The 144,179-nt window shown below is 41.0% G+C and overlaps 1 long non-coding RNA gene across 1 annotated transcript; it reads right to left on the bottom strand.

Moving 5' to 3' along the window:
- Positions 1-76,413: 76,413 nt before the first annotated feature.
- On the bottom strand, positions 76,414-136,623 carry LOC140493328 (uncharacterized). The gene is made up of 4 exons (XR_011963644.1): positions 136,409-136,623; positions 134,172-134,396; positions 115,774-115,855; positions 76,414-79,615 (listed from the first exon to the last, which is right to left on the bottom strand). It is a non-coding gene; the product is annotated as an uncharacterized lncRNA (long non-coding RNA).
- Between the last annotated feature and the right edge of the window lie 7,556 nt (positions 136,624-144,179).

The following is a 144,179-nucleotide window of genomic DNA, read 5'->3' as shown; positions in this document are numbered from 1 at the left end:
GTAGATAGAAAGTATTCTGCCAGGAGGTCAGTGTTGAGTGGTGTCCCACAGGACCCTGTTCTCGGGCCTCTGCTCTTTGTAGTTTTTATAGATGACTTGGATGAGGAGGTTGAAGGGTGGGTTAATAAATTTGCAGATGACACAAAGGTTGGAGGTGTCATCGACAGTATAGAGGGCTACTGCAGGCTGCAGCGCAACATAGACAGGATGCAGAGCTGGGCTGAGAAATAGCAGATGGAGTTCAACCTGGATAAATGTGAAATGATGCATTTTGGAAGGTCAAACGTGAATGCTGAATATACGTTTAAAGACAGGATTCTTGGCAGTGTGATCAGGGTGTGCAAGTACATAGATCCCTCAAAGTTGCCACCCAAGTGGCTAGGGTTGTTAAGAAAGCATATGGTGTTTTGGCTTTCCTTAACAGGGCAATCGAGTTTAAGAGCCGCGAGGTTTTGCTACAGCTCTACAAGTCCCTGGTGAGACCACACTTGGAATACTGTGTCCAGCTCTGGTCGCCCTACTATAGGAAAAGGTACAGAGGCTTTGGAGAGGGTGCAAAGAAGGTTTATCAGGATGCTTCCTGGACTGGAGGGCTTGTCTTATGAAGAAAGGTTGAAAAAGCTCGGACTTTTCTCTCTGGAGAGAAGGAGGAAGAGAGGAGACCTAATCGAGGTATACAAGATAATGAGTGGAATAGATAGAGTCAATGGCCAGAGACTTGACCCGAGGGCAGGTTTGACTGGTACAAGGAGTCAGAGTTTGAAGTTGTTAGGAGGAAGGTATAAAGGAGACATCAGAGGTAGGTTCTTTACACAGAGAGTTGTGAATACATGGAATGCGTTGCCAGCTGTGGTGGTGGAAGCAGAGTCTTTGGGGACATTTAAGCAACTGCTGGACTTGCACATGGATAGCAGTGAGTCGAGGGCTGTGTAGATTAAGTTACTATATTTTACATTAGGATTAAACCTCGACATAACATCGTGGGCCAAAGGGCCTGTTCTGTGCTGTATTTTTCTTTGTATGTAACAATGAGGATTGACGAAGGCTGAGCAATGGACTGATCTATATGGAGTTCAGTAAGGCGTTAGCAAGGTTAGATAACATGGAACATGGAGAACTAGCCAGGTGCATACAGAACTGACTCAAAGGTAGAAGACAGGGGGTGATGGGAGAGGGCTGCTTTTCAAGCTGGAGGCCTATGACTTGTGGTGTGCCACAAGGATCGGTGCTGGGTCCTCTACTTTTTTCATTTATATAAATAATTTGGGTGTGAACATAGGAGGTATGGTTCGTAAGTTTGCAGATGACACCAAAATTGAAGGTGTAGTGGACAGCAAAGAAGGTCACCTCAGAGTACAATGGGATCTTGATCAGATGGGCCAATGGGCTGAGAAGTGGCAGATGGAGTTTAATTTAGACAAATGTGAGGTGCTGCTTTTTGGAAAAGAAGTCAAAGCAGGACTTATACACTTACTGGTAAAATCCTAGGGAGTGTTGCTGAATAAAGAAACCTTATAGTGCAGGTTCATAGCTTCTTGAAAGTAGAATCACAGGTAGATAACATATTGAAGAAGGCATTTGGTATGCTTTGCTTTATTGGTCAGAGTACTGAGTACAGGAGTTGGGAGGTCATGTTGCAGCTGAACAGGACATTGTTCAGGACACCTTTGGAATATTGTGTGCAATTCTGGTCTCCTTCCTGTCAGAAGGATGTTATGAAACTTGAAAGGGTTCAGAAAAGATTTACAAGGATGTTGCCAGGGTTGGAGGATTTGAGCTATAGGGAGAATCTGAACAGGCTGGGGCTGTTTTCCTGGAAACATCAGAGGTTGAGGGGTGATCTTATAGAGGTTTATAAAATCATGAGGGGCATGGATTGGATAAATAGACAAGGTCTTTTCCCTGGGGTGGGGGAGTCCAGAACTAGAGGACGTAGGTTTAGGGTGAGAGGGGAAGGATATAAAAAGGACCTAAGGGGCAACTTTTTCATACAGAGAGTGGTGCATGTATGGGAATGAGCTGCCGGAGGAAGTGGTGGAGGCTGGTACAATTACAGCATTTAAAAGGCATCTGGATGAGTATATGAATAAGAAGGGTTTAGAGGGATATGGACCAACTGCTCGCAAATGAGACTAGATTAGGTTCGGACATCTGGTCAGCATGGACGAGTTGGACTGTAGGGTCTGTTTCCATGCTGTACATCCCAATGACTCTATGTGTTTGCCCCTACACAGAACACTTATCTAGATAGTCCCAAAACCTTCTGATAAGCTGAGTCGCAAATACTGATCCCTGCAGTACACCACGAAGCACTGTCTACCACCTGGAAAAACATCCATTTATTCACATTTTGTTTCCTGTCTGTCAACCAATTCTCAATCCACGTCTGTATATTACTTCATATATTTATAGAAGCTTTTATAATTGGCTTTCACGATGTGTGCAAGTTTACTCTCAAGTTCATTGCAAATTGTTATCTTATCCTTAAGTATCCTCAATCTGAATGCATATCAACTAAGTGATGCAATGATTGTAAATTCAATATAGCTGTACTTTTGCAAATGCTGCTTCTTGGTTTGCGGCTACAGTGTCATTGTGGATTGCATGCTTTTGCCTAGCAAACTGACATTTACTCTGTCCACCCTGGGCATTGTACTATTTCTAGTATCACTTTGCATTTAGAGAATGGAAAATGATGGCTGGCAGTTCAGAATACACTGGGCACTGTCAGCACCAGGCTCCACCCCACAGCCTGCATATCCTCTGTTACCTCGCACTAACTTAACTGCAAATCTCAACTCACTCATTCTCCCTATGCGGACACCCACCATAATTAAACTTCATCAAAGATGGTCCGCCTTGTTACCTGAATCCTAGTATTACACCTCGTTGATGCCCATTCTACCTCTGTGGAGGCCATGGTGGTGGTCAAAATCAATAACTCATTCTCCATAGCCTATCACAACCACTGATAATATTCCAAATTCCCTGCATTCAATTTGGGTTTTCCCCTTCATTGTTCTTATTCCCACTACAACAACTGCCTCTGCTTTCTACCGATTCCCCCCCACCCTTGACTTTCTCACCCCTTTTGTCATTGAGACTTACTCCCTGCAACAACTGCCCTTACAGTCCTCCCGCCGTTGAAAACTCCTGAAAGAGGGACAGACACGCAAGACTGGATTTGACCAAACATCTGACTGATTCCAACAATCATCACCCAGACATGACTGACTAGACACCTGACTGCTGTGTCTGCAGCTTGCCAATGAACAATACTTGATTTCCCTGACTGCTTCTGCTGGACCTGCACAATTGACTGCCAAGATCCAGAGATGAAGGGATATGTGTCAGACAGTTATGGAACGTGTCCTTAGATGTTGTGCCCATGTTCAGTCTGGAGGTAGTTTGGACCAAGCAGCAAACTGAATTCACCTACTCTTGTTTCCTTGTCAAGTTTTCCCAATGTCTAGCTTGTTTGGTGAGCTGGGTAAGGTGAGAGGCTGAATATTAATAAGATAAATTATGAGATTAACAAAGCATTTAACAAGTGTTAATCCTATCAATTGGCGTCTTGATACTACGTGATGAGAATCTTGGCACATCCTTTATGAAAAACATAAAAGATGAAGCGAGATTAACTTGATACCAAGATGGGCCTTGTCAGACTTTTTGTTAGGCAGACGTGGGTACTGCAGATTCTGGAGATTAGAGTCAAGAATAGAGTTGTGCTGGAAAAGCACAGCAGGTCAGGCAGCATCCAAGGAGCAGGAAAATCAACATTTCAGCAAAAGCCCTTCATCACGGAGACTTTTTGTTAGATTCAGCCACACATCTTGCAGTACCCCATGTCTATAAGATTCTGCCCACTGTGCATTATGAACAGAACTAAACAAAGTACTCAAGGAATAACCTTCAGAATTATTATGTTTTACTCTATGTGCTGAATATTCTTCATTATTTTCGCTGTTGTTAGATTAGATTGTTTGGAAGTGTTGGGCAGTAAACCTACAGAAGCTCAGAGGTCACTGTCAAGTTCAACCTAATTGTACCAATTGTGATCTCATGGCCTATTGCCTCTCCCTTTATGTGGTCTTTTACACTGAGTCACATTATGTTTTCTTTGTTTTGCTCTTCCAGTTATTAAGAAAATACCGACACCCATTTTTGAGTTCCTGAGCTGCCATTTCAGATTGAATTGCAACTCTTTGTTTTGCATTAACTACAAACTTGATTGATTTACACCATATTTCTTGTAATCAGTACATGAAATTTTGGTATCTTTAATTTGCCACGTTTGTTGAGAAGACTAACCTCAAGGTTGAATCAAATTATGTTGTTTCCTTTATTCTTTCAAGGGATGTGGGTATTGCTAGTGAAATGAATGGCTTGCTGGGCTATTTCAGAGTTAACTACATTGCTGTGGCACAAATAGTTCCCAACAGGTAAAAACACAGCAGATTTTCACCAGTGCAAGACATTAGTGGACCAGATGTTTTTTTACAACAAGCAATGATAGCATCAGAAGTCATGATTATGGAATATAATTCCCAATTCCAGAATTATTAATTAACAGAACTTTACTTCCACCAGCTTCCAAGGTGGGGTGTGAAGTCTTGCTCTGCATTGCAAAGACAGATGAAATGAAAATGTAATGAGTGACTATAATTTCTTATTTTAGGCTTATAATTATGAGCATTAAAATAAACGAATTAAATGAGAGTTTAGCAAATAAATGTCTCCTGTGGCACAATTGGGTTGTTTAAACTGCTATGAATGTTTCCTTGTTTGGTTTGGTTAAGATTGCCATAAAATGAAACTTCAATATTATTGATATTTTTATGCAGACGATGATGTTTTTTCAAAATATCATCTTACATAATTACATAATAGGATAACATCCTAAATGATATGATTTAAGAAGTCTAACAGTCTTAAAAGCTCACAAGAAGTAGAGTGAACATTAAAAAGAATGATCTGTGTTAATGCTGAGTGATTGATATAGCAGATGTGTTCGAGAAAGATACAAGCACTTTTGTTAAACAAAGCTGTGGTCTTCTTCCAAGTCAAAATTCAATCCCACTAGACAGCTGTTAACCATGATTAAGTGTTCAACTTCAGAATGTTTTTTAAAGGGAGGGATAGAGAACTGCAATAGTAGGCTGGAACTCCACACAAGAGTAGAGTAGGCCAGATTCTTGAATATGATCCTCCTGTGGTCATTTTCTAATTTGAGTCCTGCTGTTGTGAGGAAGCACAGTCATGGTGGATGCCAACTACATTTTTTTAAGAAGGAAATCCCTCCAGCCACTGATGCACACCCCAAGCAGATGGTTATTAACTGCCAATGGCAGAAAACTCAAACCTGGGAAACAGTTCATGGCACAGCAAGAGGGGAAAGAAGGAAATGGTGAGTTTAACAAAATACCATACACCTTATGTGGAAGTGCTTAAAATAATAAAGATAATGATAAATGCAATGCAATTCAAGTTGAATGAATCTTAAGAAAATAAACATTATGGCAGAGTTTCACATCTACTGGGAAAAGAATGGAAAACTAATGCCAAGAGTGTTTCTGATCCTGTTCCTGGAGGAGAAGCAGTCCCAGCCCTCAGCGTTTATGGGAATAGACGGTTACTTGGCTGGAAAGCAGATTAGGAAGCCAATGAATAGCTGTGTTGACAGAAACAGAGGTGGGACAGAGAGAAAGCAGGCCAAATTTAGAATTGACTATGGCAGCTATTTCACTGATTCATTGAAACAAACACAGAATGCTGGAGAAACTCAGCAGGTCCGGCAGCATCGAGTGGAGAGAGAGAAAAATCAATGGGGTGTAGGTTTGCTTGCTGAGCTGTAGGTTTGATATCCAGACGTTTCATTACCTGACTAGGTAACATCATCAGTGGCGACCTCCAAATGAAGCGAAGCTGTTGTCTCCTGCTTTCTATTTATATCTTTCTCCTGGATGGGGTTCCTGGGGTTTGTGGTGATGTCATTTCCTGTTCATTTTCTGAGGGTTTGATAAATGGCATCTAGATCTATGTGTTTGTTTATGGCGTTGTGGTTGGAGTGTCAGGCCTCTCAGAATTTTCTGGCATGTCTTTGCTTAGCTTGCCCCAGGATAGATGTGTTGTCCCAGTCGAAATGGTGGTTTCTTTCATCCGTGTGTAGGGCTACGAGGGAGCCCCTATACACGGATGAAAAAAAACACCACTTCGACTGGAACAACACATCTATCCTGGGACAGGCTAAGTAAAGACATGCTAGAGAATTCCTAGAGAATTCCTCTTCAGACCTCTGTGCTGTCAAACCGACTTAGTTTCTCCAGCATTCTTGGCTTGTTTCAGGTTTTTAGCATCCACAGTATTTTGTTTTTATGTACTGATTCGCGTGTTGTATTATGACGAAGCAGGAACAGCTGATGGAATGAAATAGAACGTAAACATAATAACAAAGTTAACAATGATTTTGCTCTGGCATCAGACAACCCAGCTTTCTGTACTCCCATTTTTTCTGATGAGAACAGTGTGTCGACCAATTTAAGTTTTCTGTATTTTTGATTGTGGATAGAAATGGGCAAAGGGCTGTTTTATAGACCATGGATTGTGAAAGAAATTGTTGCCTATTTTAAAAGTAAGCTATTGAAACTCATTATAAGGGAATATTTTTACATTTCAATTTTGTTCAATCTTGCAGATGGACTGACACCAGGAGATTCGGCTGCCCACAAGTAGCTGATTGGTTTGTGGAATTGTGACCAACGCTGGATGACAAAGGTCATCTGTGTGTTTCTGTGTGATTGGTGACTAATAGCTGAAAAGCTTGAGTATATGAACTTATTGGCAACAGCCTTCAGAGCTGCGCATAGGGAGGTGTGTGGTACTTGGTGTGGAAAATCCCTAATGCCTGAAGAAAGCCAGTTATTGTCACCTACCAGTTGCTGTGATCTGTTAGTTTTAACCAATAAATCAAATTTTAGAATTTGTAAACACTCAGACTGTGTCTCCTGTAAGGATGTGAAAAATAACAGGAGAAAAGAAATTGAACAAGTCCCAACAAATCAATAAGTTCATTTCAGTTAACCCCATGGACAAAGGCCCAGATTTTTTTCTTGCAGCCGATAACACCAACGTTTTATTGTCTGTATGCATTAAGAGAGAGTTTTCACTAGTAGATTCTATGTCAGCCTTTCACAGTTGCTTTCCTGTAGCTAGAATCAATTTATTTATAATAAATAGTAATTTTTATTAAGTGCAGAAACGTGGTCCATGCTTGCTGTTAACTTGAGTGTAAAACATTGGGAATTAGCTGCTTTCCAATCTCACGGAACCTTCTATGAATCTAATGAGTCATGGAAAATTAAAGCCAACACACATCAACTACTTCATAAACAGAATATTGGAGAAACTCAGCAGGTCTGACAGCATCTACCGAAAAAGAAGCAGAGTTAACATTTCAAGTCCAGTCACCCATCATCAGAACTGAAATTGCTGGTGAAGGCAGTTGGTCAGAATAGAAAACGTGAATATGGCACCCAGAGACACACACAAGCAGATCATTAATCTTATGGTAAACAAACTTTCAGTGCCTCTTGGTGTTGCTGACTGCCTTTTTGAGGTCTTTTGCTTGCCCATACCTCTGGTTGCTACTAACTAAGAGCCTCAGGGTCCTCCACTTGCCTGTTCTTGTAGGTGCTGCTGACTACATGTTTCAGGATCTTTTGCCTGCCATTCCTCCAGTTACTACTGACTTCCAATCCCACAATCCTCTGCTTACTGTTCTTTTAGGTGCTACTGACTGGCCACAATTACCAGTGCATGGTTGGCAAACGTTTCTGTACTTGGCCTAAGAACCTGCTTGGTTAACAGTGGTAGAGGATGAAGCAGTGGAGAGCCTTAATAAAAATAATCATTTGTCTTAACAAGGTGTAGTTGAACTATAGTAACAAGTATAAGTTGCATTGGCTGTTGGTCAGAGCAACTAAGACTATCAGGAGTCAATTTCAACATATTGGACTCTTGAGCTTGATTCAGTTCTTCTCCATCCAAAAGTATATGATGTCATGAAATTGAGGGGTGCATCTCAAACTCTTTCAGAATGGACCACCTGATGAAGGAGCATCACTCCAAAAGCTAGTGCTTCCAAATAAACCTGTTGGACTATAACCTGATGTTGTGTGATTTTTAACACTTTCAGAACCATTATCTTATGCAGAAATCTACCTGAGATAATACTAAATCAGGAGAAGGGACACAAGAAATCAAAGGATGACAGGAAGAATATCAATTATCACAATCTCTATGTTGAACATGAAAATGCAATATAAAATAAATCAAATTTGTTAAATGTTGACCATTAATACATCTCAAATAAAGTTCTAAATATGACAATCATTTTTAACAAATAGCAACATATAGTTGAATAGCATGAAATATTAGTTTTAGTGCTGAATTTTTGTCTGGATGCAGAGGCAGGTTTGAGTCCTCCTTGTCTGCCTAGGTGCAGGAGAATTCAAATGTTCTCCCCCCCAGACATCACAAATGTAGCCTGGCTGTCCAAACTATTCCTTAATTAAAGTTTGGAAAAAGATTGGCTCTTTATCGTCTCCGTACACACCTTCCAACACAGGCTCCTCCTCTTCTCAAATAAGAAGTCCTCAGATTGTCCCCCCCCCACCTTAACCATTGTCCCTCCTATATTCATTACCAGTTTGCCAACAAATATTGTCGCAACTCCATTGTAAAAGTAACAATTTACCCTGAATCAAACCATTCACCATATTTATTGTTTGTGAAACCTGGTCTGAAAATCGGGTGGTGCAATTGTCTACAAACCAATACTGACACCAGTGCAAACCTAATCCAGTGGCTACAAAGTACTTAGAGTCATAGAATCATAGAGATATACAACACAGAAACAGGCCCTTCTGTTCAAACTGTCCATGCCAATCAGATATCCCAACCCAACCTATACCCACCTGCCAGCACCCGGCCCATTTCCCTCCAAACCCTTCCTATTCATATATCCATCCAAATGCCTCTTAAATGTTGCAATTGTACCAGCCTCCACCACTTCCTCTGGCCGCTCACTCCATACATGTACTACCCTCTGTGTGAAAACGTTACCCCTTAGGTCTCTTTTCAATCTTTCCCCTCTCACCCTAAACCTATATCCTCTAGTTCTGGACTCCCCCTCCCCAGGGAAGAGGCTTTGTCTATTTACCCTATCCATGCCCCCCTCATGATTTTATAAACCTCTATAAGGTCACTCCTCAGCCTCCAACACTCCAGGAAAAACAGCCCCAGCCTATTTAACCTCTCTCTATAGATCAAATCCTCCAACACTGGCAACCTCCTTGTAAATATTTTCTGAACCATTTCAAGTTTCGCAACATCTTTCTGATAGGAAGGAGACCAGAATTGCACGCAATATTCCAAAGGTGGCCTAACCAATGTACTGTACAGACACAACATGACCTCCCAACTTCTGTACTCAATACTCTGAACAATAAAAGAAAGCATACCAAATGCCTTCTTCACTATCCTATCTACCTGCGACGCTACTTTCAATGAGCTAAGAACCTGCACCCCAAGGTCTCTTTGTTCAGCAACACTCCCTAGGACCTTGCCATTAAGTGTAGAAGTCCTGCTAAGATTTGCTTTCCAAAGTGCAGCGTCTCCCATTTAGCTAAATTAAACTCCATCTGCCACTTCTCAGCCCATTGGCCCATCTTTGAGAACTCCAAAGGATATCAGACAATGCAAACCTTTTCAGATAGAGGCCATTAGTTTTCTTGATAACGTCCATAATTAAGGAATGCACTATAGAATTCTTATTTCAATTACTCGAAATCTATCTATTTTAGTTTATCTTGTTATTTTATTTAACTTATTTTTAACATCAGGCTGGGCAATGCAGACCGCTTGTATCCACTCCAAGCATTAGCAATTCCATAACTATAAAAGGAAGCATTTTTGAATTAGTTTGTTTATCCCAACACACCATAAAACTATTGCAAGAGAGGAAGCCATTACTTGGGCAGTGGCTAAAGAAAAAGCCAGAAACTTGTAAGCAGTATGCAACAACTTACTTTCTGAATCAAGATTAAATGTTTAAAATAGATTGTTTTGTGGTAAACCCAAATTTACTACTATCTGATGTTGGAGTCGTGTATTACAGTATATTTATCCCTAATTGCTGCCAGCATCGGTTTGACACTTAGTCATGGATTTGAACAGGTATCCGAGATTTATATATCAGTACAGTGTAGAGAGAGTTTGGCACTTCTATGGAATTTGAGTTGAGATTTCCTGTCCATTAATGATTGGCTGGGAACTGGCAATATGATGAAGTACCAGCAGTAAGTGGCTAAGTGGCTAGTTTCGCCACTTAATTCTCCAATAAAGACCACTTCACACTCCCAAGGGCATGGTGCTACCACGTGATGAGACAACAATCTCTGCAGCTTCCCAGTGGGCTTTGGAAAGTGGGAAGCTTGTTGGTAAGTGTTTCATAGCCCCCAATGGAAATGGTCCTGCCCATGGCAGTCTGCAAATATATCATGACCCTTCCCCACCCTTCATAATTGTCAAGTTTGCTTACCTGATCTTGGTTTCTTTTAAACAAAAACTTTGACATTGAGCTACTTAGATCCTGAATAAAGCTTCAGTACTGGCCACTGATATCACTGAAATTGCAGTGGGTACTAAGTTGCCAACTGTCTGATTGGGCCAAGAGCTCTAGGGGCCATGCTGTCATTTTCAATTGGACAATGGCTCTGACCTGTTAGTGGCCTAATGCCAGCAAAAAAAAAATGCCGCTGCCTATCAGAATGAGGTCACTTTCTATCTTTGACCCTGATGACAGGAAAGGTCCACCTTAAAGTTCTGTCAACGCTTTTGTAGGCTGAGGTACTCCAATGGATATAGTCCCATGAATAGTGGCTGACATGGACTTTTTTGATGTTGAGGTACATTGGCTTAGTGGTTAGCACTACTGCCTCCCAGCACCAGGGACCCAGGTTTGATTCCAACATCAGCCAATTGTCTGTGTGGAATTTGCACATTCTCTGTGCCTGCATGGATTTCCTCTGGGTGCTCTGGTTTCCTCCCACAGATCTTAAGACGTGCAGATTAGGAAGACTGGCCATGTTAAATTGCCCATCATGTCCAGGGATGTGCAGGCTAGATGGATAAGCCCTGATAAATGCAGGGTTACAGGCATAGGGTAGGGAAGGTGGATCTTGGTGGGATGGGATGGAAGGTTGATGTGGAGTCAATAGGCCGAATGGCCTGCTTCCACACTTTAGGGATTCTATGAAAAAAAGTTGCAAAGTGTGCAGTGGGGCATTGCTTCAAGAATCGCTTGGGGGTGGATGTCGAGGATATTTTGGGGATGAAGAGTCAGGTGACTTTTGGGACTCTTATCTTTGGCAAAGGTTGTGTTTAAATGCTGCATAAACCTTTTGCAACTATCCAAGGCACGTCAACGTATGTCAAGCAAACTCTTGGAAGTGTCAACAAGGTCAAACTGTTTTGTTTTTACAAATTAGGGTGCTTCTCTCAATTATTTTTGAATTAACATTATTCAAACAGATTTCCTGATCATATATTTCTCATTTATTCCTTGCCGGCTGCTGCATTTGTTTCCAATAAGTAATGACAATCATTCAAAAGGTATTTCATTGCAAGTACACATTTTAGCAAATTTTGATCACATGAAGGGAGATTTATAAATTTAATGCCCATTTTTGTTTCCTATCATATCCATCTCCACTAATTTATACTGATTCATATTCTCTGCAGATAACCTGCACAATCCTCTAAGATGAAACATTCACCTCATACTCTGTCCTGAAAGGGTGACCTTTTAATGTTAAAACAGTTTCTCCTAGTTCTGGACTCACATAAGAAGAAACATCTTTCCATATCCACCCCTGTCAAGGCTATTCAGGATATTATTCACTTCAATCAAGTCACCATTCTTTTCTAAACTCCAATGGAAACAAACCCATCTTGTACAAACTCTCATTATTACACAACTCGCTTGTGTCAAGAACAACTTTTGCAACATGACATAGGAGTCTTGTTCCATCTTAGTCATGAATATTGTAGGTTGTAGGGGTTCCAGGACAAATCCTTGTAGAACCTCACTAATTAGTTTTTACCCAGTTGGGGAATGTTCTGTTTATTATCATTGTTTGCCTTACACTGCCAGGCTAATTCTCAAACCAGTCTAGACAATTTGTCTACAGGCCTTTTTCATGAGCCTTAAACTTCCTTATTGGTCTCATAAATGGAACTCTGTTCTGTCTTTTAAAAAAAGGGAGCTAACTAAGTGAGCTATTGTTACTGGATTAATGTCCTATACTAGCCTAGCTGACCTCAACAAACCCCAGTCAGGTTGGAAGGCATGACCTAACTGGTTAAGTAATACTGATTGTTCTCTAGGATACCTGAATCTTTTTACTGCCAATTATAAGAAAATTCATGAAAAATGTATAATGAGTGGCAAATCTGCTCCTGCTGGTTTTCTGCACCCCTCCCCATTCCAATGTAAAATTTCCCCATTATTTAAAAATTAGATCTTTAGTGCCCTTTAAAATGCATTTTGTTGAACTCCTAAAGGGCAGCTTCCTGCAATTTTAATAATTAAAATAAAATTCTACGGGGGAATCACATTTTAGCAGATCAATAAAGGCTTTTTAGTATATGTTGCAATAAAAAGGTTACGTAGCGTATAATTATAGTTTGATCTTTTCATCCACCCACTTTCCTATTCAGTATCACAATTGCTGAATGCAATTCCACAGCATGTTTTGTGATGAAATATGGTGTGTGTCTTGTAAAATGTCAGAGAAATTCAGTACTCAATGAAGTTAAACATTAATAAACTCAGTTGCTAGGAGCCTTAGAAGGTGTTTGCATAATGTACTGAAATGGTAGATGGCAGTTCTCGAATCTTACTTTCAGGAAAAACAACATGTTGAAAGATTATACCCTCTCATTGAGATCTTTATTGCTTTCTGAAAATGCATTTTTTTTGGGTCAGGAATTTGTTGCTGACTGTTATGTCTCTTAAGCAATATATAACTTCCCTCCAAATAATACAAAAACCTTCACCATACATAGAATATGAAAGACATGATTAAATTGAAATCTTACTCCCACATATGTACTGGAAAAAAGGTGCATACTTAAAATTCTAAAGTCTAATTAAAGTAAAAGGTTTTGAATGATGAATGCCTCATTTCTTTGATCAAATGGAAGTGTTTACTTCTATTTGAGCAGGGTGTTTCAGCAGAGTGTTCAATCTGTCCATTGTATTTAGTGCTGGTCTAGTGTTACAGGCACATATATCATCATAGGGCCACAGCTGCGTATATACTTTTTTAAAAAAAAACACTTCACTCTCCACTGGCAATGACTGTAAATTTAATGAGAGCATCTGCTGCCCTTGTGCCTAGATAATTCATACCGTGCCACATGTGCTCGTAGAATTTTCAGAACAGCCCTGTCCTTCAGTAATAAATTACCAGTCCATTATACAGCCTAAAGGGCCTGTGATTCATGTAATATTACACTTCAGCTAAACACTATTGACAGTGCCCATACAGGTATTTAAGAGTCTGGGCTGTTAGAAGAGAAGCAGATTATTAAATAAATCGAGGTAGCAGTTGTCAAGCTTGATGTTGACAGCAGATGGGTCTTTGTCCTTGACCCTGTGATTCAAAGACATTCAGCTATCTGAGCTCAGATCCTGCAGCAGATAAAATCGCAGATTGCAAACAAGCATAATCCACAATGTACAGCCCCACAGGATGGATAGCTATGTGGCAAAAGTGATCTGCTGGTGAAAGTCCAGCTGGATATTTAGTAATAATAATAAGCCACATTTGATCCACAGGCAAACATGAAATAATTGGAATATTGACATCAGTCATTCTTTCAACTTTCATTTTTTATTGAGTTTCTGTTGCTTGAAACTGTAGGTCATTTGTAACACATTATGCAAATGTAAAAAAAACTAATCTGTTGCATAATACATTAGTGTTCAATTTCCCTGTGTTAAGTAATTTATCTAGCAGCGGATTGCACACAAAGAACTCTCAAAGCTGATGTTGATTAAGCCTTCATTAAATCTCAGTGCAGCCGCAATACTTTTAAAGGATTAAATTAACTTTAGAATGCTTTCATTAAAAACAAAAATAGATAAAGTGAGATGCTTTGATGCCTGTCGCTCCCTTCCCAGAAAGCACGTGCCAGTCTCAGGTCAATTTAATGGCTAAAAGATTCTTAACTAAAAATGACCGATCACAGCTTCAAACTGATTTGGATTCAAGATTACAGCAAATAGATTACCGTAGTAACATGCAAATACAATTTGAAAAGAAGCTATTAGTGATAAATGAAATCATTCAAATGGGGTTGGTGCATTATTGCATTGTTCATGGGTTTATGAGGCTTTAGTGTTCGAAAAGAGTACATCTTGAGGACCTGAGTCAAAGGTATTATCACTATTAGCTGCTTATAATGTTTTTTTTATTAGGGTGAAGGAGCTACATGAATGAGACAGATTGAATAATATGGCCTCATTAGCTCTCAAACATTTAAATCTGCTTCTGACTTTCTCCAAACCTTAAGCTTACAAAAAATAGACTTGTACACGTTATGTTACATGAGTCATACATTCAGTTATGGTTAATGAGTTGTAAATAGCTGAAATAATAGCAACTGTACTTTATAGACTTAAAATACATGATCTGCTCACCCAAAATATCAAACTTACAAATTTGTGTAAAATAAACAGTAACTTCAGCGGACACCAATAATAAAAAACTTCCGTTGATTATAAGAATTGTAAACTCCAGGTGTTACATAATGATTCATGGTTACTGAGGAGCTTTTGCAATCTCTGCTCCCATGTGGCCCACGTACTTTGATTTGTACTGTTCCATAAATACACATACGTTTTCTGTCATAATCATAAATTTTTCAACTACCTTTTCCAAGGCTGGCCTCTCCATATAATTCATTGATATGACAATAGCACTGTGAGCTCCTGCAATGCTCAAAGTGCTTTTCTAATGAGTAGCTATGCCACAGAGATCAGGAAGGTCCCAGACTCAATTCTTCATCTTCAGCTAATCAGACATTTGTTTTGATAAATCAATTCAGATCTAAATTAAGGGACTAACTTCTGCTATTTTGTAACTTTTTCTTGCTGTATTTTCACATTTAGAAAAGAGAAAATGGCTCAGCTCCTGATAATCATCCCATCATTCCTGTTGCATGTATTTTTGCAGATCCCAAAGGTTAAAATTAGATTGGCGGAGACGCCCCCAAGGTTTAGTAACCTGCCAATAGTCACTATTAATGTTCATATGTGGACACCTGGTAGGTTAGTAAGCGGCACCTGTGAAGCTGTATTGATGTAAAAAACAAGTGCTTGAAATAAAAAAACACTGATGAGTTATATTATAAATATCATGTCCTACTTTGTATCAGAATGTTTTTCTCCTTCTATTATATTAAAGGTGACTTGAAAGCCTGTTCAACAGCCTCTAAATTCTATGCATTCATTTCAGAGGAATTAATTGTGACAGACAATCTGGATTGCTCTTGTTGTGAATCAGTCTTCATTTAATCATTGAATAAATTGGTAAGTTTATTTGGTTAATTGAGAGTTAGCATTTCCAGTCATTGGGGAGAAACTTGGGAAGAGGCTATTTGCAACTGTTCCGAGACTGCATTTTCTTAGCATTAGAAATTGCACCTCTTGTACAGGAATGGAAACTGTTGAATTCTAACAATGTATGAGTAGCTTCAATACAAGACTTAATTCAAAACTTGGACTGACAGTGTTATCACTTTTCATTGGACATCCACAAAGATTTGTCAGACATAAAGAGAAATGCGGTAGTCTCTTGTCTTATTCTGTAAAGGAATATTCTTTTCCTAATCTTTTACATTATCCAATCCTGTACCTTGAGGCCCCATTGGCTTTGTTCCATACACATATCAATTCCACTTGTGGATTTTGCAGATTCACAAGAAATGTTATGGTCAGGTTTGTAGCAGCTTGTGTGTGAAACTTGGATACAATTTCACTTAGACCAGACAGACAAAGTTTGATATATTTTGGGTTAAGTTTCTTGTTGGAAGCCGGAGAAAACTCAAATGTCACATATTGAATAAGAGCTCCTCCAGAGGTATTTTAGGGAACAATTTTCCACTCTCCTTGAGGAGTGCGGGCAATGGTAAGAAGGATTGCAAAATATGGTGAAAATAGAAAATATTGATTTTTGATGTTGGGGTGAAACACTTCCAAAAGAGCAACTACTTTGATTCTATGTACTTGTAACTCCTTATTAGCTAAACTTGTCCCTTATTTTACAGTTTCCAATTCTCCCCTTTAACCTTCTGAAAATAGATGGAGCCAGTTCCAAAACTGAAAGTCCAAATGGTTTCCTAGCAGTAGAAGATTATTGCTTGCTTCTCTGGGCTTTCAGACAACTCTGTCTTCACAATAATGTTCCGAAGTGCTCCATCAACACCATCCTCAGCAGTATGTCATAGAATCCCATCGAGTCTACACCGATCCTCTACAGAGGATGCCACCCAAACCCACCTCCTGCCTGTCACCCTGCATTTCCCATGGCAAATTCACCTAGCCTGCACTTCGCTGGACACTAGGGGACAATTTAGCATTGTCAATCCACCTAACCTGCACATCTTTGGACTGAGGGAGGAAACTCATATATACTTGGGGAAAATGTGCAAACTCCACACAGACATCACCTCAGAGCGAAATCGAACCTGGGTCACCGGCACTGTGAAGCAGCTGTGCTAACACTGAGCCATTATGACATGCCAAAAATCTGACCATGAGCATTCAGGCAGGGATAGAGCTCAAACCCACAATTTCTGGTTTACAGCACCAACAATTTTCCACTCAGTCACCATGCTCTACTTCCTCCACCACACAAGAGGGCAGCAAACCATGTACCTCACCACATCATCTTGCTTGCTTTGGGACTGATTCATATACTACTTCAGCCCTTTCAGGACTTCTCTTTGGAGCTCAGGGATACCTACAACTTGCATACTTCTGCCATTTTGGACACCCACACATCTCATGCATCTTCACTGGACATATAACTTATGGTTCTGTGCTGACTTTCTTCATGTTCACTCACTTAATGATTACTTGGAGATTGCCAACTGTATCTTGTACAGCTTTGTAGTGCAGAGAGAAAAGCAGGCACCTTGTCATGGTTTGCATCACTGGACAGTCAAGGGATGGTCATGTTGCAGTACAGCAATGGGCTATATCAATAACACAGTAAGGGAAGGCAATGGCCTATTATCACTGAACTGAAAATCCAGAGACCCAAGTAATGTTCTGGGGACCTGGGTTCGAATCCCGCCACAACAGGTGGTAGAATTTGAATTCAACAAAAATCTGGAATTAAGAGTCTAATGATGACTATGAATCCATTGTTGATTGTCAGAAAACTCATCTGCTTTGTTAATGCCCTTTAAGGAAAGGAACTACCATCCTTACCTAGTCTACAGTCAACATGTGACTCCAGATCCACAGCAATGTGGTTGACTCTCAACTGGGCAATTAGGGATGGGCAATAAATGTGGGTGCAATGCCCACATCCCATGAATGAATAACATATATATTATATTTTATATATATAGCACATACCAGCAGCTTGTGAAGAAATACACTGTATGCACTTCTGCAAATAACCATGTCTGAAAGTCAAAGGGGTCAAGATGGGAACTATAGCCTGTAAGGGGTACTGCCACAGTCAACCAACAAGCTCATCTGATTTTAGTTCAAGGGATCACCATGGTAAGGTACTTAATCCTTGCAAAGTCCAGGGATCTGTGCTATTGCAGTCATAGGGATGGGCCATTGTCAGTCTTGCAGGTCAAGTGCAACCAGTCTGGGAACTGCAGTAAGTCATTTGGGGCACTGGGGGGCAATCAGTCTGGAGACTGAGCCAGGAGTTGTGCCTATCCTGCCAAATCATGCTGGAGCTTTGGGCCATGGTCAGTCCCTGAGGGTATTATTAGTCAGATGGCTTAACAGGGGCCAGCATGTGTTCTCCTAGACAAGTGGGAAACTCCATTCTGGTATTGGAATTCATTGCACTGGGGTCACTGAGTTTATATTGAAAGTTGGCAATTCAAGATAGAAGAGTGGGATTTCCTGGAGCATAACAGGGGATGGGAAGGAAGTTTTCACAAGGTACATGTTTCACAGCATTGCAATAAGTGTGCAGGTCATTCCTTTTGCAAGAATGAACATTAAAAATTTTGGTCTTAGGCAATCATGGCCCTGAGATTGTGTGCACTATTTACCACCTTGTCGTTTCAGTATAGAAATCTAGCCAGTTACTAACTTAGCAGTCTTACCTGAGTTTGTTACTTTTGGATTACATCTCTGCTGGAAGACAACCCGTTGGAGCAGCCACATTTGCACACTGAACTGTAGGTATGTAAAGACATGGTGTACAATGTTCAAGAGCAGCTTTTTGAGGGAGCAGCTGCTATGATGCTGGGTTACTACCAGAATTTCACTTACCCACTGTAGCATTAGTATCTTGAATAAGCAATATACAGCTAGACATACCTCAGAACTCTTTATAAAGGCTTGACATTAACCTCCTTGCAAAGCATCTATAGCACACAATGTCAGGGAATAATGTGATACTTTATATTGATTGAGAGCTCAGGAGTAGCATTTATAAAATGCTGTTCTATTTTCAACATTTCCCACAGATTATCAACTATCTATCTGAGATAAATACTGCAGTTGCTGGATTTTCTGAAGCTCTGGTGTACAGGTGAACACAATGTGGAAGCAGAGAGCAATGACAATATTGTCAGTCAAGAGCAAGAATAGTAACTTCCAGCAACTGCCTTTACAGGGAGAGGCAACAGTGAAGATCCCACAAGGAACTGGAAGGAGATGAACAGATCTCTGCATCTACAGGCCTCATTGTCATTATTTGTAACAGTCGGGGAACCAGGGCAGATGGAAACTATGGCCTGGACAATCATTACTGAATGGTGTCATTTGTTGGAGCAGGGTCTGTCCTCTAACTGACTGATTGTCATCCCATCCCAATGGCTGTCAAGGGTACAGCCAATTTGAATTTGTATGTGATGCATTTCAAGGAGCTATTGGGGTCCTGTGTGGCATCTCCCACTGCTTGACCCACAAAGCCATCCACAAAGACACTGATTCTATTTTGTCCACCTTACACCAATTTAGATTTTTCCCCCATGATGGGGAGAATCAAGCTTGGGCAGTGCATAGTTCACCATCGCCAGCTGTCCCTGAAAGACTACAACCATATTGCTCTCAGAGTGCCCTACCAGCAATGCACAGAGGTTATAAGTGAGCAGAAATACCAGATTTTATGGGTCTGCTGTGGATGTCCTGCAATAATGCATACACACTAAAGAACACAGAAGTCCCTGCCTCTTTCCAAACTCTTCAGACTATACTAGGATGACAGTTGGGAAACAAAGGCTACCCCCTCAATTATGGCTGATGGATCCTTTAAGTAATGCAAAATGGAGTTAATAATGCAGCCAATAAGTCCACAAGAACTATAATGAAACAGACCATTGGACTCCTCAAAATAAGATTTTGACACATTGAAGGACAACCCAGAAATGATGTACTGTATCATCGTGGCATACAATAGCCCTTTACAACTGGAACTGACCGAAGTGGAGAATGTCCTGGTTGCAAAGGAAATGGCGGAATCAAGAGCAACCTTCTGAAAATAAAGATGATGAGGACGATCAGGACACAGGCCAGGAAGGACACCCAAGAGACCATGATGGAGTTACGTATTGTTGAGTGTAAGAAGTCAGGTAGAGTTCAATTCAAACTTGCTTCCCGAATGAATAATCTGGCTTTCATTTCCTTTCAAAGTGTAATTTCTTATTCTTCCAAAGAATATGTAGATCTGGATATTTTTATGGTTGTTGAACTTTCCTGCTGCTGAATAAATGTTTTTGTATCTGTATTATTTTATGCTTGATATCGTCAGGTGATGCCATTTTCAAGTATCCACACTTGACAGATCTTACTCACTGTTAGGGACAAAGTGGCAACCAGTGAGAAAGGGCACTAATATTGTCAGGTCACTTTTACAGCTTCTGTCAGTGTATGATATCCGGGCATTGTGCAGCAAAGTCACTCATGATAGACAGCTGACAGGGAGTAGTCCTAAGGTGCCCAGCTTTGACTGTTCCATCATCAGTTAGCTCTTCAAAGTTTCAGAGTTTGTGTAGACTGCTAAATTGCCCTGAAATGCTTGAGCACCCTGTTGGACAGTGTTTAACCTGAATGAGGCAGCACTTTGTGCAGATTCTCTTGGCAGGTCAATGCACCATGAGGGAGAGTAGAGATGTGAACTTTCCATTGTACACCTCCCAGCCTTGACTTGGCAGTGTGCTCCCTTGAACATTTCAGAAATAGATGGAAGCTTTGTTTGCAGATGTGTGGAATCATCACTGATTTTGTGCTGTCATTCATAAAGTAGGTGTAAGGTCTGTGTAGGCCAAGCTTTACCATAATCCCTGTACATTACTTTTAGATTCCGTGTTGTCTATATTAAAGTCCAATGCTTTGGTTATGGCCAACAATAGTCTCTATATCTTCTTTCTTGCTCATTCACCCAATGCACACCAAATATCTACATGATGAATAAGTCAAGTAATAACAATAGCAATATTAAGAGTGAAACTGCTAAAGAAAAAAAAATCTTACAAACATGTAAATTAGGAGCATACGTAGGCCTCTCAAACTGATTCCACTATTCAATAAGATCATGGTTGATCTGATTATTTCAAAATCCCGTGACATCTGATAATCTTTCACTCTCTTGCTACTCAAGAATCTATTGGCCTCTGCCTCAAAAAGATTCAAAACTCTTCTTCATTCTAAGACTTATCACCCTCTGTGAGAGAAAAATAAGTTCTCCTTATTTCTACCTTAATTAGGCATTTTTTATTTTAAATAGTGAACTCTAGTTCTAGATTCTCCCACAAGAAGCATCTTTTCGGCATTCAACCTGTCAAAACCCCTCATGATCTTACATGTTTCAATTAAGTCATTTCTTACTTTTCTAAACTCCAGAGTATGGATGCACAGCACCTCCAACTTTTCACTATAAGACAACCCACCCAATCCAGGTGCTGAATTGGGAAATGTCTGAACTGCTTCTAATGCATTTCCATTCTTCCTTAAATAAGAAGTCTGATACTAAGTGCAGATGTAGTCCCAGTAGTGCCATGTATCATTGAACCCTAATTTTGTATTCAATTCCTCTCATCGTGAATGATAACATTCTGTTAGTATTCCTAATTACTTGCATGTAAACCTTTTGCTATTTACAAATTGTCATTTGAACAAAACTGCTACTGTTACAACTGTCTGACAGAGTATTAAAATATCAATAAAAGTTGCTTCAAACTCTACTCACCTCTTCAACTTGTCCAAATAAACACTGAGACATTGACAGAAAAGCAACTTGCTGTAACCACTCAGACATCAATCAAGCTAAGCTAACAATACGTTCCAGTTGACAAAACTGAATTAATGTTTTTATTGGCCAAGGCTTACAGCCAGGCCTCAATATGCTTCCTTGACATTAGCTGGCATGGAACATAAGGAGCCATGCTTTGGTTGGGGCATGAGTTGGTATTGGCTTGGAATTGTGACTCCAAGGTTCTATGGGGACGACAAGGGGGATTGAGTTGGCATGAAAAGTATAAGGGGGCTGGGCCAGTTGACAGTCATGTGTTGACATGAGATGGCCTGGAAGGAGTAAGCGGCAATGGAAGTGATAGGAGGTTGGGGCTGCAGGGATGTGCAAGGGGTGAGGGCCTGAGGGTTAAAAATCCTCTAACAACAACAGGGGTGAAGTCTAGCCAATTTGCCTGTGTGGAGCCCAACATTCAACTTCTAGTGTCAGGGGATTCAACTCCATCCTGTCCTCAACACAATTTCCATGTTATCAGGGCACTTTCTACCAAATCAGGCCTGGGTGGGTTGGCAAACTTCCCAACATGAGCTGCTGGCTTGGTATCCAAAGTCCAGACATAAGGGTTTAGTTTCCTCCAGCACTGTAACACAATTGTGTAAAATTCCGTTATGTGCTATCTAGATAGTTGATTTATTTCTTAATATGGATTAGTTGGAGCATCAACTTATTTTACAAGTGAATTTTGCACAAATGATTTAACTAATAAATTGTCAGAGAAAAAATCTCAAGAATTCTTTTAGAATTGAAACACTAAAATAATTTTTTTTGAATACAGCATTTTTCTACATTTTCATTGTGCTCTCTGCACGGTTCTTTTAAAAGGAAATCTTACAGAGTAACACTGGAAATTGTACAGAGCATATTAAAGGTCTTATTCTGCAGAAATTATTCACATAGAGCTTAACAGGCAAATGGTTTTTTCAAGCTATTCATAAATATACAGACATGCATGCAACTCATTTGAACAGCCACATGGATGTCAAAACAGCCCATTTACACTTCAAACATAAATCATTCGCTGACTTACTTTCTGGTTATGGTTGTATGTCATAAAGAAAACAACGCTAGGAAAATAAAATCAATGAATGTATGGATGGAATTCTCTTTGAAAGACTCTTCCATTTTTTTTGATAGATGAACCGCTTTGATAGTATCTGGTAATTGTCAAATGTTTATTGATGATATTACAGTTATTTTTTTCGACGTACATACAGGAACTTGCTTCACATCTCTGTGATTGAGTAACACCCAAGTTACTTCCCAGCCCATGCCCATTGGTAGGTTTTGTAAATAAAAATTCTAAATTATCATAAAAATTGTGCATTTTTCTGAATTGCGTTGGTGTTGCAATTCCGAATGTTCTCAAGGAACAAGTAGTGAAGGTTATTTCCAGAAATTGGTTTCTCACGGAATAACAATGATTTTGTTTGCTCAAACCGTCTAATGCATTAAGTGTCCTTTAATTCTGTCAGCAATGCCTCAATTCGAGGATAACACCTACTGAAGCTTGTAGGTTTCTAACATGCAGCTTTGTCTGATGGAGCAGGACAATTCTCAACTCTCAGACCTTTGGGCACATGCCTCAGGTTTTAATACAATCCTGGATGCAGTATTTACTGCCTTTCCTTCCTTTGCTGCTGCTGTTCTGCCTCCTCATTAGAACATTTCAGCTCAAAGCATTATGCAGCTTGACAGACAAGTTATTGCCATTTTCTAAGACTGGTAGTAAGGACTTCCCAATTATAGAGGTCTACAGCACAGGAAAAGGCCTTTCATCTCATCATGCCTGCGCTGGTCAAAAATAACTACTTTAACTTTTCAACAAAAAAAACCCAAAACAACTGTGGATACTGGAAATCAGAAACAAAAAACAGAAGTTGTTGGAAAAACTCAACAGGTGTGACAGCATCTGTGGACGGAAATCAAAGCTAATATTTTGTGTCATATGTTCTTAGAATCCCTGTTGTGTGGAAGCAGGTCATTTGGACCACCATGTCCACACTGACCCTCAGAAGAGCATCCCAGCCAGACCCATCCCCCTATCATGTTCCTGTAAATCTGCATTTCCCATGGCTAATCCACTTAGCTTGCACATCTTTGGACTATGGAAGGAAAGCAGAGCACGTGGAGGAAAGTCACGCAGATACAGGGAGAACACGGAAACTCCACGCAGACCATCACCTGAGGGTGAGATTGAACCCGGTTCCCATGCCTCCAGTGACCCTTCGTCAGAACTGATGGTAGCTGGGAAAATGTTTTTTATGAGAAAGATTCAATCAAGGGGAGGGGGTAAGGAATAAACAATAGGTGGAGATAGAGCCCAAAGAGAGGGAGAAAAACACAGTTGGACAGACAGATAATGGTCAGCCTGGAAGAATGAATAGCTCTTTATGGGTTGTGTGTAATAACATTCCTCCCATTGACCAACCAGGTCATACCCTCTACCTGTGTTCACCTATCCCCACCTCAACACACCCCCTGCCCCTGCCACCCCCTTTATCTGCAGCTCTCCTTACACCCACTCCCAGTCCTGGAGAAGGGTTACGCCCGAAACGTCAACTTCTCAACCTCTGGATGCTACTTGCCTTGCTGTGTTCTTCCAACCTCCTGCGTGTGTGTATGTGTGTGTGTGTGTGTGTGTGTGATGGGGAGGGGCGGTAGGTGGAGGAGAGGAGGGATTGGGGGGAAGGTGCTCAAGTGCTACATTATTGAAATCAATTTTGTGTCTAGAAGGCTGCAGAGCTCCCAAGTGGAACATGAGCTCCTTGCAGCTTGCACTGAGCTTCTCTGGAGCACTGCAGCAAGCCTGACACAGAAATATTGGCTAGGGAACAGACTAGTGTGTTGAAGTGGCAGGCAACTGGAAGATCAGAGACTTTTTTGCAGCCAGGACATGGGTTTTCTGTAAAGCTGGCATCCAGTCTACACTCGTTTCCCTAATGTAGAGGAGACCACATTGTGAGCAGTGAATGCAGCAGACTAGCTTCACTGCTTCACCTGGAAGGTATGTTTGGGCCCTTGGATACTGAGGAGGAAGGAAGTAAATGGGCACGTGTTCAGCAGTTGCAGGGAAAGGTGCCAAGAGGCTGTAGGGAGGGATGTTGGAAGGGAACAGACCCAGCACAAGACAGGCAAGGGAGGGGAGGGGAATACATGTTTGGTGGTGACATCCCATTGGAGGTGGCTGAAATGGTGGATACTGGTGGGATGGTAGGGAAAGACAAGGGGAACCCTATCACTGTTGTGGGAGGAAAGAAAGAGGTTGAGGGTGGAGGTGTGGGAGATGAGTAGGACCCAGCTGAGGGCCCTGTCAACTACGGTGTTGGGGAAATAACAGTTGAGGAAGATGGTGAACATTTTGGAGGCCTTTTATTGAATTTGGCATCATCAAAACAGATGAAACAATGGAACTGAGAGAATGGAATAGAGTCTTTACAGGGTGCAGGGTGTGAGGATGTATAGTTGAGCTAACTGTGGGAGTCAGTGGGTTGGAATGGATATTGGTGGCTAGTCTATCCCCAGAAATGAAAACAAGATGTCAAGAAAGGAAAGGGAGGAGTCACAGATGGACCAGGTGAAGGTGAAAGTGAGGTGGAAATTGGAAGCAAAACTGATAAAGTTTACGAATTCCAAACGAAAGAGGAAAGCAGCACCGATGCTATCAATGATATACTGGAGGAAGAGTTATGGGTGGGTTGGAATAGAAATGGAACTAAGAATGTTCAATATATCCCACAAAGAGACAGGCACAACTGGGACCCATGTGGGTACCCATGGCCATCCTTTTAACCTGAAGAGAGTTAGAGGAGTTAAAAGCGAAGTTGTTCAGAGTGAGGTCAAGCTCAGCCAGGTGGAGGAAGATGGTGGTGGCTGGGGGTGGCTCAGGTGTTCTTTTCCAGGAAGAAGTGGAGAGCCCTAAGACCATCCTGATGGGGGATGGATGTGTAAAGGAAATCCATGTCTATGGTAAAGAGAGGCGGCTGGATCCTGCAAACTGGAAATTCTGAAACTGATGTAAAGCATCAGAGAGGATGTAAATGAGAAGAGACTTGACAAGGGGAGAGAAAACCAAGTCAAGGTAGGAAGGGATGAGTTCTGTGGGTCAGGAGCAGGCACAAACAATGGGTCTACCCGGGCAGACCTGTTTGTGGATTTTGGGAAGGAGGTAGAAGCGAGCTGTGTGGGGCTGGCAGAGTATGAGCTTGGAGGCAATCGGGGGCGGGGGGAGGGCCGATCACCAGATGAAATGAGGTTAGTCACCACTGTGGTCCTGGTAGCGTGATGATTCATGATGGTGACATGGTCCCGAGGGAGATAGGAGGGGGTAGCTGAGGCCTGGCACTCAGCCTCTGCAATGTAGAGATCAGTCCGTCAGACTACAATAGCACCACCCTTGTTGACAGGCTTAATTACAGAGTCATGTCGGATATGAGAGCATGGAGTGTAGAGGGAGATAGGTTGGAATGGGTAAGGGGGATGCAGACAGATTGAGGTGACCCATGTCACATTGACAGTTCTCAAAGAGCAGGATGAGTGCAGATAAACAGCCAGAGGGAGGGCCTCAAGTGGAGGGAGAGTATAGGAGATGGGCAAAGGGGTCTGTCGGATGGGAAGAAGACTTTTTCAACCTGGCACTTCGCCCAAAGCCTTGTACGCTTTTGCATTGCAAGTGCACATCTAATTACTCCTTAAATGTTATGTGAGTTTCTGCCTCTATCACCTTACAGGTTGGAGAGAGAAAATACAAATATGTGATTGAAATAGATCATGTTGTCATGCTGAATGGTGAGGTGTGCAATGACCTGGATTGGTCATATTTCAGTGTAAGGTTGAACCATGATGATCAGCACCTCCCTGCCACTGCAGCTTTCTTCTGCCTTTTTTGCCTGGTCTGCCTTACAGCACTTTTTGTACTGAACCTTGATTGACTCCCCCCACTCCATCCCCCACCCCACCTTACTTAGGCTGGTACCCATGGTCGACATTTCCAGTGCTTCACTCAGGGGATCATTGGACTGCTCAAGTTTCTCCACAATTTCAAACTAGCAATTCACAGCGGGATGTGTTCCAGTGAAGGATTAAAGTCAATGCTAACTCCTCCCATGCGTCTGAAACTTTGCCAGGATTATGGCAGATTAGTGCAGAGAAACCTTTCGCTTGATTTATTAAGAGCTTGTTAAGAGGATCAATAATGGACAACCCTCCCTACGTTCTCTTGCAAGATGGCAGCAGAGTAGGACTCTTCAGCCAGAGCTCACCTGCTCCATCCATTTCTTTTTGCTTTTTATCGTTCACTTCTCCTGTGTTTTTTTAATTCCCTCTTCCTTCCTGGCAACATCCTGAACTCCTGCTCTCAGCGTGGACCCAGACTCTTGGCTCAGCATGGATCCTGTGTGGTGATCCCTCTGGCCAACACGGCGATCTTTTGGCACAGTGTGGCCTCTTCTCGGCCTAGCGTGGCAGTCTCCTGGCCTGGAATGGCAGTCTCTCAGCAGCCCAGCATGGCTGTCCTTTGGCCTGGTATGGTCTCAGCATGGTCGTCTGGCCTTGAAATGATGCTAGAGCAGTCTCTCAGTCTCAAGAGGCTCATGGTGAAGCCCGGCATGATCTGGAGTCAAGGCTGGGTGCAGTCTAAAGGCTTGGTGCCAATGTAGGCGGGCTTGGAAGAACTGTTATTTGGAACATTTTATTTCTTTATTTTCCTAATTTCTTTTCCGTAAGAATTTGTACTTCAGAAGCTGTACCCAGGTATCTTTGGACCTAAGATGTCGCCATAAATGGTGACTTTTTAATTTTTCATGGGACAATAAAGCTAATTCTACTCTTATAATTTATTTCCCAAATAAGTTCTGGTAAAAAAATTACAAAAAATTACCACATCACAAATTTTGGTTACATAAATGCAGGTGTCTTTTGCTGCTATGTTTACCATTTCAGGTTTAAAATGGTCACTGTGCATGTGCTTCTTGGCTTGAAAGAGAATCCCTACAGTAGGGAAACAGGCCATTCAGCCAAATTGATCCATACTGGCCCTCTGAAGAGTATCCCAACCAGACCATCCCTCTTCTCAATCTCTGTAAACCTGAATTTCCCATGACTAATCCACCTAACATCTTTGGACTATGGGAGGAAACCAGAACACCTAGCAGAAACTGATGCAGACATGAGGAATATGTGCAAACTTCACATGGACAGTTGTCCAAGGCTGGAATCAAATCTTGGTCCCTGGCGCTGTGAGGCAACAGTGCTAATCGCTGAGCCACCTTGCTGCAAGCTGCAGCAAACATCATTTTGGAAAGACTGGAGTATGTGTCAGAAATTTGCAAATACCGTGTGGGTAGGTCAGCACATAACTGATTTGACTCTGAACTTGCGATTTTCAACCTCAGTAATCCAGTTATAAAAATGAAGAAGCTCCTCCTCCCAGGGCTATTTTAAGTAATTAGCAATTATTTTGGATGAGCTGCAGATTTATTTCTACTGTCTGTTGCTGACTATATATGTGTTTACAGGCTTGTACAGCTCCTCAGAGATGGTGACATTAACAAGGAGTGGCTTGCCATCACTGGGGATGCGACATCACTGAAGATTTGAATGTACAAAGGGGCTTGCTGGCACTTACAGCATTCACTACATTGTGAGGATTACTAAGGTGCTGCCCTGGCTGGTGGTGCTGTGGAGGCCAAAGTTAGTGTGCTCTCTAAGGATGATAGCAGCCTGAATTATGGAAACAAACTGAGATTATGTGACTTCAGCTTGAGATTCCATTGCAGACCAGAGACATTGACTTCCTCCTTCAGCTGTCACCTGCACTAACCTTTCTGCTACTCTAGCTACAGATCATTCATGTCCAATGTCTCACTATGTGCAGATTCTTTCTTTGAACTCCCTTCTCATGAACAATTAGGAATTGCTAATAGATGCTGTTTTTACATAAATAAGTTATAAAGTGTACATACAGTGTCAACCTCGAATCTGATACCTCCTAATCTGTGAGTGTTTATCATCCATTACTCTCTTTCCCCTTTCTCACCACCTGCTTCTCTAACACAGCTTGGCCAGATGGCTGTTCTTGTATTTCTGAAAGAAGAAAGACACAAAAGGTAAGACTGAGATTAGGGATGGGTAACTTTTGAGAAGTACATGATTAGACTTCCTGGAGCTAGTAAACCAGAAGAGATTTTGGGATCTGAGGGGAGTGGGATATGAGATATGAGAAGGAGGATTAGATAGAGATATTCCTTCACCTCAACCCCTTCACACACCACTGACCCTGGCTTTGGTCTAGATTAGAGTGGTGCTGGAAAAGCACAGCAGTTCAGGCAGCATCCGAGGAGCAGTAAAACTAACATTTCAGGCAAAAGCCCTTCATCAGGAATATGCATGGGCACTCCAATGATGGTGAGCACCATTTCCTCCATAGTTGAAGACCTCCACCATGCAGCTATGCCTGTCCTCGCTCAGCTAGATGCTGATGTCTACGACTATGAGCCACCTTATCCTGGAAGAGAAATGAAAGTGTATCCATGAGTGAACCTTGTGTTTGAATGATGTGACTTTCTTGTTAAATAGCTGGAAATCCCATCACACTGGCTGGTGGAATTTAAATTCAATTAAACAGTCTGGAATACAAAGCTAATCTCACCAATCATCATAATGGCAACTGTCATCAATTGTTGTAAAAATTCAAATGATTTGTCCTAGTCCTTTAAGGAGGGAAATCCGTCATCTCATCTTGGTCTGGGATACATGTGACTCCAGAGCCCAGCAACACAACTGTCGCTCAACTGCTATCCTAATGGTTCCACCTTTGGGCAACATGTCCATGTGGAATTTGCATAGTCCTAACAGTTTAGAAAACCATTCGGTACAAGGGGCAATAGGAATGGGCAAATATTGGCATTACTAACGATGTTGGCCTCCCATGAAAGAATATGCAAAAATTTGAGTTACGTGGGTGTGAGTCTTGTCAAAGTCAAATGTGTGAGGATAGGTAAAGCTATGAAAGTGAGTTCTGAATCATGGTTGACAGAGATCTTTAATAGGTGAAGGGATGGGAGAAAATTGAGCAGCGAATATGGTTTGTAATTCATTTGAAGACACATTCATTCACCTTGAATACTCATGTGAAGTCCATAAATTTCTTAAGACTCCACATCCAGGACCTTAGGACTATACTGTCATTGGCTATGGTAACTCTCTGCTCCCACTTCCTTCACAGCATCTGTTCAAAGTACATTCTGGTTCTCTGTGGATATAACTCTTCTCTACGTCCATCTGCCTCTTGTACTGGTGCCTACTGTGCTGTACTAGCGTATCTGTCTGCCATGTTGCAGCATTTTTCAGCTGCTTACAGCAGCTGGTCAAAACATGCCAGTCCTTGAAGAAGTGCATGAAATTTGTATTAAGAACAGCAATGCAGCTATTAGCATCATTTAACCCGAACCCTGACCCCTTCATTGCAGGTATTATGGAGCAAAACAAACAGCAAACTATGGAGTCCACACAAGCACAGTTAAATACATGAATGTCCAAGTTAATTTGTATCCCCACAGGCTACATTATAACTGTGCCTTGCTGATAGATCTGTCATTAAAATTCACGTAAAGACATGAAATTGTAGTGCTTACTCACAAAATATGCCGGAACATGGTACATTCAGGGGTAAGTGAATTGTTAACAGTGTGATCAGTTATAGAGTCATAGAGTCAAAGAGATGTAGAGGATGGAAACAGACCCTTCAGTCCAACCCATCCATGCCGACCAGATATCCCAGCCCAATCTAGTCCCACCTGCCAGCACCCGGCCCATATCGCTCCAAACCCTTCCTATTCACATACCCATCCAAATCCTCTTAAACGTTGCAATTTTACCAGCCTAAACCATTTCCTCTGGCAGCTCATTCCATGCAGGTACCACCCTCTGCGTGAAAAAGTTGCCCCTTAGGTCTCTTTTATATCTTTCTCCTCTCACACTAAACCTATACCCTCCAGTTCTGGATTCCCCGACCCCAGGGAAAAGACTTCCTATTTATCCTAGCCGTGCCCCTCATAATTTTGCAAACCTCTATAAGGTCACCCCTCAGCCTCCGACGCTCCAGGGAAAACAGCCCCAGCCTGTTCAGCCTCTCCCTATAGCTCAGATCCTCCAACCCTGACAACATCCTTGTAAATCTTTTCTGAACTCTTTCAAGTTTCACAACATCTTTCCGATAGGAAGGAAACCAGAATTGCACGGAATATTCCAACAGAGGCCTAACCAATGTCCTGTACAGCCGCAACATGACCTCCCAACTGCTGTACTAAATACTCTGACCAATAAAGGAAAGCATACCAAACGCCTTCTTCACTATCCTATCTACCTGCGACTCCACTTTCAAGGAGCTCTGAACCTGCACATCAAGGTCTCTTTGTTCATCAACACTCCCTTGGACCTTACCATTAAGTGTATAAGTCCTGCTAAGATTTGCTTTTCCAAAATGCAGCACCTCACATTTATCTGAATCAGACTCCACCTGCCATTTCTCAGCCCATTGGCCCATCTGGTCAAGATCCTCTTGTAATCTGAGGTAACCCTCTTTGCTGTCCACAACACCTCCAGTTTTGGTGTCATCTGCAAACTTACTAACTGTACCTCTTATGTTCGCATCCAAACCATTTTCCAAATCATTTATGAAAATGACAAAAATTAGAGGGCCCAGCACTGATCCTTTTGGCACTCTACTGGTCATCGGCCTCCAGTCTGAAAAACAACCCTCCACCCCCAAAGTCTTCTACCTTTGAGCCACTTCTGTATCCAAATGGCTAGTTCTCCCTGTATTCCATGAGATCTAACCTTGCTAATCAGTCTCCCATGGGGAACCTTGTCGAACGCCTTACTGAAGTCCATATTGATCACATCTACTGGTCCGCCCTCATCAATCTTCTTTGCTGCTTCTTCAAAAAAACTCAACCAAGTTTGTGAGACATGATTTCCCACACACAAAGCCATGTTGACTATCCCGAATCAGTCCTTGCCTTTCCAAATACATGTACATCCTGTCCCTCAGGACTCCCTCCAACAACTTGCCCATCACTGAGGTCAGGCTCACTGGTCTATAGTTCCATGGCTTGTCTTTACTGCCCTTCTTAAACAGTGGCACCACGTTTGCCAATCTCCAGTCTTCTGGCACCTCACCTGTGACTATCGATGATACAAATATCTCAGCAAGAGGCCCAGCAAACAATTCTTTGGCTTCCTATAGAGTTCTCGGGTACACCTGATCAGGTCCGGGGATTTATCCACCTTTACCCATTTCAAGACATCCAGCACTTCCTCCTCTATAATCTGGACATTTTGCAAGATGTCACCATCTACTTTCCGACAAGTCTATATCTTCCATATCCTTTTCCACAGTAAATACTGATGCAAAATATTCATTTAGTATCTCCTCCATTTTCTGTGGCTCCACACAAAGGCCGCCTTGCTGATCTTTGAGGGGCCCTATTCTATCCATAGTTACCTTTTTGTCCTTAATATATTTGTAAAAACCCTTTGGATTCTCCTTAATTCTATTTGCCAAAGCTATCTCATGTCCCCTTTTTGCCCTCCTGATTTCCCTCTTAAGTATACTCTTACTTTCTTTATACTCTTCTAAGGATTCACTCGATCTATCTTGTCTATACCTGACATATGCTTCCTTCTTTTTCTTAACCAAACCCTCAATTTTTTTCGTCATCCAGCATTCCCTATACCTACCAGCCTTCCCTTTCACCCTGACAGGAATATATTTTCTCTGGATTCTTGTTATCTAATTTCTGAAGGCTTCCCATTATACAGCTATCCCTTTACCTGCGAACATCTGCCTCCAATCAGCTTTTGAAAGTTCTTGCCTAACACCATCAAAATTGGCCTTTCTCCAATTTAGAACTTCAACTTTTAGATCTGGTCTATCCTTTTCCATCACTATTTTAAAGCGAATAGAATTATGGTCGCTGGCCCCAAAGTGCTCCCCCACTGAGACCTCAGTCATCTGCCCTGCCTTATTTCCCAAGAGTAGGTCAAGTTTTGCAACTTCTCTGGTAGGCACATCCACATACTGAATCAGAAAGTTGTCTTGCACGCACTTCAGAAATTCCTCTCCATCTAAACCTTTAACACTATGGCAGTCCCAGTTGATATTTGGAAAGTTAAAATCCCCTACCATAACTACCCTATTATTCTTACAGATAGCTGAGATCTCCTGACAAATTTGTTTCTCAATTTCCCTCTGACTATTAGGGGCTCTATAATACAATCCCAATAAGTGATCATCCTTTTCTTATTTCTCATTTCCACCCAAATAACTTCCCTGGATGTATTTCCAGGAATATTCTCCCTCAACACAGCTGTCATGCTATCCCTTATCAAAAATGCCACTCCCCCTCGTCTCTTGCCTCCCTTTCTATCCTTCCTGTAGCATTTGTATCCTGGAACACTAAGCTGCCAGTCCCGCCCGTCCCTGAGCCACGTTTCTGTAATTGCTATGGTATTCCAGTCCCAAATTCCTAACCATGCCCTGAGTTCATCTGCCTTCCCTGTTAGGCTCCTTGCATTGAAATAAATGCAGTTTAATTTATTAGTCCTACCTTGTCCCTGCCTGCCCTGACTGTTTGATTCACTTCTGTTCTCAACTGTACCAGTCTCAGATTGATCTCTTTCCTCACTATCTCCCTGGGTCCCAGCCTCCTCCCTCCACTACCCCCCTGACCTTACTAGCTTAAATCCTCCCGAGCAGTTCTAGCAAATTTCCCTGCCAGAATATTAGTCCCCTTCCAATTTAGGGGCAAACCGTCCTTCTTGTACAGGTCACTTCTACCCCAAAAAGAGATTCCAATAATCCAAAAATGTGAATCCTTCTTCCATACACCAGCTCCTCAGCCATGCATTCATCTGCTCTATCCTCCTATTCCTGTCCTCACTAGCTTGTAGCACTGGGAGTAATTCAGATATTACTACCCTTGAGGACCTCCTTTTTAAATTTCTGCCTAACTCTTTGTAATCTCCCTTCAGAATCTCATCTTTTTCCCTTTCTATGTTGTTGGTTCCAATGCGGACAATGACCTCTTGCTGGCCCCTCTCCCCCGTGAGAAAATTCTGCACCCTCTCTGAGACATCCTTGATCCTGGCACCAGGGAAACAACACACCATTCTGCTTTGTCTCTGCTGGCCACAGAAACGTCTGTCTGTTCTTCGAACTACAGAATCCCTGAACACAATTGATCTCTTGGAAGCCGACGTACCCCTCATTGCATTAGAGCCAGTCTCAATACCAGAAACTTGGCTGTTCGTGCTACGTTTCCCTGTCAGCATACCTGTTTGAAATGGGTATTTCCACAAAAGACTCCTGCCCTAGGTGCCTACCTCTCTTACCCCTCCTGGAGTTAACCCATCTATGTGACTGTATCTGAGACTTTCCCCCCTTCCTATAACTGCCATTCATCACATACTGTTGCTGTTGCAAATTTCTCTATAGTTTATGGTTTCTTTCAGTTTCTTCACCCGTTCACCAGTTTTTTCTTTCAAGGTATCTTGAAGTTGATGATACCTATTAAGCTAAGAGTTCCTTTTTGTATTTCAGAAAAGAGTATTTAGAAGGAGTACAGCTAAGTTTCATCAGACTGATTCCTGGGATGGCAGGATGAGGAGAGAGTGGGCTGACTAGGCCTGTATTCACTGGATTTTAGAGGCAAGAGAGGGATTTCACTGAAATGTATAAATTCCTGACAGGACTGGACAGACTGGATGCAGAGATGATGTTTCCCCACCATGTGAGGAGCCCAAACCAGGGCTCACGATCTCAGGAGATTGTGTTGGCCAATTCAGTCTAAGCTACTAAGATAGAGCGAAATGTCCTCATTCAGAGGGTGGAGCATCTGTGGAATTCTCTTCCGCACATACGTGTGAGGTGTCATCGCTGGATATATTTAAGAAAGAAGTAGATTTCTTGAAGCTGAGGGAAATGGGAAGACATTAAGCTGGAGGATCAGCCGTGATCATATGGTTGCAGAAAGGGCTCAATATGCTGGATAGTCAACTGATGCTCCAATTTTTTATGTTTCTGTTTCTCTATTCAATATTTGACAGTGCTAATTTAAAATAAATTGTCAGTTGCATACAGACTGAACCAAATCTATAATACTGCATAATTCCGGTCTCCAGCCTATAGTCAATGAATGTTGCAGCATAGGCCAGAAGTAAGTTTGGTGGAAGAATCTGAGCTAAAATTAGTTTTTAAATTGTTTATGTTTTGTGACTTGATTCAAAGAAGGATCCATTGAATCAAAGCTAGATAAAACAATTTCTTTAGCACTGTTTTAATTGGGTCAGAACCTGACTGTGTCGGCAGTGAGAAGCTTCATCTTGTTTTGTGTTGTCAAACTACAATGGTTTTCAACTGAGTTCACTTTCAGCCCATGCAGGATCCACAGCTCTTGGCCTGTGGCAGCCTGCATCTAAAGTTTCATAGATTGCAATAAGTCCCAGTGAGGATAGAAGTGCATCCCATATCGGACAATAAGAAATTTTACCTGAATGGAATTATCAGTAATTTGACTTGGAGAAGCAAGAGGATAATGATAGATTTCTGCACAACCAATGTAATTAATTCCACCCCATTTAGAGGTATTCCTTTGGCCTTTAACTATTGTTCTTTTCACTGACATTCGTAAATCATATCATAGATTTTCACATCTTTAAGCTGCTTGCAAGCTATAAAACACAATAATGCTTGCTTTATGATCAGCAACATTTCTGATTCTTTTACCTTAACCGATTGCACCCTTTACAAAATCACATCCATTCCATTTTATTCAGAACTATAACACAACTTGATGTTCTCTAGTTGGGGTAATTCTTCAATATTTTGCTGCCAGCAAGTCATTTTAACTGTTATTGTGCCTATCAGAAATCCTTTTCTATATAGTGAAGAAACATGTTCATTAAATAAAACATATTTGTTGCTGTTTATTTCAACCTACAGTAAGGTTCTAGTGCTTACATATAACTTGTCTGCCCATAAAGGATCTTGCTTAGAGAATGGTTAAGACTGTTGTATGCTTTAGTTTTATGTCTGAATAATTACAGTCACTTCAGAATATTTCCCACCTTCACATTTTCAGGTACTCCTCTTCCTGTTGATAACAATCGTTCTGGCCTCCTTCTGCTTCAATTGCAACAGATTATGGGACCAACTCAAATCACCCATGTTAAGGATCACAAACTCACCTGAGACCTATAAGAGAAGGACATGAATATCTTCTTCATATGAAGTGACTACACACAAGTCTCAAATTTTCATGGCAGTCCTCTTTTCTCAATTTGATGCCTTTCTTCCAGGCCCTTTACAGATTCTCTAGGTACATGCTCTTACATTCATGGCAGAAAAAGCTTTCTTAACTCTCTCTAATTCACATAGCGCCCATTAGCAGTGTGGAGTGCTCCTTACTGCATTCTGTTATTATTGCCTGCAAATCTAATTTTCGATATGTCTCACAAAGTCATGGAGATGTACAACATGGAAACAGACCCTTTGGTTCAACTCATTCAGGTGTCCTGAATTAATCTAGTCCCATTTGTCAGCATTTGGCCCATATCCCTCAAAATCCTTACTATTCATATACTCATCCAGATGCATTTTAAATGTTGCAATTGTACCAGTCTCCACCACTTCCTCTGGCAGCTCATTCCATACATGCACCACCATCTACATGAAAAAGTTGCCCTTATGTACCTTTTAAATCTTTGCTTCTCACCCTAAACCTATGCCCTCTAGTTCTGGACTCCACATCTTTTTACCCTATCCATGCCGCTCATTATTTTATAAACCTCTGTAAGGTCACCCCTCAGCCTCCGACACTCCAGGGAACAGAGCCCCAGTCTATTCACCTTCTCCCTATTGCTCAAATCCTCCAACACTGGCAACAGCCTTAAAACTCTTTTCTGAACCATTGAAGTTTCACAACATCCTTCTGATAGGAAGGAGACCAGAATTGCACACAATATTCCAAAAGTGGCCTAACCAATATCCTGTACAGCCACAACATGACTTCCCAACTCTTATACTTAATGCTTTGACTAATGAAGGAAAGCACACAAAGCACCTTCTTCACTATCCTATCTACCTGCGACTCTACTTTCAAGGAATTATAAACCTGCACTTCAAGGTCACTTTGTTCACCAACACTCCCGAGGACCTTACCATTAAATATATAGGGAATTAAAAAATGTGGTGCTGGAAAAGCACAGGTGGTCAGGCAACATCCAAGGATCAGGAGGATTGATGTTTCGGGCATAAGCACTTCATCAGGAAGTGTATAAGTCCTGCCCTGATTTGCCTTTCCAAACTGCAGCACCTCCTTTGTTTTTAAACTTTACTCCAGCTGCCACTTATCGGACCATTGGCCCACCTGATCAAGGTCCTGTTGTATTCTGAGGTAACCTTCTTCGTTGTCCACTAAAAATCCACTTTTGGTGTCATCTACAAGCTTACTAACTATAACCTCCTATGTTCACATCTAAATCATTTATATAAATGACAAAAAGTAGTGGACCCAGCACCAATCCTTGTGGCAAACCACTGGTCACACAGGCCTCCAGTCTGAAAAACAACCCTCTACTACCAGCCTCTGTCTTCTACCTTGAGTCAGTCTGTATCTAAATGGCTCCATTTCAATGTGTAATTTTATTCTCTGTCACTGGTGTGATTCACAGAACATTATTTACACCAGCTATGTGTGTGGTTAGATACTTGAGCAACATTGTTTCAATGTTTTCACAGTTCATCAATTATTCATTATACCAATTTAGCCCATCCTTGCGCACCCCAGCTTTTAGAAAACAAACTGACTAAAATTGTATACTTCTGTTCGTGTACAAAAGGAATGATGACTTAAATCCTATTCACCACACATTTTGTGGATTGAAATTTCAATCCATCAGCTTTATATCTGAGAGCAGCTCCTTTGATTCTAAATGACACCCATTAGACAAATTAACTGTATTTAATGTAACGGCAGCTCTTCATCCGACTTCAAGAAGTCAGTCTTAATTTAGACCTTGCAATCTCTACAGGCAATACCAATGCTATATGGCAGAAAACTGCACATCCACAAATATGTACTCACTAATTCTATGGGTTCACTCAAGTAGTGAGTTGTAAAAAGATATTCACAGGAATGAAGCAGCAATCAAGTCTGATTTACAAGTCACTAATATTTCCTGGGTTTGGACCTTTTGGCAGAATCAATATAAACGCTGTAGCTTAATGACTAGAGAAAGATAGATTTTGTTGTCAACAAAATTGAGTTTGTAGCTTCCAATGGGCCTTACTGCTTTTTGTGCAGGTGTACACCATATTGGCTTCATATTCAGTTTTCTTTAATCACAGCTGAGCAAAGGTTGACCTTTTTTGACCTTAGATTGTTTCATCAATCATTGCATCAGTGCGCTTAAGTTTCTTTTAGTACAATAATTTGTAGAATTTATTAAAAAATAATCCCCTGGTTCCCAATGGACAGTTGAAAATTTACTCCACTCATTAGTCAGAACTGTATCAGCCACTCCTGCCTTGTGAGATAATCATCAGGCATCAGTAGCTGCTTTAAGCTATTCACCGTGTATTGTACAGCAATCAGTGAAGGGACAAAAATCAATGTTAACATAAAACCAATTTCTTTACTTATAATATGTGTTCCTGTTATCCGTACATTGTAAACTACACGTTCTTTTTGTTTATCTCAGAAAAAGAGACAATAAGCTGCCAGTGTACTATGTGTGCAGGAAGTGAAGAATTGAAAGGAAAACAAATGTTTGGTAACCTGATTCAGAAGCATATTGTATTCTTGATGTGTTGTGGAAATTGCTTTTTCTACTGATAGCAGAATGCATGTGGTTTCTGGTCCCTCCAATTTTGTTTGACTACAGTACCATAGACTGTTATCTTCTTGTCTGCAGGCATAACAGAGATTTTATTAGGTTAGTTGTTTAAAGAAAAGGAATATGTTGAAATTTTAACTTATTTCATTACTTTTCTACTCCTTACCTAAGATTTTATACCTAGGTACCTTGTACCTAAGATGGCGCTGCGAGTACTGACATTGAAAACTTTCATTGCACTCTTGTATCCCTAGACTTGAGTACATGTGACAATAAAACCTAATTCCAATTCTTTTTCTAATCCTAATTCTAAACTCCAAGCAATATGTGCAACTTTTGCATGAAGATTGCATTTACCTTTGGGGCAATGGTGGCAGCTGCAGTTTTGATCTGAAGTTCAGCAACAATCACCACTATTACTCCCTTCCTGAAGTGATGTGAATAATGGTTAAAAAACCACACAGCACCAGGTTATAGTCCAACAGGTTTGTTTGGAAGTACTAGCTTTCAGAGCTATTAGACTATAACTTGGCGTTGTGTGATTTTTCACTTTGTCCACCCCAGTCCAACACCAGCACCTCCATATCATTAATAATGGTGAGCATGATGACTGAATCAGTTTTAACTCCAAAAGTCAGATCCTCACTGTGGAGAAAAACTGTTGCAGCTAAGTTCCCTCTCCTTGGATGGCAATTAGTGGGTGGCACGGTGGCACAGTGGTTAGTACTACTGCCTCACAGTGCTAGAGACCCAGGTTCAATTCCCACCTCAGGTGACTGACTGTGTGGATCTTGCACATTCTCCCCGTGTCTGTGTGGGTTTCCTCCGAGTGCTCTGGTTTCCTCCCACAGTCCAAAAATGTGCAGGTTAGGTGAATTGGCCATGCTAAATTGCCTGTAGTGTTAGGAGCAGGGGTAAATGTAGGGGAATGGGTCTGGGTGGGTTGCTCTTCGGAGGGTCGGTGTGGACTTGTTGGGCCGAAGGGCCTGTTTCCACACTGTAAGTAATCTAATTTCAAACTTTTGCTGTCAGATGGCAAAATAACGATTTGCATTTTATTAATTGCACAATCCCATCCCCATCAAGAAACTTGATGCTTTAAAAATTCAACATTACTATCCCTAAGTGCATAACTGTTGAATTGGCTGCTCTGGCTTGAATAAAGATGAGAAAATAGCTGTGCTGGCCATCTTCCTTCTCCTTCCTTTCGATAAGATTACTGCAACTGCAGCGGCCTCTTAGTTTTCAGTCGCTGAGGGAATGGTTACACTTTTAGGGGGCAATAACAGACAATTGTGTAGTACCTGTTGTGTGGTATCTTGCAGTTTGGTAACTTGGGAGGTTATTGCAAACACATTGTGGGTGCTGGGCTGCAGTTAATTAGAGGGTTTGAAGGCAAGTTGCACACAATATAGATCCTTTTCAGGGGTAAGTCCATGGCCCCCTCATGGTTGTAGGCAATTCAAGTCTGGAGATTGGCCTCTTCATTTTCAGTTGCTGAGGGAATGGTTACAGTTTTAGGGGACAATAACAGACAATTGTGTGATACCTGTTAGTGTATCAGAGTGAATTGCACGGTCTTGTGATATGGGGGGTTAAAGAAAGCCACAGTCAAACTTATCGCAATGCAGAGAGTGTGCAGGGTCAGCAAGGGCATCTGAACCTTTAGAGCCATGGGCTTTGGGCCAAAGGAGGCACATTAATGGTTATATAATAGGGCTCAATCAAAACAGAAAACGGCTGAGTGGACTTTGGGACTGCAGAGATTATAAAGCAATAAGCATTATGAGGAATGGAGGATGAAGCATGAGTCAGTGGGAGGGCCTGCAGGTCACTTAATCAAAGACAATGTTGGAACATTAGCAGATGGATCTGAAACTCAATCTGTGCAAGTTATGAAAATAGTACCTCCAGAGTGGAAATTACCGCCAAGGGGAGAGAGTGGAGCATTGCAATGTCAGGTCCTCTATATTATAGTCATTACTTCTGGACTGGTTAAATATTGCTCTTCATCTACTTTCAATTCACAATTAATCTGGAAGTCATTTAATGAGATAACCATATTCTGAAATACACTCATGACGTAATCATTAGGGTAGACCACCTTGTGATCTCTGAGATCAGTAAAACTCAATAGAACAAGGAACTCATCTTCCTAATTGGCCAAGTCCCAAGCACAGGGAACACTTTCTCCAGGCCCAACATAAACAGCTGCCCTTTCTAGCTTCTGAACAGCATCCAGAGGGAGAAGCAGAAGGACAAGATCCACCAAGGGGGAGGAGGAGAGTTCTGATACAGAAGCAGATCTACAGAGTTTTCTGCAGCTTTCTGCAAATGACTGAGGCCCAGTGCAGAAGATGAAGGAGGTCCTGAGACATGGTGAAACACCAATTTCAGCTGCTGGATGAGAAGCTTTGCTGACTATCTTATCGCAGCAGTCATCAATGATACAATTGATTTAATTATTTTTGCATGCTGGTTATTTCAGGGACCAACTGCAGATCTCTCCAGCATTTACAATCCCCACTTATCAGTGCATCCAAGGAACTCATAAGAATTCAGTCATACACTTGCATACTCACAGAATTACTTAGACACTCACATACACATACAGCTTCATAGCACAAACCATAGGCCTCCTGAGGAAGAGTTTCCATTTCCTGGATTGGTCAGGCAGTGCCATGCAGTACAGTGCAGAAAGGGTGACCTGCATCACAGCTCTATGCTTTGTTGGGCCTTTTACAATCTAGATTTGATAAAAGAGGAGATGCAGGAATGAGAAGAATCCTCTGAGAAGGAATTTGAGGGTGAGCATCCCGAAATGCAACAGAAGTGGAAACAAAGTGAGGAAGACAGAACAACGTTCTGAAGAGCCTGAGAAAAACATCTAGTGACAGGCTTCCAGGATGACAGAAATTTACAATTGGATATGGATAGGTTAGGTGAATGGGTCAAAATTTGGCTGATGAAGTTTGCAATAGATAAGTGTGAGGTTATCCATTTGGTTGGAGGACTAGAAAGGTAGCTTATTATCTAAATGGAGAAGAACTTCAGAGTGTTTCAGTGCAGAAGGATTTGGCTATTCTCACGCATGAATGCAGAAACTAGTCTGCAGGTAAAACAGGTATTAAAGAATGTAAATAAAATTTTAGTATTTATAAAGGATGTAAGTTAGCTCGCTGAGCTGGAAGATTTGTTTTCAGATGTTTTGTCATCATACTTTGTCCAATGTAATGTTTTTTACAGTTCTTGCACAGTATCTTGTAAATGATGTTGGACAAACAAGCAGGAAACTTGCCATCAGGATACACGAACACCAACTAGTCATCAAAAGATGTGACCCATATTACTAGTTTCCAAAATACAGACAAAGAAGGACACCACTTTAACTGGAGCAACACACACATCCTAGGACAGGCGAAACAAAGACACATACGAGAATTTTTAGAGGCATTGCATTCTAACCAGAACTCCATCAATAAACACATTGATTTAGATCCTTTCTACCTACCCTTGAAAAGAAGAACCAAAAATGACATCACCCACCTTAAGAAACTAAGACCTATAAATAGAGAGGCGGGACATACCACCAGCACTGCACCGGAGACTCTCACTGATGATGTTATCTAGTCATGATGACAAAATGTCTGAAAACAAATCTTCCAGCAGAGTGAGCTAATTTACGTACTTATCATCAACCTGAGCTATGAATCTTCTCAAAAATTGCTTTGGCATTTATTGGCAAAAGAGTAGAGTATAAAAGTAGGGAAGTGTTGCTGCAACTGTATGAGGCATTAATGAGACTACATCTAGGGTATTGGTCCCCATACTAGAGGAGGGATGTAGTTGTGTTGGAGGTGGTTCAGAGGAGGTTCACTACCTTGATTCCAGAGATGAAGGATTTATTTTATGAAGAGAGTTTGAGCAGATTAAGCCCAAACTCTCTGGAATTTAGAGGAATAAGAGGAGATTGAATTGAGCTATATATGATGCTAAAGGGAATTGACAAAACAGACTCAGAAAGGATGTTCCCTCATGTAGGGCAATCTAGAGTGAGTGGTCATAGGTTTAGGATAAGATGTAACAGATTTAAAACAGAGATAAGGATTTTTTTTCTCTCAAAGATTCATAAATCTGTGGAATTTAATTCCCCAGACTGTGGTGGATGCTGGGCCATTGAATAAATTTAAGGAGAAGATAGATTTTAATCAGTAACAGGTTGAAGGGTTATGGAGAGTGGGAGTGGGCAGAAAAATGGAGCTGAAGGCGAGATGAGATCAGCCATGATGTGCTAAATAGTAGAGCAGGTTCGAGGGAGTGAATTGCCTACTCCTGCTCCTAGATCTTATGCTTGTATGTTATGACTGAGCTGAGTAGACACTTTCTATATTGTTAGTTATAATTTAATTTGTGAAGTGGGCAGACAGTCTTTTGTCTGATATACTCTACATTGATAATTGATTTAATTGCTTTCATTGTTATCCAACGCACCCAAATGGTTGGTACATCTTTCAAATGAGGATGTGATGATCTCATGTCCCTCTAAGTGAGTGAGGCTAGGCAAATCTTACCCTATTCTAGCGTTAGTCGATAAAGCAATAAGCAATCCATCACATCATGCTCATGGATGTTTGTTCTAAATAGTCCTTTTCCAAAGACACTGGACAGCTCTCCCTCAAAAGGTCTTTCAAGTTGTCCTTCATCCTAAAAATGCTTCATCAGAGCATTTCTACATCACATCACTCCAATATTTCAGAGTGCCATGAGTCTTGTCAACATAATTATTTCATTTATTATTCTGTATTTTTAATTGTGGACTGAAATGAGAAAAGGACTGTTTTAAAAACTGAAGATTATGAAAAGGATTGTTGGACTTTTTAAATGCAGGCTACCTGACATTTATTGCAAGTGCTGTTTACAGAGCTATTTGGAAGTCCCATTACAGATGACCTGGAGTCAAGGGGAGATTCAGGCAGCAACAGGTAGCTGATTGGCCTAGGGAATGCTGACCAGACATCGACGCTAACAGTAATATGATTGGCTCCCAGGTAGCTGACCACCTTGTGCATGTGAATGTTCAGTTCAAAAGCTTTCAGAACTCCTGAAAGGAAGGTCCTTTCTCTGCAGTTAAAAACCACCTCATCGTGGAAGAAGTTCAGTTGTTCCGGCAAATGTGAATCTGATTTCCTCACCTCTGAAGTGAAGGTGCCTATGCTAACCTTGTCCATGACCAACTTTAGTGATAAAGTGACTGTGACACAGTGAGCACTTCCAGTCCATCGTGGCTCTGCAGCTTTGTACCGGAATGATCCTCATGCCAAAGATGTTGAATCAGATTAAGGGGTGCATTGCAACATGGGAACCACCAAGTTACTTACAGATTACAGATTCATCTTCTGAATGTTCCTTCTGTGTCATTCCTACGTCACATCCTTTCAGTGCTTCTGAGTGCTGTGAGCCCTCCCTGTGCTATTGCTATTTTTGAGTATCCTCTATCACAGTGATGAAAGTACAGTGAGCGGAAAGTTGTGCATCTGCATTAAACATGAGGGCAGCATCATAGATTCATTCATCTCTCCATAACCTGCATCATTTAAACATCACAAGTCCTGTCTCCTCCTCAGTGTTCTCAACATTCATCCTTCACTGCAATCTGTAAGTAACAGTGTTTGTTTCCCTATGGGGTTCAATCATGCTGACCTGTGCTGCTATATGATCCTAGGCTGAAGAGGTATGATATGGTGGTCTCTTGACTCTATATATTGGATAGAGGCTATCCTGTGTTTCGGTGATCCAGTACTTAGGGCATGTTCTGCAAAGCAGGGAGTTATGGGAGGCTCTTTTGCTGGTATCTCTTCTGTTGGTTAAGAACTATAAGCCAAGGAGAATATTCTGGCTTGCAGCATTTGAACTACTGTCCATCTGGTCATTGAATACCACACCAGACCCTTCAAACTCAAAAGCCTCACTGGTAGTGAGATCTTCAGACTAGCTTTCCATGTGATTCACATAACATTTGCCTGCACAGATAATGAGCCAAGAAGCACATTATTGTGTGAAATAACATGCCCTGGGCAAGCCAAATTAAACAGTAAAGTTTAATATTAAACAGTAACACTCATCATCAGCAAAAAATGGCTCAAACTGCCTGACAGTCAACTTCCCTGATTTAAGCAAAGCTTGACATTTAGCTGTCACTTAGCAATAATGGATACATTCTCCATTTGCAGAGACAACATGGCAAATAACCAGCACTTTTTGTTCATGCAGTGAAAATGTTGGTTTTCCCCTTCATTTGATATTCTTGCAAAATGTCATGATGAGTCCGAGATGAAAAGTTACGATAAAATGTCTTTTCTCAACAAATTCTGTATTATCGAAAAAGCAAATTGTTTGTGATTATCTGTGGCCAATCAGCACAGGCCTGGGATATCATTGTAAGAATTCGTCCTTGACCCAATCACCTTCAATTCCTTTATCAATGACATGTCCTTTACCACTACACCTAGAAGTAGGAATGTTGACAGGTGATTGTACACTGTATAGTACCGTTTACCACTTTTCAGATGCTACAGCAGTCTATGTTATGATGTAGCAAGACCTGGACAACATCTAGGCTGGGACCCATAAGTGAGATGTGACATTTACACTCCACAACTGCTAGGCAATGCCTCCCTCCCATCACCAAATGATGGTAATGTTAGAAAAGTCAGACCCCAGACTGAGACCAGCTTTAGAGACCATAAGTTTTCTTAATATATATTTACTGTAAAGATCAATCACTGAACATATTCATATGAGGGTGCCAATGTACTTATGACAGAAGAACACAACATTTATGCAAAAATCAAAAAATATTAACTATGTTACACTATACAAGAACATTTGGAATGGTCTCATGACAAGCATTATAAGGAAAGATTGAACCCTATCAAATCCAACAGAAATCTTACAGATAATCAAACCTCAGTTAAGGCTCACCCATGTGTCCATGTTACAACTCCTTATTCAATTGGCTCAGCTGTGATTGGTTTCTCTTTGATAGATTTCTGTATTCAATGCTAGTTTTCTTGTTTAATTTCTAGGTTTCCTCATAAGACCCATAAACAAGTTCCTAAATTAACTCACATACCACCGGCATATGTTTCTTAAACTCAGATCTTCAACAGCCTTCTTGGATTTATTTTCCTCTCTGGCACCTCCGAAGCCTCTTGCTTCCGAATTCTCTTTCTACATACCGAGGACTTTTTTTCCTCAGTCCTGCTTCAATGCTAATAACAATGCATTTCTTGTTAAAGACATCTTCTTCAAAATGAACCAGTTTCTATCTGATTAAACTTGCTTACGGGCCTTGGTAGACTGGAACAAAAGATGGAGGAGACTTTCTACAGTGTCACTACACAGAAATCTTCCAGCATCTGGAGACCCAGATCCAGCAGAATGCTCAGCAGAGACTGGGTAAGTGCTCACACCTGCACTCCAAAGCTTTAATATCAATGATGAGCTAAATAGAGGTTAAAGACCCTCAATCTCAATCCAGGTGCTCATTTCTCTTCAGAAGACATGCCAGCAGGCACTCACAGAAAGGAAGGGAGATAGGTAGGTACCTGTCCAGCTCCATCTCAGGACACTCCAGAGGTGTCTTGTCCTTCCACCTAAGGCCATAAGAAATACGTACAGAAGTAGGCTATTCAGTTCTTTGACCCTGCTCCTCTATTCAATTGGATCATGGCCGATCAATACTTCTCATGTCCATGTTCACACCCTTTCTCCATAAACCCGATTATAGGAATCAAGAAATGATCTGTATCAACCTTAAATATACACAAGGACTCTGCCTCTATAGCTCTCTGTGGCAAGGGGTTCTAAAGACTTTCAACCCTTTGAGAGAACAAATCCCTCCTCATCCCAGTCTTAAATAGACACCCTTTTGTTCTGAGACTATGCCCTCTGGTCCAAGACACGTCAATGATGGTAAACATCCTCTCAGCATTTATCCTGTCAAACCCCTTAAGAATCTTTTATGTTTCGCCACTTATTCTAAATTCCAACGAGGAGAGTCACAATCTGTTTAACCTCTGCTCATGAACTATGGCTGATTCCCTGGCTTGATGGTAATGGTTGAGTGGAAGATATGCTGAGCTATGAGATTGTAGATTGTAGATTGTAGATTCTGCACTCTGGGCCATCATGCTCAGTAGCAGCAGTGTGTGCTGTTTACAAGATGCACTGCAGAAATTCACCAAATATCCTCAGACAGCACCTTCCAAACCCACGACCACTTCCATCTAGAAGGACAAGAGCAGCAGGTACATGGGAACACCTTCAACTTCCCCTCAAAGCCACTCACATCCTGACTTGGAAATATAACTCCATTCCTTCACTGTCACTGGGTCTAAATCCTGGAATTCTCTCACTAATGACTTTGTGGGTCAAGCCACAGCAGTTCAAGATGGCAGCTCACCACCACCTTCTCAAGGGCAACTAGGGATGGACAATAAATGCTGGCTCAGCCAGCAACACCTACATCTCACAATTGAACATAAAAAAACCTTCCATTTTCTGGACTGTCTGCAATGAAATAATATGTTTCCTTAAATAAGGTGACCAAAACTGTTCACAGTAATCTCGAAGTAGTCTCACCAGCACCTTTTGTAGTTGCAGTAAGACTTTCCTACTCTTATACACAAACCTCCTCAAAATAAGGATTAACATTCCATGGCATTGAGTACAGGAGTTGGAAGGTCATTTTGCAACTGTACAGGACTTTGGCTTGGCCACTATTGGAATACTGCATGCATTTCTGGTCTCCTTGCTATAGAAAGGATATTGTGAAACTTGAAAGGGTTCAGAAAAGATTTATAAGGATATTGCCAGGTTTGGAGGATTTGAGCTGTAGGGAGAGGCTGAGGCTGTTTTCCCTGAAGCATTGGAGACTGAGGGGTGACCTTATAGAGGTTTATAAAATCATGAGGGGCATGGATATTATAAATGGACAAGGTCTTTTCCCTGGAGTGTGGGTGTCAAGAACTAGAGGGTGAGAAAGGAAAGATTTCAAAGGGACCTAAGGGGCATCTTTTTCATGTAGAGGTGAGTGTGTGTATGGAATGAGCTGCCAGAAAAATTGATGGAGGCTGGTATAATTACAATATTTAAAAGGCACCTGGATTGGTAAACGTGTAGGAAGGGTTTAGACGGATATCAATTGCTAGCAAATGGGACTAAATGTATTTAGATATCTGGTTGCCATGGATAAGTTGGACCAAAGGGTCTGTTTCTGTGCTGTATATCTCTATGACTCTATGACCCTTCCTGATTACCTGCTGCACCCGTGTGCTAGCTTTCTTTGTTTTTGCACATGTTCTCCAAACCCTTTTGTCTAGTAGCTTTCCTCAGTTTTTCTCCATTTAAATAAAATTCTGTTATTTGGTTCTCCCTTCCAAAATGAACAACTTCACATTTTCCCACATTATACTCCATTTGCCAACTTTTTGCCCACTTACTTATCTCTCTATAAACTGTTTATGTTCCTCTTCCAACTTGCCTTTCCACCTATTTTTGTGTCATCTGCAAATTTGGCTACGGTACATTCGCTTCCTTCCTCAAAGTGATTAATCTATATTTTAAGTAGTTACAATCCCAGCACTGATCCCTGTGGAACCCCACTGATTACAGATCATCAACCTGCAAAACAATCCCTTATCCCCATTTGCAGTTTCCTGCCCTTTTGCCAATTCTCTATCCATGTCAATATGCTAATTCCAGCACCAGAGATTCATATCTTAGGAGTTAACCTTTGATAAGACACCTTGTCAAGTGCCTTCTGGAATTCCAAGCACAGCACATCCCTTCTATGCACTCTAGTTGAGACTTCCACATAAAATTCTAATGAACTAGTCAGCCATGAGTTCCCTCTTGTGAATCTGTGCTGACTCTGCTTCAACTGAATATGATTTTTCAAATGCGCTGCTATTTTTGTTTTATTTATTCACAGGATTTGGGCATCCCTAGCCCTAACCCTAACCCTAAAACCTAACCCAGTTGCATTTATTGCCCACTTTGGGTAGCTCATGTTAAGCTATCCTCGTAGTATACTATCTTGGGAGTCCATAGCTCCTTGACAATGGCAATGTGTGAGTAAGGTGGTAAAAAAGTCGTATGGTATGCTGCTCTTCATTGGTCTGGGCATTGAGTATAAAAGTTGGCAAGTCATGCTGCAGCTATAATTAGGCCATACTTGGAGTATTGTGTGCAGTTTGGTCACCACAGGAAGGATTTAGAGGCTTTGGAGAAGGTGCAAAAGATGCTTACTAAGATGTTGCCTGGATTGGAGTGTATAAGGAGCGTTTGGACAAATTTGGATTGTTTTCACTGGAGCATCAGAGGCTGAGGACCGACTTAATACATATGTGTAAAATTATGAGAAGAATGATTTGGGTGGATAGTTGGAGTCTTTTTCCCAGGGTGGATATGTCAAATAATAGGGGGCTTAGGTTTAAGGTGAGAGGGGGAAAATTTAAAGGAGATGTGGGAGGCAAGTTTTTTTACACGGAGGGTGGTAGGTGCCTGGGACGTGATGCCAAGGGTGGAGGTAAAAGAAGACAACAGCAATGTTTAACGGACAAATAAATGAACAGGCAGGGAATGGAAGCATATGGACCACGTGCAGACAGAGGAGATTAGTTTAGAATAGCAACATGACCAACACAGATATGGTGAACTGAAGAGCTGTGCTGTACTGTTCTATGTTCTCATGGTTAATCCACAACTCTCTACTTTCAGCAATGTGATAGCAGATGCTCAAGAACAGCAATATTACAGGGAGGGCTTACAACACTCAGAAGCACTGAAAGGATGTGACGTAGGAATGGCACAGAAGGAACATTCTGAAGATGAGTGATAACTTGATGGTTCCCATCTTGCAATGCACTCCTTAATCTGATTCATACATCTTTGGCATGAGGATCATTCTAGTGCAAAGCTCGAGAAGCACGATGGAGTGGAAATACTCATTGTGTCACAGCCACTTTATCACTAAAGTTGGTCACGGGCAAAGTTAGCATGGGCACCTTCACTTTAGAGGTGAGGAAATTAGATTCACATTTCATTGCACAGTGCAACAAGTATTGAAAACAAGTAAATTCGTTCACAATGTGGAAAACACCAGGCTTAGGGCTTTCTGCCAACTGTTCAAATGAAATTATCATTAGCAAATACTAAGTCTTCATTGCTTCTCAGACATCCTGGAAGTGGGCAGTTGGAAGGTTCTCTCTGGCCTGTTGAGTTCTCTGTCCGTGGGGCTGTATGCCTTGGTCGATTCAGAAGATGAAGTTGCACCTGAGAGTCCTTTGTTCAATTGAATCTTATTGATCTCAGAAATCATTGGGTTGCAATCAGTTGGCAAAATCTACCCCAAATATTTACCTCATGAATATATTTCACAATTAAGTGCTGTAATTAATATTGACTTACAGATAACTGTAAATTGAAGGTAGTTGAATAGCAGTGTTTAGTTAGTGCAGTCATGATGAGGACCTCAGCTTTCAATGTTCCACTCTGTCCCCATGGAATAAACAGTAATTTACTGCTCCTACTTTGGGGGCACTGTTTTCCATATTGAGAGCTGATTGCACAGTTGATTTTCAGATCAATAATACAAAGTCCTAACACTGCATACAAGTGAGGGATGTATAGGTTCTGCCTATAACCCATGAATTACCATCCATTCTTCATGTTGCCTATTGTATTGCAATCCCTGTGGCCCCATGTCACTTCCTTACTCACACTATTTGGGTTGAGCTTCTTTACACAACTACTGGTGTCCCTATTTTACACTGGAGCTCATGTCTGTCAATGTGCTACTGTTCATGCTGGCCCAGACCAAGGTTTGCTCTGATTCTTCTTCCCCCAACTTCGAACCCACATAGTCCCCTCTGATGAACCACCAGGACCATCCTACTATCTGCAATTGCCCTCTAAATCTGTGACCATTCCCTCGGGATGGAATACAATGAGGCCAACCCCAAGCCTTGAACAAACCAGCAACTTCAACATCATTGTGGACTGACTCCTGAAAAATCTCCAGATTACGTATGACCCACAACCACGACTAACCATGGCCCGTCTTCTATTTGCAATAGAACCCCGAATTAGCAAACTGCGTGACTCAGAGTGTTCCTGTCTGAATGTAAGAACTGACTGTGGTCCAATCCCTAGACTTGTATCTAACCAACTGCTTGACTGACTGTAGCCAGTTCCCTGAGGCTAAAAATGGCCCAACCCACAGACTGCCCATGGCAGTACCTGCTGACTGATTCAGTTCCAATTAACATTTCTCCTCTTTGATGTTTACACAACAACATTCTCTTCAAGCATGTGCATTTGGCATATTGGCTGCAAGCACATACTGCATTGCTAATATTGATGCAGCATTGTGCCAAACACTGACATGTTCCCTCTCCTCCACTTCCACTTCACTGTTTCCCATTGCCACACTATTCCTTTTTCTCCTTCTATGCTAAATTTCTACCTGTCAGCCATAGACTCCTGCCTGAGTTTGCCCACAAAAGCTAACTCTCAGAGAATAAATGCTGGCCTGCGCATATTCAGTAGCAAGCAACCCAATGTTCTGACATTATGGTGTTGCTGAGACCCAGTTGAGTGGACAAAGGGTCCAGGGAGACATGGTGCCCGTTAACCATGGAGCCACCTGCTGCTGTGGTAGTACCATCTAAAATAAAGGAAGATGGCCACATTGCCATGAAGGCTTGTGCCAGAGGAACTAACTCAATAGCTACCTGCTCGGATTTTACTGTCAAAAATTTGAAGTTCAAATTTCTGGATTGGGGTGAAATATGATGAGTTCAGTAACTAATAAGATGAAAATGGCAGTAAATAACCTTCTCACCACTGTATAACGAGAATTTGATCTTGCCATCTGAATTTAGTCGTGACAATTTTTCACCCTGGTAGAATCCTGATGATTGGAGTCTGGTCCGTTTAAACCACCATGTTCGCCATTATTCTCATCACAACAGGAAGGCAACTTCTTTTCACTTTCATTTACATAATGTGGGCATTGCTGGCTGGGTCAGCATTTATTGACTATCACTAGATCCCCTTGAGAAATTGGTGGGGAGCTGTCTTCACAGAGTCACAGAGTCACAGATATCTCCAGCACAGAAAAAGGTCCTTCAGCCCATATTGTTCTAATCCCATTTTCAGAGCACTTGGCCCATAGCCTTGTTTGGTATCATAACTGCAAGTATAAACACTTCTTAAATATTATGACGGTTTCTGCCCTTACCATCCTTACAGGCAACGAGCTCCAGATTCCCACCACCCTCTGGGTAAACAGCCCTGCCCCTTTCCTTAAATCTATACCTCCTGGTCATTTATTCCTCCACCAAAGGGGATCTTCCTTCCTCTCTACCTTATCTATCCCCCTCATAATCTTAGACATCATAATCATGCTCCCATTAAATCTTCTCTATTCTATGGAAAACAACTATAGTCTGCCCAATCTCTCTTCATAACTGAAATTCTCCAGCCCAGACAGCATCCTGGTAGATTTCCTCTGCACCCTCTCCAGTGCAATCACATCCCTCCTATAAAATGAATTCTAGAACTGCTCACAATACTCTAGCTGTGGTCAAACCAATATTTTATATAGTTTGAGCATAACTTCCCTCCTCTTAAACTCCATGCCTTGACGAGTAAAGGCAAGTTCCCCATTTGCCATGTTGAGCAGTTTACCTGCCTGTTCTGATACTTGAAAGGAATTGTGTGCATGCATACCAAGGTCCCTGTGATTGTTGATGCTTCCAGGGTCTAAGCATTCTTCATGTATTCCTTTACCTTGTTTGTCCTGCTGAAGTGCAACACATTTGACTGCACTGAATTCCATTTGCCACTGATCAGCCCACCTGACCTGTCTATCCATATCATCTTGTCTATCTACTTCACTATCTACCACCCAACCAATTTGAATATGGTTTGCAAACTTACTGATCAACTCTGCTATATTCAAGTCTAAATCATTTATATAAACCACAAACAGCAAGGGCCCAATCAGTGACCCCTGTGGGACCCTCCTGGACACAGACATCCAGTCAGAAAAATGCCCATCAAACCTTCACTCTTTGTTTCCTGACACTCAGCCAATTTGGATTCAATTTTACAAATTCCCTTGAATTCCATTGACTCTTGCCTTTGCTATCAGTCTCCCATGCAGGGCCTTACCAATGTGCCATGCAAGTGCTTGAAATTGCACCCAGAATGATGAGTATTTGTTTGGAATGGATTGCTAAACAGTTATCATCTCTGTTTAAAGTAACTAATTTTTTTGGGGAGCACTTCTGGAATACTTTTAGTTGGATTACTGATGGTAGATATTTTGCTTCAGGTAAGGGCTATCATATTTGGTGTCTGGGAAGTGGTTATTTTGTTTTTACACCAAATATTCAGTCTCAAGCAAAGGTGTCATTTAACTTTGTTAGATAATGTAGTTGGAAATTAATATAAGAAGAGATGTAAATGGATTGGCATTTACTATCACCATCGAGGCAGTAAGCTATTGCTATCACACTACTGGATAAATTCAGAATGCGTCACTTGGAAACCCAAAACCAAAACTGATATTGTTGGAGAAACTTAGTGGGTCTGGCAGCATCTGCAGAGAGAAAGCAGCATCAACAGTTCAAGCAGTGACCCTTCTTCAGAACTCAATTTGAAATCCTGCTTGTTTTTGAATATGCTGATATGAAATTCTTTCCGGCCTGTAGTATCAATGTTATAAGTAGCTAGATAAAATGAATTTCTCCTCAATTGCAAATCACCCCTGGCCATGATTAGCAAACATTGATTGATCAAAACAAATAATCTCTGGGAGAGAAATAGTTGGTTACCATTCTCAGTTCCTTTATTTTGACTTCTATAATTTTGATGTTCCAGACAGTATTTTCTGCATTCGAAGAAAATAAATAGGAAGGAAGGAATTTTTTCCATACAAATCCATTAAGACAATATCATATTGTCACTGTGATAGATGCTCCATGATTAAGTTCTATTAACAGCATGATTTCTTATAGGCTTGTCTTGATTATGTCGTCTCTGAAATATACAGAAACTTAAGGCGGAATTTGTTTTGCTTTCATCAATTCCTTCACATATTTTTCTGAACAGACAGATTCATTTTTGGGAGCATTAAATAGGCTGCAAAGGTTGTTAATAGTATATAGGCCATCCATGTGGGAGGAAATGATCAGCAAAATGCAATTAAAGTCTGTTGCTGGGCTTTGTAATTATAACCTTAATTACTGGCATGTAAATGACCACAATGAGATTATATAGGTAACCAGCTCTGCACAAAAATCACATAAGGGTTATGTGCTAAGGCACTGTAAAATCTATGATGAAACATATTTTGGTTTGGGTTTTATGTTTGAAAGGCATTCCGTGCAAATCGACTGGACTTAATGTTCATGCAGAATTACTAATGTAACAATCAGCCTGTGAAGCTGCATCAGCACACCCTTCATCTCCCTGGCATTGTGAATCTTTTATGGCGTTTCAATGATTTTCTCCACCCTGTGCCAGACAATTAAAATTCTAATCACTGCCACAGCCGCTGTGAGAGAGAGAGAAAAAAAATCCTTTATTTCTCTGCACTATAGAAGGTGGTCTCAAGGTGTTCTTGGCTGCCAAGGGAACAAAAGAGAATTAGTCTAAGAATGTAGCATAATATGTAATTCACATTTCGATTTGTTTGGTGGGGGTGGTGCAGAGAGATGAAGTCATGTTACAAATTTGCAGTTGCTGATTGATGACCCAAAGCAATAAGATGTGATTTTGGCTCCGAATGCACTGTTTTTTTCTTCTCACAGTTTCAGAGTTCTCCCTCATCTAATTTCCTCTCACAGCAGCCAGTAGAATGTTTGACACTAGGAAAATGTCTGCCAACGAACTTTAGCGGGAGGCAGTTTTTAATTAACAGGGGCCTAGAAAGGTGATAGCCTGAAGGGGCTTAAAGAAATGAACAAGGGGAGGTTGTTCCAGGCTTTTGCAGCCTCTGAAAAACCAGCCAGATTACTGTTGTCTGTTCTTATTGAACCTTCTCTGTTTTTATTGATCCACTTGTCAGGACCTGACAAAAGAACTGCAGGCTGGCAGTTGTTTGTTCATGATGACAGTTCGGGTTCAGACTGTCCCCAGCAACAGTCATCCATTGTTGAACGATTTGGCTAAAAGACTTTTTAATCTGGGTGGATTTATTCATGCATGCAAGCATTCATAAACGAAAGGTGATAACCATTTTTCTTTTTCAAAAACCCTTTCATGTTGTTCATCTTGATTTTTCTTCCTCTTAAAAGAGATGCTGTAATCTTAAAACTACAAAAGGAAAGCATCTCAAACTGAATATATTATATTGAGCAGATGAAATATCATGGAAATATGGTGTGCAAAATAAAAATGAATTATTTTATCAATTATTTTTCAATCTTACTCAGAAGAAAGCTGGCTGATTTACATTCTTTTCTCTCAGCCCAACGCTGAGCAATCAGTAGTTGAAAGCTATACGCTGATGAAAAATTTATTTTGGTGAATAAAATATGCCAGACAGATTAACACCTCTCTGCACAGCATACATTTCTTGCCTCTTTGTGAATTCAGCAGATGATTAAATAATCATGACAGAATATTTACAGGAAATTACTGTTAAACCAATGATGAAATGTTTCTTTTTAAATTCTGTTTGCTGCAGAATTTTACACTGACAGAATTAATTTTCTGCATCAACTACACCCTCATGCCCAGTTTTACTAACTCGGCAATGACTGCATTTCCTGAAGGACCCTTTGACTACTATGAGTTTGAAGTTCCCCTGTACCTAGTGACACCTACCCCAGCCACATCCGTCTATTACAAGTGAGAGTGGATTAATATTGATTTTTGCCTTTGAAGATTGAAGGTTCTTCTTAACACCCATAAATTACACAGCAGCAATGACAAAGATAAGAAAATACTTGTTTCTCTTTGTTCATAAAAGAAATGCTTATCTTGTGGTGCTCCATGCTGTGTTTCAAAATCTACCTCAGTGTCCATTTTTACTTAACAAGCAAGGATGAAAGGTAACCAAAAAAACCTCATAAAATAACAGATTTTGTTAGAGTCATGACAGGAATAATAAAAACTTAAATCTCAAATGCTAATAGAGTTCTGTCATTTCATTTCTGTGTGAAATGTTCATTGTCTTCAGATGAGCAAAATATTCCTTAAATAATCAGGAGTGATATGTTTGCTGTTACTTCAAAGCAAATAGACTATCTTCCAATGGCTCCACATTATCCCAGTCATTTTACCTCTTAATTAACTTCTAATGGATATGTCTGTGTACTCTTGTGTCAAACTGAGGATAATCTAGAGAGTTGAAGGCCATGATCAAAGTTCAACAATGTCAGTAGTCCAGTCGATCTTCAGCATGTCAATAAAATAGTCACAGCCCATTGTTATCAATCACATATTGAAGCACCAGTGACTTCATTTCACATTCTATTACTTTTTAAAACTGTTGTACAAGTGATTAGGTTTCTTCTCTCCTTGCTTTTGGCTGAATGTAGCGAGGCATTATAATAGATACACCTCAGATATTGATTCTTCATAAAGAGTAACTATCCTCAAAGAGATTGTTTTGCGTATCCTTCCTGTTTGGAGAACTAGAAATTGGAGGGGGCAATTGATTCAGGATTAGAAGCAAGTGGGCCTGAAAGTAGCAGTCGCTGCGATTGGAAAGGAGGCAAATTAGACAGGGTAGCAGTGGCACCAAGGTGGAGTGCCTAGTGTTGGTCCACGTTGATCATCTGCCTCACCCTCCTAAGTGGAAGTTTTTTTCGTTGCTGCGTCAGCTTTAAGCCTTGCTGCTTTGTGGCAGCGATATATGCTGGGAACTGCCTTAACAATATGAGAGATGGACTCCTGCCATTCAAATACAAGAAGTCCTATCTCTGAGAATCTGATTGGCCAGCAGCTCAGTGGACCCAGCACCACCAGATCTTTGTGGTTGTTGCTGGGATTGCAGGTAATGTTGAGAAAAACTGAACATGGACCTTCAGAAGAGTTCTGGCATTTTGTTGAAGATGGAGTTATCAGATTTATAGATAGAATGGATGCACAGGGGGAGGTACCATCTTGGTGGGGAGTGCCTCCAATGGACACAGAGAGCCATTCTAGACATAGCGGTCAAAGTTCCAGGATGACCACCTTCCCTTCACCTTCCCCCACCCAAAATACAATGGAAGCAGATGCATAATAAAATCCTTAGCTGTCCTTTAATTGCCAACTTTAATTACCTCAATAGAACTAAGGACTGAAAGGCTGGGGAGTGCTTTATACACCCCTGCAATAACGGGGTCAGGTCTGGGGGTGTGAGCAGGAAGACAGTAAGCTAGCCATCCACTTCACTGTAAGGGTACCCACCTGCAAATACATCACTCCAAGATTGATTTCCTCTGTACAGCCAGCACTTAAACTGTTTGCCTCTGAGCAAATGCATCTTGCAGTAGAGGCCTCAGCCAGGAATTAGACCTTAGTTACATATGTAAAATGACTAATGTTCCAACTGTGAAGATTATATGCTGAGTTTTTTTTTAACTAATACATTATTATTGTTCTTAACATGAATGCATGCCTTCAGCTATTATATTGGAAGATCAAAGGCCATTTCATTGAAAAATGAACACTATTGTTAAATTTCTTGTTCTATGATTTTACTTCTCTTGATGTGATCCATCTGCACGTTCTCCTCCAGGCCACATATCATTCTGATTTGGAGCTATTTCCCTGCTCCTTCTTTGCAGCTGGGTCAAAATCCTGAAATCCCTCCCTAATAGCATCATGGATGTACTTACACACCGAGGTCTGCACTGTTCAAGGTGACAGCTCACCATTGCCTGTTCTGGGAGAATTAAGAATGGACAATAAATGTCTGTGAACAAAAATATATATAAAAAACTTCTGTCTAGTTGGTATGTATTAACATCCCATCCTGAATCAAATTCACAGAGAAACATCAAAATAGCTATAGTATGATGCAATTTTAAGCAAAGGCATAGAATAATATTGGGAGAAAGTGAGAACTGCAGATGCTGGAGATCAGAGTCAAGAGTGCGGTGCTGGAAAAGCACAGCAGGTGAGACAGCACTTGAGGAGGAGGCGAATTAACGTTTCGGCCATAAGACCCAAAATAACAATGTTTTCATTTCATTACTGTCCCCAACTTGAAGTGTATGTTGTTAGAGTTAGATAAAGTAGGCCCACCTGCTACATTTGAGTTGAATGTCCTCTTTCAGTGTTATACATTTTTTTTGTAATTCTATCTGACTCCATACTTTCTTTTCATTTCTCCAATTTATTTTGTTCCCTTAGCTTCAACGTATTTTTCTGTTTGCACTTGTCTCATCTGACACCTCTTTTACCTGTTTGTAGAGTTGGTCTTGGGAGTGGGGGGGGTGCTCACGCTATTGAGTAGCTGAGTGTCCACAGGGGACAAAGCCGTGGCCTACTGTTTTCAATCCATCCTTCTTAAATAGAAACTGCACTGATTATACTGAGAGGCTGCTGTTTCATGTAATTGATCTAATTCTGAAGAAAAGGACCACCAGGCTAGAGAGGTTTCGTAGGTTAGTGGATGGGTTCCGTTGGTTTCAGCTGTTGTTTCAGGGTTGAAGGATCTGTAATGGTTCTTGTTGAGCAGTGCCTTAAAAGGATTATGATGCATTGACTTGGTAGAAGAACAGCTTAGGATCTCAAAGAAGTAAGAGCAATCATCTGGGTTTTTCTTGTTCTTTTCGTACCAATGTCCATCACATCAGTGTAATTTGTACGTGGTTACAATTAATTACATCTTGTTTAAGACAAGAGCTCCTTCTCATTGATGACCAAGTAATTTTCCTTCACCCTATTAGATCAAGCTATCCTTACACATCCTTAGCCTGAATGAATTAACAGTGGCACATAAAGCTCATAAAATGTGCAGCAGTAAGGATTGTTCAGAAAACAGAGTGATAAGCAACAAGGACCCCATTTAGCTGCCTCCTACATGCCAGCAGTGGTGGAAGTCAGAAGACTTCTCGAGACACAGTGTTAATAAGATTGTTCATGCAGCTTGGAGAGCTGAACATTCATGAAACTACAGAAGACAACATTGTGATAAGATTCAAGAAAGCAGGAATGATAATGAGTGGTAAAAACGTTTCAGACCTGGCTAAAGGTATACAGTGGCAGGAAAAGGTTGGCAGTTCCATGGAGATGAAATATTTGTTATTGCAAGGCAATTATGGAATGAATCAGGCTGAATCTTACCAGAAATCAGTACCCGCTCTGAATTTCATGTCAGGAATTGTTGCCGTCTAGTTTCTATCCAGCGCATGGGAGAAAGGGAAACTGCCCATCAATAAGTTGAGATGATGTAGGGATGGGATGTTAATAAGTACAAATAGGACTCACTAGGGAGACTCTCATCTCCCCTTTCAACAGTTGGTTTGAAAAAAAGGTTTTTCTGCTGTCAACATTGAGAAGCTTCTTACTGGGAGGAAGTGAGGACTGCAGCGGCTGGAGATTAGAGTTGAAAAGTGTGATGCTGGAAAAGCACAGCAGGTCAGTCAGCATCCGAGGTGCAGGAAAATCGACGTTTCGGGCACAAGCCCTTCTTCAGGAATCGCTTCTTACTGGCCATCTCGTATGATTTTCTCAAATTTCTTGCCCAAGCTCGTGCCTGAGAAGTCTCTGCCTTTTCAATATCCAAAGTCTGAAGGGAAAGCATTCTGTAGAATAATGAAACTGGAAAACCACCTGAAGTCAAAGATTTGAGCGGGAGAAGCTGGTGAAGTAATTATGTTCACAAATGTATAAATGTTCATAATGGAAAAAAAAAGCTTGGAGTGAGATGTTATTTATGGGTGTAAAGGTCTAAAAAAGTTAATACTGAGGAGTGCTTTAAACACAATTCGCTATGCTACTGGTTATATGGATGTAATGGAAAAACAGCCTGGGATCTCAAGGGAGTAAGACGAACCATCTGCGTCTTCCTCATTGTTTCTGTGTAACTTGTGAATAATTGCTACAATGCAACAAACTATATCTTCTTTAAGACTACAGTCTCTTCTGGTGAGATTACCAAATGATTCTCCTTTACCACAGTAGCTGGAACAAGCCATGTATATTCCTATCCTGAAAGAGGATGATGGCAGTAAATCTATTGTGCTTTTTTCAAGTAAACAACACTGCCAATATCTAACTCATTCCTTTCTTATACCTTAGCCCACATAGCATATGCCACTCAGACTGATTTCTTGTTGAGACAGATGTCTTGAAGTTTATTGATAACACTAATTATTAATGCTATTATAAGGTATCAGACTTACAAATAGCGTGTCTTCTATGCTTACTGATGTTACAATTATATTGTATTACTGCAACACTACACATTGCTGATTGACTGACTATACACCTCACTGACTCTATTGCACTGAGTCTGCCAAGATGTGAAAAGTACCTGTAGACTGGAATGTCACTTGTTGTGGTATCTCCAAACTGTCTTAAAGGTACACTGCCTTTCTGACATCTATACAACAATAATATAAAATCCACCTCATAGTGAGCCAGAGTACAGAGAGCTCATATTAGATGATGAGCACTGGTATGTGCTGCTCACTCACATTGATCACAATGACACTACTCGCAATGATGAACCTGAGAAGAGATTATAAGGAGGAAAGAGGCCTGGAAGGACTGCAATCAACATGGATTAGGAATAGGTAATGCTGAAGTCAGTTTCTGGAGTTTGGTCCAGTGTCACAAAATGCCAAATAACTTGAAGTAGGTAGTGAGGAGCAGGGAAGATCATTGCAACACCAACCCACCACACTCCTTAATGTATCATACCCCATCACTCACCCATTACCACTACACTGGCACACAGGATTTATATCTAATAACCAAGTCCTACTGTGATGGTACTATGGTTTTAAGAGGTGTATTTTGTTCTTTTTTTTCTGAGAGAGTTTGAGACAAAGATACTGAGTAGTCTGCTCAAAACCAGGAGGGTAAACACCTTGTCAGGCCTTGGTTTTATTTACAAAGTTGGAATAATAGAAGCAGCCTGAAAGGGGTTTAGCTCCCACAGAACCAGGATTTTTTGTTTTAGCTTTCAGCAGTTGTTGGATCTTGAAGCTGGATGTGGAAGCTTTTATTCCTCTCTCTGTTACAGCTAAAAGCTGGGGTTCTCCTCCTGCTGCAAGAATTGTATGTGAGACTATCTATTATACTGAATTTGTCTTTGCCACGGGTATGTTTATGTGATGTTGCTATATTGGAGTAGTTAATTGGTAATAGTTAATATATAGATTATTTTACTCAGCATTTCAGTAGAGTTACAGTTAAGCCAATTGTTTTCTTTTTGTTTTGTCTGTATTTTAACTATAGTGTAAAAATAAAGTGTGTTTTGCTTAAAGTCGATAGTTTGACCAATCAAATTGCATCTGGAATGCAATGCCTTACACTTACCTTTAAATTAAAGTTAGGGTCTAGACTGCCTTCTTAATATATTTTGAAGGGGGTTGCTCTGGTCCATAACACTGCACATCCCTCTCACTAACATTACAATGATGCCAGCCTCACCCTCAACTCTCACTGCCACCACATATCTCCCCTGTTAGCTGTGGTAAGGTATAACGTTCAAGCACAAAGCTACACAATCACTGACATTACACCCTCTCTCATGTGGCACAAGTTGGCACACAATAACAGGGAACAAAGGGACAAAGGTACTAGAATATCTTGAGTCTTACAAGATGATTAGGGGTTTAGATAGGGTTGACCATGAGAACCTTTTTCCACGTATTAAGTCAGCTATTACGAGGGGGCATAACTTTAAATTAAGGGGTGGTAGGTATAGGACAGATGTTAGGGGTAGATTATTTACTCAGCGAGTCGTGAGTTCATGGAATGCCCTGCCAGTAGCAGTGGTAGACTCTCCCTCTTTATGGGCATTTAAACGGGCATTGGATAGGCATATGGAGGATAGTGGGCTAGTATAGGTTAGGTGGGCTTGTATCGGCGCAACATCGAGGGCCAAAGGGCCTGTTCTATGTTCTATGTTCTATGTTCTATGATCATGGATCTAGTGAGACAGAGCCCATGATAACTGCCAAGCTGACAACACAAAGAATGATTGTGTGTTCTGCCTTGATGTCTCTTCTCATCTCTCAGCTCACCCTCATCCTGGTATCTGACAAAATGTGCAGATGGTAAGACCATAAATCTCTTCTTCTTTATAACCAGGCCCAATTCCCACCTTAAATCTCCTTATTCTGATTTTTTGCTTTCAGACACTAAGACCAGTTGTTTGTCCAGTCAGCTTGAAGGTGGAGAGGAAACAACAGCTCAGGGCTTCTGAAGGGGTCCCATCATTTGCCGTGACCCTTGTAGCCACCTGTTCAATTGTTGCACTTGTGTCAGTACCAAGAATGTGCTAGGAATGGCTTCTTCTGAGTAAGTGGGTATGAGTGGGCTGCAGTCAGATAAAAAGAAAAGATAGTTTATATGCCACCTCACCGGAAGACAAAGTCATGGAGAAGTTCTTTTACAGGGGACTGAGATGAGGACAATGATGGAATGACAAACAGGAGAAAACTGAGAGTAATGCACACTAAAACATTGAATGTATTTGTTAGCCTGCTAACAAGAATTTTGAAATTATCTGGCTTCAAATTGACAAAGGACATGACGCAGAGATTTTCTCCAAAATGATGTTTGTGGGATGTGCTTGTTACTGGGAAGGCCTGCATTTATTGCCCATCCTCTCCATAGTACTTCCAGATAATTTGCAATAGCAGAGTCCTTACAAATTGCCTTACGTACAGGTTGTATTCCTGCCCATTTAAAATAACAATAATGCTGGATTTGTCTTCCAGCTGCACACGCATTTTCTTTAGTGAGTGGTAAATGATTATGTCGAGTGAATACTTGTGATCATAGTTCTCAGGTTGAGTGTCAAATCAGCTGGTAGAACTGAGTGAAATCATGATGGGCTTAAAAATGTGTTGCTGGAAAAGCGCAGCAGGTCAGGCAGCATCAAAGGAACAGGAGAATCGACGTTTTGGGCATAAGCCCTTCTTCAGGAATTCTCCTGTTCTCCTGTTCCTTTGATGCTGCCTGACCTGCTGCGCTTTTCCAGCAACACATTTTTAAGCTCTGATACTCCAGCATCTGCAGTCCTCACTTTCTCCTAGCTGAAATCATGATGGACCAGTTCAGTGGTTTCCCAGGGGACAACTGCAGGAGCAGTTTTCCTAGACTGGGACACTCACTGGTTATATTGGAAGCAGATGCAAGTACAGCACTCTCCTCTACAAAGGCCTTACAATTTCTAGGTGTCATTTCTCAATGCTCTACAGATGAATTGTATCTTTCACTTTTCCCTCTGTCTAATTGATGCTGTTACAGTTTCAAAATACCCCATGAAATTGTCAGGTGCAAAGTGCAGGAAGATTTTTAAAAGCTGGATCACTAAAACAAAACCCCTCCGAAAGAACAGCAAAATTTCAATGCAAATATTTTAATGCTTTATCCTCCACAAAGGTATTGCAGGGATCCATTCCTGTCAAACATTGGAATTCCCTGAAGTATGGACTTATTCTTGTCTAATATCGCATTTTTATTTCGAATCAGGAACATCTTCAGGGCCAGATGAAAATTCTCTTATCCAACCTTTTATGAAAGAACAAAACTCAGAAGTACATATAGTTTGCCTGAAAAGTAGTAATACCCCAGATTTTGGAGTCAGATGTGATCAAATTTCAGCAGCTATTCATTACTCCTGAAAATGCCCACAGAATTTCTATTTACAAATCTCCTTTTTACATTGGAACATGCAGTAAATTAGTAAGTCAGAAGACAACAGTTCCCCTGCAGAGAAGGATCTAATTTCAATGTAAACAGGGCAATAGACGATGTATCTTCTAAGACTGAAGATTGATTACTAAAGCATGATAAATCTGCAGTTGCAAACTATTTCAAATGCAAAACTATATGGAGAAAACAAAATGATTAGGAGGAACAGCTTAAAAGCAGAAATAAACCTTTTCTTTCAAAATAAAAATGTTTAAATAGTAAGCAATAATTGAAATTTGAAGGAATGAGTCCCTATACATGTAGCATTTTTAATGTCATGGAGATTTTGTGCTGGTAATGTGAACTTTTCATGCTGTTAAGACATTACTTCCACTAGAATTGGCAAGCTCGAACCCCTTCTGGTGAGTTTAATAGTACAGCAGCTTCATCCCTTCAATGAGCTTCAATGCCAAGTCTCTTGGTAACACATCAGCTCAGGATAGTTTCTGGATAGCAGGGCAAACTAGCTGCTGTTATGAAGATGCTTCATGAGGAGATTTTTTTTGAGGATTCACATTTAAACATCCTGGATGATGGTTCATTCAGAGTACTGAACAGATACCTGGGCTTTTATTTTTTAAAAGGGCCACTAAAAGACAATTTACACTTCTTGGAGGTCACATGGTGTGTTAATTGCTTGGATCTATTCACTGGATTGCACATGCCGTGGGATACTGTTTGGGATATTGTTCGGAGTATAGTTACAGTATAGCCTGCTGCAAGAGGGAAGCTCTAGACCCCATCTTCTGCCTATCTCAGAAAACTGTTTTGGTGGGTCCTTGCTGATAATGGGAACACAGCTCCAGCTGAAAAGTCTCTGATTTCTCAACAATTCCTGAACAGGATCTGTAAATGTCCCAGGACGCTGACTGAATGCCACTCTCGAAAATGTCATACCTAATTTTTCTTTCAAGGATTAATAATTATTGGCAATAGTGTTTAATTTTGACAAAATTAATATTTGCAGAGAAAGTTTTTTTGAGAATATGTATGCTTGTATTTGGGTTTAATTTAGAAGGGCGAACAGTAACGCTTTCCCATTTCAACCTAGGTGCTAATCAGCTTCATATCTTTGTTGACAATAATATTTTTTCACAATAAATCAATAATTTTGTTCTTAATTAAAGAAACTAAATTTCTTTTAAAAATCCAAACCTAATGTAAGGAAAATATGCATTTGGCCATATTAGTAACTGGATAAAACATTTTTATGACGCATAGTGTGGCGTGACCAAGTGATGGAGTACTCTCCAATCCCGGATGTAACTCTGAGCATATGCAATTTCCAGACGTTGCTATATGATTTATTATTTCATTGTAGTGTTGGCGACCACACCATTTTTTTTAAATCACAAAATCATGCAGATTTATTCTGTATATATCCAAAGATTAAAATAATCAACCTAGCCTTAACACCAACTGTCATTAGACCAAATAACAGTGAAAGTCACACCCATTGAGATTAAATGTTTGCATCATAGAAGTTTACAAAATTCTGCGAAACCTATCAACTAAATTTTGTTATTAAAGTGTCTGGTTAGTTTTGCCACTTAATGAGGCGTTCACTGTTATTTCTGAGTACTGTTGGAAAAAAGACATGTTTTGAAAGTCTTTTCCTTTCTCTCATCAGGGCAATGCACAATAATACCAAAGCAAAGAAACTCTGACAATTGTACTGCAGAGAGGAGTGTTTTCATTGGTTGTTAGTAGTTTCTGATTGGTAGAGGTATGACCAATGTAGAGAATGGAGAATGTCCAATGGAGAATGTATCAAATAATGACATTTGACAGTTAACTGCCAGGCTTTGCTTAACTTTGGTGTACAAATTTCAGTGCTAGTATGATACCAGGTATGTAAATGGTATGTTGCAAAAACTGGTGGATCACATCGTAACTCTTTTGATATTGACAACACGCATAGTGGTGACCTTAAGCAATCAGCACACACAAAACTCACAACACACTGGCTAACATTAGATTGGACTCTGCAACTGAACAACATTTGCTACATAATCCTGAGTGTGTGAAGAACTATGCTGAAAAACAATTTTGGTTTGTCAGTCGGGTTTGCAGTGTGTCACTCTCATGTACACTGGATGCTATGTAAATTAATACAGAGGCCCTGTTGTTTGCAGAAAGAACATGGACACACACTGCACAGGTTTCACAAAATCATAGAATCCACCAGTGCAGAAAGAGCTATTCAGCCCACTGAGTTTGCACCGACCCTCCAAAGAGCAGCTTACCCAGACCCAGTCCCCTATTCTATCACATGGTTAATCCACCCAACCTGCACATTATAAACAATTAGCCAAGCTAATCCACCTAACCTGCACATCTTTGGACTGTGGGTGGAAACCTATGCAAACAAGGGGCAAACTCCAGAAGCTGGAATCGAACCTGTGTCCCTGGTGCTGTGAGGCAGCAGTGTCTACCACAGAGCCACCATACTAGCCCAACCCAATAAAATAGATTACAGTCATTTGCTGATTTATTTCTTAGGCAATGCCCTGAATGATCTTGGTTTAACATTTAAGGAAATCTTACCAGTTTACATTAAGTGGTGCCTTCTCCATAGCTACTAATCTCTACTAATCAGAGTGCACTTTCCAACCAGTCGGTATTCTCCACTCAAGTCCCTATTAACATTCCCCTTGAATTGGCATTCTTATGAATTTCTCTGATGCATTCAAGACAAAATGCTTTGACAAAATGTACCTTTTTGACAGCAATACTTGAGTCTGTACTACAAAATTACTATTGGTTTCTTTTTTAGATATTTTTGCCACCCAATCCAATAATGGTGCATTCGGTGAAAGAGTTGCTTTGGAGTAAAGTTAATGCCTCGTTACCCCCTCCCTACCATCCCCCACACAATTCTGCCAGGCCAGTATATCACTCCTGATGTACAGAATTGAATGCTGCATTCTAAATGAGCTGCTCTGATCAGAACTTAATACATCTTGAACATAACCTCCGTCCCTTTGTAATCCAGCCCCCATGAAATGAAGGGTAGACTTTTAAAATTATTTTTGAACACATTCACTAGATTGCTAAAGAAAAACAACAAACTTTAAAAAATGTCTTCAAAACAGCCTGGCATATTGATGTTTAAACCATTTCATAGTGTGACAGAGTAGGAATTTATACCTGTAATCCCTCACGTCCAAGTACCCAATCTCAGCTGTGTTGTTAACAGTGTAAGGGAAATTGTAGAACAAGAAGGGATAGAAACACAGAAAGCAGATTAATAGCATTGCCATAATTCATTAAATCCAAGATTAGAAAAGAGACAAGATTAAGGAGAGGCAAAGGAAGCTTTGTGTTGAATTCTAACATTTGATTTGCAAAATATTAAGGTTATTAAGATGTAAATATTCCCAGATAACTCACCTTAAAACATTCTGTCCATTTTGAAAGCAAATTGGTGGCAAAGTTACAGGACAGGACAATGCTGATAACCACAATCTAAAGCAATTTAATCAGATTGCCTATGTACGATGAATACAACAGAGAAATGAAAAAGGGAGCAAGTATTTTTAGATTAGATTACTTACAGTGTGGGAACAGGCCCTTCGGCCCAACAAGTCCACACCAACCCGCCGAAGCGCAACCCACCCATACCCCTACATCTACCCCTTACCTAACACTACAGGCAATTGAACCTGGCCAATTCACCTAACCTGCACATCTTTGGACTGTGGGAGGAAACCGGAGCACCCGGAGGAAACCCACGCAGACACGGGGAGAACATGCAAACTCCACACAGTCAGTCGCCTGAGGCAGGAATTGAACCCAGGTCTCTGGCGCTGTGAGGCAGCAGTGCTAACCACTGTGCCACCATGCCGCCCTGTGATGTTTTAGGATACCCTTGAGTATTGAAAAGCAAAGTATGTTTTCACAAGTCTTAAAAAGATGCAAAGTCAAAACAAAATGGACAAAATACCAATTAATTACATTCTGAATTGGTTTTCCAACAACTGTAAATAACAAGCAATCTGTTATAAGGAGAGAATATGCTGGAAACACACAGGTTAGGCAACATCTGTGGAGAGAAGAAAAGATCTGGGGGAGGAATTTAGTTTGGGCATCACATTTCCATCATTATTTGGAGAACTTGCAAGAATTCCATGTCATCTTTCTTCAGGAAACTCAACACTGATCCTTATCTGGCCAGCTTCAGGTCTTCAGTGCAATTAAGTCTCACAGGTTGGGAAAATTACTGGGGGAATGGGACACCACTTTGAATTCTGTTTGATTCTTGGGTCACCACTCAATCCCAGTTGCCTCAAAAGTAATTGGGTAAGTGATTCATTTATATGTCTAACTGTCCTCCTGGCACTAGTAGGTGGGGTTCAGCCCCTACTCACCTCTCACTAAGGACAGGACATTTTACCTGCCTCTGAGAGATAGACCCAGCTGTTTCATGCAATTCTCCCACTTTCCCGTCATCCTGCTTGCTCTAACAGGCACATCCTAAATTCTGTCCATTGTTTGAGGTCAATCAATCCATTAGCCTGCCTCGACAATCAACGCACGGCTCATGTGAGTTTCTGGTCCCGAATACTTGGCAGCAGCTGTCTGACACAGAGATGAAAAACAGAGACATTGGCAGTTAGTCAGGTTTTTTTAAACAGAAAGCATCAGGGTCATGTCAGCCTCAGAAGCTTCATATGCAGAGGGGTAGTTAAATATTATTGGTCCTGAAATTCCACAGAGCCACTGGTAATACCTCAGCTGCATCAGGTTTCACTGGAGTGACTTGTTGCCAGCAGCTACTTTGTTAACTGTTTTGGTCTAGGATCTGTTTGGATGATTTACAACAATTCAATTTATGGCTAGCTTCTTAAAACTAAACTTATCACACACTGCACCATCTCACTTTCTTGCAATTTTGATGCATTCCTGTTTTAACCAGCATTGCTTTAGGAGTTCGAGTCAATGGTGAATATACTCCTGGTTCTTTTACTCATGCATCAAGAATACACTACAAGATCAAGTTACTTACTTAAATATGCTGGTTTTGCAGTATGAAAGATGTGAAAGAAGCTTGTTGATCCTAAATCATATTATCTGGTCTGTTAAGTGACCCAAATGCATAATTTTAGATAAAGCTTGAGTTGTATTAAATTTTCTGAAAACTGTTAATTTTAAGGATACATTGATTCTTTAGCCTACTATCAATAATTTCTGCCTCTGTGACATTTATTCAATAATCCCGTGTCGGCAGTGAAGCCTGTTTACAAAAACCTCAGTGATAAGAACATTCAATTTCTATGAATGATTAAAAATAAGAAGCTCTACCTTTTCCATAATTAAATCACACATTCAGAGGATAAGAGGTTATAAAAAATATCTACTTATGAAACATGTTTCTTGAGAAGGTATGAATAGAGATGCACTTGGGCTCTATTTCAGTTTCCTTTGAACAAAATGCCAAAGTTATTATTCAATGTACACAGTTGTGAATTATATATATATTATATATAAGTCAGAATTTTAGTTCTGAATATAAATTAATAATAAAGTAATTAAAGAATAATACTAATCAGATTAGGCCTGACCCAAAGATTTCAACTTTTTCAATTGTATGGCTTGTGTGGAACATGAGTAATGGTATTCAAAAAGAAAGTATTGAGTAATAAATGTGGAATCAAAGTATGGGTCAGAATTGGAGCCTTGTACTCACACACTGTTGCAATAATATAGAATCTTTGGCAACCAGAATGGCACACAAGTCAAAACAGACTGTCTGAAATTCTACTGAGAGTGCATCAGTGGCACAAGTTCATTTGCTCTACACATTTCACATTTCCATTTCATAGAAGGGATCCATCATTGTCCCCTCATTTACAAACTATTGATGTGTTGTCAGTGCAATTTGTGTCCCTGTGTTGAAGTATAGAGTCCAAAAGGAGATGGATTGCATTTCCTACCAGGGCATAATTACACCAGTGCAGTGTATCTGCATCTGCATTCCTGTCCTCTCGAAATGTTCTAATGAATTTTATACCATACAATACAGCATGGGAACAGGCTCACCAAACCTGCTCCAATTCCTAATCCTTATTTAGATCTGTGATTTATTGGCCATACACAGTTTCTATCCCTCTGTTCACCTCCCATTCCTGTGACTATCAAAATATGCCTTAAACATTGCTAATGTGACAACTTCCACCACCTCTACAGGCAGTGAGTTTCAGGCACCCACCACCCTTTGTGTGAAACATTTTCCCCGCCTTTCTCCCCTAAACTTTCCCCCTCTCACTTTGAACCTGTGTCCTCTTATAGTTGTCCTTCCCATCTTGGGAAAAAAGCCTAACTATTCACCCAATCTATGCCTCACATAATTTTGTAGATCTCTGCAGGTCGCCCATCAGCCTCTGTCTTTCCAGTGAAAACAATCTTGAGTTTATCCAATTTCTCATGACTAAAACCCTTCAGACCGGGCGGTAGACCAGTAAACCTTCGCTGCACTCTCTCGAAAACATCCACATCCTTATGGTAGTGTGCTGAACAGAACTGTATGCAATATTCTAAATGTGGCTTAACTAAAGTTTTAAACAGTTGTAACATAAATTGTCAACTTTTATATTCGGTTCCCTGGCCAATGAAGGCAAAATGCTGTACGCCTTCTTGACCAATTTCCCCACCTGAGTTGCCACTTTCAGATCTGTGGATATGCAAGCCAAGATCCCTCTGTATGTCAATGCTCCTCAGGGTTCTGCCATTTATTGTTATGAGTCGCAACTGAATTTGATCTTCCAAATTGCATTACCTCGCATTTGGCCAGATTAAACTCCATCGCTATTTCTCTGCCCAAATCTGCACTGTATCGATATGTATCCTTTGACAATCCTTCTGACAATCTGCAACTCCACCAATTCTGATGTCACCTGCAATCCTACCAATAAGACCACCTACATTTCCCTCTAGATTATTTATATATATTACAAACAGGTAATGCCCCTCCTTCCATTAACAGCTTCGGATGAAAGGATACTCTCAGCCAAAACCTGAGGTGCCAATAGTGTTGATCAAATAGCCTGTCTCCGCACTGTAGGGATTCTATTCTATTCCAATAATCAGAGAACATTATTGTAACTGGGATATTAGTGCTGTTGTTAATAGTACAATTTAAAAGATGAACTCTGAACTCAGTGTCTCTCTCCCTCCCTGTGATCACAAAAGGCTGGTTAGTATGGTTCAACACTGAGCTTTCAGACTGATCTTCTTAAGATGGCTGCCCCAGTACAGATCAAAGCCTCGACATATCTTCAAGAGGTGGGGTTTGGGCTTTATAAACAGTTCATCCTGGATGTGATGCCTTGTAAACGGCTCGACTTCCTTAAGGAAGTCAATATTCAGAGAATTCTCACTGAAATTGTTTCCTGGAGTTTAGAGTTGCTCTCCCAGTATTCTGAATTACTAGGAATGCTGTGTGGTGGGTGGGGTTTGGATGTGATGGAGAATTCGGAGCAGTATAGGAGACGAGACAGTGAGGAGATTTATGGTCTTGGAGGGAATGCAATGTTGACATGTCTCACAGATATAAGTTAGTACAGCTTTGAGAGACATGCCCATAATATCATCATCATATCATAGCATCTGATCCGAAACTGTGAAGATTTCTGACTCCATCTTAACTAAGATCACTTAAAACATGATTCACTGATGAAAATGTGCCCCTGTTTGTAGCTGAATAGTTTAATATTAACCCAGTCACTGATGCGCCTGTGACTGTTATATAAGTATATGTAACAAATCCAGAGTCTCATCTTTTTTCTTTTCAAGTAGCAATTCAACTCCCTTCAGAATATTACTATTGAGATTTCTATCAATGCATTCTCGATCTTAACTTACTGTGAAAAAAGAAAATCTTCTCGTCTTCTTTCTCATTTTTTTCACCAATTACCTTAAAAATGTATCCCTGGTTACTGATTCTTCTGCCAAACGCTTGAGGCAGTTGTGACATGTGAGACACATGTTTGTTCATTATGTGTCTGGATTAGTGGTGCTGGAAGAGCACTGCAGTTCAGGCAGCATCCAAGGAGCTTCGAAATCGACGTTTCGGGCAAAAGCCCTTCATCAGGAATAAAGGCAGTGAGCCTGAAGCGTGGAGAGATAAGCTAGAGGAGGGTGGGGGTGGGGAGAAAGTAGCATAGAATACAATGGGTGAGTGAGGGAGGGGATGAAGGTGATACGTCAGGGAGGAGAGGGTGGAGTGGATAGGTGAAAAAGGAGATAGGCAGGTAGGACAAGTCCGGACAAGTCATGGGGACAGTGCTGAGCTGGAAGTTTAGAACTAGGGTGAGGTGGGGGAAGGGGAAATGAGGAAACTGTTGAAGTCCACATTGATGCCCTGGGGTTGAAGTGTTCCGAGGCGGAAGATGAGGCGTTCTTCCTCCAGGCGTCTGGTGGTGAGGGAGCAGCGGTGAAGGAGGCCCAGGACCTCCATGTCTTCAGCAGAGTGGGAGGGGGAGTTGAAATGTTGGGCCAGGGGGCGGAGTGGTTGATTGGTGCGGGTGTCCCGGAGATGTTTCCTAAAGCGCTCTGCTAGGAGGCGCCCAGTCTCCCCAATGTCGAGGAGACCGCATCGGGAGCAACGGATACAATAAATGATATTAGTGGATGTGCAAGTAAAACTTTGATGGATGTGGAAGGCTCCTTTAGCGCCTTGGATAGAGGTGAGGGAGGAGGCGTGGACGCAGGTTTTACAGTTCCTGCGGTGGCAGGGGAAAGTGCCAGGATGGGAGGATGGGTTGTAGGGGGGCGTGGACCTGACCAGGGAGTCATGGAGGGAACGGTCTTTGCGGAAGGCGGAAAGGGGTGGGGAGGGAAATATATCCCTGGTGGTGGGGTCTGTTTGGAGGTGGCGAAAATGTCGGCGGATGATTTGGTTTATGCGAAGGTTGGTAGGGTGGAAGGTGAGCACCAGGGGTGTTCTGTCCTTGTTACGGTTGGAGGGGTGGGGTCTGAGGGAGGAGGTGCGGGATGTGGACAAGATTCGTTGGAGGGCATCTTTAACCACATGGGAAGGGAAATTGCGGTCTCTAAAGAAGGAGGCCATCTGGTGTGTTCTATGGTGGAACTGGTCCTCCTGGGAGTAGATCCGGCGGAGGCAGAGGAATTGGGAATACGGGATGGCATTTTTGCAAGAGGTAGGGTGGGAAGAGGTGTAATCCAGGTAGCTGTGGGAGTCGGTGGGTTTGTAAAAAATGTCAGTGTCAAGTCGGTCGTCATTAATGGAGATGGAGAGGTCCAGGAAGGGGAGGGAGGTGTCAGAGATGGTCCAGGTAAATTTAAGGTCAGGGTGGAATGTGATTAGATTACTTACAGTGTGGGAATGTGTTGATGAACTGCTCAACCTCCTCGCAGGAGCACGAGGTGGCGCCAGTGCAGTCATCAATGTAGCGGAGGAAGAGGTGGGGCCTGGCGCCGGTGTAATTACGGAAGATCAACTGCTCTACGTAGCCAACAAAGAGACAGGCATAGCTGGGGCCCATACGTGTGCCCATGGCAACCCCTTTGGTCTGGAGGAAGTGGGAGGATTCAAAGGAGAAATTGTTAAGGGTGAGGACCAGTTCGGCCAAACGAATGAGAGTGTCGGTGGAAGGGTGCTGTTGGGGACGTCTGGAGAGGAAAAAATGGAGGGCTTGGAGGCCCTGGTCATGGCGAATGGAGGTGTAGAGGGATTGGATATCCATGGTGAAGATGAGGCGTTGGGGGCCGGTGAAACGGACGTCTTGGAGGAGGTGGAGGGTGTGGGTGGTGTCTCGAACGTATGTGGGGAGTTCCTGGACTAGGGGGGATAGGACCGTTTCGAGGTAGGTAGAGATTAGTTCAATGGGGCAGGAGCATGCTGAGACAATGGGTCGGCCAGGGTGGTCAGGCTTGTGGATCTTGTCCTACCTGCCTATCTCCTTTTCCACCTATCCACTCCACCCTCTCCTCCCTGACCTATCACCTTCATCCCCTCCCCCACTCACCCATTGTACACTATGCTACTTTCTCCCCACCCCCACCCTCTCTAGCTTATCTCTCCACGCTTCAGGCTCACTGCCTTTATTCCTGATGAAGTGCTTTTGCCCGAAACGTCAATTTCAAAGCTCCTTGGATGCTGCCTGAACAGCTGTGCTCTTCCAGCACCACTAATCCAGAATCTGGTTTCCAGCATCTGCAGTCATTGTTTTTACCCTTGTTCATTATGTGACCTAATTATTTGACTATCAATGTACTCATCCTGCTAACATAGCAGGCAGTAAAATAGGAAGTTAAAATTCACACAACACCAGGTTATAGTTCAACAGATTTATTTGGAAGGACAAGTTCAGGTGAGTTGGCCATACCAAATTGCCAAGACAGCAATAAATATAGGGTAGGGGAATGGGTCTGGGTGGGTTGCTCTTTGGAGGGTCAGTGTGGACTTGTTGGGCCTAAGGGACTGTTTCCATACTGTAGGGAATCTAATCTAATCTAATCAATTGAATATTTCAGATCATGTCTCGTTCTTATGTTCCGATGAAGAGTCCTGGACTCTGCTTTCTTACCACAGATGCTGCCAGGCCTGTTGAGTTTCACCAGCTATTTCTGTTTCTGTTTCAGATCTCTACCATCTGTAGCTCTTTGTTTTATTCTAGTTCTTGTGTTATGGGAGCTAATATAAGTATTGTTTTATTAGGTACAAATCCCCTGCTGAAGGCAAGACACATACCAAATAGATGGATCACATTTCTCTGAGTTAGATAATGAAGGACCAGGAACTCACCCATTCCTAATGTCTTTTGTGGAAGCAGATTCCTCAAAGGAGACAGATTTAATGATCTAATGGGGTGGCACGTTGGCTCAGTGGTTAGCACTGCTGCCTCATAGTGCCAGGGACCCAGGTTTGATTCCAGCCTTGGGTGACTCTCTGTGTGGAGTTTGCACATTCTCCCCGTGTCTGCACAGCTTCCTTCCGGGTGCTCTGGTTTTCTCCAACAGTCCATAGGCTGTGCAGGTCAGGTGAATTGGCCATTCTAAATTGCCCATAGTGTTAGGTGCATTAGTCAGAGGGAAATGGGTCTGGGTGGGTTACTCTTCAGAGGGTTGGTGTGAACTTGTTGGGTCGAAGGGCCTATTTCCACACTGTAGGGAATCTAATCATATTGAGGGAGCAAATGGTAAAAACAACAGAAATGCAGTCACACGGCACAGAAAAATACCTTTCAGGCTCCCATTAAAGTACTGACTCTTTGGAAGAGCAATCTTCCAAAGTCTTGTGTACAAGTCTTGTGTATTTATTCTTTATCCAGAACCTGATTTTATTTTTCTTTTCAAGCACTCATTCAACTACCTTTAGAAAATAACTATTGACATTTCCAATCTTAACTTAATGTGAAAAAAAAATCTTCTCGTCTTCTTTCTCATTCTTTTTCACCAATTACCTTAAATCTGTATCCCCGGCTACTGACTCTTCTGCCAAACACTTGAGGCATTTGTGACATGTGAGACACATGTTTGTTCATTATGTGGCCTAACTATCAACGTACAAATCCTGCTAACATAGCAGGCAGTAAAATCGGAGCGATTCCTGGTTAGTCGTGTGATGGAAAGGCAGTTCGACCCTCTATCACTATCAATAGGTTTTGACTGCGAAATTCATGTCAAAGTAAATGATGATGTGAAGATGCTGATGTTGGACTGGTGGTCAAAGCTAAAAATCACAAAACATCAGGTTATAGTCCAACAGATTTATTTGCAAGTACAAGCTTTTGGAGCTCTGCTCCTTCGTCAGGTAGCTAGTGGGTCAGGATCATAGGTCACAAGATTTATATTAAAAGATGAAAGTGTCATACAACTGATGCAAAGTATTGAGCAAACCTAGATTGCTGTTATCTCTTTAATAACTTAGAATAGGTTGCAGGTTTCAAGTGATTAATATATAAATCCCAGAACTTCTTTCAAGTCACAGTCTCAAGATAACTAAAAGTTTTATTAAAATAAAGGTGACATCTCAGCTCAGACAAGGCATTAAAAGTGTGAGGTTAGAGTCTGTCTGTATCCGAAACTTGAGTCAGACTGGTTCTATTTCCAAATAGGAATTTATAACATGTTACATAGACTGACTGCCTACGGATTGTGTGCTTTTTGAACAAAATAGAAAATATCTGCAAATGCAAATTCACCCAATAGATTTACATGGGCGTGTGCATGGTTTTGTGTGTGTGTGAGAGAGAGAAAGAGTGTGTGTGTGGGAGAAAGGGAGAGAGCGTGTGAGTGTCTGTGTGTGCAAGTGTGCGTGCTTGATTGTGTGCTTGAGTGTGACGGAGTATATGCCTGTGAGAGAGCGTGCATGTGAGTGTGAGTGTAGGTCTGTATGTCTGAGAGAGAGCGTGTGTATGAGAGAGGGTCTGTGTGAGTGTATGAGTGTGATCATGTGTGAGAGTGTGTGTGTATGTGTGTAATGCTGTCAAACAAACTTGGACTTTCTAAGTGATCTGTCATACACTGATCAAGCCATGAAGAGTTGAATATAGTGTATCATCATTTTGTATTTCCTATTGGAGGAAAGTAGCAAATTTATGGGTTGCTTTCCATTTCTTGACCTTGTTCTTTGTCCAGCTAATTAGTCTTTCATTTACACATTCGGACATTTTGAAACATATCTAGTACCTCTACATCATCTATTGTCACAGACTTCCTCTAATTTCTTTTTCCTATTGTCTTTGCAAATGGAGTGTTCATATGGGGGAGATTTGGAAGGTTAAAGAAAGAAAGATAAGATATTACTGAGTGTAATGAATTGGGTAATGATAATCAGAGAGTGACAAAAAGTAACGGAGCACTCAAACATAACAATGCACAGGCAAATAAAGTCAGTTTGAGAGTTAAAAAAATATAAAAATACAGAATTAAAGAATCTTTATCTGAATGACCACAGCATTAATAACATGAAGCATGAACTAAAAATATAAATGGAAGTAAATGAGCATGATATGATAGCGATTACAAAATGATTGCAATGTGACCAAGACTGTTCAAAGGTATTTTGCATTTCAGAAGGACAGGAGGAAAAGAAAAGGAAATTAAGTAGTTCTGTTACTCAAGTATGAAATCAGTACAGTGCTGAGGACTTGCCTTGATTCAGGACATCAAGAATTTGAATCAACTTGAGTCGAGAGAGGAAATAGGAAAGGAAATAAAGCGCTGGTGTTGGAAATTAGATCCTTTAAAACTGAATTTTTTGAATATTTTCTAAATAGCAAGAGATTTCATATAACGGCTATTACAGCAGTAATTAACTTTCCAAATTTCCTGCACATTGAAACAAAAGAGATGAATAACTGAGGTCACCATGCCCCATTGAACTCGTGGCAACAATTTATCTGGTGCCCCATTTGCTCTATTGTCAGTGTATTATTTGGGAAAATAAGATGATTTTGTTCTAAGAAAGAACGTTAACCTACTTCTCAGATGAAGGCAGCAAGGGGACAATGACCATTCTGACATCATGAGTACGTGGTCATTGGCTGAGAGGGTTCAGACAGATGATGGACACAACATAGATCTCCAGCTACCAAATTAAGTCATATCACCAGGGAGAGGTGGGAAAAGAGAGAGAGAGAAAAAATCCAATGCAACAAGCCACCATTTTCTGGGGACAAGATCAGGGTTTCCCCTACTTTGGCCCGAGGGGAAAATATGTTATTATTATCAAAGGTTACAAGGTATCAAGGATGAACACTCCCTCACTGCGACCCAGACCCTCCATTCAACAGATTGGCTTGGGGATTGGTAAATTGTTTGCACATTTCATAAGTAGTATATTTCTTTACTTTGCTTAATTGAATAAAATCAAAACTGCTGCATTTTAGTAAATTTAATAACGCATTTGAAAATTGCTGACAAATAGTCAACTGCCTACATTAGGCAACTGTGATCACAAATCCTAAAAATCCAACACTCGTATGAGTAATGTATATTCTCCTTAATAGTATCTAGTAGGACAGAATACATATTGAGAAATAATAGTGCCTTCTAAGAAAACCATTGCAATAATCATGGATAACTGAAATCTTCACATTGAAATTAAATTGGTAAAGATAGTCTGGAGTTTCTCAGAACACATTCTGAATCTGATCACAAGCAGGCTGTTTTGAACCTGGCAATATATTATGAGACAAGTATGGTAAAAAGGGATGGAGATAGCTTAAGTGAATGAGCAAAATATTGTCACAAAATATAATACTGAAATATATGAAGTCAACATTGACAGAGTGGAAAAGCATAATGTTATTTAAATGGAGAGAGATTGCAGAGTGTTCCAGTGCAGAATGATACTGTGTCCTTGCACATTAATCACAAATTGTTAGCAGGATTTGCAAATAATTCAGGAGACAAACTGAACATTGACCTTTATTGCAAGGCAGGTGGATTATAAAATAAGAAAAACAGAAAATGCTGGAGAAATTCATCAGGTTTGGCAGCATCTGTGGAGAGAAAGAGAGTTAACATTTTGAGTCTGGTGACCTTTCTTCAGAATTATTGGAGTATAAATATGGGGAAATCTTCTTAAAAGCGTACATGGCATTGGTGAGATGACACGTAGAATACTATGTGCAGTTTTTGTCATTTAAGGAGGAAAGTACTTGCATTGGAAGCAATTCAGAGAAGGTTCATTACACTGATTCCAGGGATGAAGGGGTTTCCTTGTGATGAAATGTAGAGCAGACTTAGATTAATTGGAGTTTAGAGGAATGAGAGGTGATCATATTAAAATGCATAAGCTGCTGAGGGGATTTGACAAGGTAGGTGCTGAAAGGAGTACGACTCAAATGGGTGAATCTAGAGCTGGAAGAACAGTTTAAAAATAAGGGGCTTCCCATTTAAAATAGAAATAAAGGGAATTTTTTTCTCTCAGAAGGTCATTAGTATTTGCAATTCTCTTGCAGAGGAGACAGTATTAGAGGCTGGGTCATTGTTCAAGACTGAGTTAGATAAATTTTGGATTGACAAGGGCAGTGTCATGGGGGGCAGGCAGTAAGTGGAGTAATGGCCTCAGTCAGGTGAGATGTGATCTTAATGAATTGTGGAGCAGGTTCAAAGGGCCAAACAGTTTACTCATGCTCTTGTTTATTAAGTTCTTATGCATTGAAATTGAATTAATTACAGATGAGATATATTAGCAGAACAAGTAAGCTTATGGTGTTGTTTTAACAGTTTCTGGAGTGACTCATCCATGAAAACTGAGCTATGGGAATTTGCAAGTCTTAAGCAAATTAGTTCTCAATTAACCTAGGAAGATTTCACAAAAATATTGCTCAAGAAACTCTGCTTCATTGTTTCCATCTTCTCTGGCCTTGCTTAACTATCTTGTTTCTTTTGAGTATTATTTCCTCTTCACACAGTATCGTTGTGAAGTATATAAGACATGATCGTAACTTTAAGGATATGCAGCGTATCTCTAATAGACTCCAGGCAATGCAGTGATTGTTTGAATTGACTAATGTATTCAGTTTGGTTCTTAGTGGAGGTGCCTTTCATTAAATGTGTTTATTTATTCCACACTAATTCATATGATGTTGGTGCTATTGCTGAGCCCTAATTGCACAGAGAACAGTTAAGAATGGTTCACATTGGTTGGCTCTTGAGTCAGATATACGTAAGACCGGGTAAGGATGGCAGATTTCCGTCACTAAAGAATATTATTGAACCATGTCAGTTATTAATGCAATTGGCAATGGTTACATGATTGCCATTTGACCAGTTTTTAACCAGTTTTTTTTTATTGAGTACAAATTTGACTTTCTGCTATTGTTGTTCTTGCATTCCACAAATGTCATTAGCCAAAGTTCCAGACGGTGTTTGTCATCTCCCAGATTCCACCCTTTCAGCCAGCAGCATTCCATGAGAAGTGTGTGACTAGACTGCTTCACAACAAATGCACTATGATTGATTCCAGGGTGCCTGTAAGGTCCCTATATGACATGGTTCCAATGCTCATATAAAAACTGGGAGTTTAATTCCAACCTCTTCATAAATGGTGCACCATTGGTAACAGTATCCCATACAGGTCACTGAGCACACCTCCTTCCAGCTGATGTTTCTCAACCTTCGGAAGAGTGAGGAAATTGTTGGCCTTACCAATGTATTGAGCTGCTTGAAGCCATAGTGAGATGTGTAGTCGGATTTACATCACCTGAGGCAATCTGAAAGAAACAAAAAGCATAAGAGAGGAATCTTTTAGTGATTTCCAGTGTTCAGGGCAAAGTTGAACCAATTAAGAAGCAGATGTTATGGTCCTAATGCACAAGGTGTCCAAGTTCAACACTTGCCATCCTGGTATCGGAGAGGCTTCTAAGACACGCCACCACTGTTGCATTTGGAAAATTTTGCCGTGAGTCTATATTATCTAGTTTCTCAAATAATTATGCTATTCCCAAATAAATACCTTGGTACACTGCGATCAACCTATGGCAGCAAAAGAGTCAAATCTTGAATGCAGAAAGCTCCAATTCAAATTAAGCAAAAATTCAGAAATTCTTGTATGAATTCAAAGAAGATAACAATAGTTTAAAGCAGAAAAGAAGTCCCAGAAAGAGGCCCTGTGATTATGCCTCAGCATAGAGTCAGTAAGTGAAACAGTAAGAAGAAGGTGATTAAGGTTATCTGAGCCTAAGCCTAAAGGGTGCCCACTGGGAAGTTTTTCCCATTGGGTAGGGAGACTAGGACCATTGGCATAGCCTTAAAATTAGAGGGGGGCAATTTAGAATGGAAATGTGAAGACATTTCTTCAGCCAGACAATGGTGGGTCTGTGGAATTCATTGTCATGGAGCAGTGGAGGCTGGGACATTGGATGTCTTCAAGACAAAGATTGATAAGATCTTGATCTTGCAAGGAATTAAGGGCTATGGGGAGGCTGTGGGTAATTGGAATTGAAATGCCCATCAGCCATGATTAAATGGTGGAGTGAAATTAATGGGCCGAATGGCCTTGCTTCCACTCCTATGTCTTATGGTCTTACAATATTAAAGCTCTCTTAAAGAGCTATCCAATTAGTCTCACTCCCTCGGTCTTTTCTAATACCTTGATTTTTTTATTCTCTTCAAGTATTCATCCAAATCTCTTTTGGAAATTGCTACTGAATGTACTTCTAGGCAGTACACACCAGGTCATGGTGGCTAGTCATGCTCACAAGAGAAAGGCCCTCATGTCAGTGGATTTTGAATTGCTTATAGGAACAGTGGCACCATCTGATAACCAGAGCAGAGATATGCCCAAACAACTGATAGAGGCAGTAACCGTGGTGACCACTTCCTATTGGAGGACTGGGGAAGGTACCGTGATGCTCAGCTTGATGCTGTTGAGCTGTTTTAGGGGTCATCAATGAAGCAGTGGATGCAGGAGTTCCTATGTGAAGCACAGGACATAACCAGAGTTCCCAGACACTCTGTTACTCAGGCTCCAACAATAGGAGAGTCCATCTAGGCTGAGCACTGATAGCGAGTTTTGAAAAGATTTGTAGCTCAGGTTGAGGTTCTGGGTATAGGTTGGCTCACTGAGCTGGAAGGTTTATTTCCAGATGTTTTGTCACCATACTAGGTAACATCTTCAGTGAAGCATTGCTGATAATTCCTGCTTTCTATTTATATGTTTGGTTTTCTTTGGGTTGGTGATGTCATTTCCTGTGGTGATATCATTTCCTGTTCTTTTTCTCAGGAAATTAGATCCAAGTCAATGTGTTTGTTGATAGACTTCTGCATACATTGAGCACTACTGTACCTCTGGCCTTTGTGCAAGCCTCTTTCAACAAACTTATAACACTACTGAAAAACTATGTTCACCAAACACCCCTCGGATGCAAGAGCTGATCAATCTAAATGCTGTTATCTCTCTCATGGAGTGACGGTAATGGTGGGGGTGATGGGATGGTAATGGGGGTGCCATGAGATACTAAGGAGTTCTCATCAGGTGATCAGACTCCTTGGTGAATAGGAAAAGACAGGGGTACAGGAGGAGTGGCCCATTGATGGTCTTAGAGAATCCTTTCTAAATCTTCCATAAGTCCCTGAAGGTGACGGAGCAGATAGATAAGGTGATAAAGATAGCATATGGGATGCTTTCCTTTATTTGGCAAGGTATCAAATACAAGTGCAGGGATATAATGCTGTAACTAAATAAGGTAGTGGTTAGACTACAGCTGCAGTTTTGTGTGCACTTCAGTCACAAAATTACAGGAAAGAACAGATTTAATCAGGACTCTGAGTTGATTAAATGAAGATGTACAATACAATGAAGGGTTTGGATCACATGGACAACAAAGACCTATTTCCTTGAGTAGTGAGGTCAATGACCACGAGGTACAGATTTAGGGTGTTTTGTAGAAGAATTAGAGGGGATATGAGGAAAGTCTTTGTCGATCAGAGGGTGGGAGTATCTGGAATTCACTGCCTGTTTTGGTGGTTGATCTGTTTTAAGGGTCGAGGCAGAAATCCACATCTCGTTTAAAATGTGGATTATACCTGAAGCTCTATAGTTTGCAAGGCTGCAGACCAGGTACTGACAAGTGGAACTAGAATGGGCAGCTTGTTTATCCAGCTGGAGCAGATTCCATGAGCCAAATGACCTCTTTCTATGCTGTAGTTTTTCTATGACTATTTCTCTAGTTCTCTGGACATTCATGCTTCTTGTGGCTGTAAAGACCAAGCCAGTTTCTGCAGAGTTGCAGTAGGCCAGGACTTTCTAGGCTACAGGTAACTTGACAACAACCTCCAGAGACATCAAAAGCCACAGTTCAGAAAAGTGAGTAGCCTGCCTCCACTGCATTTATGCAATGTGAGATAAGCACCTGGGAGCTCTCAAAGCTTAAGCAGAAATCCCCCAGCTGCACTTTGGTATCCTGGGTAATAATTTATTATCTTAAGTCATATTGCTGTCTCATGTGCGATAATGTATGTAGCCTGTCGCAGCACAAGATGGTCTCTGAACTCCTTTTTGCCTGCTCAACCCTTACAATTGAAATGCTGTTTGGAAAAATGTAATGGAAAGTCCAGACTGTATCATATTAATGCTTCATCTGTGCCTTGGCCTGATAATAATGGCAGGCTCAATGATAGCTTCAGAAAATACCAAGGAAGGGCCAACAGGACGATAGTAGGTGGGAAGTTTAATTTTTACATGACGATCCAAGGAAGAGTCATGAGAAATGCATTGTTCATTGATGAGCCTTTCTGGCACTTATTTCATTATCCTTTGCCTGCATTCTCCTGGATGCATTGTCATTGTCCACCTGGTCTGCAGCTCCCTTAACATCTTTTTCCTCCTCCTCAATGTGGTGAAAGCAGTGTATTTTAGGAAGCCTAGATTTCTCAAGGGTTGTCCTTTTTATTGCAAAGGACAGGTCAGCACAATGATACACAAGACCACATTTAAGAACTCTACCAAATCTATCCAGGTTCTTGGATCTCATTTTCAGAAACCTTATGGCCTACTCAGTGATCATTTTGTGTCACATGGTAGCCATTGTGTGAGTCTTCTGCTAGGCTTCCACACAAATGTAAGGAATCACGTTTTCGATGCATAGCCCTTGCTACTTTACATCCATCTGTGAAGCAATACGGGAGACTTCAAAAGCTTGGTCATCTTGGTATGCCTTACAATGATGGAGTTGTGAGCACTTTCCAGAAACCTTGCACACACATGAAGGTTTTGCAATACCACTTATACACTGAATGGGTGGAAATCCTTCCTATTAATGAAGTATGCCTCCTTGTCTGTAGCCATCACTTCTCAAGGTCACTCACGCCTCTTTACCTGAATACATACATTGTACCTCATAGACAATGACAAATCTGTATGCCTCCAATGTGCTCTCCAAGTCACATCTGTGATTTATGCACTCTCACCCTCGCTGTACTTTAATACTGCTACTGGAACCACTGATGTGCTGCTAAGTTCCTGCCTCCTTATAGATGACAAAACTTGGATCCTCTTGTCTTCATGTGCACTCTGGGAAAACGTTAAATCCTCTGGAAAATATCAAGTAATTGGTTCCTTAAGAGGTTCAATTTTGCGCTCACTGATGTGAAATGTAGTCTCCACCTTGCAGCCCAGGTACCACTAGTAAAACTCATCTGGAATACGTTGGTCTCCAGACTGACAAGTTTTCTGCCATTTTGCCAACCACTCTGCCTCCCATCCGGGCTTTGAGAAGATTACACTCAATGTTCCAGCTAAGGTCTAAAGTTAAATTTGCCATAGCCCTACCAGATACACAATACTGCTCTCTCTCTCTCTCTCATTGGAGAAGGATGACTGATGGTTTAACGTGAAGGTCACCACACCTTAGGTGAGGGAAGAGGTTGAGAAGAAGAGTCCTTCATGGTAACCTCAGTCAGTATGGAAATTGAACCAACAGTATTGACATAAGTCTGCATCACAAAACAACTATCTAGCCAACTGAACTAACAGTCTAACCAGTAATTTATAAAGTATTAACATAACTTTCTTCACTTGGACTTGAATCTAAAGTCAAGAAAGCATATGATTATTTAATATGTTTCTCCATTCTGTTTCTTCAACATTTTCTGTACATAGACACCTCTCTCAGTTCCAGAAATTCCATAAATATTATACATTTTGAGTCGTATTGACTGTCATGATTCTTCCAACCAAAATGCATCACTTCATCCTTTGCTGTGTTAAATTTTATAGGACGTCTACCTGCTTTTTTCAACTGTATATATCTTCCTGAGGTCTGTTACTACTCTCCTAATTGTTTACTCTCTTTCCAAATTTCCTGACATTATATTCTACATTCCCAAGTTCAATTCATTAATATATATTAAAAAGATTAGTGGTCATGTTAATAACCCTTGGAGAAAACTAGATATTGCCGACCAAAAAACAAGTGTTCATCACCACTCTCTACCTTCAGTCCTTGGCCAATTTTGTATCTAATTTGCTCCTGTCCATTAATTCCATATGTTTGAATTTTGCTTATACATATACAAGTCTGTGTCAAATGCTTTTTGAAAATCCCTATGTATAAATCAGCATATCCTTATATATAAGGTATGGTCTTCATCAACTCTTCCAACCTCATCCAAGAACTCAGTAAAGTTAGTCTAGCATTATTTTGTTCAACAAGTATGCACTGATTTTCCACTATTAGTCCATCATCTTCCAAAGACTAATTCTTTTTTTCCCTGGATCGAATGCCAATAATTTACATTCATCAGTGCAGTGTTGACAGTTGCTGCTTAATGCAAAGAAAGCAATATTAAAGATATAAGAATGTTTCTGCTGAGAACGCTCCCTGATGTGCAATGTTTGGGAATCCGGACATTGAGCAGCAGTGAGGTTATCAAGCTGTCTGAGCAGCTGATCAAATCAAAGGATTTTTACAGACAGCAATACGCAAAATGAGAAATCAACTCATTTGAAAAAAATCAGATAGGAATTAACTATTGGGGTATACATATGGGGTGAGGGAGAAGTTGAAATACCATTAATAAACTTGAAAAATCCATTTTAAAAATATAGTTTAAAAATCTAGCAATTAATCTAGGAATTAGGTGGCACGATGGCTCAGTGGTTAGCACTGCTGCCTCACAGCACCAGGGATCTGAGCTCGATGAGCAACTGCCTGTGTGAAGTTTGCACATTCTCCCTGTATCTGCATGGATTGCATCCAGGTGCTTCAGTTTCCTCCCACAGTCCAAAGACGTGCAGGTTAGGTGGATTGGCCATGCAAAACTGCCCGTAGGGATCAGGGGTCTGCAGCTTGTTGGATTGGCTATAGGAAATGCAAGGTTACGGGTTAGGGTGGGGTGCAGGTCTGGCTGGGATGCTGTTCAGAGGGTCGGTGCAGACTCAATGGGCTGAATGGCCTGCTTCCACACTGTTAGGATTCTAAGATAATCATAAAGGAGAAATCCTATTATTCACTTAGAATCGCATCAATTGTTTGGCAGTCGTTATTACTCAGATCACCACTAAAACTCAATGACGTTTCATTTACTTATTTTTATGAAGTTTCTAACAGTGATATTTGAGCAGAAAAATGGAAGTTCTTGTGCATCAAGGAATCATATTGAATACCAGCTCAGGGAAATAGGAATCTAAAGTGCAGCTGATAAGGGAGCAGTGAACGTTAGGTCACAATTTTAAGACTTCTGCATTAGTCTGCACTTGCCTGACATCTATGTTGCCAGTTAGTCATAAAAATTCCAGCTGCTGCCACAATCGGAGTGCCCATGATCAACAGTATCAACCATTGTGGTGTACATCCCTTTCCACTCTTACAAAGAGACGTAAAATATTTGCAATCCTGGAGTCCTCTGGTGCACACACGAAGGAGTGATCAGAGATTTCATAATTTCCACCCTCACTTCTCTCAGTTGTTTTGAAAGCATTCCATTCAGTCTGGGTTATTTTTTACTCTGAAAACTAACAATCCTTTTGAGCTTTGTTATAAAGTAACATTAAATATTTAATATTGTTTAGAAGGCATACATTTTGAAGAATTGTGGGCAAAGGAATTTATTTGACATTTTCTGGATAAACATGGAATGAAGAGGTCTTTAAAAGTTCACTGTGGATATTGGAGATTGTTTTTAAATATGACTTCCTATAAATCACATGATAACTGTTTGCTTTACTGTGGACATTGCTTGGGTGTTTTTGAACTAATTTGGAGAATTTTCTTGTAAATCTGGTTCGGTTCAAGGAAAGCCTACTAAGGAAAAATGGAGGCGAGCTAGTTATGAACAAGCTGCCCAGCTGATCGCTCCAGTTTCTGAAAAGGAAATTCAGGGTGAAATTTATTTGCAATTTAATATAATGATTTAAAAGACATTTATCAAGATTTCCTAAGCAAGTTATATCCTACAAGACTTTGGAAATAACATTGTATGATCGGTGATGTGACTACACATGACAGAACATCAGAACAGCAGATTCTAGAATTTCCTGAATTTTATCCTTTCATCTCCAAGAATAACTCATAGTCAAAGTTATGATTTCTTTTCAGACAGATAATCTTTGCAGAGAAATGTGTTTTATTTCTCATTACCTGAACAATGTTTGCATTTGTCTTTTTTTTGTGTATGTTGAGGATAATGAGAGGGAAAGCAATTATTCTTCTCTATTACTGATTGTATTAAGGCAATCCATTATTGTATCTTTATTAAAATCATTTTACCGATATTAAACCCTAACTTGTGTAAATTAAGAAAGCTGGTTGATAGATCCATTGTCTGTAAGCTAATTTAGATAAGAATTAATTAACCATCTTAATAACTGAAAAGCAGCATTTTGTTTTATGTTGTGACCCATGGTGCAATAGGATGTGAGTAATGGAGCTCTCCTCTAATCTCAGATACAACAATACCTACTCTTTCTCTATGTATATCCAAACACTTATTCCTCTTGTCTCCTCCAGTTTTGCTATATTGTAGGACCCTTTTCTCTCTCAAAGATAGATGTAGTGCATTCATTTAATGCATCAGTCATGTTCCCCTGTCTCCACAACAAGAACTCCTTTTTGGTTCCTAATTAGCCATACTCTTACATTGGCTACCCTTATTTCTATACTCCCTATAATGTTAGTTAACAGTCTGTATTCATAATCTCTCTTTGACCCATTTCTTCCTTTTTAATATTTCCACTCTACTTTCTGTATTTCTGGGAAAGCAATAACATCCTGCCCAAATGTGAAAAACCATTTGTTGCCTGGATCATTTAATGCTTACTGAGTCAATGAACATGGAGGTGGCATAGAGATCCTGGAGATGGTATGGGGAACATGGAGCTGGCACAGACGAACAGAGTTAACAAGGAGGTAGAGTGGCAGCCATGAAAGGAACATCGGAACATGGAGAAGGCATGGCAAGGGCATAGGATGGCATGGTTCAGACCTTTAAAACTTATCATCAAAGTGTTTGTGTGTGTGTACAACATTGTTTGTGACTCAAAAATAGAATTTTCTGGAAAAGTTTAGCTGGTCTGGCCGCATCTGTGGAGAGAAATCAGACCCTTCTGTTCTGTGGAAGGGTCACCCGACCCAAAATGTTAACTCTGATTTCTCTCCACAGATCTGCAGACCTTTCACTTTTTACTGTTTATGACTTCTCTGAGCAGCAATGAACCTCAACAAGATCCAGAAATTAACCTCAGCGCTGCCGAAAATTGCAGGTCGTGTGAGATACATGCCCCCTTTAATGGAACTCTCCAAGGCAAGTGGGCAACATGTAAAAATTGAGGCAACGCTGGGAAAAGAAGCATTCGTTCCCATCTGTCATTTTCAAATGGTTTTGAAGTTAAACTGACTGTGCCAGGATCTGTGGCACAATGTTTTTTTGAGTACTGTTGTTGAACTCTGCTGCTAGTCAGCAAGTCATTGTAAACATATACAAAAGACAAACTCAGTGGATGCTGGAAAACCCGAAATAAACACAGAAAATGCTGAAAATCCTCGCTATGTCTAGCAGCATCTGTGCAGTGAGAAACAGAGTTAATGTTGCAGGTCAGTGACCTGGAAGAAAAGTTGTTAGCCTGAAATATTAAATTCATTTCACTTAAACTTACACATGTATTGAATTGGCTCAGCACAGCCTCAAGTTGGAAGCATTGATGTGGATATCTTTGTCTTTTGTGCCATACGTTTTCTGTAGGTCATGTCAGTTCTGCCAATGATTGCACATTATCATCTGTCACATTCCTTGTAAGAAATAGCTTTGTCAATAACAGTCCAATATTTCTCAGTTCTGTTTTAGGTCACTTAATCACTGCAATGCTGCAGTTTAGTTGCTTCAAGTCGCCTAGCGTCTGAGCTGGAAAGGGGAATGATAAAAAGAATCACATGATCATTGCAGGAGATTGTACACATATGGATGGAAGTGAGAACAGATTGGTCTTGACTGTGACAACCCCATGTCTGAATTGCCTACTGACAGTCATTATGCAAAGTAACTATTTGGGTGAATTTCCAGAGTGTTACTGGCATCTGTGAAACAACAAGGAGCCAAGATCTTACAAGAGAAGGGAAGAGGACAAAACTACTGATGAGAAAAGCAACTTCAATACATCTTCTGTATTTGTTTCCAGACTGTAAATAATGGTAGCACAAGCAGTGCTTATTGCTCATCTTTATGGTGATGGGCTTTTGTGTTGAACCAGGGTAATGTTTCTCCGCTGATAACAATGTTTAAGGAATTGTACAATTTTGGCTGAACAATGATGGTAGAGTGATGGTGGCATTTGTGCAATTTAGGACACAGTATGACTTGGAGCAAAATGCTAAGGTGACATTGTCCCCAGCATGTTGTCACAGTTGAAATACATTATAGACTAGAAGCTGCAATAAAAGGAAACAGTTTTTTCTTGCGCCTGATTTCAAAGTTTCCAGCTTTGTGCCTTTTCTGCACTGTCACCAATTCTTGAGGGAGGAACCTTCCATTACACAGTCATGGTTATAGAGGCCTACAGCACAGATTGGTACAGCCTCTTCTGGAGTACTGCGTCCGCTTCTGCTCACCCTGTTATATGAAAGACATTATTAAACTGGGGAGAGTTCAGAAAACATTTACCAGAATGTTGTCAGGAATGGAGGGTTTGAGGTATAATAGTAGTCTGGAAAGGCTGAGACATTTTTCACTTGAGCATAAGAGGTTGAGGAGTGACCTTATAAAGGTTTATAAAATCATGAGCGGCATAGATAAGGTGACAGACAAAGGTCTTTTTCTAAGATGGGTGAGCTAAAAACTATGGGCCATATTTTTAAGGTGAGAGAATGATTTAGAAATGACATGAGGGGCAAATTTTTCACACAGAGAGTAGTTTGTGTATGGCAAGGAGTGGATGCAGCTACAGTTACAACATTTCAAAGACATTTGGCTAAGTTCTTGAATAGGAAAGATTTGGAAGGCTACAGGCAAGTGCAGGCAGTTGGGACTAGTTTAGTTTGGGAACATAAGCAGCGTGGACTAGTTGGACTGAAGGGTCTGCTTCCTTGCTGTATGACTCTATGTTTGCCTTCAGTCTCTTCTGTTCTAAGGAAAACAACCCCAGTCTATCCAATCTCTCTTCATAACTAAAACACTCCAGCCCAAGAAACATCTTGGTAAATCTCCTCTGTACCATTTAGGCAGGTAGATTAAGGAGAATTCAAAGAGATTATACAAGTATTTTAGGGGCAAAAGAATAACTAGGGAGAGGATAGGGCCCCTTAAAGTTCGATGAGACCAGCTATGTTCGGAGAAGCAGGAGATGGGTGAGATCCAAAACACATATTTTGCACCAGTATTTACTGTAGATAAAACATGAAAACTCAGGAACATGAGGAAATAAATAGTGAGGTCTTGAAAAGTGTCCACATTACAGACGAACAGGTTCTGGAGTTCTTAAAACACATAAAGGTCAATAAATCCCCAGGATCTCATCAGGTGGGTCCCAGAACTTTGTGGAAATCTAGGGAAGGAATTGCAGGGCCCCTAACAGTGATATTTGTATCATTGACAGCCACAGGTGAGGTGTTAGAAGACTGGAGAGTGGCTAATGTTGTTCAGTTATTTAAGAAAGTCTGTAAGGCAAAACCAGGGATCTATAGACCAGTGAGCCTGAAGTCAATGGTAGGGAGGTTTTAAGTTCTGAAAGACTGAATTTACATGCATTTGGAACAGCAAGAGCTCATTAGGAATTGTCAGCATGGCTTTGGGCATAGGAAGTCATGTCTTACAAACTTGATTGAGTTTTTTGAAGAAGTGACCAAGAAAATAAATGAAGGCAGAGTGGTCAACATTGTCTACATGGACTTTAGCAAGCCTTTGACAAGGTTCCACATGGTAGACTAGTTAGTTAGATTAGATCACATAGAATTCAGGGAGACCTAATCAATTGGATACAAAATTGGCTTGACAAAGGAAGGAGAGGGTGGTGGTAGATGGTTGTTATACTGACTGAAGGATTGTTACCAGTGGTAACAATGATCAGTGCTGGGTTCGTTCCTTTTTGTGACCAATCAACAAGATTTGCATTTCATGTTAAAGGGCAGGATTCCTGTGCCTATTAGTGACAACCTGCACCCTATGATGGTTTCTCCTTCTTTGGTGTATCCCTTTAGCATCTCATATTCAAATCATCGTAGTCCTGATCCTCTCCCCCATTAGGATAAGAGTTAGGGTTAGGGTCATGGTTAGAGTTGGGGTTATAGTTATGGTTAGGGCTAGGGTCAGGAATTGCCATCCTATCAGATTCACCAGCAGTTCATGGCATCCTGACTCTGAGGAGTGGATGTCCCATTCTTCTCTTGGTAAGGATGACCCAGGGTTTTTGTGAGGCAGCGTTGCCAGATTTAAAGTCAGAGGAGCGCTGGCTGACCTTTTCACTGTTGGATGTGAGAAATACAGTGGGACAGATTCCTCACAACCACTGTAACATTTTCCTCCAGCTAGCTGCACTGCAAATCAAACACTTTCTTATCCATTTCTAAGATTCACCTTGAATGGAGCTTGACAATAATCTATCATTTAGAAATTTAGTTATGCTGCATTTACTTTTACCATACCCACTTCCACAAAAAAAAGGGAAATCATTAAGCAGTATCAACCCAAACTGAATCTGTATTAGAAGTTCACTATGTGAGTGCACAAACTTCAAGGTTTAACCTGATAATCACTGATAATCAACACCATTCATTTCTAGCAGAAGGAAATCAATTATTGAAGAATGGCTTTGTATGCCCCTGTCGTTGTTTTATTTACATAGTTTGAATGTCAGCATCACATTTACCTATTTGTATATTGTTGGTGGTCCCCCAGTGACCACTGACTCCCTTATAATGACTCTCGATGCTTTACAAATCTCTCTGATCTCTCTCAGCACTTTGCGAAAAAAAACCTACTTAGCCCTGGGGTTATGATTCTTTCGAGTTGATTTAGCATGTCCAGGGTTTCCAACTCATTTATATTGAAGATTTTGCCTTGGGTATCTGTTTAAGGAAAGGGCATGCTACTTCTGGCCTCCCTTCTGAATACTTTGCAGAATAAATTGTTCAGAATATTTTCTATTTTGTGATCATCCTTGATTTATGTCTCTTGAAAGATTCAACTCTTCTCTAGCAATCCTCTTGTTACTGCAGAACTGAACGAAAAATATATCAATGGTTGGCTGCTGTGCTATACTTCTAGAACTTTCATTTTGGCTCTGATTCTTTTGCCCTGTTCCCACATAGAATCCTTACAGTGTGGAAACAGTCCACACTGACTCTCCAAAGTGCATCCCACCCAGACCCCACCCCCCCACACTATTCCTGTAACCCTATAGTTCCCAGGGCTAACCCACCTAACCTCTAAATCCCTGGACACTATGGGCAATTTAGCATGGCTAATTGACCTAACCTGCACATCTTTGGAATGTGGGAAGAAACCAGAGCACCTGGAAGAAATCCACAAAGACACTGGGAGAACATTGCCAACTCCACTCAGACAATTGCCTGAGGCTGGAATCAAACCAGTTTCCTGGTGCTGTGAGACAGCAGTGCTAATCACTGAACCACCCTGCCACTCCAAATGTTCTGAGATGGTCTGAGATTCACCCAGTGTATCTAAGACCACCTATTTTCACATCTGTAACATCCCCTGACTTTCTTCCTTGTCTTAGTTCATCTGCTTCTGAAACCCAAACTTCATTACTTCTAGATTTGATCATTCCAATGTTCTCCAGGTGGTTTTTCCACATTCTACCCTTTGTAGACCTGAGGCCATCCAAACTTCAGTTCCCCATATCTAAACTTGCAGTAAACTCCATGCTCCTTTCACCTTGTGTTTGCTGACCTACATTGACTCACTCAAATAGAATCTGAATCTTAGAACTCCAAAACAAACTAAAACAGAAATTACTGGGCAAACTCAGCTGGTCTGGCTGCATCTGTGGAGAAAAAAAGAAGGTTAACATTTTGAGTCCCAGTGACCCTTCTTCAGAACTCAGTACAAGAGATACATGCAGATGGTGCCTATGTTTGATTGTATACAAGATGGAGATGCATCAGACCAAGCGGTAAGCTGAAGTCACTCAGAACTTACACAGATTTCCTTGTTGGGTTTTCTTGATGTTTCTATCTGCATTAGTACATTTGGTAAGCAAGGAAGTTGAATATTAATGGGACATGTTGGGTTATCAACGAGACGTTTAAGAACCAATGACCTCTTCTATATGGAAACTCACTGCTGTTTAGCAAGAATCTCGCTATGCCACTTGTGGAAAGCATTAAAGGCAGCACGAAATATTTCTGATGAAACAATAGGCCTCATTGAATGTTCAGTCCAAAATATGGCACAAATCACGTCATAGAATATAACAGCCTAACCCCTATAAACATGAGGCATTAGTCTTTTTAATTTGTTAAAGTTATGTTGTACTTTTACAATTGTCCTCACCGCCTTATTATTATCTGCCAGGTAAAATTAAATGTCTATTTTCTGGATATAAAATTTAATACAATCTCATGATTTATCTACAGAATTTTACATGTTCCAATCAATGATATTACACACCACCAGAGCAGATGGGACTTGAATGCATGGCAGTACAATTTTAAGCCTTCAATGTTTGCTATTTTACTGAAAACTTTTGATCTTCCCATTAATAGCTGTAGTTTTATTTAATAATTTTAATATTATTTGGACAAAATTTCGCTAATCTTGATAAAAATTGGCATCCTTGCCCTCAACTTTTCTTTTTCCTTTCCTACTCTCACGTTGAACCAAATTAAATTATTTTCCCAATCTAACTATTAAAACAATTTCCAATATAAAGAGAGTGAGTTTTACAAACAAAAGGCTGCATTTGGCATACCATAACCTACCTATCTTGGTAGGTTATGACCTGGAAGAAGGTCATTTAAAGGGGATTTTAGCAAAGGATCATATTTGTATTCCTTTCTGCTTTGGTTTTTGTTTTCTGGTCTTATGCAGGGACAAAGTAAACTTTGCCACAATTTGTCTGTATTTTAAATATGTTGTAAAGGTTTAACATTTGGCATAATCAGTGTTCCTGCTGTTGCCAATTTGCTCATAGGATTGGACTGGAAATTGGCTAATTAGTATATTAATAAGGTGTAATAAGTGGTGTGAACACTGACTTAGCCACTGTCAGAGTTCATACCAAACTATACATGCACTTTCAATCAGGAAAATACTTAAGCATTTGTACAAAGTTAATCTGCACAAGAAATTTGATCTTTTAACGTCAAAAATCTTGCCAAATGGAACTGACTGTGATAAAGAAATGTCTTTATTATATCTATCTAATGTTCATATACATTGCTCAATTTTATTAGCCAGGATATTCCTCCATAACTGTAAATCCAAATTGAATTTCTTTGTGCTGTTATTGGCAACCAATGAGTTTCAATCTGTGAAAGACTATCTGCTCATGCTGTAGAGTACAATAGACAAGCTTCATAGCTCAACAGCTCTCTGAGACACCTACCCTCCTTCATTTCGGTCGTCATGCACAATTCTGATTTTATGTTCTGCTTTAGAAAAAGGACCTGGATTAAATTCTACGCCCCATTGCAGTAGGCAGGAGACACGCCCACATTACATGGTTTATCAACTCCCATCCCTGCTTTGGATAGACTTACAATTATACTTTAATCAGGAAGCTAGGGACTGTTAAGCGTGTTCTTATTCATCAGTAATTTTTGCGAATGGGCTCGTTGCTCAATGGATGGAGTATCCAGGAACTATCTTGGTAGGTTATGACCTGGAAGAAGGTCATTTAAAGGGGATTTTAGCAAAGGATCATGTCAAATGCTCCAGAGTTGAGCACACTTGAGCACAAAGAAAACTTTATTGTTGCTGTTAAACGTTTTGGATTATTCACACATTCCTATGCCAATTTTTACATTTTTGTGTGTGGAATTACTCATGGGTAGATTAATGCAATCATGGTAAGCTGGGAAAAAAAACAAATTAATCACATGCAGACCCCTAATAATTTCATCCGGGTGTCAAGATTTAACCTCTCCTTGTGACTCCACAGATGGCTGACATGGAGGATAGCACTGATGACCATCACAAATGGAAAAGGACAGCCCCAAATTTCAATGATGCTTCTCCCTGTGATTCCTCCGCAGGGATGAAGTGCCTGGTGGGAGCCCTTGATGCCAACTGACTGTAAGTGTAGATCCACTATTCTGACCAAAGCAGACGGAACGCAGCTCGCAGTGCAGAGCAACAAGTTTAGAGCGGCCGCTGAATTGGGGGAGTGCAGGAAGCACCTCAATAGCATTGTACAAACTGCATGAGTGAGTGAGTGTCTACTTTGGGAATGTGCAAATGAATGTGGTGGAGATTTGGGAAGGCTTAATGTTGTCATTATGCTGTGCATTAATCAAAAGTGCAGGGCAGTTTTTGCAGTGACGTTACTGTACCTTGTCCCAGACCTTTTAAAGGGTTTCCTTGAAGATGGGGAAAGAAATGTTAAAGACCCATTGTTAATTTGGTGCTACAGACTCCCTGGGCAGCTGCATTCTGCAAGGTCAATGAGTGAAGTAATTATCATACAGTATTTCCAAAATCATTGCAATGTTGTATTTTCTCTGAAGGAGAAGAAAACACACATTTTGAAATAATGTGGAAGAGAGGTTGTATGCCTTATCTGATGATCCTTGCACCAAATGGAGGCAGAGATATTGGAGAGCTCTCATGGAACAATTCCTTTGGGGAAATTAAGATAGGAAAAAGACCCAGGGCTAGTAAGATTGCAAGAGGAATTATGTGCAACTGAAAAAGGTATGAATCACAAAATGTTAGCTTGAAGGTACAGGAAAAGATTATGAAGGCAAATGGAATTTTGGCCTTTATTGCAAGGGGCAAGGAATATAAAAGTAGTTTTGCTCCAGTTGTAAGGGCTTTAGTAACTCTCTACAGGGTGGTGAGAAAGCTGTTGAGGGAAATGGACCAGTCTATTCATTTGAACTCAGCAGGAGTGTCAAAGTTTGGGATTCTGCCTCTTTTTGTTCCATGAAGAAGACTTTGATCTTAGTGATTTTAGCAGTGTTTTGGGCAGCTTACCTGAAAAATAGCAACTTCCGCAGACAAACCAGGCTGGTTTGGCTGAGCATTAGCAGGAAATGATGATTTACATGGAGGATGGAAAGTCGTTTTGTATAGATCCCAAAAAAGGCCATTGGCAATGCCTGCTCATTCTGGACAGATCCATCAAATTGCATTTCATGTTACCAAAATTATGTAATGTCTGCTTGTCTTTGAGGTGATACTTTATTTTAACAAAAGTCAACACTGGTACCTGAATTAATTGTCCAAAGTAGAAATCTGGTGAGGTCAGTGAACTTCTTCTGTAATATCCAGCTGCACAGGGTTCAAATGAGGTGGCATTCTCTTATCAAGTCAACTGACTTCTCTTGGGCATGCACAATACCCACTGTGGACCTCCTTCCTTTGGTGTCAATGCTTGAGTTCTCATTTGTTGAATTTCAGATAAGAACATCTTGACTAGCATTGAAGTTTTAAGCAATGATGTTAAACAGACACTATCAAAGTGACCACCCAATATTGAACACACCTTGTCTTACTTTCGCTTGAAGTCAATTACATTGGATTGATCCAATATCTCTGTAAATTTGGGGACTCAATGTACTGAAAAATAACTAGATTGATACAGTACAATGATTAATATTGTTGTAGCATAAAATTACTAACCTAATATGAATGGCACAGTGGCTCAGTGGTTAGCACTGCTGCCTCACAGCACCAGGGGCCCAGGTTTGATTCCAGCCTTGGGTGACTGTCAGTGTAGAGTTTGCACATTCTCCCCGCATCTGTGTTGGTTTTCTCCCATAGTCTAAAGATGGGCAGGTTAGATGAATAGGGCATACTAAATTACCCATAGTATTCAGAGATGTGTAGGTTAGGTGCATTAGTCAGGGGAAATGTAAAGTAATGGGGTAGGGAAATTTGTCTTGGTGGGTTACGCTGCAGAGGGTAGGTGTGGACCAAATGGCCTGTTCCCACATTTTAGGAGTTCTATAATAAATATTTTAAATTTCTGCTGTCAATTTATTGGTGTCGCATGAGTTGCATTTCTTCTTCCTCGTGGTAAGATTGTCATAAATGAAACAAAAGCCATTAGAAAACCCCTACGTCTCAGGGTGGAAAGGGTATTCTTAATCTGAGAGACAGCAATGTAGCCCCAGTGAAGATCTGCAGCTGTCCTTGCAGACCAGCACTCAACTACTTTCCATCTTGACCCCGTGTGCAAATTATCTCAACTTCTTCCGCAAATTTTCTTGACTTTAATAAAAGATCTAAAGTTATCAAAAATGTTTGTTCAAATTTCCACAGAAATTTCCACTGTAAAAAGGCGCAAGCTATTTAACTCAAACTGCAAACAGATTTTCAACCACAAATTAATATGTAACTGTATGTAGAGTGCAGTGAAATGTACATTCAGAATAGACACAAACCACTTCCATAATAAAAGTGGTAATGATTTTAAATTTAGAATATAGCTATATGGCTGCAAATGGAATCCATGAAGAAACAAAATTTCTTGGAACTTTTTTATATAAATTTATAAAAACTATACCATATAAACTTATCACAACAATACAGAAACTGTGTGATTACAATTTGATGTGGGACTGTTTTAAATTGATTTGCTCTTGGGAAATAATAGTAGTTGCTGGAAACTAGAATTAACATTGCCTTGCAGCTTTCCACTATGTTTCCATAAATATTTGTACACTTTAGCAGAAACGCTGTTATTTTTCCATTAACAAGCTACTTTGACATTAAAATGTTGAAACCAGCAGAAATTTAAAACTGATAGGCATGTTAATAGAATACCAAATGAGCCTTATGTGGGATTTTTAAAGTTGTAGCCATACTTTAGTATTAAGGAATTTGTCTTTTAAACATTATGGATTAAATAGCCATTCCCAATGTTCTGTAGTCATATTTGCCAAAATAAAGAGGTCACCAGACACAGAGATAAGTTATTTGGATGTAGTCATAATAAATTCCTGAAGGAAGATTCAGTAAGACACAACAAGATGTGCGATTTTAACAAATCAGCCAACAACAATAGAATTCATTGTAATTGGGCTGAAGCTGTACAGACCCAGGTTATGGTTTACTCAATGGGATCATTCAATTTAATTTAACAGCTCAGCACTGTTTGTTTTAACCAGGATCTTTTAAGATAGGGCCTGTTCATTGAAAGCTATTTAACACAAACAAACTTTTCATCATGCTTCCTTGAGCAGATACATAATTCATTCAGAGTTAAGGAGTTGAATTTTACACCACCAAAACCCCCACTCCAGAAGTCAGCTGACAGGTTATGGGTGGCACAGTGATTCATTGGCTAACTCTGCTGTGTCACTGTGCCAGGGACCTGGGTTCAATTCCACCCTTGGGTGACCGTCTGTGCAGAGTTTGCATGTTCTCCCCGTGTCTGCATGGGTTGCCTTCAGGTGCTCTGGTTTCCTCCCATAGTCCAAAGATGTGCAAATTAGGTGGATTGGCCATGGGAAATGCAGGATTACAGGGATAGAGTAGGGGGCTGGGTCTGCGTGGGCTGCTCTTTGGAGGTTTGGTGTTGACTTGATGAGTCAAATGGCCTGCTTCCACTTCTATGAAGTGGGATGGCATAAAATTGGGGGCCATAATGGCAGCGTCTGTTGGGACAGTTTGGTGGTGAAAAACAAAAGGTTCATGGTTAGGTGTTCCTATCTGTTTGCTGCTCTTATTGCTCCAAGTAGTAGAGAGTCTGGAATGTGTAGTGAAAGAATACTTGTCAATGTGCTTCAGTCGATTTTGCAAATGGTACTGACTATTGCCTTTTATACTGGTGGCAGAAGAAGTAAAATATTTGGATGATTAATGGTGTGGTATTCAAGTAGACTAATTTGTCCTGGATGGTATCAAAGTTCTACATGTTATTGGAACGATACCCATCCAAACAAGTGGAAAGTAATATGTTTTGCAGATGGTGACAGGCTCTACTGAACTCTCAGCTTGCAAGCTGTTCTTGCAACTACAATGTTTCTAATGACATATGAGTTCCTTGGAATTTCCAGAATCCTGCAGATGTGGGAGTTAGTGATAGTAATGCGATTGAATGTCAAAGGGCAATGGTTAGATTTTCTCTTGTTGAGATGGCAGTAAGCCCAGCCTGCTATTATTTTCTTGAAACACCTGAGCCCCTGTTTTATTGTCAGCTCTGACTGCTCTACATCAATTTCTCAACATTTATTTAAACAAGATGAAATGTTTCAAATGCCTTGCAGCCTCAGCTATTGAAATTTTATAAGATCTGGAAGATTGTTAGTATAAAGGCCATATCTTATTATTTTCCTTTATTTTTGATTCTGGACTGAAATGAAAGAAAAGAAGTTTTAAAGACAAAGGTTTGTGGAAAGGATTATTGTATTTTTAAAAAGCAAGCTACCAGCACTTATTGCAGGTATTATTTGCTCTGTCCTTCATCCAACCAGACAGAATTTGTTTCAGATGAACTCAAGCCAGAGTGTGTATAAAAGAAGATATAGCCAGCAATAAGAAGCTGATTGGTTTGTGGAATGATGCCCACTGGCAATGACAAAGACCTTCTGCCTACTAATAACTATGTGATTGGCTCCCAGTAGCTGAACAGCTTCTCAATGTGAATGAAAGGGTCAGAAGTCATCAGGCCTCCAAAAAGAAAGATGCTATCCTTCCCTCTGCAGTAAAATGCACTGAATGCCTGAAGAAAGCCAATTTATTTTCCCTGATCAGGAAATTGAGAAGCAAATTTGTAAGGAGATCTCAGTTATCTGTAAGAATAATAGGGTGGTTACGTTAGGGGATTTTAACTTTCCAGACATAGACTGGGACTGCCATAGTGTGAAGGGTTAGATGGAGAGGAATTTGTTAAGCATGTAAAAGAAAATTTTCTGATTCTGATATGTGGATGTACCAACGAGAGAAGGTGCAAAACTTGATCTACTCTTGGGAAATAAGGCAGGGCGGGTGACTGAGATGTCAATGGGGAAGCACTTTGGGGCCAGCGACCATAATTCTGCAAGTTTTAAAATAGTGATGGAAAATGATAGACAGGGTCTAAAAGTTGAAGTTCTAAATTGGAGGAAGGCTAATTTTGACGGTATTAGGCAAGAACTATCAAAAACTGATTGGGGGTAGTTGTTCACAGGTAAAGGGACAGCTGGAAAATGGGAAGCCTTCAGAAATGAGATAATATGAGTCCAGAGAAAGTATATTCCTGTCAGGGTGAAAGGGAAAGCTGATAGGTGAAGAGAATGCTGGATGACTAAAGACATTGAGAGTTTGGTTATGAAAAAGAAGGAAGCATATATCAGGTATAGACAAGGTAGATCAAATGAATCCTTAGATGGGTATAAAGGCAGTAGGATATTACTTACTCTTAGGAAATAAGGCAGGGCAGGTGACTGAGGTGTCAGTGAGGGAGCACTTTGGGACCAGCGACCATAATTCTATTAGTTTTAAAATAATTATGGAAAAAGATAGACCAGATCGAAAAGTTGAAGTTCTAAATTAGAGAATGGCCAATTTTGATGCGATTAGCAAGAACTAGGGGGCAGATGTTCTCAGGCAAAGGGATGGCTGGAAAATGGGAAGCCTTCAGAAATGAGATAACGAGAGTGCAGTATATTCCTGTTAGGGAAAAGGAAAGGTATAGAGAATGCTGGATGACCAAAGAAATGGAGGGTTTCATTAAGAAAAAGAAGGGAGCATATGTTAGGTACAGACAAGAGAGATCGGGTGAATCCTTAAAAGAGTATAAAGCAGTAGGAGTATATCTAAGAGGGAAACCAGGAGGGCAAAAAGGGGACATGAGATAGCTTTGGCAAATAGAGTTAAGGAGAATCCAAAGGGTTTTTACAAATACATTAAGGACAAAAAGGTAACTAAGGACAGAATAGGGTCCCTCAAAGATCAGCAAGGCACTGTGTGGAACTGCTGGAGATGGAAGAGATACTAAATGAGTATTTTGCATCAGTGTTTACTGTGGAAAAGGACATGGAAGGTATAGAATGTAGGGAAATAAATGGTGACATCTTGAAAAATGTCCATATTACACAGAAGAAAGTGCTGGATGTCTTGAAAGGCATAAAAGTGGATAAGTCCACAGGAACTGATCAGGCATACCCTGGACGTCCGGAAGTGATTGCAGGGCCCCGTGCTGAGATATTTGTATCATTGATAGTCACAGATGACTGGAGGTTGGCTAACGTGGTGCCACTGTTTAAGAAGAGTGGTAAGGACAAGCCAGGGAATTATAGACCAGTGAGCCTGACATCAGTGATGGGCAAGTTGTTGGAGGGAATCCTGAGGGACAGGATTTACATGCATTTGGAAAGGCAAGGACTGATTAGGGATAGTCAACATGCATGGGATATCATCTCACAAACTTGATTGAGTTTTTTGAGGAAGTAACAAAGAGGATTGATGAGGTCAGAGCAGTGGACGTGATCTATATGGACTTCAGTAAGGCATTCAACAAGGTTCCCCATGGGAGACTGGTTAGCAAGGTTAGATCTCATGCAATACGGGGTGAACTAGCCATTTAGATACAGATCTGGCTCAAAGGTAGAAGACAGAGGGTGGTGGTGGTGGAGGGTTATTTTTCAGACTGGAGGCCTGTGACCAGTGGAGTGCCACAAGGATCGGTGCTGGGTCCACTACTTTTCATCATTTATATAAATGATTTGGATGTGAGCATAAGAGGTATAGTTAGTAAGTTTGCAGATGACACCAAAATTGGAAGTGTAGTGAACAGTGAAGAAGATTACCTCAGATTACAATGGGATCTTGATCAGATGGACCAATGAGCTGAGAAGTGGCAGATGAAGTTTAATTTAGATAAATGTGAGGTGCTGCATTTTGGGAAAGCAAATCTTAGCAGGACTTATATATTTAATGGTAAGGTCCAAGGGAGTGTTGCTGAACAAAGAGACCTTGGAGTACAGGTTCATAGCTCTTTGAAAGTGGAGTCGCTGGTAGATAGGATAGTGAAGAAGGCATTTGGTATGCTTTCCTTTATTGGTCAGAGTATTGAGTACAGGAGTTGGGAGGTCATGTTGCGGCTGTACAGGACATTGGTTCAGCCACTGTTGGAATATTGCATGCAATTCTGGTCTCATTCCTATCGGAAGGATGTTGTGAAACTTAAAAGTGTTCAGAAAAGATTTACAAGGATGTTGCCAGGGTTGGAGGGTTTGAGCTATAAGGAGAGGTTGAATAGGCTAAGGCTGTTTTCCCTGGAGTGTCGGCGGCTGAGGGGTGACCTTATAGAGATTTACAAAATCATGAGGGACATGGATAAGATAAATAGACAAAGCCTTTTCCCTGGAGTGGGGCAGTCCAGAACTGGAGGGCATAGGTTTCGGGTGCGAGGGGAAAGATACATACAAGAGACCTTAGGGGCAACTCTTCAATGCAGAGATTGGTATGAGTATGGAGTAAGCTGCCAGAAGAAGTGGTGGAGGCTGGTACAATTGCAACATTTAAAAGGCATTTGGATGGGTATATGAATAGGAAGAGTTTGGAGGGATATGTTCCGGGTGCTAGCAGGTGGGAGTAGATTGGATTGGGATAAATTATCAACATGGATGAGTTGGAACGAAGGGCCTGTTCCATTCTGTACATCTCTATGACTCTATCTTTAACTTCTGTGATAACTCCAGGAATAATAGGGCTTGGTTTCCAGTGCATTGCCTTAGTCAAGTATGACATTAGTCTAAAGTAGAAATTCTTATTAAACATAGTGGAAAATCATCAATGAATATATGCTTTTAAAAGGGATTTTACACATACAGCTTTCACTATAAAAGTCACTGCATTCATCAAGTATACCATGGACGAATGGGTGGGGGAAGACCATATCTTGTAGTGGGCATAGAAGGCAATTAGCAATGGGAGGAGGCACTTGGCTTGACATGAAGTTCATGAGGAACCATTCAAATAATTCGCTCATTCAGACTTTGGTTCATGACACTCTGGATGTGCCATGAACCATGACCTATTGAATATCTGGCCTGAATCCATGAAAATTTCAGAGGAATCAGTTATGGAGCTGGTCAGGTCGAATGTGCTGGGTGAAGTCCAGCAGTCTGGACTAGTCCCTCGCCTTAAATGTTATAATTGGTATAACTGGTGAAAATTGGAAACCCTGGGAATAGAATCGGGAATTCTGGAATTGAGATCCGCTTTCCATTTTTGAAGGGGTCCCAAATCACACTGACTTGGCATCTGCCTGACCATGTAACCTCAATGCTGCAATATTTGTTAAGGATTAAGACAATATTGAGGATTGGATTTGTAAAATATTGATGCATCACGAGTGGGATATGAGTGGGATGGCAAACATGAATCCAAAATACAGCAAAACATCAATATCCAATTCTGAAAAATGCTGAGAGAATTCACTCTCAGCCTTAATGCAGAAACAAAATAAAAAGCTTATGTAAAAGATTGAGAAAACATTTATCAGGACTTATTAACATTTCTAAAATATCACAATGAGCTCACAATAGCATTGATGCTTTCAGAGCTCAAATTTGACACTGAATACAGGAATGTCAAGTTTGAAAAACATAAATTGCTAATAATCGAAGAATGCCTTGCTGGGTTTGTGTCTCATCATTATGCTAATTACAAACATTCAATTCATGATTATATACTGTAGCATATATATCAAAAACATTGCTCCTACATTAGATGTGGCATTGATTTTAGATGAATTATGGAGGAATATGAGACCTAAAGTGACAATTAATGTAAGAATAAGCCATTTTGTGTCATAATTAATCAATTTTAAAGATCAATAGCTGTTTCACCACTGATGAAGCATCATATTATTCTATTTGAAACCTTGACCTCTGAGACACAAAATTATAAAGCTAGTAATCCAATAACATGTGTTTAATGCAAGATTAAATTGAATGTGTATACAATGTCTGATCTTGGAAACGAAACCAAACAAAGATTTGTTTGACTCATTATAAAGAAAATATTATAAAAGCTTCCTTTCTTCCCAACTGTACTATATTTGAAAGAGAATTAATAATGCTTGTTATTATCGAGAGTACTCAATTGGGAAATTCTCGGTTTATCCAATGATTTCATATATGCCTCACTTAACAAGTAATCAGGTAAAAACATTTTATGCAGATTAGAAATTAACACAAAACATTTTTGCAGCTGACCGTAAACTTGAAATTTGGCATAAATATTATCAATATTCATAAAACATTTCAATGATATGTACTGATCATTTTTTAAGATGTAATTTATGAAAGCTTGCAGTAAAAGCAATTGGTATCTTCTGAATAGTAAATTCAGTATTGGCCTTGTTTTTAGCTGGCTGTGTGGGTTGTAGTGAAGAAGAAAGCTGTAGACTACAAGGAGCTATCAATGAACTGGTCAGCTGGCTAGAAGGTGGCAAATAAGAGGTGGAAGGTAATGTGTTTTGAGAAGGGAATAGGACAAGAGAAGACACAACAAAATACCAGAGCAGCCAACTATGAATGTGAAGCATCGTGTTGGCCTTGTAGTCCATGTCCACAAATCCCTCAAGATGCAGATAGATAAGATGTTTAATTTGTTCTGGTGTGCTGAAATTGCATGAGAAAGAGTAAAGAGGAGGTTCATGGGAGTGTTGCCAGGACTGAAGAATTTTAGGAATCAGGTGGGCTAAGGCTATTTTCTTTGGAACAGGAGATGTTGAAGGGATATTTAATTGAGGTGAGTAAAATTACAAAGATTCTAGATGAAATCACTGGGACTGTCCCATTTCCCTTCGTAGAGAGTTCAAAAAGGAAGAACACATTCAAAATAATTGATAGAAGATTTGAGGGGATTTGAAGTGATCATTTTTCAGCCAGAGGTAATAGACCATAAGATCATATAATGTAGGAATTGAACTAGGCCATTTGGCCCATTGGGTCTGCTCCAACATTTAATAAGGTTGTGGTCGATCTGATAATCAACTCTATTTTCCTGCCTCTTCCCCATAATCCTAGGTTTCCTTCCTGATTAAAAATCTGTCTATCTCAGCCTTGAACGTACTGAATGACACAGTCCTCTGCATTAAGAATTCCACAGACCCACTATCATTTAAGAGAAGAAATTCCTCTTCTTCTCTATTATAAGTGTGTAAAGACTGTATCTTTTCTTCTCTGTTTCGATTGTAGGGCAGTGGCAAACTCCAACCTCAGCCTTGCTGTAAAATTATACCAAAGCCCCCATTCATATCCCAGTGCACTCCTGCTTGGTGAGGAGCATTTCATTCCATTCAATGGGTCAAATGGGCTGTGCCTGTGCTATAAATTTCTATTATTCCATGAAATGATCCCATGCTTATCCAGCGTGGAAGTTTTGCAACCAGAGGTGATAAGCTTGGAGGTGAGAAAGGTACTAGATCAGGTGGAGTGGTGGTGAACCCAAACACCACCGCCTTCCCACCTTCAGGAAGAAGTTCCTGCCTGAAAGGTCCAGTGTTGATATTCCCACTCCACCATGAACTGAGATCTTTAAATGTCCAATTAATATTCACTTAAGGATCTCAATCTGCTACCACTAGGTTTATCTCTGCTGCAGACACGGTTGCAATATGGGTTCATTGTAGCTGCCAGTTTGTGGACAACTTACAATCTCAGCAGGAAAGCAGTGTCCAACTGAGAGACTGGACATTGGGCAGAAGAGTGACAGGGGCCATCTCCTTGTCCTTGCTTCCCAACCCTCCTTCCTCCCTTTCCCCCCAGAACTCCAAACAAAGTAAATTTGCTCCCCCCACCACTGCCATTCTACTTTTCCTTGCCTTCAATGTGCCACAATCTTGGAGTTCAGAGGGCTTTTCTGCCAGTTGCCATAATCCCTCTGTGGCACTATTGAATGCAAGTGTCATTGGAGTATGATTGGCCAGTAACTCTTCCTTCTACTTCAGGATCCTCTATTCCAGGGGACAGCCTGCCAGTGGCCAATGACTTCCCTGCTGTCCTGTCAGCAAACGAGACCCCAGTGTCCCAACAAGACTTTGGTCTGGGTGCAGTAATTCATATGAGGATGTGATTGTTAGAAATTTCAGATCCTGAAATTAACAGCAATTTCAGAAGCCGCACTTCCCACACATGTAAATTTACTGTTAATGTCAGTTTCTGTACTGACCAAGGTGATTACTTCTGATTATTCACATTTAAGAATCTGTTGTTAACTATCAAGCAATCCTAAGCCAAGTATCATCTGGCTAGATTGAAAGTTAAACTTCCCCTTCTTCACAATGGCAGTCCAACTGAATTGCCAACCTGACAAAAACAGTCCTTCAACAACAAAAACAAAAATTGCTGAAAAAACTCAGCAAGTCTGGCAGCATCTGCAGAGAGAAAACAGCATTAAACTTTTGCGCCCTGGATTCATGGACTTAAAACGTTAACTCACTCTCCACAGATGCTGCTAGACCTGCTGAGTTTTTCCAGCAATTTCTGTTTTTTTGTTTCTGATTTCCAGTATCTGCATTCCTTTGGTTATTTTGTTAAGTAAAAACAATTCCTTGCCACCAGGAGGACCTTTTCCTGTTTCTGATAGCAGCCAACCCGAGAACTCTAAATAAAATTGATAAATTCTGTCAAATTAAGGAGAGTTTGATCAATACTGCAGATTTGGTTGAGACCATTCAAGTTAATTTTATGTATAACCTTCACTGGTGGAGATGGAGTCTATGGAAATAAATATTATTGTTCAATTTCAACTTAGCAATGGAGGAAATAACTGCTTTTCCACTCATTATGTTTTTGTCCATCAAACAACATTGATTGTTATCCCGCTTATCTTTCTGTATTATTTTCAAAAAAATTGGCAATTAATCTTGAGCAATTAGCAATGCTGTGATGAAAGTGCAACAAATATTACAAAGAGGGCACACATTCAGTGCAGTGGTTGCTGGTGGGAATATAGATAATTTAAACCTCATTAATATGCGCTTAATATAATCAATCTTAAGACATGGGTCTTACATGCTTGTCAGTAAAGTTGCTAGCATAACCAAGGGGAAAATGTACCACTAAAAAAGGATTTTCCCAATTGTCACCTTAGTCGGGCGAGCAAGATTACTTCAGTGTTGCTGCTGGCTTTTCCAAAACCATACATCAGAAGGCAGTAAAACTGCAGAACTGTTACATCAGCTCTAAATTCTACTCTGAAACAATACAAACTTTCTCCAGGGCGTTCTTCTACATAACTGAAAATATATAAGCCTAGGAATTGCTGCTTGTGTTTCTCTTTATGTTGTCAGGACAGGAGTATTATTGACCAGTAATGGTGAGTAAAAGATAGAGCTTGTTTAATGCATCATTTGCATTAACTTTGAGGTTGTTGCAGATACAAGGCATGGAGAGTGGAATGAGATACCATATTTGAGGCAGCTGAAGCCTTGTTCAATAGTCATTGATGGAATAACTGCTCACTGGGGGCACATTAAAATATGTATTGTGTATGTAATGCATTCAAATTGCACATGGATGATTAATGGTTTATTCAGGTGAGCCAACACCCTCAGCTTCTTTCTCATGATAGCAATGACGACAGTAGAATTGTCTAATTCATTTGAAATTCTGGTTTCTGAAAGTACAGTAAATGTAATAGTGTCTGTAGGTCATTCAATAGGGTCATGAAGTTGGCTATCCATCAATCAATCAGATTTACACACATTTTAAATGCTCTGGATGTCCTTTGGAAAAACTAATTATCTCCTTGTCTTTTCTAAGATTTTTTTTCTTTTTCACAACTACTTATAGTGACATATTTTCAATTATTCATCCATTTAAACTTTAAAATCTATAATATATTCCTCATGCCTTGAAAGAGTTTCTGAACTAAAAATATTTGATTTTCCAGAAGTTTAATTAAGCAACATCAATAACAGCAAAGTTAGTGCTTAAAATCATTAAATGACTCTCAATTAACAGTATTGGGTTGCAACAAAAGATTTTCCATTGATATGTGAGCTAATCAGCCTCTTGGATGATCAAAATAGAGGATTAACCTCTATTAATGGCCAGTTTAAACTGGGATCATTACAAGTCATCAGTTAGGTAAAGGAGTTGAACTGTACACTAGGAATGACCACTCAGCACATCATGAATACCAGATGGCTTTTTAAATTGCCTGCTAGCAGTGATTACCAAATGAGCATGACATTTTAGTAGATATTGCTTGATCTATCCTTTTCTCTAACATTAACCAATTAATTGGGCATGAACAAATTGGGTACAGAAGATTTGGAGGGCTGCATACAAGCGTGATGCTTTTTACTGTTCACTTGTTGCTGGTGATTTGAAAAGGAGTTTTAAAACATTTTGTCTAATCTTCACAACAATTTATCAATAACTCTCCTAGGAATGCTCTGAGGACTGCACTAAAATGAGATGACGTGCTACCTTATCTTACAGAACATCTCAAATTACCAGGAGGAAGAGATGACTGGTTATTAGCATTTTTCAAGGGTGTGATGATGTCAAGAGATGTTGAATTTATTCCCCTTAATTACCAAATAGATAAGCAGTGATTTCTTTTGCATTTATCTTATGAAGATCCTTCACAGTTTTGAAGATCATATCAGATCTTACAACTTCTATTCAAATTAAAAAGATCTCCTATTTCTTTGATACTTCCTCAAATTGTTTATCCTCAATGTCTTATCAGTGGGCTTCTTCTGCACCTTTTCCATGGTCTTCACATGTTGTTCAAAGAACAGTATCAGAGTAGACTTGAGGGGCTGAATGGCCCACTCCAGTTCCTGTGTTGCTATAAATTTGGAGATAAAATTTTAACTGGAGCAAATTCAATCATTAATACACATTTATTACTATCACTCTTATTGTACTCTTTACTCCTTATTTATAAAACTAATTTCCGTTTTTTTAACAATACAACTTTACCAGCTTGCCTTTCTACTTATAAACATAGGTGAATCCATGTTAGTCTCCTCCTCAGCACCTTTTAAAATATTACCATTTAAGGTGTTAGGTGTCCCTATTCATTCATCCAAAATCTACCACCTTGCATGTAATAGCACTACATTTAATTAGACATTTTCCCAATTACTAAGCTGAATACGGATTGCTCTGCTATAACACATGTTTTGTTAATGCGAATTTGCTGTAAAGGAACTGACAAATTGGGGACACTGTGTCTAAAGCACGAACTTTTAAAATACGTGTTGGCTTTAATGTAATTACATCTTCAACATTTAAGCATTGTTTCTAAAGCGCAATTTTTCGATAATGCGTGGTTGCACAAGAATGCAACCATTGCGTTGTCAAATAACTCTCAGTATATCATTGTGAAGTTGCTTACAACCTTTCTGAGTTAACCATGCTCCTGATTTTATTCCTGGGAAACTTTAGGAGCATATAAGAGAAATAACCTCGCACTAACTGTGGGGTACCACAGTGTACTGTCATCCAACCTGAGTATCAATTGTGAACTGAAAAGTGCTCTATTTCATCAGCATTCAGTTGATTAGTTATTAACATCATCAATCACTTTGTTCCCTCCAGATATGACTATTCTATTGCACTCCATGCCAGCTTCCAAAGTCTTACCTTGCTATAAACCAGAGATCATTCAAAATTCCATTGCTCCTGTTCTAATTACCAAATCCCTTTCATTCTATGCTCACTGACCTACAATGACTCCCTGTTAAAGCAATGCTTCAGTGTTAAAATTCTTATTTTCAACTTGCCTGATTAATTACCTACTTCATCTCTCTGACTTCTCTCACGTGATTTCTATCCATGCACCATTTCCAGAACAACTTGCCATTCAGTAGGTATCTGCCGAAACACCCTTGCATCTACGCTGTTTGGAAAAATCCTTAAGATACCTCGATGTGCAGTGGCATTCTGAAGCAGCCCTGCTTGGTCAAGGACAGAATCTGAACATGTCAGTGAACAGGAGGATGGTACTGTGATTCTCTGTCAGGAACCTGATTTTGTAGGGGTTTGTCCAGACAAGTGACATCTTCTTCTTGTACCATATGGCAGGCGATGCCTTGCCATCAGACTCTGGTCACTTGACCCAAGGTCACCACCCAGATCAGTGCCACCTCCAGAGTGCAGGGGGACAGTTATGCAGAAAGAAGGTCAATGACCTTCGCTGCTCCATCAGGATAAATGCCAGACTTTTCTCCCTGTCACCTCACACTCACTGGGGGGAGTCAATACTGCTAATTAGGACCATTTCCTCTCAAGTCTTAGGCTGTTAGATCTCAGTAAATCTCAGTCCCGAAGAGGCCGGTGCCAGAGATGCTCAGCTCTACCTCAACCTCTGGGGAACAAGTTAATGAACCCTCAGACGATGCACCAGCCCAGGCCTCTGTCTGCAGCTTCCACCAACTCAGAGACTTACACCTCGGTATGTACTCCACGTTGACCAACTCCAGGATACAATCTAACGGACACATCTCGAACATATCCTGCAGCTAGCTGAGGAACAAATGGCCTAGATCACTGCCATCGAAAGGATTGCAGAGATCTGATTGGCCCTCGGCAGAAAACCACCCTCTAGTCTGACCAATTAATGATTTTGTGGAGGTGCACAGTGAGATCACCTCAAGATATCAAATGTATAATCATATGGATAGTCAAACAGAAATCGTTAAGAACTGCAAAACTTAGTGAGACCATATGTCCTTTGTACTAGCAGGGATTGTTTACCATATAACCAATAGCGAGTTGCACAATTAAAGAAATTCCAAACACATCTCACTCATCAGGGAAACTGGCTTCAAGTTAGTTCTTTGTGGCTCTGTTGCACCCATTGGTGTATTGCTCCAACATGTTCTCTTGGAAGGTAAAGGTGAGGATGACCGTCCTGGTCAATGTCCTAATCCTCACATTCATCTTCATTCTCCTCCCATTTCCTCTGTATCCAGGACATTCCGTACTTTGCCAGTTCTATTTGTGAAAGGCACAGCATGCCATAAGGAGTGTGGCACAGCCTTTCCTGGCTATACTGCAAGGAGCAGTTCAGGCATTGAAACTTTGTCTTAAAGAGGCTGATAATCAGTTGCACCCCAGCTTTGGTGGAAACATGAGCAACATTGTGCCTTTAGTTTTACTTCAATCTTGGATGATTTTATAGAGGTGTCATGAGCCATTTTTGGAGGGTTAGCCCTTTTGATTACTTAGATTAGATTACTTACAATGTGGAAACAGGCCCTTCGGCCCAACAAGTCCACGAACCACCCAGACCCATTTCCCTACATTTACCCCTTCACCTAACACTAAGGGCAATTTAGCATGGCCAACTCACCTAACCTGCACATTTTTGGACTGTGGGAGGAAACCGGAGCACCCGGAGGAAACCCGCACAGACCCGGGGAGACTCCACAGTCAGTCGCCTGAGGCGGGAATTTAACCCGGCTCTCTGGCGCTGTGAGGCAGCAGTGCTAACCACTGTGCCACCATGCTGACCTGTATGGCTCAAGGATTGAAAGGTTGTAGGAATCTATATGTTCTCTAGTATCTTCTCATCATGGCATTCATAGAGTCATTGGATCATACAGCACAGAAACAGACCATGCTCATCCACGCTGACCAGGTTTCCTAACTAAACTACTCTCATTTGCCTGCAATTGCCCCATATCCCTCTAAACCTCTCTTATTTATGTACCTGTCCAAATGTCTTTTAAATATTGTAATTGTACCTGCACCAACCACTTCCTCTGGCAGTTCATTCCACATGCAAAGCACCCTCTCTGTGAAAAAGTTGGCCCTCAGGTCCTTTCGAAATCTTCTGCCTCTCACCTTAAAGTTATGCATTCTCGTTTTGAACTCCCTCACCCCAGGGAAAAGACTTTTGCTATTCACCCTACCTATGCCCCTATGATTTTATGAACTCCCATAAGTTCACACCTCAACCTCCTAATTCTATGGAATAATGTCCCAGCCTATTCAGCCTCTCCTTATAACTCAGACCCTCCAGTCCCAATAATATCCTGACAGATCTTTTCTGGACCCTTTCCAATCAAATGATTTCCTTCTTTGGAAGGGCAACCAGAACTGTTCACAAAACTGGCCTAAACTCATGTCTAGTAGAAGTGCCACATGACTTCCCAACTCCAACACTCAATAGTCTGAGCAACGAAGACAAGCATGCTAAATGCCTTCTTTACCATCCTATTTACCTGTGACACAACTTTCAAGGTCTCTAGCTCTCTTTGTTCAACAACACTCCCCAGGGCCCTACCATTAACTGTGTAACTCCTGCCCTTGTTTGTCTTATCAAAATGCAACACCTAGCGTTTGTCTAAATTAAACTCCATCTGTTACTCCTTGGCCCATTAGCTCAACAGATCCAGATCCCTTTGTACGCTTACATAACCTTCTTCACTGTCTCAATATAAGCAATTTTGGTATCCACAAACCTTTGCAATCCACAAACATGCTAACCAAGCTTCCTAAATATCTGGCACCAAACCTAAAACCTCACCTCAATGGTTACAAATAATTTGATCATTGACTAACTGCAAGCCTTTTCTGTTGACAAATCTTGTAGGTTAATGATAGGGCACACCACCACCCCCCTCCCCCAAAGAAACATGTGTGCAATCTATAGTGCCCTGTACCTGGGGATGCTCACATTGGTGGGGAAACCACCAGCGCAGGCTGTTTGACACACTCCACGAGGAAGGAGAGGACAGGTTTCCTTGATAAATAAAAAGATAATTGGATGAGGCTACAAATAGTCTGACTTGTTCCTTGAAATTTGCTGTTCGAACGAAATTTCAGGGAAGCTGCAGCCTAGAATGGGATTGTCATCCAGTCCTTCCAAGTACAAGCCCTGCTCTAGCAAATAATGCAATTTAGGACTGAAGACCAGAGATATCCTTATTTGGTGTCTACACTGTCTTTCTGGGAGCAATAGAAAATTATAGAGAGACCTGTAGCTGCAGGGTGTCATTATTGTTATCCAGCTCCTTAGGCCATCTTGAACAGAGACATTGCAGCAACTGTTGGATGTCAGTGTTCTTGATGAGCTTTGTCAAAATGTTGTACTTGATCACTCATTCAATGTTGTCTTCACATTTGAAGCAACACCACAAGAACTCCAGGCACAGTGCTAACCATGTCAGATGTGTGAGCCAACAATCAATGGGGAATGCCAGAAATAGAACAGCTTCCAGTTAAGGTGCTCATGGCCCCTCACATCATGCATCATGTTATATAGTAAGAATTCATAAAGAGGTCAATGCCATGTCTTGACCAGCAGCTGGGTGGCAATTAATATTATTGTAAGGTACATTGCCTGACCAAAGTGGTTATGTTACATTGAAGGTGTGGTATTTTGGCAATAAGCCACCACGATAGGCACACCCAAAAAAAATGAGATTCTCGCACAGCACAGACCATGTCATTGTACTTATAGTTCAATGTGTGAACATGGCAGCTCTGAAGCATTATGATGCACTGATGTGTTTCAGAAGTACCAATGTACTCAGAAGTCACTTTTAAATTAGCTTTCTGGCAATGTTTACTCAGGTGACAATGATAAAGAGGCAATTAGTGAAGTCTTGATTACTTAAAGCCATAATCTGTAATGTTCAAGCTTAGACAATAAAGAATCTGCCAATGAAGTGCAATTTGATGCTAGATGTATTAAAAGATGCATGATTGCTCCCCACAAGCCCCATGTTCAAACAATTTTACATTCCTCCCCAAAAGTAAATAATTTATTTCACCCAAACTACATGCGGTGGTAGCAATTTTGTTTTGTTATTATGAGATGAAAACAGCAAGGTTTCAACTTTGTGTCCACGTCGACTTGAGTTTCTCACATTGCCCAGAATTCTCCTGAGACCCCCGATCATTATTGTACAAAACTGCAACCAAGACTGTGGCCCAACCCCCCCCAGGCTCAATTGGCAGGAAGACCTTGACTGAACCCAGCCCAGGCCTCGGAATGCTACCTCCGCAGGACCCTGACTGATATATCTGTAATGCCAAGACTGGTTCCACTTGACCTACAGGACTGCCTGTGGCCTAATCCATGGATGGCAAGGACACGGATCCCTGGTCTGTGGTAGAACCATCACCTAACTGACCATGGTCAATCCTTGGATAGGTTTCATTCAAGCCTCTTGGCTGACTGTGGTAGTACTCTCTTATGGTCTGTGATCCCCTTCCACCTCATTAAGGAGTGTTCCCCATTGCCCGTCACATATGGACATTTGCTTCAGGCACATGCAGTGTGTTTTCCATGTGAGCCATTTGTACAGGTTACAGGTATGATGTTGAGGTAGCACAGTCCTCCACAGCAATGTATCCTCAGCCTTGACTTTCAGACTCACAATCATAAGGAGTTGACTGTCTTTCCTGTTGCATTAAAAAACAATGCATAACACAGAGGCTGACAACTTCCAAGTAAGCAAAAAACGAGTGAGCACTAAAAAAAAGCTAAGGGCCATAAGAGGCATTCTGTGTAGTTGCATGACATGCATTTGTGCCCCTGCACAGAAAAAATAGCTGGCAGAATTATGCAGGAAGTAGATGTCCCCACACTCCAAAATAAAATGTTGGAGAACTAAATTGGTGTGTGAGAGTAGGCACAATGTGGTGGTGAGGCTGGTAGTTTGCTGATGTTGACTTCCATAGTGAAGGGTTGAGGAGTTAGGTATTCATGAAGCATTCAGGGATGTTGTGGGTGAAGATAGAGTTGGATGAGAGCAGGGACAGGCTACAGTCACCAGGTACTCATTCTTGACTTTCACATTGAACATTTGCACCTTTTAATTTCTCAGGGAAAGAGAGGAGAATTGGAATTAGAATAGAAAGGAGTTAATTAGAAAAATGTGAGGACTGCAGATACTGGAGATCAGAGAGAGGGTGTTGCTGGAAAAGCACAGCAGGTCAGACAGCATCTGAGGAGCAGGTGAATCGACATTTTGGGCATAAGCTCTTCATCAGGAATTAGGCTTCAGAGCCAAGGGGATAATTAGATGACAAGGCAGTGGGAGGGGGGAATAGAGCTGGGGGGAAGGTAGCTCAGAGAGTGATAGGTATAAATGGGGGGGATGGGGCTGGGGGGAAAGTAGCTGAGAGTGCAATAGGTATAAATGGGAGGGGGAGAGGGGTGGGGCTGGGGCTGGGGTTGGGGTGAAGGTAGCTCAGAGTGTGATAGGTATAAATGGGAGGGGAGTGGGGCTGGGGGAAAGGTAGCTCAGAGAGTGATAGGTATAAATGGGGGGGTCTGGGGCGGGTCTGGGGGGAAGGTAGCTCAGTATGGGATAGGTATAAATGGAAGGGGGGTGGGGCTGGGGGAAGGTAGCTCAGCATGTGATAGGTATAAATGGGGGGGGTGGGGCTGGGGGAAAGGTAGCTCAGCGTGTGATAGGTATAAATGGGGGGGTGGGGCTGAGGGGGAGGTAGCTCAGCGTGTGATAGGTATAAATGGGAGGCTGGGGCTGGGGAGCTTAGAGAGCGATAGGTATAAATGGGTTGGGATAGGATAGCTCGGAGTGTGATAGGTATAAATGGGAGGCATGTGATAGGTATAAATGGGAGGGTGGGGAGCTTAGAGAGTGATAGGTATAAATGGTTGGGTTGGGACGGGACGGGACGGGACGGGACGGGACGGGACGGGTCGGGTCGGGTCGGGTCGGGTCGGGTCGGGTCGGATCGGATCGGAGTGTGATAGGTATAAATGGGAGGCATGTGATAGGTATAAATGGAGAGGGGTGGGGCTGGGGGAAGGTAGCTTAGTGTGTGATAGGTTTAAATGGGAGGGGGCTGGGGGGGGAAGGTAGCTCAGTGTGTGATAGGTATAAATGGGAGGGGGGTGGAGCTGGGGGAAGGTAGCTCAGAGTGATAGGTATAAATGGGTGGGTGGGGTGGGGCGGGGCTGGGGGAAGGTAGCTCAGCGTGTGATAGGTATAAATGGGTGAGGGGTGTGGCTGTGTGGAAGGTCACTCAGAGTGCGATAGGTACCTTCCCCCCCCAGCGCAATCCCCCTTGCCATTTATCTCTCTACCCCCTTGGCTTGCAAGCCTCATATGAAGGACTCATGCTCAAAACATCGATTCTCCTGCTCCTCGGATGCTGTCTGGCCTGATGTGCTTTTCCAGCACCACACCCTCGACTCTGGAAATGAGTCAAGTTGGACTAATAATGAGATGCAATTTTAAGGAAATAAAGTAACTGCCCCTAAACAGTGAAATCCTGAAGCTGCATTTTAAATCCTATGGGGAAAATTGGGAAATCTTTCTCACAGTCAAGCTTCAGATTTTCTCATTCTGAACATATTGTACCAAATGTCTCACCATTTTCCACATTGCTCCAGGAAGGGATCAGGCCTGCCAGTATATTTTACAGCATCGGGAGAAATGTCCAATCCTCTGCCTTCTGAAATAGAACAGTCAATGTGAGTGAAAAATGTAGTGCTGCAGGAGCAGCAATCATTCAGTAATGTTAACTGAGAATGTGAAAAAGTCTAGTTCACTGGTTATGCAGCCATAAACATCAACCAAAGGTGTTCAACTGATTTAAAAGTTAAAGTTAAAAGCTTATACTCTTCAACCCAAATGTATCAGCAGGTGGAAAGTACAGATTTGCTCGAACAACATGATATAAGCTGCATAACGATTCCATGGGAGCCAGACCAATGTCTGTAGCTTCAGGAGATGGAGAAAAGGAAACTACCATCTGGTTGAACACAAAAGAGAATGCCTATTCAAATCAAACATTAATTGCTTGGTTCCAAAATCCAGAATACAGCGAGGGAAAACAAAACTTGTTTTTCAAGAGCAGTGGTTTTCGTTAATGGACAACCATAAAGGTTTCTGAGTTAATAGGGAAGAGTTCCTCTGTGAAGGGGATTCAGAAGATAAACAGTTCTCTAACCAAGATAATCGACCAATGATTCAGAAAAAATATCCTTGGAGAAGGATTTTCAAGAGATGTAAGATCCTCCAGTTGAGAACTGACTTGCTGAGCTTCAAAATCAACATCAATCATCCACAAGCAAAAGAACTAACACTTTTCCAAACCCAAAGAGATTGCACTCTTGGAAAATCCAGATGGCCTGAATTTGTGCACTCAGAGATAATGGTAAATGTTACATCAGTATTTACATGAATGTATCATGGTTAACTGTGGGGAAAAATTACTTCGTGGAGATATTAGAGACAAAAAAATCTCCAGAAGCTGGAATCTAAGGTAGATAAGCAGGAGGCTGGGGGGAAGGTAGCTCAGAAGGAACACAGCAAGCCAGGCAGCATCAGGAGGTGGAGAAGTTGACATTTCGAGGGAGATATTGTCTACATAAATGGTTCTCAAGGAGTTATTGTTCACACTTCATTGAGTTCCACTTAATCTAACTAGGTCATTTGTTTTTGGGTGAGGTAGTTGAGATCTGTCTGAGTTCCCAAGCTCATGATCGTCCCAAATAATTACACCTAGCAACTTTACATAAGTTGTACTTATTGCTGCTGCATCATGAACTATCTCATTATGTAAGACAGTGCATGCTCTCCTGAGATGCACTCTTAGTCGAACCTCTATCCCTGATGATTAGATATGCCCTGACTCTGCATAGAGAAAGGAGAATTTGGGGTTTTTGTGGCACAGTGATAAAGTCCCCACCTCAGGGCCAGGATACCCAGGTTCAAGTCTCAGCTGCTCCATGCTGTGTCACAACATCTCTGAACAGGTTGATGAGATAATATCTAGAGAGAGAAGGATCACTGACAATGAAGTATCCAAACCAGAATATGACCTTCTCACATTAGCTTGCTAGTGTAGCAAGTAACAGCTACTTGTAAATTAAGGAGTAACCTAATTGGATTTTGTTTCAGATCTTGAAAGTGTGATAAATTCATTTTCACTTGATAAAAACAAATATTTTTTTTTCAGAATAAGCATTGTACAGAAAATATATTCTAAAGCCTACATCTGCGGCACTGGAATCAGCCAAGGTGATTTGAAATGCAGGTTCTAGGCTTGGTTTTGTAAGCCATAGCTAAGATTGCTATTTAATGCCTGTAACACAAAACAAGCTTTATTATAATCATGAAACACCATGTATTTTTTTTTAAGTTTATACTGTATTTTGGTGATATATTATGAGATACATCAACAACTTTTAGATTAAGTTGTTTTGAAAAGCATTGATATTCAACAAAGTAGAGACTAATGGAAAACAGCAGAAACTGCAGAGGTTTAAGAAGACCTGCAGGCTAAATAACAGCACTAAATCATATATGTCCTCAGTGACTGGGCCTGTAAAAATCAATGGCAGCTTGCTGTGGTAATTCATTCAGTCCTGAATGTTTTTCAGAATCTCATCTCATATCAGGGAAGTAATATGCATAAATTCATGATAGAATTTTCCAGCAGTCTTTTCAGAATATCCTTCGCTGCATTTGAAAGAAATATCTCCGTAAAAGCTCACTTCATTGAAAAAAGATTACTTTTTATTCTATATAATTTAAAGTTTTCATCCCCACCATTTATTTTAAATAAAAATAAATCATTCCCTGACATTTTTATAAAAGTCACAGTTCAATATTTAGTGTGTGATTCTTCTAACAATAAGGCCTCTTTAGTAATGTTGATTCAAGCTGTAACAAAACCCTTAAAGATTCACCTGTTTCAGTTCAGTTCAAAGCTAAAGTTATAGCTTCAGAGTTTCCATTCCATAAATCTGCCCTCGCTTCTGGGAGTTCAATTCCTCCTTGAATGTAATCTTGACCCCAACCGACAGGTATTTTGATGTTCTAGCAGCTGCATTAACAGTCAAAACTTTAAATTTTCAAACCTTCAATCTCATGTATGCTGGAAGCTTTGAAACTTAAAATCCTTACCTTCGTTACACAGAAAATAATAGTTAGCTGGTCATGTTCTATGAGGCCATAATATATCTTCCTGAAGAGTTCGGTTTTATGATAGACTACAAGAGTAAAGATTGAATTGTTTATGAATGTTATCCAAAAACTGAAACCTTGGCTGTAGTCCAAGACATAACGTTAAATACCTCTTTATACTACATAGATCATGAAGTCTTCCACTAAGTGAACTTCTTTCTTGAGCATCTTGTCACTAATGTTCCTCAGTAGGTTTAATCACAGATTGGTGAGGTAAAAACAATGACTGCAGATGCTGGAAACCAGATTCTGGATTAGTGGTGCTGGAAGAACACAGCAGTTCAGGCAGCATCCAAGGGGCAGCGAAATCAACGTTTCAGGCAAAAGCCCTTCATCAGGAATAAAGGCAGAGAGCCTGAAGCGTGGAGAGATAAGCTAGAGGAGGGTGGGGGTGGGGAGAGAGTAGCATAGAGTACAATAGGTGAGTGGGGGAGGAGAGGGTGGAGTGGATAGGTGGAAAAGGATATAGGCAGGTAGGACAAGTCCAGACAAGTCATGGGGACAGTGCTGAGCTGGAAGTTTGGAACTAGGGTGAGGTGGGGGAAGGGGAAATGAGGAAACTGTTGAAGTCCACATTGATGCCCTGGGGTTGAAGTGTTCCAAGGTGGAAGATGAGGCGTTCTTCCTCCAGGCGTCTGGTGGTGAGGGAGCGGCAGTGAAGGAGGCCCAGGACCTCCATGTCCTCGGCAGAGTGGGAGGGGGAGTTGAAATGTTGGGCCACGGGGCGGTGTGGTTGATTGGTGCAGGTGTCCCGGAGATGTTCCCTAAAGCGCTCTGCTAGGAGGCGCCCAGTCTCCCCAATGTAGGGGAGACCGCATCGGGAGCAACGGATACAATAAATGATATTAGTGGATGTGCAGGTGAAACTTTGATGGATGTGGAGGGCGCCTTTAGGGCCTTGGATGTAGGTGAGGGAGGAGGCGTGGGCGCAGGTTTTACAGTTCCTGCGGTGGCAGGGGAAAGTGCCAGGATGGGAGGGTGGGTTGTAGGGGGGCGTGTACCTGACCAGGTAGTCACGGAGGGAACGGTCTTTGCGGAAGGTGGAAAGGGGTGGGGAGGGAAATATATCCCTGGTGGTGGGGTCATTTTGGATGTGGTGGAAATGTCGGTGGATGATTTGGTTTATGCGAAGATTGGTAGGGTGGAAAGTGAGCACCAGGAGCGTTCTGTCCTTGTTATGGTTGGAGGGCTGGGGTCTGAGGGCGGAGGTGCGGGATGTGGAAGAGATGCGTTGGAGGGCATCTTTAACCACGTGGGATGGGAAATTACGGTCTCTAAAGAAGGAGGCCATCTGGTGTTTTCTATGGTGGAACTGTTCCTCCTGGGAGCAGATATGGTGGAGGCGGAGGCATTTGGAATATGGGATGACAGCGCCACTCACCTGCATTCTGCTGACACACCCCCCACAGACCCCACTGTCACTATCCCCACCCCTCTGAACCCCAAGGGGAACACTACCCCTACTCATGACTCCACCCCCATTCCCCCCACCATCACACCCACTCCAGGTACTGGCTCCAACCCCACTCCCAGCTCCACACCCACACCAGATCCCAGCTCCCGGCCCTGCCGAGTTTTCACCATCCCTCCAGACCTCCCCCTCATTGAGGACGAACGATCAGTCCTCAGCAAAGGACTCACCTTCATCCCCCTCCGTCCAAGCATCAATGAATTTAATACGCACCTTGACGTCGAACAATTCTTCCGTCGCCTCCGCCTCCGAGCTTACTTTCACAATCAGGACTCCCGCCCACCTTCCGAGGACCCCTTCGCCCACCTCCAATACACTGCATCCCCCTGGACATTCCGCGCTGGCCTATTACCTGCCCTCGATCTCTTCATTTCCAACTGCCGCCGGGACATTAACCACCTCAATCTGTCTACCCCCCTTCCCCACTCCAACCTCTCACCTTCACAATGCGCAGCCCTCCAATCCCTCTGCTCCAATCCCAACCTCACCATCAAGCCAGCGGATAAAGGGGGCGCAGTGGTAGTCTGGCGCACTGACCTCTACACGACTAAAGCCAAATGCCAACTCGAGGACACCTCTTCCTACTGCCCCCTCGACCATGACCCCACCCCCCATCACCAAACCATCATCTCCCAGATCATACAGAACCTCATCACCTCAGGAGATCCCCCACCCACAGCTTCCAACCTCATAGTCCGGGAACCCCGCACTGCCCAGTTCTACCTCCTTCCCAAGATCCACTAGCCTGACCACCCTGGCCGACCCATTGTCTCAGCATGCTCCTGCCCCACTGAACTCACCTCTACCTACCTCGACACTGTCCTATTCCTCCTAGTCCAGGAACTCCCCACATACGTTCGAGACACCACCCACGCCCTCCACCTCCTCCAAGACTTCCGTTTCCCTGGCCCCCAACGCCTCATCTTCACCATGGATATCCAATCCCTCTGCACCTCCATCCGCCATGACCAGGGTCTCCAAGCCCTCCATTTTTTCCTCTCCAGATGTCCCCAACAGTACCCTTCCACTGACACTCTCATTCGTTTGGCCGAACTGGTCCCCACCCTTAACAATTTCTCCTTCAAATCCTCCCACTTCCTCCAGACCAAAGGGGTCGCTATGGGCACACGTATGGGCCCCAGCTATGCCTGTCTCTTTATTGGCTACGTAGAACAGTCGATCTTCCGTAATTACCCCGGCACAACTCCCCACCTCTTCCTCCGCTACACTGATGGCTGCATTGGCGCCACCTCGTGCTCCCGCGAGGAGGTTGGGCAATTCATCAACTTCGGGGTAAAAACAATAGCTGCAGATGCTGAAAACCAAATACTGGATTAGTGGTGCTGGAAGAGCACAGCAGTTCAGGCAGCATCCAAGGAGTAGCGAAATCGAAGTTTCGGGCAAAAGCCCTTCATCAGCTTTTGCCCGAAACATCGATTTCGCTGCTCCTTGGATGCTGCCTGAACTGCTGTGCTCTTCCAGCACCACTAATCCAGTAATTCATCAACTTCACCAACACATTTCACCCTGACCTTAAATTTACCTGGACCATCTCTGACAGCACCCTCCCCTTCCTGGACCTCTCCATCTCCATTAATGACGACCGACTTGACACTGACATTTTTTACAAACCCATCGACTCCCACAGCTACCTGGATTACACCTCTTCCCACCCTACCTCTTGCAAAAATGCCATCCCCTGTTCCCAATTCCTCCGCCTCCGCCGTATCTGCTCCCAGGAGGACCAGTTCCACCACAGAACACACCAGATGGCCTCCTTCTTTAGAGACCGCAATTTCCCTTCCCATGTGGTTAAAGATGGCCTCCAACGCATCTCTTCCACATCCCGCACCTCCGCCCTCAGACCCCACCCCTCCAACCATAACAAGGACAGAACACCCCAGAGCATCAATGTGGACTTCAACAGTTTCCTCATTTCCCCTTCCCCCACCTCACCCTAGTTCTAAACTTCCAGCTCAGTAACTGTCCCCATAACTTATCCGGACTTGTCCTACCTGTCTATCTCCTTTTTCACCTATACACTCCACCCTCTCCTCCCTGACCTATCACCTTCATCCCCTCCCCCACTCACCCATTGTACTCTATGCTACTTTCTCCCCACCCCCACCCTCCTCTAGCTTATCTCTCCACGCTTCAGGATCTCTGCCTCTATTCCTGATGAAGGGCTTTTGCCCGAAACATCGATTTCACTGCTCCTTGGATGCTGCCTGGACTGCTGTGCTCTTCCAGCACCACTAATCCAGAATTAATCACAGATTGTACAAGCTTTGAGCTTTTCTGTGCAAATTTGTATTGAGTGGCATTCAAGTCCTTACTAAAATAGTGCTAATTACTTGAAAGGAAAATATGTAGTCTTCTCATGTTTCCCCAAAGACTCACTCAAAACCATTCTTTTATAAAAAACATTGACCTGTATTTTGATGAATGCTTGAGGCAGTGGCAGCCCCAGGATACCCTGCCTGAATGGTTATTATTTATGTGCGCGTCTCGACAGTGAATATTAAAAGATTATTTTATTATAGAAGAAGAATCAGAGAAAAGCAAACAGGAACCTCAGAACTGAACCACTCTACAATGTCCTATAGTCCCACTGGCCTCGAGTACCATCTGTTATAAACCTCCGTAAATGAAATTTTCAGTCGTGTCAGTCAGTTTGTGAAGTCAATGTCAATGGGTTTTACTCATCAGTTGGCTGTCTGCTGGAACAACTTTCCTATTAGGAAAAGGATTACCTAGTTTTTCTAATTATAATTGCTTCATGCCTGTTTCTTTGTAGTGAGTTCGATGAAAATAGAGTTGTGAGCCAAACTTCATCATTAAGAAGGGGAGCAAGAGTCAGGAAATTTTCTGGTTTGGTGTATCAGCCTTGGAACAAAGTGGCCACAGGACAGGTTCTTCATTGCCAGGGAATGGGTGCCAGCTGTTGTAAAGGTAGCTAAAGCTGGAATTACTTCAGAGGCAGATACACTCAGCCAAGAATACATCATATCAGAATTGAATGAGAGACCAGATAACCACTGGTCTCTTGAATCATCTGAACCCCCTGCTTGATTGACAGTTCCAGCAATCTGAGATCTGCTATCAATGGACAATATTTATTTACACAATGTTATAACTGGATATCAATGAATAAACATTATTCACAACAACAACCTGCACACCGAAGCTTAGTTTGGGTTTTGCTAGGGCCACTCAGCTCCTGACCTTGGTACAGTCCAGAAAATAAGCAAAAGAGCAGCTACAAGTTGCTGAGGTAAAGTAAATATAATTTCTCATGAATCAAGATAACATTCAATCAAGCATGGCATCAAGTAGACCATACAAAATTGGAGTCAATGGGAAATAAAGGGAAAATTCTTCTCACCAAATGAATCATCACTGGCATAAAGCAAGATGGTTGCGGTTTTTGGAAGTCAACTATCTCAGCTCTAGGATATCTCTGCTGGAGTTCCTCAGGGTAGTTTCCTTGGCCAGACCATCTTCAGCTGTTTTATCAATGACCTTCCCTCTGTCAGAAAGGTCAGAAGTGGAGATGTTCGCCGATGATTGCACAATGTTCAGCACCATTCGCAACTCCTCAGATACTGAAGCAGTCCATGTCCAAATGGAGTAGTACAAGATTCAGGCTTAATAAGAGGCAAGTAATATTCATGTCGATCATATGAAAGGCAATAAACATCTTCAACAAGAGGGAATCTCGTCATCCCTCTTGACCTTCACTGGCACTAAGATTGCCAAATACCCCTACATTTAACAACAGAGGGCTAATATTGACCAGAACATGATTGGAACAGCCATACACATATTTATGGACACAAGAACAGGTCAGGAGTTTGAAATTCTGAGGCAAGTAACTCCCCTCAGGATTGTCTAAAGCCATCTTCAATACACACATCAAGAGTGTGACGGGATATTTCCTTCTTGTCTGGATGAGTTCAGTTCCAACACCATCCACGATAAAACAGCTCAACTGATTGGCCACCATCATCAACAAACACTCCTCCATCATTGCTGTACAGTGGCAGCAGTGTGTACCATCTGCAAGGTGCATTACAACAACTCATCAAGGTTTCCTTGACAGCATCTTCAGAATGTTGGACCTCAACCATCTAGAAGGGCAAGGGCAGCATATGCATGGGAACACCACCGTCTGCAATTTTCCGTCCAAGCCACACACCACCCTAACCTGGAATTCTCTCTCACTGATTCTGCATGATGACTGAGTTGAAATCCTGGAACTTCCTTCTGAACAGCACAGTAGCTTTACTCACTTCTCCTGGACTGCAGCAGATAAATAAGGCAGGTCTTCACTAACCTCCTAGGGATTGGCAATGAATGTGGGTCGAGCCAGTAATGTACAGACACTGAACAAATAAAATAACATTACAGTATTTAGTGGGTGAATAGACATGGAAGTGCCACAGGGGGAACTTCTGGCAAGAGGTGGCTTGGGTAACCATGGGTGGTGTGGATTGGGAGGTTTGGCCTGGCAGGGGTGCAGGAATAGATAGGTGGAGCTCCATGGCTTGACTTGGAAGGCACAAGGAGGACCTTTTAAACTTTTAAAAATTGGAAACATTGAAAATAAAGCTTGGAATACCAAAATCTGAACCGGTGGGCCATTTTTAAAGGGTTTATAAGTCAGACCCACTCAGAAAAAAATTGGGCCTATATGTATTTGTGTATATGTTCCTTAAATAGTCACTTGCATTTAGTGTGGTGGATGATTATGGTATTTTCCAAGATGACCACTCCTGGTACTTTATGGTCTTTTCCACCTCTTTCAGGATGCGGTACAGGGTTCGGGTTGCATGAGGTAGCTTGTTGCCACAATCCTCTTTTATCTTTGTTTTGTGTTGAGCCTGATTAGTGGGAAAGAATAGACCACAGTACAGTATTTACAAAAAAGATACTGTTCTTAGATAACAAGAAGGTTGGATGCATGATGCAATAACAACAACACTTGATCACACAAAAAAACAGGACCTTTAGGAGCTAGTACAGATACATCTGCTCCTCCTATAAGTTAGAGTATAATACCTGTCTCCATCCGCAGACTGATTGTGTTATTTGTAGAGTGGGTGGAGTCAAGGTATCGTGGATATTAACCTTGGCACAATCATTACTTTATAAAACAATGGTTTGGGATGTGGAATCTCCCAGAAATCTCAGTGTATGCCTAACTTTTTTAACTTCTGTATTTCATTTAAATATCCTGAGTTGGTGTGATGAGGGTCATGAGTTTTGGAACTCCCTTCCTGAAAGGGTGGTGAAAGCTGCAATATGACTTGTCAATTTTTATACTTTGTGTCCCAACCAATGAAGACAAGCCGGCCACATGCTTGTTTTTTACCTTTATGGATATTGACAGAGAATGTTTCGCACCCTTGCTACGCTCAGTGCTTCCTCCAAATGGTGTTCGACTGATGAACTGATTTATGATATGAATATCGAAGGAGTGAATGCTGAAGGGAGGTGGAGCAAACTAGCTATATCATTGTGGTACGGGAAGTCATTCAAGAGGTGGGTGGGGAGGAAAGATAAATGTAGTTGAAATCAGGGTGGTACATTGTTCTCTGTGGCAAGGATTGAGAGTCTTAAAGGCTGTGTTGCCTGCTTGGTGCCTGAGTTCAGGATTTCTCATCCGGACTGCAGAAGAACTTGGAGTGGGAGGGGAAAGATCCAGTTGTCATTGTCCAAATAGGTACCAACTAGGGGTATAAAGAGGAAAAAGGTTCTGTGGATATATCAGCAGCTGTGGGCTAAATAAAAAGCAGTACCAAGTAGGTAATAATCTCTGGATTACTACACAAGCCATGGCCTAATTGACATCAGGTCAACAAGATTAAAGAGGTAAGCACGTGGTTCAAAGATTGGTGTGGAAAAACAAGACCAACTTCATAGAACATCATATTCCCCTGTGGAAGGAGGGAACTGTTCTGATGGGACAGGCTCCACCTGAATCATATAACTAGGGCTTTAAACTAAATAGTGGCGTGAGGATTGGGATCAGTTACATGGAAAATTATGGAAAGTGTCAGAGAGGTTAAGGTTTCCAGAACAAGTAATAGAACAGACAGTATGGATAGGGTCAGGAATCTACCTTCAAGTACAGCAGACAAGGTAACGACTGTGAGAAGGTGGGGTGGGGCATTCAATGTAGTACTGAGATTGTCATATTTAAAGGTGCACAGAATGTAAACAAAATAAGCTTGGTGTGCAAATTAAAATTAGCGGGTACAATGTTATGGGTATCACAGAGATATGGCTGCAAGGGGATCAAGCGTTAGAACTAAATATTGAAGGATACACGTCCTGTCAAAAGGACAGGCGTAGGGTAAGATGGAGTGGGTTTTGCCTTTTTAGCCAGAAATGAAATTAAATTGATATAGGGTCGGAAGGCATAGTGTGGGTAAAGTTGAGGAACCACAAAGGAGAAAATACTGTGAAGAGGGTTGTGTTCAGGCCTCCTAGCTGTCATCTGAATGTGGGAAAGAAAATAAATCAGAAAATAGAAAAGGCATGTAAGAAAGGCACCATTACAATAATCATGGGGGGATTTTAAAATGCAGGTGGACAGGGAAAATCAGGTTGGGAGTGGAGCTCAAAAAATAGAATTTGTGGAATGTCTATGACATGATATTTTGGAGCAGCTTGTGGTCGAGCCCACATTCAGGAAAAGGCAATTCTGAGTTTGGTGATGTGTAATGAGACAGACCTGATTTGGGAGCTGAAGATAAAGGAACCCCTGGGGGCAGTGGCTATAATGTGATAGAATTCATCCTGCAGTTTGAGAGGGAGAAGCTGGAATTAGATATCTACACAGGATTAGGAACAGCACAGGCTTGGTGGGCCATGGGCCTGTTCCTGTGTTGTGTTGCATTGCATTGCATAACATGATTAAAATTGAGTAAAGGTAACTGCAAAGACATTAGGAAGGAACTGACCAGAGTTAATTGAAAAAGGAGTCCAGCAGTAAAGACAGTAGAGCAGCAATGGCAGGCGTTTGAGGGTAATTTGGGATGCACAGCAGAAATTCAGCCTAAGGAAGAAGCAACATACCAAGGGGAAGATGAGGCAACAATGTCAGCAATGGAACTCAGGGACAGCATAAAAGCAAAAGAAAAAGCATACAATACGATAAAGATTGGTCGGGCGTTAGAGGATCCGGAAGCCTTTAAAACCAGCAGAGTATAACTAACAAAGCAATAAGAGGGGAGAAGATGAATTATGAGGGTAAGCTAGCTGGTAATACAAAAGGAGTTGCAAGAGTTATTTTTTAGATATCTAAAAGGCAAGAGAAAGGCAAGAGTGGACTTTGAGGAAGAAGCTGGCAAATGAGGCTGGAGAAGTAATAATAGGGAACAAAGAAATGGCAGAAGAACTGAATACGCGCTTCACAATTTTCAGGGTGGAAGACACCAACAGCATACCAGTACTTCAAAAGAGTAAGGAGGCAGGGTGACTGTGGAAGTCATCACTGAGGAGAAGGTGCTGGGGAAGCTGAAAGGATTGAAGGTGGATAAATCACCCAGACTTGGTGGACTACACCTTAGAGTTCTGAAGGAAATAGCTCTGGAGTTTGTGGAGGAAGTGCTGGTGATCTTTCAGAAATCACTGGAATCAGGGAGGGTCTCAGAAGACTGAAAAATGGCTAATGTAACACCCTTATTTTAGAAAGAAGGAAGCAAAAGGCAGGAAACTAAAGGTCATTTAGTCTGACCTTAGTCATTGGTAAGATTTTAGAGTCCATTATGAAGGATGAGCTTGTGGAGTATTTGGAAATGCATGGTAGAATAGGGCTGGGTCAGCAAGGTTTCATCAAGGAGATATCATGTCTGAAGAAGCATAGAGGCTGCAGAAGGACTTAAACAGGCTAGGAGAGTGGGCAAAGAAGTGGCAAATGGAATAGAATGTGGGAAAATGTGAGGTGATGAACTTTGGTAGGAGGAATAGAGGTATGGATTATTTTCTAAATGGGAAAAGGCTTTGGAAATCTGAAGCATAAAGGGACTTGGAAGTCCTGTTTTGTAACCCTTGATCCTCGTACCAATCAATAACCTGTCTTAAATATCTCTGTATTATTAACTACCTCTGACTTAAATACTCACATTGACACAGCCCTCTGTGTCTTAAGGTTAATATGCAGGTTCAGTTGACAGCTAGTAAGGCAAATGGAACGGTAGCATTTATTTCTAGAGGGCAAGAAAACAAGAACAGAGATGTACTGCTGAAGCCATACAAGGCTCTGGTCAGAAGTCATTTGGAACATTGTAGCATTTTTGGGCCCTGTATCGAAGAAAGAATTTGCCAGCATTGGAAGGGGCATGACGAAGTTTACAAGGATGATCCCAGGGATAAGGGACTTCTCATATGCGGATTGGTTGAGGACGCTGGGTCTGAGTTCAATGGAATTTAGAAGGATGGGGGTGGGGGAGGTGAATCTGATTGAAACTTATGGACTACTTGAGAAGGCTGGATAGAGTGGACATGGAGAAGATGTTTCCACTAGTCTCAGAGACTAGAACCTGAGTGCAGAGCCTCAAAGTGAAGGGAAGATCCTTTGAAACTGAGATGAGGAGGAATTTCTTCATCAGAAAGTAGTTAGTCAGTGATGCAAAGGGCTGTGTCAATGCAAGTATTTAAAACAGAGGTATTTAATAATACAGAGATATTTAAGACAGGTTATTGATTGGTACGAGGATCAAGGGTTACAGGGAGAAGGCAGGAGAATGGGGTTGAGAAACATAACAACCATGATTGAATAATGGAGCAAACTGGATGGCTTGAATGCCCTAATTCTGCTCCTGTATCATATGGTCTATGATCTGATGGTTAAAAGGAAACAGCTAAGAATGAATCACATCACTAGATTAGTCCCTAGTGACATAGCCCTGCAAGGGGAGGAGAGTTGTCTACCCTGTGTCCCAGCCAGGCAAACTCTCTGTAAACTGTATGAGCTTTGTCTTCCCAGGGACAGTGTCTCAATGCCCCTTGCTAAAAGAGAGCAAGTCTATTGCTTTACTCAGAGACAGTGGGCCTACCCAATCTCTAATATCTCTAAATCTTCTCCCTGAGTCTGCTCTGAAAGATAAGACCTTGAGATCTTGATCTATTGGGCTGAGGAGTGGCAGATGGAGTTTAATATGTACAAATGCAAGGAATTGCATTTTGGTGAAACAAACAAGGGCAGGACTTATACAATTGATAGGCAGGTGGTGTTGTATAACAGAGAGACCTAAGGGATCACATACATAATTCTTTGAAATTTGCATCACAGGTAGATAGGGTGGTTAAGAAGATGTTTAGGACACTTGTCTTCATTGCACAGACCTTTCAGTATAGGAGTTGGTATGTCATGTTGAGGTTATACATGACATTGGTGAGGCCTGGAGTACTGTGTGCAGTTCTGGTTACCCTGTTACAAGAAAAATATTATTAAACTGGAGATGGTTCAAAAAAGATTTACCAACATGTTGCTGGGAATGGAGGGTTTGAGTTATAAAAATAGGCTGGATAGGGTGGGATTTTTTACAGTGAAGCATAAGAGGTTGAATGGTGACTTTATCGAGGTTTATAAAATCATACGGGGCATGGATAAGGTGAATAACAAAGATCTCTTCCCTGTGGTAGCAGAGTTCAAAAGGTGAAAGGAGAAACATTTAAGAAAGACATGAGGCAACCTTTTTACACAGAGAGTGGTCAGTGTGTGGCCAGAAGAATGCAGGTACAGTTACAATTTTTAAAAAAACTGGATAAGGGCATGAATAGGAAAGGTTTGGAGGGCTATGGGCCAAGCGCAGGCAGGTGGGACAAGTTTAGTTTGGGAATATGGTTGGCGTGGGCTAGTTGGACTGAAGAGTCTGGTTCCATGTTGTATGACTCTGACTCTATAACCTAGATCAGGGAAGCAGGTGGAGGGTTTATGTCTGATCCCTTCCACCAAGTTCACCTACAATTTGGTTTCCTCCCAAATTTCATAATCATAGAAATTATCCCTGCGTTCTTGGTAGAATGACCTGGCTGGAAATCAACTCTGAATAACCCCAAAGGCTCTAGACGGAAGGAACACCAGTATAAATACTGAGCAGTCATTGAACCTGAAGGAGGCTGATCTAAAGCCTATCCAAGTGAATAGGGTGGAAAGAGCACCGAGAGGGAATAATCAGAGCAGAAGAGGACCCAACTAGTGAAAGGCACTTGACTTGGATCCCAGGGAAATAAAGGTTGTCATCAGAACGAACTACTTCAGCAAGGTTTTACAATGGTGCAGAAATCTGAACAAGTCTCAATGACCCTGCAAATCAGTATGATAAACTGGATCTAAACCACAGAAATTCAAAGGGCTGATCTTCAAGTTGAAGGATCAAAAGACAGCCAGGGTACTAGAGCAAAGCTAGCAGAGAATGAGGGATGTGCAACCAAGGGATGGCCAGCTGAATCCTTCTTTCCAGTATTAACCGGGGACTCTAGTAAGTTCCCTCAACCAGGCAGATAAACCTTAATGGGAAAAGCCCAGATCCTCACTGTCTAAGCAAGACGTCTGATGAACCGGAACTTTCTCCCACATAGACAAGATGATCGTGAGGGATGCTAACCTTATGGAAAGCCAGAGATCCATTCAACAAGAGCTGGGCATTCACTTGAAGGCAGTACTGTTCCAATAGATTTAGGGGTAGGTTATGAATAACACCCTTCACCGAAGTTACAGGTCAAGGGAAGTGAACTCTCTTGAGTTTTGACCACCTGAACAATGGACACCAGTCCCATCTGAGGATAATTAACTATGAGTGAAACACAGAATCCTCTGAGACACTGGTCTATCACCCATGTCAGCCTGGGGAGAAAGCAGGATTAGGCTATTGAGTTGGACAATTAGCCATGATCGTGATGAATGGCAGAGCAGGGCCAAATGGCCTCCTCCTGCTCCTATCTTCTATGTTTCTGTGTTTCTATGACTCTTGTATATCAACTTCCAATGGACAGTAGCAACTTACTTATCTTCACAGACTCCTGGAACTAATACATAATTCCCTCCTCACCAACGCACCAATCCACACAAGGCAGAAGTAAACCTGATCAAAGAACCTGACACTAGGTTATATCAAATAACTGTGTGAATGTGGCCACTGAGTGTGAATAGAAGAATGCATGAATACTGCTTCCTTTTATTTTATTAGAAAACACATAAAACAAAAGAATTCATTCTTTTCTCCCCTGGTTGAAGGAATGCAATGCTGAAAGGACAGATAAGAGAAAGATCTTAAATTGTTTTGTTAAAATTGACACCATCTTGCCTAAATTAAATCGCACTTTTGTTGGACTTCAAAATGGCAATTATTGAATGCAGAATGAGCAAGCTCTAGAGATTTCCAGCAATTACCAAAACACAAGGAAACTTATCACCCTGTTACTTTTGATTTTAAATAATTTTGAACTATTCTTTCCCTTTTTTCTCTTGGGTGCATTGTATATGAGTGTAAGCATGAAGCTTTCCCCAGGTTTGATATAAACCCGAGTTTGTTTTAACCTTAAAGGATTTGCTGTGGGTTCTTTTACTTTGGGCTTCACAACACTGCCACCTATTTAGAAAAGGGGAGAGGAAATAATAAAACAAAAGTTTTAGAAACTATCTGTTACAGGGCAGGGGAGGAGAATGTTAAAAAAAAGCATTCAATTCACTTTGCCCTCTTGTCCATTACAACACTGAATAGACTGTGCAGAACAACAAACTATCTTGAGGGGTCCTTACTCTCAATGTGCTATGAAAGATTGCTCATACTTCTTCTCACACATGAATTCCACACACAGGTCATTGTATTTTGGGCGAATCCATTCCCCCCTAAATCAGCCCTGCTGCAGCACAGTGACATTTTCATTTCACAGTTTGTCACTAAAGTTCAGGACCAAGCTGTTGGTGGCAGTCTTCCTGTGTCTATTTTGACACAAGTTATGCTGACAGAGGTGGGACAATGGGGATGGTGCAGGAACCCTCACCTTTCGTCTTAATCAACTGTTTGCACTACTCTTTTTAGATGGTAAGATTTAAAATCTGTACTTTACTGCCCACTTTTGCAAATAGGAAATATCTACTGTACTTTGTTATCCACAGGCATGCCATCTGCGGAACAACCTCGATTATTCAAACATCAATTATCCGAATTTCGGGTTATCCAAACAAGAACTCAAGGTCCTGTAAAAACACTATCCATTATCCAAACAATCCATCATCCGAACTCTCAGTGATCCAAACAAAATACTCCCCACCCGTCCCATTTGGATAACCGAGGTTGCTCTGTATACATAAAACAGGTTTTTTAAAAACATTGATTCACAGGATGTGGGTATCAGTGGGCAGGCCAGCAGTTATTGCCCATTCTGAGTGGCCAAAGGACAGTTAAGAGTCAACCACATTGCTGAGTCTGGAGTTGCATGTAAGCCAGACCAGTTTCCTTTCCTAAAGGACATTAGTGAACTAGATGGGTTTTGCCCCCAACAATGGCTTTTCAGTTATTATTAGAATCCAACTTTTTAAATTAAATTCAAAATTCACTATCTATATGGTGAGATTTTAACATTACCTCAGTCTCTGGATTAATTGTCTAGTGATAATACCACTAGGTCATCACCTCGCCTTTACAAGTGGAAAATAATATGAACAGAGATAATTCGCTTGCATGAATCAAAAGTTGACAATAAATTATTTTTAAAAAAATAAGACTGTGCCCTTTTCAGCAAAATTGGGCATCCCTAGTTTTTTGTAGATGGTAATTGTGGGCTGCCATATTGAAAGGCTGCCATGAATTGTATTGATTGAGTAGCTTGAGACAAGAGTCAGCTCTGTTGTTATGGGGTAAAAACAATGACTGCAGATGCTGGAAACCAGATTCTGGATTAGTGGTGCTGGAAGAACACAGCAGTTCAGGCAGCATCCAAGGAGCTTCGAAATCGATGTTTCAGGCAAAAGCCCTTCATCAGGATTCCCGATGAAGGGCTTTTGCCCGAAATGTCGATTTCGAAGCTCTGTTATGGGACTGTAGTCACACTTAAGACACAGCAGTTGAAGAGAAAAGATTTCCTTACCTAAAAGAAAGAAGTGACCAAATTGAATTTTTATGACAATATAGTTACTCTTTTGCTGGCATTGACTTTTTAATTCAGATTTCCAAACAGCTATATTGAGATTTTAAGGTCACATTGTTTGGATTATCAGCGGTATTACCATAACATTATCAGGCCTCTCTGTACAGCACACTCTCTCCAAGCTCTCTGCAGTATGACTGAGTAAGCTTAAAAGAGAGGTGAAAGTTTGTATCAGAGCTTGAAGGTAATGGTATAACGGAATGTAAGAACAATTCAGAATTGAAATCCATTTGTCTACAAGTTAGTCATCTTGAAATTCATAAAGGATCTGAGGATCTGGTAGCAGTAGTGGAAGCATCTAAATATTAGCATGGCTGAGACTTACAGAGTGCAGAGCAGAGGCTAACTCATCATCAATTCTTCATTCATTTCAACTTCAATGAAGTTGTACGGCCTCAATACAGCTATATAATAATGACATCACAGCCATTAGGTTCTCCAAACTGCCCATCAGGATATTTATTTGGAAGACAGACATTCCAAAGTTGCTGAGTTGCTTATGGTTATTGTAGCTTTGATATTAAATGAATGAACCCACAGTAAGCATTGTCAACACTTGGTTGTCTGAATGGGATGAAATTATTTTTGTGACTGCTTTTTGAATGGCTAATATTTTTTTTTCTCCATTGCCTGCATTTATCCTGCAATTGCACATTGACACAATGGGCTTTGACAACATTCCAACAATAAGCAATGAAGACCTATGATCCAGAACTGCTGCACCCTTAGCCAAGCTGTTCAAGTACAATTACAACACTGGCATCTACATGACAATGCAAATAATTTCCCAGGTATGTCCTGTAAAGGAAAAGAGGATAAATGCAACTCAGCCAACTACCACTCCATCAGTTGACATTTAATGATCAGTTAAGGGTCATGAACAATGTTATCAAGCAGCACTTGCTTAATGTTTTTATTTTAAAATCACTTGCTAAGAGATAATATGACATACCTCTGGAGCAGGTGGAATTTGAATCTAGGCATTCTGGCCTAGAGATAGGGACACTACTACTATTACAGCCACAATTCAAACACAGATAAAAGAGCCGAGTTCCAGAGGGGAGGGAAAAGTGATTATCCTTGATATCAATGCTTCAAGAAGCCTTAGCAAAACTGAAATCAATGGGAATCGGGGGAAAGCTCTCTGCTGGCTGGGTCATACCTGGTACAAAGGAAGACAGTTGTTGTTGTTGGAGGTCAGTCATCTCAGCATCAGAACATCTCTACAGGAGTTCCTCAGGGGTGTCCTTGGTCCAGTCACCTTCAGCTACTTCATCAATGATCTTGCCTCCAACATAAGATTAGAAGTGGGAATACTCGCCAACGATTCCAAAACGTTCCACACCATTTGAGACTCCTCAGGTCCTGAAACAATCCAGGTTCAAATCTAACACAACAAGAACAATATCCAGGCTTACATGGAAAAGTGGCAAATAACATTCACACCAAGCAAGTACTAAGCAATTACTATCTTCAACAAGACAGAATATAATCAGTGTATCTTGACATTCAATGGCAATGTCATCGCTGAATCCCCGACTATCAATATTATGGGGGTTACATTAATGAGAAACTGAACTGGACTAGCTATGAAGATAGTATGACAACAAGAGCAATTTAGAGATGAAGGATCTTACTGTGAGTAATTCACCCCTGACTGCTCAAAGCCTGTCCACCATTTAAAAGGCACAAGTCAGGAATGTGACGGTATATTCCCCACTTGCCTGGATGGGTGCAGCTCCAACAAAGCTCAATGCCATTCAGGACAAAACAGCTCATGTGACTGCACCACATCCATGCCCTCCACCATCAAAGTACAGCTGCAGCAGTGTTTAACATTCTACAAGATGCAATGCAACAACTCAGCCAGGCTCCTTCGACAACACCTTCCAAATCTGAGGCCTCGTGCATTGCAAAACACAAAGGGAGCAGATACATGGAACACCACCACCTGGAACTTTCCCTCTAATCCACTCACCGTCCTGGCTTAGAAATATATTGCTGTTCCTTCATTATTGCTGGGTCAAAATTCTGAAGAGCTCCCTCCTGAGCAGCATTGTGGGTGTCCCCAAACTAAATTGATTGTAATGGTTCAAATCGGCAGCTCACCACTACCTTCTCAAGGGCAACTGGGGATGGGCAATAAATGTTCCCTTGATATCCCATGAATGAATGAAAACAAACCGCATAACTTTGAGCAAATCCTTAATTTGCCATGAATCATCCTCTATTACAGTACAGATATAAACTCAGTGAATGGCAATTGTAAAATGTTTGTGTTCAGATATCTTAAAATCCTGGGCAGGCTTTTACAGCAGGCTTCAGTAACTTGACATGAAGAGCAAATGGGAGTCCCGAGCCAGTGTCTGCTGGCAGTGAGACTGGCTGCACAATATTTCCAGAAGTGACCTTTTAATTGGACAACACATTTGCCATCACATTGATGCAGACACCCCTCTTTAAAATATCGGCCTGTTGACTACTCAGTTTAAACAGGGCAGGTTGCATCCATCGAGCTAGCAGGCCCTACACATGACAGGGATTGCTCTGCCACCACTTGTGACACCGTGCTAGTATCCCTACCCTTGGTGCGGGAGGCAGAGGTTCAAGTCCTACCTGCTCCAGAGGTGTATAATAACATCTCTGAATGGGTTAATTAGAAAAGTTAATTAAATAAAGAAAATAAAATACCAGTGGACTCTCTGAATCGCTCATAATTGGAGTCCTAATTAGGTACGCTAACTGCCCTTTTCTTCAGTAGGAAATTGATCCATTTTCCAGCCTGTTCCTGGGAATTTTCCTATGTGCCAGTCTGGGTTGGGGCATTTCCCAACTATGATCCCTCTTGCTTTTCTCGCCTAGTTACTAGCCTTCACATCATTGCTATAGGACCAAGATAATGATGCCCACCAACACTGGGATAATCGTCACCAATTCAAATTGAAATCTGTGTACCCTAATCTCTGCCAGAATGTGTGTAAGTGTTATATCAAAATCATTCCAAATGAAAGATAATCAAATTCCATGCCAAAGGCAAGTTCAGTAACAATTTTGTAACCAAAGTAAAAAGATATATTCAGAACTGGAAGTACAAATTGTGCTTTTTAAAAGAAGCTAAGGTGATCCATCTATTCAGAACCAGAGAAGCAATCATGCAACATTTTGACATTTGTAGTCATTGGTTGTACATTTCAATTTTTGAGATACAAATCTGACAAAAGCAAATTATTCAACTTAAAAATTGACCATTGTGGCAAATTCTTAAGAAAAGATTCATTTTTACCACAATATCACTTTTCATAAACTATTAAGAGATAAAGAGAAAACCACGTTATGACTGTCAAGATTACATTAACGTTGCATCTGTTGTTACCATTACTGTACAGATGGATTTCCTACCTTGTATTCACATCGTCAGCAGGACTGGCTATTTCAATCTCTGTAACATTCCTTATTGGGCAGGAGCCAGCAAACACCTTGGCAGGGACCCTTTAAAATGTTGCTTCTTATGTAGCTTGTTGTAATACTCTGTTTTATAATGCTCCTGTGAAGTAATTTGAGATGTTTAATTATGCTGAAGTCTCTTTATAAATATACGATATTATTGTTGTTGATAATCTAGTACAGGCTGGTGGGGGACCACATCAAGCAGTGCCCAATGCATGTTTGACTTTCTGTTATACAGTGTTGGTTGCCAAGGTTTCTGGCCAACAGCCCATGCTCATAAATGTAAGCTATAATCTCCTGGAGTCTGCTTTTATTTAGCTTTTGGCAAAAGTGTCAAAGGGAATTGAACGGAAAGGATAATTTGATGGTTAGTTCCATTTTGTCATATATTGACTGAAGTTAAAATTGCTTCTCGTTGCTTTGGTACTTTACAGTGCCATCAAATTGTTTGGAGGTAGAAATTAGATCTTGTTTAATGGGTATAAGTTATACTTTGTAAAATATTAGTTCATGATCAGTCAGTAGAAAATTATTCAATTAGTTCTACAAACTGATATCTTGCTACCTACTATTGAGTTAGCAAGCATAGCACAACACAGTAAGAATGTTTCTCAGTCTTTGAGTGCAAATGATAATGTTTGACTCTCATCAGGGGTAAGCAAAACATAATGAGAATATTGTGTCAGAGGAGTGCACTGGTGAATCAACTGTTAGTACTGGCTATTATGCTAGAATGTACAGTCTCTCATGTTTTCCATTCCTTTTGCCAAATAGCAATTTCTTTTCTAACAACTGGAGATCAAATTCTGTGGGGTTGAGGCTTATTAAATTTCCTGGCCTCTGCTCTATGTTCCCAGTTCCTGGCCCCTTGAGTGGGCTCAAACCTAGAGCAAAGAGCAGGGTTCAGTCAATTTCATGGGTAAACAAAACTCTAAAATTCTGTTCTCAGATAGCGTCAAGAGAAGAGGGCAAAGTAAAGTCTTTAACATATTATTTTAAGGTATTTTTTAAAAAAATATTTAGAATATCTAAAATTTTAACTTGAACAAATTTCCTTTTTTGAGCAAATGTGTTGCAAACTGTTGCTTTAAAATTGTGGTCATGTACATTTAAATAGCAATGTTGAATAATTAAGCCACAGATGGTAAACCCATCAATTCTGGTAGTGTTCAGTTGCATTTTATTGTTGGTGCTGATTTGTTTGCTAGAGTGGAAACATCTGCAGTTCCACAAATCAGGCTGAATGCCAAAATCGCTGTCTTCAGTATGTTTACCTGAACTGGTGCCATACATAGTCAATATTGCTTTTCTACTGCACACAGTAAATTATATATTTCCAATTGTTGTTATAATCTATCTATGATATTTGACATTGATATAAAAGGTTTTAGTCATAAGTAGCCCATTCTTACATATATATGTAGCTATACACTGTTTCAATTTAATTGCCTTGGAACTGATTGTTGTTTTATATTTTAGATTAGTTGCCTATTCAGATTTATCACATACTTTTGACAAATAGGTTTGTTAATGAGGATCAATGGAAACAGCTTTGAGGGTTTTGGACTAAAATATTTTCGATGCTGAAATATTTTTCAAAGCACTTTATGAACTTGTAATAAAATAAGTGACATGCAAAATTCATACCAAAAATTAAAGATGAAAAAAAAAGAAAAATCAAACCAAAGATAGAAGAGATAAAATATACGTGCCTTCTATTTGCTCATATTGATGCTAGAGATAATTAAAAATGCATCAATCATCCTGAGGAACTTGTGAAGTTATTTGGATGCTGATCGTTTATAGATGTCAGACTTTGAAGCTTTATGCTGGGGGCTGCAATATTTCAAACATTGGAGATGTTAAAATGATGTGCCTACCGTCCAAAGCTTAACAGTGATATGTGCTAATAAAATAAGTTTGATTTATAAGTACGGTCTCTGATATTCATATTTTTAAATAAGTATTTTGTAATAATTTTCATTGTTTTTATTAATAATTCTGTAATTGCAATTTGTAATATTGTGTAAAAATTATTTAAGAATATATGAAGGTATGGAACGGAAAAAGTGATCTATTGAATTTCCACAATTTTTAGTGTTTGTACACAGCCAATTTTTTTTAGTTCCCATCCCCCTCCACCCCCAGAGAATTGAATTATTGCATGTAAAAATTTCTGACCCTGACGTTATGCAAGTTAACATCTCAAGTTAAATGATGGCAGTGAAATTTCATACAAATTCATGGATTCATAAACTAGTGCCTTACGGTGCAATTTCTGATCAATTGTAAAGTATTTCTCTGACCACTGAGGGTAAATTGGCAAAAACTTCAAGAAGATCAAATCACCAGGAGAGCAAAGATCTTCTAGAACAATCAATTGCAATCCACAGAAGACAATTCTCAAGTCCAAAAGCAAATACTTAAGCAGCCCGATTTCTTCTGCAACAGGTACAGGATATTAAATCTGGTACCGTCAGGATTGAGTCTTTTAAACTAAATTTCAAATACATCGGCTTTGCGTTTGCTAATTAGCTACATAATATTCTTTGGGCAAAATATTCAGCACTGGTAGTGGAAATGGTTTTAGGAGGATTACAAAAAGGCTATATCCACTACCATTGGGATTAGTCCAGTAGCAAACAAGTCTCTCACAAAGAGCATGCATGACAGTCAGACGATGCAGGCAGATAGTCACCTCAAGAAGTGGCGAATGGGAGGGGAGCACAGGGGAGGAGATAGGAGATGCCTGGGTAATTAGTACCTGTTTGAAAGACTAGATATCAGAAATGGCAAGTGGGGGGTGGGGGATGCATTAAGAGTCGCCTTTATGCCCTTGCTTCTGATCCCCATGGTCCCTACTCTGCAAACACTACCCTTATACATTACTTACCTGTGGCCTGGGTTCTCCATGATCTTGGGATTCCAGAGGGTTGTCTTTCCAACAACAGACACAGCCTCGCCAGTGACATTGCTGAATGCAAGAGCTGATGGCCTCCGACTGGCTGGCAGCTTTCTCTCGTTGGACCTATGCCAATAGGGCCTTGTTTTGAGGAGAAGGCTTCCTACTAGCCTTGCTACTATCTGATTAGCATGTGTTTCAGCAGGCCTTTTGTAAAGATAATAAAGTAGGTGAAGAATCAGAAATATTTGGAAATGAACACACTGATTGTATTCTGCCTCCATTTTGAACATTTCAAGTTGATTTGGACCTGCATGTGACAGTTCACCATGTTTTCTTTTCATTCTGCAAGATAAAACCAATAATGTTGCAACAAAGTTCTATCCTATGGTGATGAAAATTGAAACTTCAGAGTTTCAACAAAATTAGTTCTTTTTAAGTCTTCACATTTTGGACGTTTATCAGTAGATTCAGAATGAACAATTAAATCAGTGACACAGCAGTGGGAGTTCAGGTTTTATATCACACCATGGTGGGTTTCTATGAGTGACACATTTATATGCTCTGAATTGTTACATTTTTTAAAAAAGCCCAATCTCACCATTGAGTTAGTGGTGCACAGGAATCACAGCACTCAATTTACTTTCATTTACAGGTGACGTGCATCCGTTGGTATTGTGCAGTTGGATGCAATTTAGAGACAAGCGTATGATAACTAACACACCAGCATGCATCCCCACCTCTTCCCCCTCCACCTCACCCTAGCTAGAAAACCTATGTTGCATCAATTAAGAACTGATAGGTGAGCATGGCCTACCATAGCCTCAATTATTGCCAGAAGCTGCCTTCCAATCCGATGCCAAAACTATAGGGTCCGAACAACCACTGGTCCAATCCGACTCTTTGGGTGATTCCACAGCAAGAAGATAAGTAATTCTTATGTGCTTCTCACAGAGAGGCGTGGGTTTCCTCCGGGTGCTCCGGTTTCCTCCCACAGTCCAAAGATGTGCAGGTCAGGTGAATTGGCCATGCTAAATTGCCCATAGTGTTAGGTAAGGGGTAGATGTAGATGTAGAGGTATGGGAGGGTTACGCTTCGGCGGGGCGGTGTGGACTTGTTGGGCCGAAGGGCCTGTTTCCACACTGTAAGTAATCTAATCTAATCTAATCAGAGCAGGGTTTTCAAGGGGAGCTGGATAATTAAGTGTTGGGGGCAATTGGAGGACCTCCTCAATCAAGCAGACAGGGTTGCCTGCCTTCCCAGTCAGGAGACTAGATGACTTTTGAGACAAGGTAAATAATTTAGGAAGTTTTGAGTTGTGGCCCTTACATGACACTAGTTGACTACTTGAGCACTTTAATTGGGTGGATCAAAAAGGTCATCATGGATCCACTCTCCCAAAACTTAATTACCACCATGTCAAGAATGACATGTTCCACCTCTAGTGGAACAACTTGACCAATTATTGTCATATTTCATTTAGATGAGCTACTATTATCCCATGGAAAGATATGTTAGTGTCTTCAACAGGTGGCCAATCATCATTTAATAGGAGTTCTAACAAAGATATGCCATGGTATTTGGGATTTCTTCCAAAGATGCTTGCTGTTAGGTGTTGACCTCTTTACTCATGTAAGCGTTATTGGTTGTGTGGTTCAACAGTTGTTTTTGACTTTTGCATGTTGTCTGGTAATGTCCCATTTTCTTACAAAAAGTTGCATTGCCATTAGTGGGCGGCACGGCGGCACGGTGGCACAGTGGTTAGCACTGCTGCCTCACAGCGCCTGAGACCCGGGTTCAATTCCCGCCTCAGGCGACTGACTGTGTGGAGTTTGCACGTTCTCCCCGTGTCTGCGTGGGTTTCCTCCGGGTGCTCCGGTTTCCTCCCACAGTCCAAAGATGTGCAGGCCAGGTGAATTGGCCATGCTAAATTGCCCATAGTGTTAGGTAAGGGGTAAATGTAGATGTAGGGGTATGGGTGGGTTACGCTTCGGTGGGGCGGTGTGGACTTGTTGGGCCGAAGGGCCTGTTTCCACACTGTAAGTAATCTAATCTAATCATAAAGCTAGATCCACATCTGGAATAGAAACGTCTAATATGAAAAGATTAAAGAGTTTCTTTTGTGGTCTGTCATGTAGTATGTGATGATACTATGGCTTTAAGAGGTGTATTTTGTTCTGGATTTCTTTGTGAAGAAAGGTTGAGACAGAGTCTGCTCCAAAGCCAAAAAAATTAAACAGTTTGTGAGGCTTTGGGTTTTTTTTTGAAGTTAGAAAAATAATAGTCTAATGGGGTAGGGACAAGCTCCCACAAAACCAAAATATTTAGATGTTTCAATTGCAGTTGCTACTGGGGTCTTGAAGCTGGGAGTGGAAGCTATTTTTTTCTCTCCCTGTTACAACTAAAAGCTGGGGGTTCTCTTCCTGCTGCTAGAATTGCTTATGAGGCAATCTATCTTACAGAATTTGCCTTTGCCAAGTTTATAAACTTCATAAACACTTTGTTTATGAAGTGTTACTACATTGGAACAGTTCTTTTTTAATAGTTAAATAATCTATTATTCTGTTAAGTTTTTTATGACAGTTAAATTATTCTAATTTCTTCTTTATTTTGTTGTCTTTTAACTGTAGTGTATGAATAAAGTGTTTGCTTCAAGGCTGGTAGTTTGACCAATCGAATTGCATCCAGCACACAACCTGGCATTTGCCTTTAAGAAAAGAAAACGTTATTGTCTAGGCTATATTTTTAAATACATTTGAGAGGGTTTGGTCTGGTTCATAACAAATACTTTAGTGTTTTTGTACCTTAGAATGTTAACAATGGCTGATGAGCTTCTTGAGCTAGACTGGCTTTGTGTTCCCATAATTTTCTCATGCTGTTTTGGATATCGGCTTCAACCATTATTTGTATAGCTCTTTCTAATGTACAACCCTCTTTTTATTGTAACAAATCTGAAAGAGATGCATCAGAAATTCCGACAATAATTCTGGCTCAAACTTATTCTGATTGTAAATCACGGTAATCACAAAGTCTGACAATAAACAAAGATTATTAATTCACATCAATCGGTTCTCCATTAAAGGTACACTCTTCTGTTGAATCTTGCTTTCTCCATTATACAATTAATACTTGAAAGAAAATAATTGTCAATAATTCTTACATGATCAAATTTGTCTGTTACTTTGTTGACATTTGTTATTTTAAAATATGATCTGGACGTACTGAAGGAAATGCATTCATTTGATCTTCTGAGTTTCTTCTGCAAACCTGAAATAATCCTATATCTTGTGAATTGTTTATTCCATATAGTCCTGTTCAATTCCATCTCTGAAAGATTTGTGTTGTAACTCTGCAAGGATGTGCAATTTGTTTCTCCATTTACATTATATGAAACATTTAAAAAGTTAAATTATTTGATAGAAAGCTATTGCAGGAATATTCTAGTATTTTGTAATATAACTTATGTTTCCATTCAGTGTTTTAAATTGTTCAAACACTTCAACTGTTTAAAATGTTCAATCTTTTTCATCAGGTTTTGTGAAGATTATAATTTTTTTTTTGATTATCATATAATGAAGATAAATTGCTGATAAAGTTCCATCTTTAAGAGCTTTGTTGCTTTTATAAAGCTTTTTTAAATTTGCTTTTCCTATATTCCATTTAAGAGATATTCCTTAATTTCAGTTAAAGTTGAAAAACTTTTAATATTTCAGGATTATCATCCTACTATTTGTTTTCAGCATTTAAATATCATTGAAATGCTTTAAAATGAGGAAATATGACATTTCATGTTTTCTCCAAAGTTGGAAGAAAGGTTGTTTATTTTGTGTTATTTTCTCCACTTCTTGTTGGTTTTTGCATCCTTTATAATTCTATTGATGGTTTACACTCTTTCTGCTCCTTCTCTGACCTTTTGCTCATTTTACACTGGAAAAACAAGTATTGTGTGGACAACATTTCTGCAAGGAAATGTTTTAGTTGAATGATTAAATATCGCTCCCCCCCAAATCACTCAGCAGAGTCTTCTCAAGCCCACAACAACATAGACTATGACACAACAATTTGGAAAATCAGGGAGACTTCCAACAAGGCTATTTTCAATGTCAAGAGAGAAAAACAGCACATTCTCCAACTAAGAGATATTGAAATGAAATTCTTGATAGTGGGTGGGGAGAGAACTACGAACAGGGGTTTTCACTGTAATTATGATATTATGATATATTCTCACCTCATTAATGTGTAGTCTCTGATTCACCTACCTGTCAGATAGAAACTAGATAGCAAGAATTCCAGATAGGAAAGTCTGAACAGATAATTGACAGCTTTAGCTGACTGCTTATTCCTCTGGACAGGAATCTTGGGTAACCAGCACAAACATCTCCGGATGTGTCTTTTTAAAACTCATTTGTGGGATTTGTGTATCGTTGGCTGGGCGAGCATTGATAGCCCATCCCTATTGCCCTTGAGAGGCTGGTGGTGAGCTGCCATCTTGAATCACTGCAGTCCACTTGTGGTGGGTTTCTTTGTTGTGATTTTCTAGTGATTGATACAACTGAGTGGCTTTCTAGGCCATTTCAGAGGGCAGTTGATCATCAACCACATTGCTGTGACTCTGGAGTCACATGTTGGCCAGACCAGGTAAGGATGGCAGATTTCCTTCCCTTAAGGACATTAGTGAACCAGATGGGCTTTTCTAACAATTGACAATGGTTTCATGATCATAAGTCAACGCTTAATTCCAGATATATTCCATGGACAATGACTGTACACACCTCACTTCCATGGACACTGGCAACTAACATATGCCAGTGTCTCTGCATC

The sequence above is a fragment of the Chiloscyllium punctatum genome, chromosome 2 (genome assembly GCF_047496795.1).
Source record: "Chiloscyllium punctatum isolate Juve2018m chromosome 2, sChiPun1.3, whole genome shotgun sequence".
Taxonomy (NCBI): Eukaryota; Metazoa; Chordata; class Chondrichthyes; order Orectolobiformes; family Hemiscylliidae; genus Chiloscyllium; species Chiloscyllium punctatum.
This window is presented reverse-complemented; position numbering and strand designations above follow the sequence as displayed.